Source organism: Chiloscyllium plagiosum, unplaced genomic scaffold, assembly GCF_037043375.1.
Source record: "Chiloscyllium plagiosum isolate Xiang-an unplaced genomic scaffold, Cpla_swu_hap1 HiC_scaffold_13, whole genome shotgun sequence".
In the NCBI taxonomy this organism is placed as follows: domain Eukaryota; kingdom Metazoa; phylum Chordata; class Chondrichthyes; order Orectolobiformes; family Hemiscylliidae; genus Chiloscyllium; species Chiloscyllium plagiosum.
This window is the reverse complement of record NW_028270151.1, coordinates 19,069,833-19,202,871: the sequence shown is the minus strand read 5'-3', so window position 1 is coordinate 19,202,871 and position 133,039 is coordinate 19,069,833. Positions and strand designations below refer to the sequence as shown.

Sequence of the window (133,039 nt, the reverse complement as noted above, 5' to 3'; positions counted from 1 at the left end):
CCGGGCCCTAACGTAACCGCGGAAGAGGGGCAGGCAGTCAGCCCGAACGACCCTCTCCCTGGACCTGTTCAGGAGCAGGAGCAGGAGCAGGAGCAGGAGCAGGAGCAGGAGCAGGAGCAGGAGCAGGAGCAGGAGCAGGAGCAGGAGCTCTGACCTACCCCCTACCCCCTACCCTCTTTCCTCTTCCCCCCACCCCCCAACACTGGGTGATTTTCTGCTTATATTTGTCAGCCAGGGCTTTCCTGATTGGTCCAGATTAACAACCCCAATCAAGGATCTCATAGTCAACAAGATCCAGCTGGTTCCAATCACTACGGAATCCCATGTAGGCCTGACCAGGTAAAGATGGTAGAGTTTTGGGTTTATTTTCTGATTGCACTAAAAGAGGAAAAGTGAGTCTTTTCGTTCGCAATTTGTCTACTGCCATACTGCTAATGATGGATAGATGGCTGCTGTCTATGGGATTATTCTCAGTCTTTCCAAGCAAATTCGGTATTTGTTTTTAAGTCATTGTCGCATCATTTATCTCTGGCAGTTAAATCTGGATTTAGGAAGATGGGAACATTGGAACTTGTGAGGGCTATTCCACCCCTTGAGTCTGTTATGCCATTTAATTCTGTCATGCTTAATCTATATAGCAACTCCATCTGAAGAAGTCAAATTGGACTAAGAACATTAACTCATTTTCTCTCACCAGAGATGTTGCTGGGCTTGATGAGTTTCCCCAGCAATTTTTTTTCTTATTTCAGATTTCAAGTATCTGCAATATTTTGCTTTTAACAGTAACTCCATCCACTGCATTGGATTCATATTTCTGATTGCCCTTTGCTGAATAAAGACATATCAAATAGCGTAGCTTGATAATTTCCTGATGATGTGATTTGCATATTTAAAAGCCCTTTTCTATGAAGAAGTGCTTCTTGACAGCTCATAGAGTCATAGTGTCATATAGCATGAAAACAGACATAAGAACATAATAACATAAGGACTAGGAGCAGGAGTAGACCGTCCCGGCCCTTCGAGCCTGCTCCGCCATTCAATACGATCACAGCTGATCTTTTTGTGGACTCAGATCCACTAACCTGCCCTCTTACTGTATCCCTTAATTCCTTCATTGCTCAAAGATATTTACCTTAGCTTTAAAAACGTTTACTGAATTAGCATCAACTACTTCACTGGGCAAGGGATTCCATAGATTAACATAGGTGAAGAAGTTCCTTCTCAATTCAGTCCTAAATTTGCTCCCTTTAATCTTGAGGCTCTACCCTCTTGTTCTAGCTTCACCTGCTGGTGGAACTATCCTTTCTACTACTTTCTAATCTATTCCCTTCATAATTTTATGCATTTTTATAAGTTCCCCCCCCCCCCCCAGTCTTCTGAATTCCAATGAATATAATCCCAATCTACTCAGTCTCTGCTCATAAACTAACCCCCTCAACTCTGGATCAGCCTCGTGAACCTCCTCTGCACCCCCTCCAGTGTCAGTACATCCTTTCTCAAGTAAGGAGACTAAAACTGCACACAATACTCCAGGTGTGGCCTCACTAGCACTTCATTCAGCTGCAACATAACCTCTCTGCTTTTAAACTCAATCCCTTCAGCAATGATGGACTAAATTCCATTTGCCTTTGTAATTACTTGTACCTGCAGACCAACCTTCGGTGATTCATTGACAAGGACACCCTGGTGCCTCTGCATAGCAGCATCTTGCAACTTTTTACCATTTAAGTAATAATCCTTTTTTTTACTATTTCTCTTACCAAAATGTATGTTTTCGCATTTATTTTACATTGTATTCCATTTGCCAGACCTTTGTCCACTCACTCAATGTATCTATATTCCTCTCCAAAGTTTCACAGTCTTCTGCATACTTTGCTCTGCCACTCATCTTAGTGTCATCTACAAATGTTGACACCTTACACATGGACCCCAACTCCAAATCATCAATTAATAATTGCAGTCCCAACACCAAACCCTGAGGCACACCACTGGTCACTGATTGCCAACCAGAATAGCACTCATTTATCCCCACTCTTTGCTTCCTCTTAGTCAACCAATCCTCTATCCATTCCAAAACTTTACCCCTAACACCATGTATCCTTATCTTATGCAGCAGCCTCTTGTGCAGCACCTTGTTGAAGGCCTTTTGATATCTAGGTGCACCACTGGGGCAGCACGGTGTCTCAGTGGTTAGCACTGCTACCTCACAGTGCCAGGGACCCAGGTTCAATTCCTGTCTCGGGTGACTATGTAGAGTTTGCACATTCTCCTCATGTATGTGTGGATTTTCTCTGGTTTTCTCCGACAGTCCAAAGATGTCCATGCTAAGTTGCCCATAGTGTCAGAAGGAAATGGGTTGGGTGGGTTACTCTTCGGAGGGTTGGTGTGGATTGGTTGGGCCAAATGGCCTGTTTCCACGCTAGGGGAGTCTAATGTAATCAAACGTCTACTGTTCACCTTGCTTATAATGTCTTCATCGAATTCCAAAAGATTTGTCAAGCATGACCTGCCCTTTGTGAACTCATGCTGTATCTGCCCAACTGGACAATTTCTATTGAGATTCCTTGCTACTTCTTACCTGATAATAGACTCAAGAATCTTCCCCACTACACAGGTTAAGCTAACCGGTCTATAATTCCCTATCTTTTGTCTACCTCCCTATTTAAACAGTGGGGTTATATTTGCTGTTTTCTAATCTGCTGGGACTGCCAGAGTCCAGCAAACTTTGGAAAATTACTGCCAGTACACCTGTTATTTCTCCCACCATCTCTTTTAGTACCTTGGGATGCATTCCATCAGGGCCAGGAGACTTATCAATCCTCAGCTCCATTAGCTTGCCCAACACTACCTCTTCCGTAATAATGATTGTTTCTGGTCCATTACTCTCTTTGTCAATTACTGGCATGTTGTTAGTATCCTCAACTGTAAAGACCAATACAAAATGCCTGTTCAATGCCTCAGCCATTTCATCATATCCCATAACTAAATGCCCTTTGTCATCCTCTAAAGTGCCAACTTTTACTTTAGCCACTCTTTTTCATTTTATATATTTATAGAAAATTTTGCTGTCTTCATATTCTGTGCTAGTTTTTTTCTCATGTTCTTTCTTACTTTTTCTTTATAGTTCTTCTTGCGGCTTTCAGTTGACCTTTAAAGTTTTTCCAATCTTCTAATTTCATGCTGTTTTTGGCCACTTTGTATGCCTTCTCAGTCAATTTGATAGCCTCCCTTATTTCCATTGACACCCATGGCAGATTATCGCTTTTCTTACTGTCCTTCCTTTTCACTGGAATATACTTTTGCTGAGCACTTTGAAAAAGTGCTTTGGAAGTCCTCCACTGCTTGTCAACTGTCCCACCATAAAATCTTTGTTTCCAGTCTATTTTAGCCAATCCTCCCTCATTATATTGCAGTCTCCCTTGTTCAAGCATAGGACCCTGATATTGGATTTTATCTTCACACTATCCAGCTGTATTTTAAATTCAACCATACTGTGATCACTCCTCCCAAGAGGATCCCTGACTATGAGGTCATTAATTATTCCTGTTGCATTACATAGGACCAAGTCTAGGATAGCTTGCTCCCTCGTCGGTTCCAATACATACAATCAACAAATTCCTCCTCAAGGCTGCCCTGACCGAGTTGGTTCGATCAACCTACATGCAGATTAAAAGCCTCCATGATAATAGTCGTACCATTTTTCCAGGCATTAGTTATTTCCTTGCTTATTGCATGCCCGATATGATGTTATTAGTTGGTGGCCTATAGACTATGCCTATCAGTGACCTTTTCCTCGTAGGATTTTTAATTTCTACCCAAATGGATTCAATCTCATTCTCCATAGAACCTATATCATCTCTCAGCACCACTCTGATGCCATCCTTGAATATCAGAGCTACACCATCTCCCTTACCTTCCTGTCTGTCCTTCTGAGTAGTCTGGTACCCCTGGATATTTAATTCCCAGACATGACCATCCTGTAACCATGTCTCCATAATGGCTACCAAATCATATATATTCGCAACGATTTATACCGTTAACTCATCAACCTTGTTACGAATGCTACAAGCATTCAGGTAAAGTGCCTTTACACTAGCTTTCTTACCCTCATGATTTCCAACATCTGTAATAATATCTCCTGAGTTATCCTTCCTTTTTGCTTCTTTCACAGTCTGCATGCAAATCTGCTGCTTACCTTTTTACTTACCATCATACTCCCTGCCGTTTTCCCTTTCCCTCCCCCCACCTCCTCACCACCGCTCACTAGACCTCATGACCACCCTATTTATCCTTTTCACTAGAACCCTGGTTCCAGATCTGTTCGGTATAGATCCCCCCAGTCCCAAAACTAATGCCAATGCTCCATGAAATGGAACCCCTCTTTCCCAAACCACTCCCTTAGCCATGTGTTTACTTTCCAGTTTTCTTATCCCTGAGCCAGTTTGCACATGGCTCAGGCAGTAATCCCAAGATTATGACCCTTCAGGACTTGTTCATTAATTTCATTTCTAGTGCTTGATAATCCCCAAACAGATCCTCCATCCTAGCCTTGCCTATGTTATTAGTCCCAATGTGGACCACAACAACTGGATCTTCTCCCTCCTGCTCCAATATCCTTTGAAGCTGGTCAGAGGTGTTTTGCACCCTGACACCAGGCAGGCAATACACCATGCAGGACTCCCAATCTGGCTTGCAAAGGATACTATCTATCCCCCTAATTATAAAATCCACTATAACTACCCTTCAGTTCATCTCGTCTATGCCAACCATGTTCCCAAACTAAACTAATCCCATTTGCCAGCATTTGCCCCATATCCCTACAATCTCATCCTATTCATGTATCTATCCAAATGTCTTTTAAACATTATAACTGTACCTGGATCCACCACTTCCTCTGGCAGCTCATTCTACACACTAACCACTCTCTGTGTAAAAAAGTTGCCTCTCATGTCCTTTTTAAATCTTTCTCCTCTCACCTCAAAAATATGCTCCTTTGTTTTGAACTCCCCCACCTTAGAGAAAATACCTGGACTATTCATCTTATCTATGCCCCTCATGGTTTTACAAAACTCTATAAGGGTCACCCCTCAACCTCTTATGTTCCTGTGGAAAAGGGTCCCAACCTACTATTATAACTCAACCCTCCATTCCTAGTGATATCCTGGTAAATCTTTTCTGAACCCTCCCTAGTATAATAATATCTTTCCTATAACAGGGCGACCAGAAGCGCATACAATACTCCAGTGAAGGCCTCATCAACATCTTGTACAACTTCAACATGAAACCCCAACTTGAAAGGTCTGAGTAATGAAGGCAAGGGTACTAAATGCCTTCTTAACCACCCTGTCTACCTGTGATACAAAGTTCAAAGAATTATGTACCTGAACCCCTTGGTCTCTCTGTTCGATAACACTACCATGGAACCTACCATTAATTGTATAAGACTTGCTCTCGTTGTGAGGTTATACTCTCTTATTCAGGACTGTCACACCAGTAAATTGTTTTGCTCTGTCTATCCTTCGAATGCTTTAGTCATCTTAAGTTGCTGAATTATGTCAAAACTCAAACCTCCATATTCAAGACAATGAGGAAACCTGGTTTTGTGAAAGCCAGTCCTACTCTTCCAATCATGATGAATCAGTCCAAATCACTTGCAACTATTGATTAGCTTCTAATCTTGAGTGATATTGTGCCTAATCCTGCTTGTGTTACCATCTCTATTTCATAAATGTACAGAGACAACCATGTTCTTGGATAATTTATTATTCTGAAGGACGAGGATTGACTCTCAGATCTTGACCATCTTTTGTTGCCAAAACCTTTAACAAAATGTATTCTGTCTGTTTTTGACACACTTACTCATTATGGGTTCAAACTCTATACCACTTATGGTAGTATATGGAAGCCTGCTTTCTTATCTTGCCCCATGTTTGATGTGGAGTGGGATCCCTCAAGCAGTATACCAATTATGTGTTGCTGAAAAACATGTATTTTGTTGAAGCCTTTGTCTTGGACTCATCAAGACAATTTTCAAGAATACCTGTTCAAGGAGAAACTAACATTTATACAGCATGATGGGAGAGTATTGATCATTTTGCAAGTTGATTATGATTGGCAGAGGTGTTGTGATGGAAAATGCACCAAACCTTAAATTTAATTAAATTTTAAATATTAAATTTAATCAAAACCTTGAAGTTAACTGACAATCATCACTAATTGTAGCTGGTTACAGAAATAATTAGAGATGTCCATTATGCTTGTTCGTGATGACTGAGTGCAAGATGCTACCAAAGCCTGAGAAGATATGACAGAAGATAAGATCATTTGAAATGCAAGTTGTTAGTGACAGTATTTGTACCTAATGAATGAGATTAGAATTTGAGTGCTTGCTGCTGTGTTTGAATGACGTCAGCTTTAATTGTCAATAGCGATATTTGTGAATATTTTGTGATGAATTATGTTCTGACTGTCGAAGATAATCTAAACAGTGGGTATGGAATGGTAACTAGTCCTGTGAATGCATTGCGTGGTCTAGAATTGAATTTGTTTAGGATACGTAGTACTCTGTGGGCATGGGGTCAGCGGGGGCTGGGTGGGGGAGGGGGAAGTAATGACTAGAAATTGTACAGATTGGTTTCACTAACAAGTTGCTATTATCTCTCTAAATTCACTTCTCATTTGCTTTTTATTCCTATTGCAGGCCAATGATGGTGATATGAAAAGATGCCAGTTTTCTGGTGGTATAGTCCTGAGTAACATTTCATTGTCTTCAGCATCATAAGGTGGTGCAACCTGCAAGATCACTGAACATCCCATTGTATTTCCATCTGCAAATGGTCAATGTAGAATCATGTATTTTGTTAATCATGCATTATATTTGTTCCACACATAAAAATACATTTTATGGGTAGAAATGCACATCTTTTTAATTAGAAGCTACAACTTGAATCTTAGAATGGGAGTTCTTCTATGCTTTAGGAAACAAGAGGTTAATAATTTAATGGAATTCTACATGGTCTTCTTCATTTTATCATGGTTACGTAGACTGATGCCACAGGAACAGCACCTGAAGTTCATGTTGATTTCCCTTGTGCCTCAAAACCTCCTTATCTACAACTCCCAGATATTTTGCATAATACTTTTTTCATTTGCCCAACCATCCCAGGATGCCCTCTTGAACAGTCAATTTGTCTTAACAAAGTTCAGCTCCATTAGCAGACATTAAATATAGGCTCCCCTTAATCTATTAGAATTCTTAAACTGATACTGAAAAGTCCAAAAATCATTCAATGTGAGCCAATGTGAAAATGAATATTGACTGGGTACTATTTAGAACCTTTCAATTCTATCTTGACTATACGGACCAAATGCAATCAGTCCTGTTAACAATGAAGAAAGCAATTTAATGTAAATGCATTAAATGTTTGGAAATTAATTATGTAATGTGCAGCTGTTACTGTGATTAATCAAATTACAAGTGATACCTAATTGGGATCAAGCCTTCTTCATTTTGGAAATGAGGAGCTGTTCAAAGTAACATTGTCAAGGTTATGAAGGTGATTAACAAAGTAACTTTGGGAAATTCAACACTCCAATCCCATGGAAAATAAACGAAGAAAATAACAAAGCTATGAATAAGAACTTCATGACTTAAAATTGAAGTATATAATTGCATCCATTTGTTTTATTTCTAAAATTAGCCAGGAAAAGTATCCACCCTTCCCATCCCAACACCACCCCTCCCCTTCCCTTCCCACCCTCACCTCCAATCCCCTACCCCACCCTTGCTGAAGTATATTGAAATTATTTAATTCTGTACTGAGTCAGCATAGAAACTGACCAGGACTCAATGAATAACTGCCTGATGGACTTCGTTGCTCAGCAAAACCATCCTTTCACATTTAAAAGACAATTTCATGGAAGTGTATGCAGAGGTTGAGGGATTCTGTCACTCTGTTAGCAATATCTTTAGTACTGGGAGAAAACCCTTCCGTGTCATTAGTAGTTAGTGTTACACTTAGGTTACTCATGCTGTGAAGCTAAACATAAGTGTAAGATGTTCCTTGCAATTTGGTTAAAGATTATGCCACCCTGATCATAATTTCCAGGAAATTGTAAACAAATCATTTAACAGAACTTGCCAATATTAAGAAATGGACATTATGTTTCATTCTATTCTTTCACAAGATGTTTTTATCACATGTAAGGCCAGCATTTGTTGCCCATCCCTAATTGCTCTTAAACTGAGAGGCTCGCATATCAGAGGGCAGTTACGTGTCAACTGTAGTGGGTCTAGAGTCATATATAGGCTAGACAAGGTAAGGATGGCAGTTTTTCTCCCTAAATGACATCAGTGAACCAGATGGGTTTTTTTTCCAACAATCAATGGTGGTTTCATGGTCAACACAAAGCACTTATTTCTCGACTGGATTCAAATTTCATCATCTGCTCTGGCAAGATCCGAACACGTGTCCCTGAACGTTACACGATTAGTAGTCTAATGATAATACCACTAAGCTATCATCTCCCAGTTATTAATCAACAGATCCAGGCTAATGCTCTGGGTGTATGGGCTCAATCCCACCACAGCAACAAGTGGAATTTGAATTTAATTCATAAGTATGGAATATAAGATGAGTCTCAGCAATGGTGATTATGAAATGACCATCAGTTGTTGCAAAATCCCATCTAGTCACTAACGTCGTTTAACAAAATAAATCTGCAATCATTACTCAATCTGATGTATACGTAACTCCAGACCTGCAGCAATGTGGTTAACAAATAACCACCTAACAACCACCTAACAACACCAGTTCAAGGATAATTCGGGATGAGCAGTAAATGCTGTGAGGCTTACAGCCCGTGGGAGAATTTAAAAATAATATGTTTTCCTTTCCATAACTGGGTGCAATTGGGTTTATGTGAAACCATTCAAATTAATATTTATAAGGTGAAGATTATTCCTTTTGAATAGTTGGTTATAGTTTCCATTTCAATACTCAACAGCCTATGATTAATCATAGGGAGCTCTGACGGTAGAACTCTCACCCCAGAATCAGAAGTCTGTAATTGTTTACTCTCTATTGAAGACTTAGGTTCATAATCAAAGCTAATTCTCCAGTGAAGTAGAGAAAAAATGCTGCACTGTCTGGAGATTCCAGTTTACAGATTTCAAACTTTCTTCCCAGTGAATATACCCCTTGACTAACACCTAAAAAAAAGCCAGTCATTATCAAATTTGTTCTGGTGTTTTGAGTGTAAATTTGCAGCTGTGCTTCCTTACATTAAAATGGTGCCTCTACTTCAAAAGGACGACTTTGGTTGTAAAACTCTTTGAGATGTCCTGGGGGGATAAAAGATGCCACATCAATGTGAGAGACAGGACAGAAGAGTGAGGAGGAAAGTTGCTTTTTCATCAAAATAAATTTGAAGGGCAGAGATTAGACATTCAGCACACAAGCAGAAAACTGAGGTCAGTAAATGAAAGAGAGAAATTCATTATAGCCAAGAGCAATTACTGACAAAAGAATCCTGTCACAAATATCAAAACTGCATGGGAATTGATTAATTTGCAGCACTGTACATGGGTGTGGAGTAGAGTGTATGACCAGACTGTTAATTGACTTGCAATTTCACTTTCAAATTCTGATAACAATATAATGTGTAATTATGCTGTCTAAATTCTATCCACTGTAAGTTTAAAAACATTGCCACTTTTCCATAATCTGTGCTGTGTATTTTTTTTTCGATTGCTCGATAAATTAAGTCTCACCCATTCAGTGAATCAGTTTGATGGAACTCTTGTGATTTATTTCTGATTCTTTCTTACATGGCTTTCAGTTTTCAACTTTGTGTAGAGCTGTGTTCAGAACCTCATGTGTTCCAGGTAAAAGCACAATTGTCCCTCTGTTGATTTGAATGATTAAATGTATTAAAAATATAACATTAATAAGACCATAAGACATAGGAGTGGAAGTAAGGCCATTCGGCCCATTGAGTCCACTCCACCATTTAATCATGGCTGATGGGCATTTCAACTCCACTTACCAGCATTCTCCCCGTAGCCCTTAATTCCTTGTGACATCAAGAATTTATCAATCTCGGCCTTGAAGCCATTTAGCGTCCCGGCTTCCACTGCACTCCGCGGCAATGAATTCCTCAGGCCCACCACTCTCTGGCTGAAGAAATGTCTCTGCATTTCTGTTCTGAATTTACCCCCTCTAATTCTAAGGCTGTGCCCACGGGTCCTAGTCTCCCCGCCTAACGGAAACTATTTCTTAGCGTCCACCCTTTCCAAGCCATGTATTATCTTGTAAGTTTCTATTGGATCTCCCCTTAACCTTCTAAACTCCAATGAATACAATCCCAGGATCCTCAGCCATTCCTCATATGTTAGACCTGCCATTCCAGGGATCATCCGTGTGAATCTCCGCTGGACACGCTCCAGTGCCAGTATGTCCCTCCTGAGGTGTAGGGCCCAAAACTGGACACAGTACTCCAAATGGGGCCTAACCAGAGCTTTATAAAGGCTTAGTAGCACATTGCTGCTTTTATATTCCAACCCTCTTGAGATAAATGACAACATTGCATTCGCTTTCTTAATCACGGATTCAACCTGCATGTTTACCTTTAGAGAATCGTCAACTAGCACTCCCAGATCCCTTTGTACTTTGGCTTTATGAATTTTCTCACCGTTTAGAAAGTAGTCCATGCTTGTATTCTTTTTCCCAAAGTGCAAGACCTCACATTTGCTCACGTTGAATTTCATCAGCCATTTCCTGGATCACTCTCCCAAACTGTCTAGATCCTTCTGCAGCCTCCCCACTTCCTCAGTACTACCTGCCTGTCCACCTAACTTCATATCATCGGCAAACTTCGCTAGAATGCCCCCAGTCCCTTCATCCAGATCATTAATATATAACGTGAACAGCTGCGGCCCCAACACTGAACCCTGTGGGACGCTGCTTGTCACTGGCTGCCATTCCGAAAAAGAACCTTTTATCTCAACTCTCTGCCTTCTGTCAGACAGCCAATCCTCAATCCATGCCAGTAGCTCACCTCGAACACCATGGGCCCTCACCTTACCCATGTGGCACCTTATCAAAGGCCTTTTGGAAGTCTAGATATACCACATCCACTGGGTTTCCCTGGCCTAACCTACTTGTCACCTCTTCAAAGAATTCTAACACTCTGTGTGAAAAAGTTGCCCCGTAGGTCTCTTTTATATCTTTCCCCTCTCACCCTAAACCTATGCCCTCTAGTTCTGGACTCCCCAACCCCAGGGAAAAGAGTTTGCCTATAGCTGCGCTGGTTACTCACTTCACCTCTTCAGACACTTGTCCCCTTTATGAAAGAGATCACTTCCCGCCGATGGAAATGGTTGAAACTCGGGCAGAACCCGGAAGACACTCCGCCCTCAAAGGCAAGACCTACGGCAGAACTGCCAGATCAAATCCGGTGGAGCTACCTGGCCTAGAAGTCTCAAAGTCAGTTTTTGCAGTCTGATTTGCTCCCATCCCCGCTTGGAGCACTTCCCATGATCAGAAATGGCTGAAATTCGGCCAGGTGAGCAGGAATTCAACACTGCAGTTAATTGTTCTTAGGAAAGTGAAGTTTTTCTGAAATAAATTCCACTGACTTTAAATTTAATGTTTTTAGACTCAGATTTCCCAGCAATCAGCAAGCCCTGCAAATGAAGGGAGACTATCTAGATTAGTATCCCTCCCACCTACTATTTCCTATCAATTGAAGTTGCTCCTCCCTCCATTTGTAGAGCACCATAGATCCTTGCGAGATCTCGATTATGTTCAAAGTTGCACTATGGATCTAATAGGAATGATTGTCACAATATTAAATAAAGTGAAATATTGAATTTGTGAAATAATAATAAATGATACATTAAAAACAATGAAGGAAAGAAAGAAACTCATTGCATGAATATGTGCATAGATTGAAGAAAGGAAGAAAAAAAAAATTATTGCAGTAAAAACAGTAGTCTCAAATTCATCTGTTCATGATAGCTCCCTGAAATGGTATTATCCCTTTTGGTCCATACATCACCAAGTCTCCCAATAACTTCCTACAGGGGGACTCTCCAGTAATCAGTATCAATGATCTTTCCTCTCTAGACTTTAGTATTCACCTCGACCACTCCAGCTACAGCACCAAACTCTGGAGGCTGTGTCCCTGTAGGTCTGATTTTTGGCTCCTTTCCTGACATTCTGGGCATTTTCTGGATTTTCCCAAAATAATGGACTGTCAAATAAGAGTCCTTCCCAAAGGACTTTTTCTTTATTCTTTCATGGGATGTGGTCATCACTGACAAGGCAAGCAGTTGTTGCCCATATCTAATTGCTTGGAATTAGGTAGCTTGCTATCGTTTGATGGTGTGTTTCATCTTCCACAAGTTAGGTGTCCAAAATAGTCATAGATTTCTACAGTATAGAAGTAACCCTTCGGCTCATCGTATCTGTGCCAACCTCCCTACACGAATCCCACTTTCCAGCACTTGACCCAAAACCTTAAATACTCATGACAGTTCAAGTGCTCATCCATGTACTTCTTAAAGATTGTGAGTTTTCAACCTCCACTGCCCTCCAAGGCAGTGTATTCCATATTCACACCACCCACTGGGTGTGAAGGTTTTTCCTCAAATCTCCTGTAAACCTTATGCCTTTCAGATTCAAACTGTGTGCCCTCATCAAATCAACTTCATCTGCAGAGTCTACACTATTGTTGACCATTCCATGTGCAAGATAATTCATTGTTCTGGATCAAATAAAAATAGAAATTGCTGAAGAAACTCACCAGGTTGGACAGTGAACTGGATATAGTTCAAATAGAAAACAGCCTTTATTTTTAACCATCAATGGAGAAAAACAATAGTTTAACTAAACAACTGTCAGAAACACATGGTCTGCTTTGATCCGAATAAAACCAAAAGCAAGATGCCTTTCAAGAAAGGCAAGTTCAAATTCAATAATGGAACCACTGATTACATAATTGATTAATTACTTGACTTGAGCAAAGCATTCCTGATGAAGGGCTTATGTCTGAAATGTCGACTCTCCTGCTATTCAGATGCTGCCTGACCTGCTGTGCTTTTCCAGTGCCACCCTTTTTGACTTTGACCAAAGCATATTCAAATTGGGGTATGATTATCCCTTCGCAGGCAGCAAGGAAGGTAGTGAGAGGGGTAAATAATTGGGTGGATTGACACTGGACAGAAACTTGCCCCCTTCTTGCAATGAAATGATGGGCAAGATTGTCAATTAAAGGTCTCAACTTGCAACGGACTGGTTTAGTGATTCATATGCACAGTTAGGGCCAACTGGGGTCAGGAATGGAGTTGAAGAGGTTGTCACTAAATGCTACCCCTTGTCTCTGATACCCCTATTCGCCATTTCTCTACTACAGCCCTCCTTCCGCATTCCAGCCCCATGAGTGATAAAATGCCACTGCTGGATCCTGGAAATCTGGGACTTGATCAATAATCTCTATTGTCTAGAATTTACTGGCCTCTGATAGCTGGCTGTAGATCTGATCCTCTACCCCACACTTGCCACAACCCATGATCATTCACTCTTCCTCCTGCATACTGACTACCTCCCACAATTGAGTCCCTTGCTCTGTTACACTGTCAATGCCACTGCTCACTTGCCAATACCTAATTCACCTCCTGACCTAAAACATCAAATTCTCCGCATTCCCCAGTTCAACAGCATCCATAAAATCTTCATTGTTGGTCAGGTTTCCCAGCTAATAAATCTGTCTCTCACCCAATTCACCCAACCACCATATCCTCAGCCAATTCCAAGCTCGCAGATATTGTCAGGGGCTGCTGATAAAATTTCTATCATTTGAAATAGCAAAAGAACTGTAGAGCACTATTTTCCACATGTACTTTGGGTTATTGAAATGTGACTTTGCATCAACATTTTAGAATAAAGTAATTGACAAGTATGATTACTTGCTATTAATGAAAGAAAACACCATAAAAATTAAGTTAATCTTTGGGTGATAGAAACAGAATGGCAGATTCACCAAGTTGGATTTGAGCATTGTGCCTCCTTAGACTAACTAAGAGGCAATCTTTTGATCAGCAATAACTGTTTCAATGAGCAGCTCCGGATGTTTTATGAACAAAGTGTCCCCGTGTCTGCATGGGTTTCCTCCGGGTGCTCCGGTTTCCTCCCACAGTCCAAAGATGTGCAGGTCAGGTGAATTGGCCATGCTAAATTGTCCGTAGTGTTAGGTGAAGGGGTAAATATAGGGGTATGGGTGGGTTGTGCTTCGGCAGGTCAGTGTGGACTTGTTGGGCCGAAGGGCCTGTTTCCACACTGTAATGTAATGTAATCTAATCTAAAAAGTGAAGATTTGGACAGATTGTTTTGCTCATCACTGCAAGGCCGATGAACTGTTCTCTGTAGCCTGCTTTATTCTGTTGGTCTAATTGGACACCACAGCATGACTCATGAGTGTTGTATCATTTTATATCAGAATCATTTATTTGGATGATGAGTAATAAAAGACTTGGCAGACAGTTAGGCTGAAAATAAGAAAAACCCGACATGCCTATCTGTAGCTGATCAGCCAGACAATTAACATTTTCAGCATGATTACTTTGTTCACAGAAACTGTGATTTATCCTTAATGATTTTAACTTTCAAATTGATCCTCCGCTTACTTTTATAAAAGGGCATGTATCTGAATCACTTAATGCAATAGTAGGTCTATGTCCATTCTTTTCATACCATCAAGTGTGAGTTCAAGGATGTCTGGAAATCATGAACATTCATCTGAAGGACTCAGAGAATGAAGTCTGAGGCATATTCAGCTATCAGTCTCTAATTCATGATGTCAGAAGTCACACAACACCAGATTATAGTCCAACATGTTTATTTAAAATCACTATCTTTCAGAGCGCTGCTCCTTTGTCATAATTCACCACAGTGGCTTGGTGGTCCATGAAACCCAAATATGTGCAGTGGGCAGATTCTGCTCATTTCTTATTATTTATTTAGCTGAATGGGCTGAATGGCCTACTCCTGCACCTATTGTCTATTGTCTATTTGTCTTTGGCATGTGGGTAACACTGGTAATTCCACATATTGCCTCATCCTAATTGCTGCAATTGGTAAATCTACAAAGGAGGATGCACATTTTGCCCAGGGTTCGATCATATTATTTATGTAATCTGGCTGTGCAAAATTGGCCAATATAAAAGACTTCTATTTTTATAGCTTTCTCCAATATTTCAAATTGCCTGAAAACACTTTATACTATTGAAGTATAGGCACTGTTCTAACGTCAGCCAATACGCATGTATCAGGGGAATATTCTGTTCTTTTTGGAATAGTGAAATGAGATTCTTTATACTGGGTGAGAGCACATTAGGCCTTGCTTCAACAGAAGATACCACTTCTGACTATGCAATATCCTCAGCACTGAACAGGCACTGTCAAGCAAAACTTTGAGTTCAAGTCTTGGGGCTTAAAGCTCACAAGCTCCTGACACCAACCAAGAGTGATACCCATTGAGTTACATCTGGCTGTACTTTGTATAGATTAACAACAGTATTAATGACACTTTGTAAGAATATGGATATGTTCTTACAAGTTATTTTATAGTGAACATTATTATGACTAAATTACATGATTAAATCAGCGTTCACTTAAACTGTGCTTACAAATCACAGCCATTGATCATAACGACACTATTGACATTGAAGAACGATGAATTTCAGGGCTGAAAGCATGTTACTCTTGAAGAATTGGCACATATGGCAAATTAAATAGAATACACTAATTGGTTTTGTCTCGAAGAAAGTAATATTGAGCTAGGATAAACCAGAAAAGCAGACACTGCACAGTTGGAAGAGACAGACTTTTTTAATCACAGCATGGGGCAGCTTTAAAAAAATTTTGATTGGCATTGTAGCAAAGGAAGTGTTTCCTTTGCAATAAAGATCAGGACACGGCAGGGATGTACATGACAGGGAGTAACAACTAACAAACTGAATGGCAGCAGTTACATCAAATGGAGGTATGATATCCATATTTGTCCTTGTAATGAAACATAAGCTTTCAACTCTCAGAGCTCAGACTTCAAGGAGAATTGTCATATAGGATTCTGGATAAGTAGCACCAATGATTCTCAAGTATTCCTTTACCGGGTAGAAGAGGCAGCCACGTCTTACTCTACATTTAGTCTTATGATGAATGTTCTAAACTAGTAACAACCAATATAGTTAATGATGAAACATAGTAAAGTCATTCATTTTTCAAACTTGTTCTTAAAAAATTATAAAGAAATTATTATTCTCTAATATACTTTGAAAGGAACTCATTAAATGTGCAACACATGGAATATCCTCAGAATATGAATGATGTCACATCAGAGCAAGTTCATTCTTTCTTCTCTCTATTAGAGCTATTACCTGCTCCATTGATAGCATTATTGTCAGGACCACAAGATTAGAGGCTCACATCCGATGAAAAGCTGAATTACCTGGTTTATAACTTAGTCCAGTAATTAGGGAACATTGCATTGTCAAAGATGATCCATAACAGTAACAAAAGTCACATAGATAACACCTTTAATGAAGTAAATTGTTTCAAGGAGCTTCACAGCAGCATTGTGTCATGCCCCAACATATCGTGAAAGTTCAGTCAATACTTTTAAAATTGGACCCAAATAAATTGTGGAAACTCTGACATGCCGAAAAGGGATTTGAAGCTTTGTAAAGAGTGGATCCCATTTGCACCCCTATCTTGCTTTTTATGGGCCCTGAATTTAAAGAAATGCAGATAGAGTTATACTAAAACAGAAAAACAATTTTTGAAACTTCCAGTCAGTGATCAATACATAGCTTGTGAAGGTGCAGTTTAACAAAAACATAGCATACAATAAGCCTATCAAGGAAGTATTTGAAATAAAATTGGAGTATGTTAATTGGCATAATTTGCATGAGAAACTGACAAGATTACAGCTCACTGAAGCTAATTTCCTGTGTTTGTTGATGTGAAAATAGTCCAGGACAGAATAGAACTAACAAAAATGCAAGGCACATAAGAAAGAAAATAGATGGATTCATGGTCATCATTAGACTCTTAATTCCAGATTTTTATTGAAGTCAAGTTCCTCCAGCTGCTGTTGTGGGATTTGAATCTGAGTGCCCAGGACATTACCTGGGTCTCTGCATCAACAGCCCAAGAATAATACCAGTAGGCCATTGCTTCCCTCAAGTTCATAGCCATTTAAGGCTGTCATTGCCCCCATCCAATACAATACCTGCAGCGAGGGATGTAGTGGTGTACCTTCCCTATCTCTAAGCTAGAAGGTCTGGGTTCAAGTCCTGCCTACTCCAGAGATGTGTAATAATATGGAATCATAGAATCAGACATTTCAAAAGAGGCCCTTTGGCTCATTGAGTCTCTACCATGAAAAATATACTACTACCTGGACTAGAGCCCCTTTCTCACACTACACCAACGGCCTTGATTGCTACAACTCTTCATGTGTTAAGCCAAGTACTTTTTAAAGGTTCTGAGGTTTCCTTCTTTCCACTCTCTCCATGGCAGTGCATTCCAGACATCGCTGGACAGGTTAATGTATATTAAAAATTTACTGACCTTCAAGTGAATTGGGGACAGAGGTGAGTGCAGTGGAAATCACTAAAGAGAAGGTGCTGGCGAAAATGAGAGGTCTGAAGGTGGATGAATCAACTGGACCACATATGGACTACATCCCAGGCTTCTGAAGGAGAGAGCTGAGGAGATCATAAAGGCATCGGTGGTGATCTTTGAGGAATCACTGGAGTCAAAGAGGGTTCCCAAAGGACTGGAAAATGGCTAATGTCATATTCCTGGTTAAGAAGGGATGGAGGCAGAAGACAGGAAATTATAGGACAGTTAGCCTGACCTAGATAGTTGGTAAAATTTTAGAATTCATTATTAAGGATGCGATTGCAGAGTCCTTGGAAGTGCATAGTAAAATAGGGCTGCATCAGCACGGCTTTGTCAAGGGGAGGTCATGCCTAACAAATCTGTTAGAATTGTTTGAGGAGGGAACAAGCAAGTTAGACAAATGAGAGCCAGAGAATATGATCTATTTGGATTTATAGAAAGCTTTTGACAAGATGTTATGCGGGAGCCAGCAAAATAGGAGACCATAATGCTTGGGCCAAGATTCTAGCATGGGTAGAGGGTTGGCTGACTGGTAGAAGGCAGAGAGTAGGGATAAATGGATCTTTTTTCAGTATGGCAGCCTGTGACTAGCAGAGTTCCACTGAGGTTATTTGGGACCACTACTGTTCATGTTATACATTAAATATCTGGACAAAAGAACTGAGGGCGTTGTTGACCATATTGCAGATGACACAAAGAGGGTTGGAGGAGCAGGTAGTGTTGAGAAAGTGCGAGGCAGCAGAAGGACATGGACAGGCTAGGATGGTGGGCAAAGAAATGGCAGATAGAATAAAATGTGGGAAAGTGTGTTGTTATGCACTTTGGTAGGAAGAATAGAGGTATAGACTATTTTCTAAATGGGAAAAGGCTTTGGAAATCTGAAGCACAAAGGGACTTAGGAGTCTTAGTTCAGGATTCTCTTAAGGTTAACATGCAGGTTCAGTTGGCAGTTGGGAAGGCAAATGCAATGCTAACTTTCATTTCAATTTTTATTATTCATTCACAGCATGAGGGAATTACTGGCTAGGCCAGCATTTAATGCCAATCCCTAATTGCTCAGGAGGCAGTTAGACTCAACCGCATTGCTGTGGGTGTAGAGTAACATGTAGGCCAGATCACGTAAGGGTGGCAGTTTCCTTCTCTAAAGGATATTAGTGAACCAGATGGGTTTTCTGACAATCAGCAATGGATTCATTGTCATCATTTGACTCTTACTTCCAGATTTGTTTCATTGAATTCAAATTCCTCCATCTTCCGTGGCAGGACTTAAACCCAGGTCCCCAGAACATACCTGGGTCTCTGGATTAACAATTCAGCAATAATACACCAGGCCATTCCCTCCCCATTCTGCTCAAATGCAACAGCAGGGATGTACTGCTGAAGTTATGTAAGGCTCTGGTCACACTTCATTTGGAATATTGTGAGCAGTTTTGGGCCCTGTATCTAAGGAAGGATGCACTGGCTTTGGAAGGTGTCCAGAGAAAGGTTACAAGAATGATCCACAGGATGAAGGGCATGTCACACGAGGAGTGGTTGAGGACTGTGAGTTTGTTCTAAATGAAATTTATAAGAATGAGGGGAGTCCAATTGAAACTTACAATTGAGGCCTGGAGAGTCTGGATGTGGAGGGCGTGTTTCCACAAGTAGGACAGACTAGGATCTGAGGGCACAACCTCAGAGCGAAGGGCTGACCCTTTAGAACTGGCATAAGGAGGATTCCTGATGAAGGGCATTTGCCCGAAATGTCGATTTTACTGCTCCTCAGATGCTGCCTGACCAGCTGTGCTTTTCCAGCACCACTCTGATCAAAACATAAGGAGGAATGTCCTCAGCTAGAGGGAGGTTAATCTGTGGCACTTCTTACCATATAGGACTGTGCAGGCCAAGTCATTGAGTGTATTTAAGTTAAAGATAGATAGGTTCTTAATTAGTAAGGGAATTAAGGATTATGGGGAGAAGGCAGAGAATGGAGTTGAGAAACATAGCAGTCATGATCGAATGACAGAACAGACATGATGGGCCAAATAGCCTAACTCTGCTCCTGTATCCTATGGTCAATATACCCCTATTGGACCACTATAATACACTAATACAAGTGAGGCTGAACCAGTGTTTTATAAAAGATTTATCAAAACCTCCTTGTGTGGTTTGGATACTGTGCTCTTGTCAGTAAAACTCACGATCCCATATGTTTCACTAACCACTTTCTCAGTTTTGGTTTTGCAAGGTAAAATCAACCACACTTCCTTTTCATTTGTGATTCAGTGACCATTTGTATGTTTCATTTGAAATGTTGGTGGATTGCTGACATTCCAGCATGAGTTAAAGCCTTCAGGAGAGTAGAATGACTCTAGAGGCAAAGATATAGAACACAAGCATTGCAGCTTTGAACTACTGGAATTGCTTCACAAAATAGACCAAAGTGCATCCAATATACTGTTCACAAGCTTGATTTACATATGTGTGTACGGAGAGAATGCATATGTATGTTACAATCCCAGACCAGGCCACCAAATTTGTGTTCTATCTAGTTGGACAGCAGGAAGTATTTTCTTTTAAAATGTAGACAAAGTGTGAGGTCCATGGAATTTTCTAACAAGAAGCCACAACGTTCTCTAGTTTTGAACAAGGAACAATAAAATTTGTCATACAATGTTACAATAGTTATACAGTCTACAGTACATGTATAACTCATTTTTTAACATCCAGAATTAACATGTAGTAAATATAAATAATGCATGGATTTCACCATGCAAACAAGACAATGTAAAACCTACAACAGCAGTCACATGTCATGGAATCTCTGAGAAGAAAAGACAGATTAACCATTCTTGAGACCGTAATACAAAGATCAGTATTGGTTACATTAGTGTGAAAATAAAAGAGTTTATTGGCATTCCAGAGAATGAAATGTAATTCACACTGAAGTACATCAAAGACAAAGATGCTCTGTGCTCACAATACACAGTGCAGTACTATTTACAGGGCAGCTCACCATCATCTTTTCCAGAGTGATTTGGGATGGGCAATAAATGCTATCCCAGCTAACGGTACCCATGGAAAAGTAATTTTTAAAAAAGAGTTTCTAAATAGTGCAGGACCAAAATTTAATACCCAAACTTCATGGCAGGCAGAATCCATGAGTCTGATCAACAAAGTGTAGTATCCATGGTGGTAAAGTACTTCTTAGTCATCTCAAGCTGTGTGATTGTTATTTTAATCAAACTCTTCAGACATTTTATAAGATACGTGGGACTTGAACCTAGTCCTTCTGGTTCATAGGTAAGGACACTATCACCATACCACAATGGAGCTGTCAATGGATCAGAGCAAGCAATGTCTATCATTTAATCTACAACAAATTCAGACATGGGATGAAAAAAACCCAGTCATGGAGAGTTTTGGGAACCAAAGGTCTAAAATCGCTTTTGTCCTCTCAAACATATACCATAAAAACTGACAACATGTTGTTTCTCAAAATGTTATTTTCTGGAAAAGGTTTATTTAATTTATTTTTGAATGGATGTACACTAACTGCTTTAATCTATTTCATTGGGAATCTTCAACTGATTAACCACTCAATGAAATATTGCTTCCACAGATTAGTTTTGGATGTATCCCTAGCATGGTCATACCTTCAGATTCCACCATTGTGAACAATAGACAATTTGTGCAGGAGTAGGCCATTCGGCCCTTCAAGCCAGCACCACCATTCATTATGATCATGGCCTCCATTTGGCCTCCACTGCCTTCTGGGGCAGAGCATTCTATATACCCACTACTCTCTGGGTAAAAAAGTTTATCCTCAACTCTGTTCTAAAGGGCCTATCTCTTATTTTTAAACTGTGTCCTCTGGTTCTGGACTCATCCATCAGCGGAAACATGCTTTCTGCCCCCAGATTGTCCAATCTATTAATAATTTTATACGTCCCAATCAGATCCCCCTCATCCTTCTAAACTCAAGTGTATACAAGCCCAGTCGCTCCAATTTTTCAACATATAATAGTCCCGCCATTCCGGGAATTGACTTCGTGAACCTACACTGTACTCACTCAATAGCCAGAATGTCCTTCCTCCAATTTGGAGACTAAAACTGCACACAATGCTCCACGTACGGTCTCACCAGGGCCTTGTACAGTGCAGAAGGATCTCTTTGCTCCTATACTTAACTCCTCTTCTTATGAAGGCCAGCATGCTATTAGCTTTCTTCCTGCCTGCTGTACCTGCATGCTTGCTTTCATTGACTGATGTACAAGAACATTTAGATCTCATTGTACTTCCCCTTTACCTAATCTGACTCCATTTAGATAGTAATCTGGCTTCCTGTTCTTGCCACCAAAGTGGTAACCACACATTTATCCACATTAAACTGCATCTGCCATGCATCCATCCACTCACCTAGCCTGTCCAAGTCACCCTGTATTCTCTTTACATCCTCCTCACATTTCACCCTGCCACCCAGCTTTGTGTCATCAGCAAATTTGCTAATATTACTTTTCATGCCTTCATCTATATCATTAAAATATATTGTAAACAGCTGCAGTCCCAGCACCGAACCTAGTGGTACCCCACTGGTTATCGCCTGCCATTCCAAAAGGGACCCATTTATCACTACTCTTTGTTTCCTGTCAGCCAGCCAATTTTCAATCCAAGTCAGTACCTTGCTCCCAATACCATGTGCCCTAATTTTGCTCACTAATCTCCTGTGTGGGACCTTATCAAAGGCTTTCTGAAAGTCCAGGTACATTACATCCACTGGTTCTCCCTTATCCATCTTCATAATTACATCCTCAAAATATTCCAGAAGATTAGTCACAAGGTTATGGTCGACAATAACTATCTAGTCTCTTCAACATCCTAAAAGCAGCAATCATTCAGCTCTCACCCCACTCTTTTCCCCTAAGAATGTGATCAATTTGCATAATCACTCCTCATTATTCGAACTATGAATCATTCTGGATGAACCCATCTGAATTCACTTGATAATTGTAATATCCTTTTCTAAAATAACACTAGTTATTTTAGTATTGATAGACTTGCCTCACTAGCTCTGGTTAACATTGATCTTTTATTATATCCTGATAGTGATACCTTGGAAACGTCTCTGACTTAAAGGGGCAGCAGTAAAAGAACTTTGAGGTCAGGCATAATCTCATAGAATGTGTGATGGAGGGAAGATACACAATGTTTTCAGAAGGATTTGGTCAGGCTTAATGTTTGGACAAGAACATGGCAGATGAAATATAATGCGCACAATGCAAGGTTGGAAGAACCAAAAATGTAAATAAATGCTTGGTAGCACAGTAATCAAACATTGCTCAAGAGAGTCCAGATGTTGAAGCTTTTCATCTTGCACTTGTCAAAATTAGGATGCAAAACATAGATTTGAAAACAAAAGGCATTATTTCTACAGAATTAGAAAAAGGTATTGATTGATTGGACCATAATTGATATGGAAATACAGCAGGAACAGTTATTGTTAATCTTAATTCCCAGACAAGGGACATAGTTTCTGATTGGTTTGGATGTTGTCGTGGGGATCCAGTAGTATTTGGCTATTTCTATGACCTCATTATTTGACAAAGGTGCAATGTATGTACACATCCCTGTCACAAAAGCATCACACTGAGTCCAGCTGATGATCATAATTGCTTTCTGGTGTAACCCTGAGTACAGTCCAGATTATTTAATAAATGATTTCTAATTGCAGAATCATAGATACATTTTTTTCTGAAGCTTGCAAACACAAGCTGGTTGGGAATAAGTGCCATAAAAATGATTATTATGTTGTATCGTTTGATATAACCCAGCAGTTGTTGGGATGTGTAGTCTACTTACCTGACACCACACTGGCACTGGAAGTCAAATATTACACTGCTCATGTGTTTGGAAGGCAAAACATCTTTTTGGCTTGATGGTAGCATCCTTTTAATGGAGGAAGAACTGGTGTGCCTTTACTTCATGCATGAAACAGCTAGCTTCACCTGTTGTTTAAATTTTGAGACACCTTTCCCTTTCAGGGTAACCTGCAGTGCACTGGGCACTGTTCAGGGCCAAAAGTATTGGATGGAACTGTTTTGAATACACTCTGGTGATATAAGAAAGATAATTTGATATATGTATGCATTGTCATGCAAGATGGTTTTGATATGACAGGTGGTGACAGCCAACTGGTATCATCACTGAACTGTTAATCTCAGCACTCAGGTAATATTCTGGGGACCGTGGTTTGAATTTTGCCACGGCAGATGGGAGAATTTGAAATTTGAATCCAATAAATATCTGGAATTAAGAGTCTAATGAGGACCACAAATCGATTATCAGAATAACACATGTAGTGCCCTTATGTCCATTAGGGAAGGAAGCTGACCATCCTTACCAGGTCAGGCCTACTTACGACTCCTGACCCACAGCATTGTTGTTGAGGGGAGTTCCTATTGGGGGTGAATGATCTTGAAATCATTATTCTGGGGGTGGAGGGGGTTCCTGTTGGGGGGACTGGTCCCGAGATCATTATTCTGGGGTAGGGAGTAATGGAAAGGGCTCCTGTTAGGGGTAATGGACTTGAGGTTATTATTTTGGGGGTGGGGCTATTGGAGGGGGATCCTGTTGGGGAGAATGGTTTTGTGATCATTATTCAAGGGAAGCGGGTATGGGGGGGGATTCCTGTTGGGGGGAATGGTTTGAAATCATTGATCTGGGAGGGGGCTATTGGAGGGGATTGCTGTAGGGGAAATGGACTTGAGATCATTATGCTGGGAGGGGGCTATTGGAGGGGGTGCCATTGGAACGAATGGTTTGGAGATCATTATCCTAGGGAAGGGGGTATTGGTGGGGGGATTCCTGTTTGGGGGAATGGTCTTGAGACCATTATTCTGGGGGAGGGGGTATTGTCGTGGGTTACTGTTAGGGGGAATGGTCTTGAGATCATTATTCTGAGGGAGGGGGTATTGTAGTGTAGTGGGTTACTGTTGGGGGGAATGGTCTTGAGATCATTATTCTGGGGGAGGGGGTATTGTAGTGTAGTGGGTTACTGTCGGGGGGAATGGTCTTGAGATCATTATTCTCCGGGAGGGGATATTGTAGTGTATTGGGTTACTGTTGGAAATGGTCTTGAGATCATTATTCTGGGGGAGGGAATATTGTAGTGGGTTACTGTCGGGGGGGAATGGTCTTGAGATCATTATTCTGGGGGAGGGTGTATTGTAGTGTAGTGAGTTATTGTTTGGGGGAATGGTCTTGAGATCATTATTCTGGGGAGGGAGTATTGTAGTGGGTTACTGTCGGGGGGAATGGTCTTGAGATCATTATTCTGGGGGAGGGTGTATTGTAGTGTAGTGAGTTATTGTTTGGGGGAATGGTCTTGAGATCATTATTCTGGGGAGGGAGTATTGTAGTGGGTTACTGTCGGGGGGAATGGTCTTGAGATCATTATTCTGAGGGAGGGGATATTGTAGTGGGTTACTGTTGGGGGGAATGGTCTTGAGATCATTATTCTGAGGGAGGGGATATTGTAGTGGGTTATTGTTTGGGGGAATGGTCTTGAGATCATTATTCTGAGGGAGGGGATATTGTAGTGGGTTACTGTCGGGGGGAATGGTCTTGAGATCATTATTCTGAGGGAGGGGATATTGTAGTGGGTAACTATTGGGGGGAATGGTCTTGAGATCATTATTCTGAGGGAGGGGATATTGTAGTGGGTTACTGTCGGGGGGAATGGTCTTGTTATCATTATTCTGGGGAGGGGGTATTGTAGTGTAGTGGGTTACTGTCGGGGGAATGGTCTTGAGATCATTATTCTGGGGGAGGGAGTATTGTAGTGGGTAACTATTGGGGGGAATGGTCTTGAGATCATTATTCTGGGGGAGGGGGTATTGTAGTGGGTTACTGTCGGGGGGAATGGTCTTGATATCATTATTCTGGGGATGGGGGTATTGTAGTGTAGTGGGTTATTGTTTGGGGGAATGGTCTTGAGAACATTATTCTGGAGGAGGGGGTATTGTAGTGTAGTGGGTTACTGTCGGGGGGAATGGTCTTGAGATCATTATTCTGGGGGAGGGAGTATTGTAGTGGGTAACTATTGGGGGGAATGGTCTTGAGATCATTATTCTGGGGGAGGGGGTATTGTAGTGGGTTACTGTCGGGGGGAATGGTCTTGAGATCATTATTCTGGGGGAGGGGGTATTGTAGTGGGTAACTGTTGGTGGAATTGTCTTGAGATCATTATTCTGGGGGAGGGGGTATTGTAGTGTAGTGGGTAACTGTTGGGGGGAATGGTCTTGAGAACATTATTCTGGGGGAGGGAGTATTGTAGTGGGTTACTGTCAGGGGGGGAATGGTCTTGAGATCATTATTCTGGAGGAGGGGGTATTGTAGTGTAGTGGGTTACTGTTGGGGGGAATGGTCTTGAGATCATTATTCTGGGGGAGGGGGTATTGTAGTGTAGTGGGTTACTGTCGGGGGGAATGGTCTTGAGATCATTATTCTGGGGGAGGGAGTATTGTAGTGGGTTACTGTCGGGGGGAATGGTCTTGAGATCATTATTCTGGAGGAGGGAGTATTGTAGTGGGTTACTGTCGGGGGGGAATGGTCTTGATATCATTATTCTGGGGGAGGGGGTATTGTAGTGGGTTATTGTTTGGGGGAATGGTCTTGAGATCATTATTCTGGGGGAGGGAGTATTGTAGTGGGTAACTGTTGGGGGGAATGGTCTTGAGATCATTATTCTGGGGGAGGGGGTATTGTAGTGGGTAACTGTTGGGGGGAATGGTCTTGATATCATTATTCTGGGGGAGGGGGTATTGTAGTGTAGTGGGTTACTGTCGGGGGGAATGGTCTTGAGAACATTATTCTGGGGGAGGGAGTATTGTAGTGGGTTACTGTCAGGGGGGAATGGTCTTGAGATCATTATTCTGGAGGAGGGGGTATTGTAGTGTAGTGGGTTACTGTTGGGGGGAATGGTCTTGAGATCATTATTCTGGGGGAGGGGGTATTGTAGTGTAGTGGGTTACTGTCGGGGGGAATGGTCTTGAGATCATTATTCTGGGGGAGGGAGTATTGTAGTGGGTTACTGTTGGGGGAATGGTCTTGAGATCATTATTCTGGAGGAGGGAGTATTGTAGTGGGTTACTGTCGGGGGGGAATGGTCTTGATATCATTATTCTGGGGGAGGGGGTATTGTAGTTGGTTATTGTTTGGGGGAATGGTCTTGAGATCATTATTCTGGGGGAGGGAGTATTGTAGTGGGTAACTGTTATGGGGGGAATGGTCTTGAGATCATTATTCTGGGGGAGGGGGTATTGTAGTGGGTAACTGTTGGGGGGAATGGTCTTGAGATCATTATTCTGGGGGAGGGGGTATTGTAGTGGGTAACTGTTGGGGGGAATGGTCTTGAGATCATTTTTCTGGGGGAGGGGGTATTGTAGTGGGTAACTGTTGGGGGGAATGGTCTTGAGATCATTATTCTGGGGGAGGGGGTATTGTAGTGGGTAACTGTTGGGGGGAATGGTCTTGAGATCATTATTCTGGGGGAGGGGGTATTGTAGTGGGTTACTGTCGGGGGGGAATGGTCTTGAGATCATTATTCTGGGGGAGGGGGTATTGTAGTGGGTTACTATTGGGGGGAATGGTCTTGAGATCATTATTCTGGGGGAGGGGGTATTGTAGTGTAATGGGTTACTGTCGGGGGGGAATGGTCTTGAGATCATTATTCTGGGGGAGGGGGTATTGTAGTGTAATGGGTTACTGTCGGGGGGGGGAATGGTCTTGAGATCATTATTCTGGGGGAGGGGGTATTGTAGTGGGTTACTATTGGGGGGAATGGTCTTGAGATCATTATTCTGGGGGTGGGGGTATTGTAGTGTAGTGGGTTACTGTCGGGGGGAATGGTCTTGAGATCATTATTCTGGGGGAGGGGGTATTGTAGTGTAGTGGGTTACTGTCGGGGGGAATGGTCTTGAGATCATTATTCTGGGGGAGGGGGTATTGTAGTGTAGTGGGTTACTGTCGGGGGGAATGGTCTTGAGATCATTATTCTGGGGGAGGGGGTATTGTAGTGTAGTGGGTTACTGTCGGGGGGAATGGTCTTGAGATCATTATTCTGGGGGAGGGAGTATTGTAGTGGGTTACTATTGGGGGGAATGGTCTTGAGATCATTATTCTGGGGGAGGGGGTATTGTAGTGTAGTGGGTTACTGTCGGGGGGAATGGTCTTGAGATCATTATTCTGGGGGAGGGGGTATTGTAGTGTAGTGGGTTACTGTCGGGGGGAATGGTCTTGAGATCATTATTCTGGGGGAGGGGGTATTGTAGTGTAGTGGGTTACTGTCGGGGGGAATGGTCTTGAGATCATTATTCTGGGGGAGGGGATATTGTAGTGGGTTACTGTCGGGGGGAATGGTCTTGAGATCATTATTCTGGGGGAGGGGGTATTGTAGTGTAGTGGGTTACTGTCGGGGGGAATGGTCTTGAGATCATTATTCTGGGGGAGGGGGTATTGTAGTGGGTTACTGTCGGGGGGAATGGTCTTGAGATCATTATTCTGGGGGAGGGTTGGGTTAAAGTTGATACTGCACTCGTGATGACGTCATAGAAGCCAGTCAGAATCATACGTGACGTCACTATCCTGCGACAGACGCTTGTGACGCCATCAGGGTGCGCCGCCCGCTTTCTCCTCCGGTTCCCGGTGGCGGCGGTTACTCGGCTCCAGCCTCTGGGCGCGTTTCGTTGTCGGTAAAGTCATGAGTTCGCGTTACTGGAGGAGTGGCGGCGGCGGCGGCGGAGGAGGAGGAGGAGGAGGAGGCGGAGGAGGAGGAGGAGGCGGAGGATCGTCTTCGGCGGGATGGGAACAGTCGGGCGGTGGCAGAGGCCGGGGCCGGCATCCTGCGCACCTGAAAGGCAAAGACATCGGCCTGTGGTACGCCAAGCGGCAGGGCCAGAAGAGCAAGGAGCAGGAGCGGAGCGAGGTGAGAGTCCGCCCCGTTACTTAACCCTAACCCCATCCCCCCTCCCCATCACCATCCCCACCCCCCCATCACCACCCCCACCCCCTCCCCCTTCCCACCCCCTCCCCACCCCCCTCCCCCCTCCCCACCCCCTCCCCCCCCCCCCTCCCCCCTCCCCACCCCCTCCCCCCTCCCCACCCCCTCCTGCACCCCCACCCTCATCCCCTCCCCCACACCCTCCGCCCCATCCAAATCCCTCTGCTCACCCACCCAACAGATATCCCAACCCAATCTAGTCCCACCTGCCAGCACCCGGCCCATATCCCTCCAAACCCTTCCTATTCATATACCCATCCAAATGTCTCTTCAATGTTGCAGTTGTACCAGCCTCCACCACTTCATCTGGCAGCTCTTTCCATACACGTACCACCCTCTCGTGAAGAAGTTGCCCCATAGGCCTCTTCTTTATTTTTCTCCTCTCACCCTAAACCTATGCCCTCTAGTTTTGGACTTCCCGATCCCAGAGAAAAGACTTTGTCTATTTATCCTATCCATGCCCCTCATAATTTTGTATACCTCTATAAGGTCACCCCTTAGCCTCCGACACTCCAGAGAAAACAGCCCCAGCCTGTTCAGCCTCTCCGTATAGCTCAAATCCTCCAAGCCTGGCAACATCCTTGCAAATCATTTCTGAACCCTTTCAGGTTTCACAACATCTTTCTGATAGGAAGGAGACCAGAATTGCACGCAATATTCCAGCAGTGGCCTAACCAATGTCCTGTACAGCTGCAACATGACCTCCCAACCCCTGTACTCACTACTCTGACCAATAAAGGAAAGCATACCAAACGCCGCCTTCGCTATCCTATCTACCTGCAACTCCTCTTTCAAGGAGCTATGAACCTGCACTCCAAGGTCTCTTTGTTCAGCAACACTCCTTAGGTCCTTATCATTAAATGTATGAGTCCTGCTCAGAGTTGCTCTCCCAAAATGCAGCACCTCGCATTTATCTGAATTAAATTCCATCTGCCATTTCTCAGCCCATTGGCCCATCTGGTCCAGATCCTGTTGTAATCTGAGGTAACCCTCTTCGCTGTCCACTACACCTCGCATTTTGGTGTCATCTGCAAACTTACTAACTGTACCTCTTATGCTCGCATCCAAATCATTTATGTTAAGGACAAAAAGTAGAGGGCCCAGCATCGATCCTTGTGGCACTCCACTGGTCATAGGCCTCCAGTCTGAAAAACAACCCTCCACCACCACCCTCTGTCTTCTACCTTTGAGCCAGTTCTGTACCCAAATGGCTAGTTCTCCCTTTATTCTGTGTGATCTAACCTTGCAAATCAGTCTCCCATGGGGAACCTCGTCAATTGCGTTACTGAAGTCCATATAGGTCACACCTATCTGTCCATATCAACCCTCTGTTGCCTCTTTAAAAAACTCAGTCAAGTTTGTGAGACATGATTTCCCACGCACAAAGCCATCCATGCCACCATTCCTCGCCCACACCCCTGCAACTCACTAAGTCCCCATCTCTGTCCAACGCATTCCCTAACCACACACTCCCTTCTCCCTAATCCAATTCATTTACCCCTCCATCCCCTGTTATCTCCCTCCAATCACTTCCCCTTCTGCCCCCAACTTACATCTTGCCCACAGATCCCTCATTAACAGATACAATATATATCACAACATCAATGGGAAAAGAGTGCTTATCCATTGTTACATTGTTATCAATTGCATTGACGTTTTCCTGAGATTAGTTCAAAGGGCTTCAAACCAATTACTTTTGAATTGTCATCATACGTGTACAGAAGTGAAGTGACCACTTTGTGAAAGTTTACTGAGCACAGTGAGATAAATGACCCAACAAATCTCTCTCAATGGGAAAATGTTGATCAGAACATTTGAGGTCTTTCCACTCCAACATCCTCTTGTTACAGTGGGATCTTTTACCTTTGTTTGAGAGAGGGAAGTGCATCCTGGTTTTATCCAGTCATTTGGAAGGCCCATGTCCGAAACCAGAATTTTATGGCAACATTACAAATCATATCACCTAACAATTTTTAGGATTTCCCGTGTTGGCTTAATAGACGAATTGTACCTGCTATTACAGTTCACTACATTATGGTATTTAGCAGGAAGTCATAGAGTCATAGAGATGTATAGCATGGAAACAGACCCATCGGTCCAACCCGTCCATGCCTACCAGATATCCCAACCCAATCTAGTCCCACCTGCCAGCACCTGGACCATATTCCTCCAAACCCTTCCTATTCATATACCCATCCAAATGCCTCTTAAATGTTGCAATTGTACCAGCCTCCACCATATCCTCTGGCAGCTCATTCCATACACGTACCACCCTCTGCGTGAAAAAGTTGCCCCTTAGGTCTCTTTTATATCTTTCCCCTCTCACCCTAAACCTATGCCCTCTAGTTCTGGACTCCCTGACCCCAGGGAAAAGACTTTGCCTATTTACCCTATCCATGCCCCTCATAATTTTGTAGACCTCTATAAGGTCACCGATGCTCCAGGGAAAACAGCCCAGCCTGTTCAGCCTCTTCCTATAGCTCAAGTCCTCCAACCCTGGCAACATCCTTGTAAATCTTTTCCGAACCTTTTCAAGATTCACAGCATCTTTCCGATAGGAAGGAGACCACAATTGCACGCAATATTCCAACAGTGGCCTGACCAATGTCCTGTACAACCACAACGTGACCTCCCAACTCCTGTACTCAATACTCTGACCAATTAAGGAAAGCATACCAAACGCCGCCTTCACTATCCTATCTACCGGCGACTCCACTTTCAAGGAACTATGAACCTGCACTCCAAGGTCTCTTTGTTCAGGATACAATTCGGTTATGTTTACTTTAATGATGGAAAGGGATTAGCATATACCGCAGGGCAAGATTCTAGCTGGTGGAAGGGATTAGGCAGGATTTAGGATGCATAGAATGGGGAAGGAAACTGCACAGGATGGCTACAATTGAATTGTGGAGCTTATGCAAGGAACAGCTGCTGCAGATCCTTGATAAGTATGTACTGGTCAAGCACGGGAGCCATGGTTTACTAAGGAAGTTGAATCTCTTGTGAAGAGGAAGAAGAAGGCTTATGTTAGGATGAGATGTGATGACTCTGCTAGGGTGCTTGAGAGTGACAAGTTAGTCAGGAAAGACCTAAAGAGAGAGCTAAGAGCCAGAAGGGGACATGAAAAGTTGTTGGTGCTAGGATCAAGGAAAACCCTAAGGCTTTCTGTAGGTATATTAGGAATGACCAGAGTAAGGTTAGGGGGCAATCAAGGGTAATAGTGGGAAGGTGTGCGTGGAGTCAAAGAAGATGGGGAAACGCTAAATGAATACCTTTTGTCAGTATTCACACGAGAAAAAGACAATGTTGTTGAGGAGAGTACTGAGCTAAGGCTACTAGATGAGATTGGATTGAAGTTCACAAGGAGGTGTTAGCAATTCTAGAAAGTGTAAAAATAGATGAATTCCCTGGGCTGGATGTGATTTATCCTAGGATTCTCTGGGAAACCAGGGAGGAGATTGCTTAGCCTTTGGCTTTGATCTTTATGTCATCATGACTACAGGAATAGTATCAGAAGACTGGAGGACAGCAAATGTTCCCTTGTTCAAGAAAGGAAGTAGAGGCAAACCTGGTAATTATAGATCAGGGGGTTTTCCTTCGGTTGTGGGCAAAGGGTTATGAGAGATAGAATTTATAATAATCTTGAAAGGAATAAGTTGATTAGGGATAGTCAACATGGTTTTGTGACAGGTCGGTCATGTCTCACAAACCTTATTGAGTTCTTTGAGAAGGTGACCAAACAGGTGGATGAGGGTAAAGCAGTTGATGTGGTGCATATGATTTCAGCAAGGTGTTTGATGAGGTTCCCCAAGGTAGGCTATTTCACAATATGAGGCGTGGAATTGAGGGTGATTTATGGTTTGGATCAGAGAGGGTGGTGGTTGATGGGAAATGTTTATCCTGGAGTCCAGTTACTAGTGGTGTACCGCAAGGATCTGTTTTGGGTCCACTGCTGTTTGTCATTTTTATTAATGGCCTGGATGAGGGCATAGAAGGATGGGTTAGTAAATTTGCAGATGACATAAGGTCAGTAGAGTTGTGGATAGTGCCCAAAGATGTTGTACATTACAGAGGGACGTAGATAAGCTGCCAAGCTGGGCTGAGAGATGGCAAATGGAGTTTAGTAGGCAGAAAAGTGAGAGGTGATTTACTTTGGAAGGAGTAACAGGAAGGCAGAGTACTCTTAAGAGTGGAGATGAGCAGAGGGATCCCAGTGTCTAGGTACATAGATCCTTGAAAGTTGCCACCTAGGTTAATCGGGCTGTTAAGAAGGCATACGGTGTGTTGGCTTTTATTGGTAGAGGAATTGAGTTTCAGAACCATGAGGTCATGCAGCTGGACAAAACTCTGGTGCGGCTGCCCTTGGAGTATTGAGTACAGTTTTGGTCACTCCATTATAGGAAGGATGTGGAAGCTTTGGAAAGGCTTCAGAAGAGATTTACTCGGATGTTGCCTGGTATGGAGGGAAGATCTTACGAGGAAAGGCTGAGGGACTTGAGGCTGTTTTCGTTAGAGAGAAGTAGGTTGGGGGATGACTTAATTGAGGAGAAAGTGAGGTCTGCAGATGCTGGAGATCAGAGCTGGAAAAGCGCAGCAGGTCAGGCAGCATCCAGGGAACAGGAGAATCGACGTTTCGGGCATAAGCCCTTCTTCAGGAATGTAGAGGGAGGAAGAGAGCTTCTTCAAGGAAGGCATCCTTGTAAGAGGATTCGCAGTAGGTTGAAATCTTTGAGGAGAAAGTGAGGTCTGCAGATGCTGGAGATCAGAGCTGGAAATGTGTTGCTGGAAAAGCGCAGCAGGTCAGGCAGCATCCAGGGAACAGGAGAATCGACGTTTCGGGCATAAGCCCTTCTTCAGGAATGACTTAATTGAGACATATAAGATAATCAGAGGGTGAGATAGGGTGGACGGTGAGAGCCTTTTTCCTTGGATGTGATAGCTAGCATGGGGGGTCATAGCTTTAAATTGAGGGGTGATCGATATAGGACAGATGGCAGAGGTAGTTTCTTTACTCAGTAGTAGGGGAGTGGCACGCACTGCCTGAAATAGTAGTAGACTCGCCAACTTTAAAGGCATTTAAATGGTCATTGGATAGTGTGGTGTAAAATTCCAAGCAGTGGAATGTGGTGAAACGGTTAAAAAATTATGTCCCAATACATGTGTGAATCTAACCGGAATGGAGGTGTTGCTTAGTCCCGTGTGAATCTTATTACACACCTCCCCGTGTGAATCTTCTTATCTGTATGTAACCAGAATGGAATGTGTTTTTTAGCCTTGCGCTGCTGTTCACATGAATGTTTATATCTGGAAATGAGTATATCAGCTGGAAAAGTCTCCAGTTCGGTGAGTCTGCTCCGGGGTTACGTTTAACCGCCGAGCGTGGGTTGTTGGCAACCGCTCTACGAGAACTGACGGCTCCCAGTTCCGGTAACATGTAGAGTGAGTATAAGCCAGACCCGTTGTGGCGACGCTGCGGGGAATAAAATGCCCATATTCTAGCAGACTCGCCTCTTGGTCGTTTGTTCTGTGTCAGACTACTCTCCTACGAACCTGACCTTGAGAATTTTTTAAAACAGATAGGCATATGAACAACAATGGAATAGAGACGGTTAGATGGGCTTCAGCTTGATTTCATAGGTTGGTGCAACATTGAGGACCGAAGGACCTGTACTGCACTGTAATGTTCTATGTTCCTGACTCTACATAAATGTATTGGCCACAAGAGCACTTCAGAAGCTAGGAATAATGCGGAGAGTAATTCTCCCCAAGCTTGTTCGCCATTTACAGCCTAAAGTCAAGAGTGTGATGGAGTACTTCCCACTTGCTTGGATGAGTACAGTTTGACAACACTTAAGAAACTTTAAATTATCCAGAACAAAGCAATCTGTCTGATTAGCACCACATCGACAAACATTCATTCATTTCACCAATGCTTAGTAGGAGCAGTGTGTACTGGTTACATGATGAACTGTGGAAATTGACCAAAGCTAATTGTACTGCACCTTCTAACCCCATAACCACTTCCATCTGGAAGGATAAGGATAGCAGATACATGGGAACACGACTTGCAAATTACTGTCCAAGTCACTCGCTATCCTGACTTGGAAATGTATCGCTGTTTATTGCAGTGTTGCTGTGTCAAAATTCTGGAATTCCTTCCCCAGTGGCATTGTTGTGTACCTACAGCACTTCAGTGGTTCAAGAATCAGCTCACTATCTTTTGTTCAAGAACCAGCTCACTATCTTTTGCTGAAGGATAACCATGCACAATAAATATTGGCCTGACCAACAGCGTCCAGGTTCCTGAGAGAATTTCAAAAAACAATTGTGAAATCTTTAATGTGAGGGAGTGTTTCCTAATTTTTCTTCTGAAAGGCCTCACTGTAATTTTGTCTCTTTTTCCTGATTTTCCTCCGCCATTTCAGTAGTTCCCTCAGCAAATTAAAACAGAAAAGTTGCCATAATCTCAATATTTCATCCTCACTAACTGGAGCCCCTAGGGGTGTGTACTCAGCTCCCTACTGTACTCCCTGTATACCCATGACTGCATCGCTAAATACTAGACTAATGCCATTTACAAGTTCACTGATGACACCACCACAGTCGATTGAATCTCAGATGGTGATGACACAGACTACAAATGGGAGGTGGAAGACCTGGAAAAATGGTGCACTGAAAACAACCCAGCTCTCAATGCTGGTGAAACTAAAAAACTCATTATTGACTCTTGGCGGGATGTTACTCATGCCCCCCCCACACGTTAACAACACAGAGGTGGAACGAGTGGAGAGTGTCAAGCTCCTGGGAGTGGTCATCCACAACAAGCTTTCTTGGACTCTTCATGTTGATGCACTGGTTACAAAGGCCCACCAACATCTCTTCTTCCTCAGGCAGCTGAGGAAATTTGTTATGACGGTGAATACCCTTGCCAATGTTTTTAGATGGCCATCGAGAACATTCTATATGGATGTGTCACTACCTGGTATGGCGACTGTATCTTTCAAGATCAGAGATGGGTCACAGAGAGTGGTGTACTCGACCCGGACAATCACAAAGTCCAACCTCCCATCTATAGAGTCCATCTACTAGGCCCACTGTCAAGGAAAGGCCGCCAGCATTCTCAAAGGTCCATCCCACCCTGGCAATGTTTTTCTACAAACTACCATCGGGGAGAAGGTACAGAAGCCTGAGCACGGGACAGTTTATACCCTATTGTTGTTAGAATATTGAATGGACTTGCAAACTCTTAACATTCGCCTGTACCTGTGTTTTTGTTTTTGCTGCTACTTACCTATTACATACTTATCTTTGCTATTTAAATGTGTGATCTGCCTGTATGATTCGCAAGACAAAGCTTTTCACTGTGTCTCGGTACTCGTGACAATAAATTCAATTCAATTCAGAGCCTGTTTTAAGTCCTTAGAAAGAGACAATGGTGATAAGTTTAATCTGAGGGTCACCACACCTCAGGCGAGGGGTGAAGATGAAAAGGCAGGGCCTAATATTAATATCGACATTGATCTCATGCTGTTCAGCCAACTGAGCTAACTGACCCCTGAACAAGTGTTCCACTTATGATTACTACAGTTAGTAGATTGATCGTTTAATTGTGCTCTCAAATAAAAGAAGAATACTGCTGGAATTCTGAAAGCCAGAAGGTGCAGCAGAAAAATAGCCAGCTGGCATCTCTGGAAAGTGAAACACAGTTAACATTTCCCAAACTTGGCAATCTTAACAATTTTAATTATTCTTTGCATATTCAAGATGCTATAGTTTAATTGAGGTAGCATGTTTACCAATATTGTTCTGCTCTTTCTGCCTTATTGTAGAGGGCAGTTGTGCAGATGGATGAAGCAAGAGAGGAGCACATCACCCGACTGCTGAATTCTGTCCAGACACGGGGTGATTACAAAGATCAGCGTGCCTCAGTGTCAGCCGACTCTAGCAAGAACTGGAGGTAAGTAGATCAGCTTTTATTTTCGAAGTGTTTCTCTAAAATATAGCCATTTCGCATTCAATCCTCTATTGGGGTACACACATTAGTGTAGTGGTTTGTTGAAAAAAAAGTCTTCCTTTTCAGTAAGCTACAGGAAGGTCATACGGAGACTAGTTCAAGGCAATGTAGCAGTCACACTTGAAAGTTATGTACCCTTTTCCCATGTTAATTCCTGGGTTGGTGTGGTATTCCATACATCAACCTGGAGGGAACATTGTGGGCAAAGCCCTCTAGCCACGACTAAAATGAGCAATAAATAAATCGGATGGGTTTCCTGGTATCGATCCATATACCCAATATGACAAAAGTACAGTCTGCACAGATAACTTTACAATGTCGTCCTCACTAACATCTGGGAACTCATATCAAATTTGGGAGATCTGTACCACCGATTTCTCAAGCAACAACCTGACAAAGTAATATTCACCAAATCAGCAATACCAAAGAGTAATGACTATAGGCTGGTGAGCCTAACATCTGTCATAGATATATTGTTAGAATCCATTAAGGAGACTAACACGATGCATAGAAAATCATAACGTCAGGCAGTTACCATGGCTTTGTGAAAGGGAACAGGAGCTTAACAAATCGATTTGAGTTTTTAGAGGGAGTAACATGGTAGGTGACAGAGGGCAACCAGAAAATGTGGTGTACTTGAATTTCCAAAAGGCATTTGATAAGGTTGCTGTGTATTTAGGTGTGTAGGGAGTAACATGCGAACGTAGATGGGGGGATTGGCTAACAAATAGAGATTAATGGAGATTTTTCTGGTTTGCAGTTGCAACAAGTGACGTAACAGGGATCAGTTTGGGGCTTCAACTATTCCCAATCTATGCACCACTGTGAAACAATAGAGAGAATACTCGTTGAGACCAGAGCCAGGTCAATTATGTTCTAATGATGCAATTTACCCGATGGCTGAATCATCTCATTAATCCTACTCCTAAATTCTGTGTTCCTATATCTCACAGCTACAGTCCCAACTATCCCTACTATTCTAATCCCTGGTTCAGTCCTGCACCATTGGCAACACACTGCAGTACAATAGAGAGGAAGTGATTCTGGGAGTTGGACATTAATTCCAAGTCTCATGGTAAAGTCACACTGGGGCAAAGAAATCTGTTGGTCATCACCTCCTGCCTTCCCTGCTGAATACCACTAAGTGAATGAGCATAGCCAAAGAACAGAACTCTATTGGGGAGGTCTACAAAATCTTGCTTTCAGAGTAGGGTTAGTCTCAACCTTGCTGCATTGCCTCACAAAAGATCGATTCATAACACATTCAGCAAGGCATCATTTTCTCAATAATTTGTAATTTTATGGTTTAGGATTTTCTTCATTCTACTGTCACCATTTTTTTAAAAAAAGGTAACACTTAACCCTAATTCAGTGAGACATACAGGACATGCTAAATATGCTCGGAGCAATATTTAGCATACCTAAAAATGAGGTGTTTGATTGATGCAGCTACAAGATAGGACTCCAACATACTAATTTGTGGAAGCAGCATGCTGCAGACAAAGCTAAACTAAAAGATTTTGTGTGATCAAAGGTCTACTTGAGGATTGATGAAGCATGTGCCCAAGTCGCCGTTGATTTTTGGCTAAAAGCGCCTTCGTCTGTCTCAATTCATTGTTCGTGAAAATAGTACACGTGCAAGCAAACTTGGTAAATTTCCTGTGCCATATCAAAGACAGTGTGACGTTTTCCAGTGGCGTGATCCTCCCTTCCCCAACCCCTGATCAGCATTGAAATCACAGGCCCAACCAGTGTCAGTGCTTCCATTTTAGTGGTTTGATGAGGCTCGCTGAAGTGGGAGCATGTCAGAGAGTGAATTCAGGTTTAATGTGACAGTTGGATTTTGGTGGGTGCACTTTGTTCATAGTACATTTTGTTTGCCTGCTGTTCGCTGAGTGTAGTAAAAACAGATCTCGAACTGAGTACCGTGCTCCATGAAAGACTAGAGGCCAAATGGCCAGTTGAAAATTCATCAGACTGGATAAAGGAATCTTTTCAGCTGTGGTTTTTGAATGTTCATAAACACGTATGTATTTGAGGGCACTGATCAAGTTTTTCCATACATCACATTACCTTCTCAAAACTCACTATCACATTACCTTTTATTTAGAAGTAAATCCCTCAAAAACATTACCTGGGTAAAAGTTGATACTAACCTTTTGCTTAAAAAATGGATCACCAAACCTCTTTTGGTGCATAAATAAGTCCTGTTTGCAAAAAGGACTATATTCAGTTCAGTTTTCATTGGCTCACATTTTGCTTTTAATCATTAACAAAGTGATGAAAAGTTCCATTGTTGTCAAGTGGCACTGAGTCGTCAATAATCTGCTCACTGTGCTCTGTTTGGGTAGGCAAGAACCTCTCAACACCATATCTCATTACAATTTTGGTCTAAATGTAAACAAGATGTTCCGATCAACATCCAAGGTATTAGCATTGAACAGAAACTGTGTACCACCCCTTACACAGTGCAAGTCAGAAGATGGGAATTCTGCAACGAGTATTGCACCACCTGACTCCATAAACCTTGACCTCCATTAGATGGCACAATCTTAGTTAAGGGAATACTCTTAATAGTGAGTAGCGCTCCAACAGCAGCCCAGAAGCTAAACATCTGTGTATGACAAAGCAGTCTGTTTCAGCAATAATCCATCTGTCACCTGAAACATTGTCTCTCAGTACCGTCAGCATACAGTGGTTGCAGTGTGTACTATTTGCAAGATGCACTACAGCAATTCATTAAGCGTTCTTCAGAAGCACCTTCCAAACGTAATCTCTACAACCATGAAGATCAAGAGCACCAGGCACATGAGGTTAACACGACTTCCTTCAGTGCTGGGTTAAAATCTTGGAATTCCTGCCTTCCAACATAATGGGACTATTCTTCAGATCAACCACTCTTGTTCAAGAGCTCTACTTTCATACCCACAACTTGTGGGTACTAAATGATGGCCTTACCAGTGAGGCCCACATTTGAGAATGATTCATATTTTAAAAAAAATTGTAGGAACTTCCAGGACACTTACTAAGGTGTTTGTCCCCATATCTGGTCTAGTTAAAAGGCTTTTAAATTTACTGTGAGGTTGTTCTTGGTCCACTTTTTATTTGTCTACTTTAAATGTTTGCCCTCCTTTCCTGCTTACCATTTCCAGATGGATGCAGATGCCACTCTAATTTGGTTGGAAGTATATTTTATGCAGTGCGGTGATAAGTTACTTCCTTTGTTTTGTCTTAACCTGACATGTTGAAGCTGGATAAATATGAACTTCTGTTCTATTAATCTTGGCCTGAACACTGAGGGATGATATGGGATTCACCGCAGACCTGGCTGATAAGGGTGTGTGCACTATGCCCTCCTGGGATGCAAGGCTGAATTTATTTTAGCATCTAATGCATTTTGCCAGTGAATCCTCAAGGGGAAGGTGACAGATGTTTGTGAAGGAATCTGTACTGAGGGGAGATCTGTTTTTGGGCAGTTGAGCAAGAGTGAGCATTGTTGATTTAGTTTTGGTGAAATCTGATGGGTTTTGTGAGGGTTGGGGGAAGCAAGTGCTGAAAGTATGGAATTAAACAGCAAATGTTTAAAATACATATTGAAGTGGTTAACACAGATGGAGTGTCTGTCTATAATGTTAACCTACCTATTCAGGTACTCACTTATTTACATTTCCAAATAAATCTGTCCAATGTAACTTATTAATGACAGTTTTTCCTCTGCGGGTCTCTGCACATATTCCAGGCTGGCACTTTGGTTCAAAATAATTTGAGAACTGCATTATTTGATTTGCTACGTTTTGGCTGAAAGATTGGCAAGGGTACCCTGGACCTGTTTGCCTGTTCAGGCAGGTGCAAACGTTCCCATGGCGGAATTCAAAAAGGAGGGAGTTCTGACTTTTTAATTAAGATATAGCCTTCAACCAACATCAATAAAACACATAATCTGGTTACTTATGTCCACAATGTTTGTGAGACCTTGCTGCTTTCACATTGGCTTGCTTTTCCCTATATTACAACAATTCAAAAAATTTGGTGTTGTGTAATGTTTTGCAATATCCTGAGGTTATGGAAAGCACAATAAAAATGTTGTTCTTTATTTATCCGCCACCATCACTGAAGCAGATTAGCTGGTTTTCTAACTCACTACTTTCTCTAGCAAACTTTTGATAGGTTTCTGAATATTATTTCTCCCCCCTTCCCACAACCCACAGGAGTGCATGTCCCTCTACATCAACCATCAAGGAAATTAAACCAGAGACCAGTGCTGATCTAGAGTACCTCTTTGAGACCATTACTCAGGATGTGTTTTTGGATGAAGAACTGAGGGAAGACCTTATGAAGAAGAAATCGAGCTTGAGATACTTGGATATGAAGGTAATAATGTTAGTGTTTTGATCAGTTAAGATGATGGTATGTCACAAAAAATAAATGGCGGGGAACATAATCACACCATGGTCTAACCTGTGAAGCCCAACCCTTAATAGTTTGTCATCCTGTATTTCTTTCCTCTCCAAAAAAGTGTCAGTGATTTGTAACACATTCCATATTACCAGTGTGATATGATGTGTAGAGTTGCTAGCTGTTCAGAAGGAAATTTTATATACTGGCTGTTGCAGTTGGTTAAATGCACTCTACTTTCACCCTGGGATTTAAATTCATCCAGATTCACAAACAAAAATCATCTTTGGTCTGTTTGTAAGTGGTCCATGTGAATTGAGTTCACGACGGTTCCTTGGTAGTCATCTATGTCACACAGCTGTACATAATTCAAAAGCTTCTTTCAGAGCACATAGAATTCTTGCAGGAAATAGAAAGGAGATTAAAAAATTTTACTGAGACAATTGAAAGGCAATTTTCAGAGTAATGTCATTCAACTAGAGTTAGAATCACATATAATAAGAGGTCCTTTGGCCCATTGTGCCTATGCTAGTTCTTTTAAAGAAGTATCCAATTAGTCCCATATCATCATCTGCTATGTCTGAAGACGCTGCCGATGACTTCATGGTCAGTTCATGTAACGTACCAGGAGACCACTCAATCAATTATGTTGTGTCTGTAGTAACATTTGATAGAATCTAGTGTTATTTTAACTAGACAACCAGATGATCAGAATTATGAGCAATCTTCAGTAAGATATTTTTTAATGGTTAAATTTTAGTATCTTTGAAAAGCTCTTGCGTAGAGGTACCAATTGGATCTGAATATATCTTAGTAAAAGCTTCAAGAACCTGCAAGCACTACCAAGCTGAAATTTCCCACAGAAAATGGTGGCAGTATTGTGACATTCTGTCAACTTCTGTAAAGAGGAAAAATCTGACAATAATACGAGCTGAAGAGTCTAAAACTGGACTGTTTAATTTCTCTTTGCAACAGAAACATCAGTAACAGCTCTCGCTTGCATAGTTCCTTCAATATAGCCATTAAAAAGTCCCAATGTGCTTCACAGCAATGGTTAAACAAAAATAGGATTTGGTACTAAACCACCTAGCGTAAAACATGTAGCTTTTTAGGGAGGGAATTCCGCAGTTAAAAGCAGAAACAACAGTGGTGAAGGAAATCTGTGACTGACTAATGAATTGCTTTTTTTTATTTCCAATATATTTATTTCTGGGTTTTAATTTTGCTTTTCCTGGTGCTGGCCACAGTCTGAATCCAATTAGCCAAAATAAAACATTGGATTGACATTGTAAAAACTAGACATATAGAATTTATTTCACAACTGTGGAGCACTTTAGTCAGAATCTAACTTCCTTGCTTTAGATGTTTATATATGATGGCAGTAACATTGTAACTTCTTAATCTATATTATTCCTATTTTATTTTCTCCAGCGATTTCGGGAGAAACTCCCTTCTTACGGTATGAAGAAAGTAAGTGATTTATCTTTGTATTAATTATCTTAAGTGGGCAGTTTGCTGTTGTATTTTAGAAAGTATATGCTACAAATCAAAGAAAGCCATGAAGTTGGCTGGAGCACCAGATCTGACTTTCCCAGGGAACTCCCTCAATCTGATGGTAACACTGAGGTAATTTGGCTCCATAGTGTTTATTTTTATATACCTCATAGAATTTCACAGTATGGAAGGAAGCTGGTTGGTCTCATTCTCCATTGCCCTCTGAATTCGTCATTTTCAAATATATATCCTGCACTTTATTTAAAAAAAAATGTCTCTGTGGAACCTACCTTCGTCACTCCCCCAGGCAGTGTATTTGAAATCCTAACGACACTGAATTACCATATATACTCGAGTGATAGTCCAATTTTTTTACTAGTTTTTAAGTTAAATTTATTACGTGGATACTATTTTTGAGGGGCTGAAACTCATGCCTGTCAAAATTCATACCGTAACATTAGCAGCAGCCCAATTTATCTGTAAACGAATACAGAAAGAAAAAATGCATTATGGTAATTCTGTACACATGGAGCAGAACACAACAGCCAACGAACTGGAAGACCGGGAGCGGAGGGAAACAACTGGCAAACTGTAGCGTAATGTGATCGCTGGCACACTGACTCATAAACATTGATCTGTTATCTGTGAAGAACTAGGGCTGGACTTTACAGGAGATATATGAAAAGTTCCAGATTATTTGGCCAAAAAAATAGAGGATCGACTTTTACAAGAGATTGACTATTACTCTAGTATATATGGTAAAAGGTTTCTTCTTATCTCTTTCCTAGCTGTCTTGCTGACAATATTGACATTGTGACCCCTAGTTACTGAAGTACCAACTCGTGGAAACATAAATCCTTCTGTACCCTGTGAAAATTATTCATAATTTTGAACACCTCAATAGAATCGTCTCTTAATCTTCTCTGCTTCAATGAGAATAAGTCCATTTTTTCTGATCTTTGCATGAATCTAAAATCATTCATTCGTGCTATTATTCTAGTAAACTCCATTGCCTTTGCTTCAGGGCTTTGGCATCTTTCCTTTAAATAATTTGTTTTGTAGTATATATTGATGGTCCCCATAGCTGCAGTCATAGTAAAGGTTATTAATCTAACGACAGTAACTTTGCTAATGATGAGCAATTGAGTTGGATTTTTTATATTTACAGACAGCCATCTTTTTTTAAGAGGTAATCTTGCACAGACATTTATAGCTGGGGAGATGATCATATGGAAATTCATAAGGAAGTAAGGGCAAAGTAAACCTGTAGATGGAAGAGATGCTAGTTTTAGAAAACAGGTAGGAGTATGCCAAAATAATCAAGGAGAAGTTTTGCAATCCAAGCCCTAATATAAATCAATTGACATCCGCTGTAGTAAAACTGGATATAGTAAAGCCGATTGCTGCAAGTTAAATGAGAGATGGATTGCAATTGTAAAATGTCGGAGGAATCTTCAGAAAGCAGGACATTTGAAAAGGAAATTGATGTTCATATTGGCAGTAATACAAAGAACATATTTTGTTTGAAGTTACTAAGAAGGGAGAAATAGTTCAGGGTAGTCATGCAAATTCTTTTTGTAAATATTGGCAAGGAAAATCAGCTTTTTGGAGGGTCTGAGTTTTTATCTCAAAAAGAGGAGATATTTTCTTTTGCTTTGAATCAAGGAGATAAGCCATTTAAAAATTGAGACACACTTGAACAAGCTGGTCATTGATACTGGCTGATGACACTTTTGATGTTCCAGAGCGATCACAGAATGTTTTACAGGTACACAGAGCTTTCAAACCAGTCTCGTGATGAAATATTATTGGATATTGTGAAACCAATTCCAATCGAAGCATTTGACTTCATTCTTGGAAATGACCAGGCAATTTCTAGGAAATTGGCGTCAACAAGGATGACGGAAGGACCAGCAGAGATATTTAAACAAAAAAGCTGCAGTGTTACGAGAGCTACACGCGGATTGTTTCGGACTCTGGTGTGGCTAGATTCAGGCCCGTAGATTTTCTTTCATTCATTCTATGAAGCAGGGAGATGTTTTGGAAATTTAGTTATTGGATACATTTTTCAGAAATTTAACTGAAAAGGATGAAGGTAAAGCTAATGAGTGTGGTGTATTTAGCCCATCTTCTATAATGCCACAAACTGATTCAGCATTGATAGAGTTGTACTAGAAATTGAATCAGTATCCATATCAGAGTGTTCTTTCTTGAAAAGCAAAATGTTAATGAGAAAACAAAAACTACTTCAAACACCAGCAGATGAGGAATGAACAGTGATTCATCAAGTAGTAGTTGCATCTTAGTATTGTATTTTACATGCGTGGCTCATGAAATTCCAAAGGTTGGACACTTGGGTATTAGGAAAACACAGGCTAAAATATTGAAACCTGATTATTGGAGAAAATGAGGACTGCAGATGCTGGAAATCAGAGCTGAAAAATGTGTTGCTGGAAAAGCGCAGCAGGTCAGACAGCATCCAAGGAGCAGGAGAATCCACGTTTAGGGCATAAGCCCTTCTTCAGGAAGGGCTGAAGAAGGGCTTATGCCCGAAACGTCAATTCTCCTGCTTCTTGGATGCTGCCTGACCTGCGCTTTTCCAGCAACACATTTTTCAAACCTGATTATTAGCCAGGATTGCATGAAAATGTGGTAAGTTTATGAATAAAGCAGTTTGTATCTTTTGCTTATCATTCACAGTTCCAAGATGCATTGAAAATGTGATATAAAATTTTGATCATGATTAGAACTTACTGTCAGGAATTCTTTTGTTATTGTTCTCCATTGTGGATGTTCCTAATGAGTCCAAGGATTTAGTGCTTTGAACTACTATTTGGGCAGGAAGTGAAAAGACTCACCTTTTAAGTTAAAGAAACATTCTTCAACCAGAGACTCAGAAATTATGCTTCTAGTCTGTATTTCGAATTTGAGTGAATTTGGCCAATGGATGTAATTTGGCTAAAAAGCATCTGAAATGACCATAACAGTGAAACCTCGAACAGATAAAAATTTTAAAGTTTGAAATTTTGCTGCTGCAACTAAGGTACCGAAGGGGCTCTGTTACCTGAAGGACACAGGAGCAGGTGTATTTCGTTTGGGTAATCGAATTCCGAGTAACACAGTCAGCCGCGCATTGGGACCTTGCACTCTTTTGTCGAAAATCTGAAGTTCAATTAATTGAATACCAGATAATCAAAGTTCCTCTGTATTTGTGTTTTTATCTTTCTCTGGGGAATCATTAAAAGCAAGGTTCACGGGGTCTTAACAAATCAAAAAGAAATTGAGAGTTGTTAAATATGTGGTGAGTACTGGAGGAGAGACAATCAGTGCTTGTAATATTAATTTATTAAATATATACGATGACAGATGACGTGCTTATGGTTTATCTTTCAAAGACGCTCTTGCAGTTATACTTAAGAGGGCTATTATAGAATTTTATATCCGTTTCTTTGAATAGGCCAGAAAAAATGGTTTTGCTCATTGTGATACTAATATGGCGGATGCATTAACTGAGACATCTTTATAGACTCAATCGAGAGGGCTTAGCTCAAGTGAGGGGATTAAGTGCATGATGGACAATATTATTGAACCAAATCAAGGTAGCTGAACATAAACAATCATGATGGAGCCAAATCAGGGTGGGTCACAAAGGTTGTGAAGTCTCTCGCAATGTCAACACGATAATAAAAGTGGGCTTGTATTCTATTACGAAATTGGAAAATGCTTTGAACAAATTAGTCATGTATGAATATCACAAAAGCAAAAGGATACTAGCAAGTTCCATTAACGAATATAGCCAAAAAAATCAGCTTTTGTAGCATTGGGTAGAGTTGATCAGTGGAAAGTCATGCTGTTTGAAATTTAATTGTGTTTTTTGAAGAAATAGCAAAGCGATTCATGAGAGCAGAGCACTTGACTTCAGTAAGGTAATCGACAAGATTCCCCATGGGAGGTTGGTTAGCAAGGTTAGATCTCTTGAAATACAGGGAGAACTAGCTATTTGGATACAGAACTGGCACAAGGTAGAAGACAGGGTGGTAATGGAGGGTTGTTTTTCAGACTAGAGGCCTGTGATCAGTGTAGTGCCACAAGGATCTGCTGGGTCCACTACTTTTCATTATTTTAGATAAATGATTTGGATGTGAACATAAGAGGTATAGTTAGTAAGCTTGCAGAAGACACCAAAATTGGAGGTGTAGTGGACAGCTTCCCTCCGATTACAACAGGATCTTAATCAGATGGGCCAGTGGGCTGAGGAGCGGCAGATGGAGTTTAATTTAGATAAATGCGAGGTGCTGCATTTTGGGAAAGTAAATCTTAGCAGGACTTATACACAGAATGGTAAGGTCCTGGGAATGTTGCTGAACAAAGAAACCTTGGAGTGCAGGTTCATAGCTCCTTGAAAGTGGAGTCACAGGTAGATAGGATAGTGAAGAAGGCATTTGGTATGCTTTCCTTTATTGGTCAGAGTATCGAGTACAGGAGTTGGGAGGTCATGTTGTGGCTGTACAGAACATTGGTTGGGCCACTGTTGGCATATTGCATGCAATTCTGGTCTTCCCATTGGAAAGATGTTGTGAAACTTGAAAGGGTTCAGAAAAGGTTTACAAGAATGTTGCCAGAGTTAGAGGATTTGAGCTATAGGGAGAGGTTAAATAGGCTGGAGCGTCGGAGGCTGAGGGTTGCCCTTCTAGAGGTTTATAAAATCATGAGGGACATGGATACAGTAAATAGACAATCTTTTCCCAGGGTTCGGGGAGTCCAGGACTAGAGGGCATAGGTTTAGGGTAAGAGGGGAAAGACATAAAAGAACCCTAAGAAGCAACTTTTTCACTCCGAGGGTGGTATGTGTATGGAATGAGCTGCCAGAGGAAGTGGTGGAGACTAGTTTAATTGCAACATTTAAAAGATATCTGGATGGGTATGTGAATAGGAAGGATTTGGAGGGATATGGGCTGGGTGCTGGAAGGTGGGACTAGATTGGGTTGGGATATCTGGTCGGTCTGGACAAGTTGGACTGAAAGGTCTGTTTCCATGATGTACATCTTTATGTCTCTAAATGAAAACACATCAGTGTTCCAACAATTAACTAGTAATGTTGTTGAAGGATTACTTAACTGTTAGTTACATCAACAATTAGGCTGTTGGTAGCCAAACCTAGTAGGAACATTTGCATCTTTGGCTGAACTGTTTGAGCAGCTACAGAGAACCAGTTTGGATATATATCTGGCTAAGTATGCATTTTCCTCAGCAAAGCTGATTTATTTGGGCTACACTGCAACAAGGCCAAGCAGCACCTAAAAATGTTAAAGTGCAGGCTATTTTGGAATTTCCTGTGCCAAAGACAAAATGCTTGATTTTTGTTTAATTTTGGCATGAGTGGTTTTTGTTGCAAGATTGTTTTGGACTTCATTGCTGCATGTTTAATAGGTTTGTTGAAGAGAGGCAAAACATTTGATTGAATGCAAAAGTGTCAGTGTTTTTGAAAACATGAAAGTTGTCCTGACAACCACACTGATTTTTAATTGTGTTGAATTACACAAGACCATTCAAACTGGCTGTCAATGCCAGTGACACTGGGGCTGTTTGTTGGAAGATGACAAAATGAGGATTGAATGGCTTGTGATTTGATTTTTCAATGAAACTGACTGCATGTCAGCAAAATTAATTTACAGCGGAGAAAAAGATGTTTCAATCTTGGCTCTATAGCATTTGTCACCTATAGTGTGGAAGATTCCATTGTTTATTCTGATCGCAATCCTTTAATTTTCTTGGAAAAATTTGGGCTAAGAATTTAAAATTATTCAGTGGAGCTTAATTCTGCAGCCATATAATTTGAAAGTTTTTCATGAGCCTGGGAAACAAATCTTAACAATGGGCACTTTATCAAAAGCACATTTAGAAGGACAGAGTGATGGAGTGCACATAGACTTATGCAAAATATAGTTGCTGATTAACTCCTTGTATGCTTAATGTTAATATATTACTACTGTTAGTGCGACATGGAAGTAGTTCTAAACGCAAGTTTTGCTGAGTAATAAATGCTTCTGAAACTTAGATCACAGCTCCCCAAAGAAAAATGAAAACATAAGGTGTGTGATTTATATTTATTTTAGTATCATTTTGTTTGGAGATTGGATTGTGAGCTAGTGGTGTGTTGGTCTTTGTCTATTGATTTTATTGATTAAATAGAAGTCTATTGATTAAATTTGTAAGTAGCCATGACCATTTCGTTTAAAATGCAATATGACAGAGGGAGTGCTGGTGGAGACTGATGAGATTTTATTTTTGTTGGGAGAGTTTTTACTTGCGAGACAGAACCAGGTCTGGTATCGCTCATTAGGCTTTGGCTAGAAGAATCTGGATTTTTTTTGACTTGGGGAGGTGACACTGATACCTTGAAGAAAGCCCTTTCAGCTCAGATTGGCAGAAGTCATGGCTAAAACCAGACAGTTGTGCCTGAAGAAGAGAGACAATATCGAGCCATTCAGAAATAACATCCATCATTGTATGTTTAGTTTTAGTTTGAAAGTTCAGATAAAAAGTGGGGTTGGTCTAAAACCCTGAATGAGTTATTTGAAGCGTGGAACATTGAAGATCAGATATATGAAGATTTGAATAGCCCATCAGATTCTTGAGACTGGGAATTGAAGCCATAGTTAAATAAGACCCTGTAGGGTATGGTGGTGAAGGGAATTCCCCCTCCATATGAGTACTGAGGAGGGGTGCTGTTGGGGAATCATTAGGATTGTATTTTACCATGAGTTTCAAAAATTTTAAATTTGAGTTGTATGTAAATAGCTTGGTTTATTCTATTTTGTTCTTCTCATTGGGAGAATAAATGATTGCTTAATTGTTAAACTCAAATCTACAGCATTGTGTGCATGTGCTTTAGTGAAAGACCACCTTGTTTAAAGCAAAACAAAAAGAAAATGCACAAAAGTTATAGTGTTGTCCCACCAACAGCACTGAGATAAAGGTCCAACCATTCTTTTAAAGGTGTTGAATTAGTAATAAATATTTTGTCAGGACACTGGAATGAACTTCCCTCTTATTGTTCAGGTTATGCTGTGGGATCCTTTGCACCTGTTAAAGGGGCAGACAGGGGCCTGAGTTGAATGTCTTATCTGAAAGATAGCGCCAATAGGAATGAAACCAAAAGTAGCACAATTGCATTGACAGGCTTCATGCAGAGGCAAGAAATTGGATCCTACAATAATCAGATTGAATAATGAGCAATGATAATTTGAGTGTGAGCACCGTAGTATCTTGAATGTAGGCCTTGACTAACCTTGTGTTTTCTTTCATACCACATTTGCACTGCAGGAAGTTATAGACTTGATCAATGAAAATCAGGTGCTTGTCATAAGTGGAGAAACAGGTTGCGGGAAAACCACACAGGTGACCCAGTTCATTCTGGATGACTACATTGAGAAAGGCAAGGGTTCTCTGTGCAGGGTTGTGTGTACCCAGCCTCGACGGATCAGTGCAATCTCGGTAAGTCTGGCTAATTGTTTTGGCTTTTGTTTGTTTCAAGTACTTGATTTGGCTAGGATGTCCAGACAGTAGCCTGTGGCCCATGTGCTGCATACAAGCCTTGGTTTTTCACACTACGCTCCAGTAACTGATGCTTAGTGCACCGCGGAGCAAAGTTACCATCCGGCAGCACAGATCAAGCACTGGCATTTAGAACGAGTTCAGTTTCCAAAATATGAATGTATGAGCACAATTTAGAAATTGTCTTCTAAATTGGTAATGCACTTCACAGACTTTTTTTAAAAAACTTAATTCAAGCAGATAACTGATCTTTGAGGAAGCATTTTAGTATAATGAGAATAAGTAATGATGCATTTTTAATTGTTGTAATAATTGAAAGATGCCTTTTCTAAACTAAAGCAGTCCTTAACTTTGACATACACAAAAGCATCAAGTTAATTTATTTGGACCCCATAATGTGGGAGCATGAGTTGTGCACTTTAGCAGGACCAATAGAGGAACTGATTATGTTATTTAAATAGGGAAAGGTTGCAAAAAGCTACAGCATGGATTTGGAGGTCCTCAAGCTTAAGTCACGAAGCTAGCCGAGAAGTTCAGGTGATAGGGAAGGCAAATGGAATAGTGGCCTTTATTTCAAAGGGAATGGAGTACAAAAATAGAGAAGTCTTACAGCTAAAGCTTTAAGACGCTAATTCGGCTACAGCTGGAATACCATGCATAGTTTTGGTTTCCTCATGTAAGGCATTGGAAGCAGTCCAGAGAAGATTCACTCGGCTGTTCACAGGTTTGGAGGGACTGCTTCAAGAGGGGAGGTTGTGGAGGTTGGGTTTGTACTCATGGGTGTTCAGAAAAATGATGGATGACCTCATTGAAACATATAAGCTTCTTCGGGGGCAAATTCCTGCAAATCCTAAGATTATAGCCTGGAGTGGTGTCATTTTCTCAATACTAACTATTGCGTTAAAGTGTTGTTAGCTTTGAAATAGTTTTGCTGCTAAGTTTACCATTCTGTAATCTCAGTGCCTGTTTACAAGTGAGGTCTGGTCATTTATGTTCTGACATAAACGGCAATGTTCCCAAAAAGCGAATGTGGATTTGCATGGTCCAATTTAAATGGCAGCAGTAAGTAACATTACCTATTGCAGTTCAATTCACCCTGTAAAGCTCTTTTCTTCGTGGAGAATTAAGATTCATTGATGTTTTTAATTTTCTCTGGGAGTGTATCGCTGGCAAGGTCAGCAGTTGCCTATCTAAAATTGTCCTTGAACTGAGTGGTAGGATGTTTCAGAGGCAATTAAGAGGCAACCACGTTAATGTGACACTGGAGTCACGTGTAGGCTAGACCAGATAAGTTTGGCAAATTCCTTTCTCTAAAGGGTATTGGTGAATTGGATGGATTATTGTGACAGGTAATGATAGCTTCATGATTCCAGAATGCATCCATTGAATGGAACTTCCCCAGCTGCCGTGATGGGATTTGAACCTGTATCAATAGAGCATTCTCCTCTGCCTCTGGACTACTGCTCCTGTGAAATTGCCATCACCGCACTGTGTATTCCATTGGGTAGATACAGAGAAGTTTCTGAGGAGGGATTTGAACACACAAAAAAAACTTAAAATTAAAGCCAGGGCATGCAGGAGTGAAATGAGGAATCACCTTTTCAGTAGGTAGTGCAAAGCAAGTCAGCCCAGGAGCTCTTTTGGACCTTTCAAGACTGAAAACAGTGGATTTTGTTTGGGTGAGAATATTGTGAAATAATGGAGCAAAGGCTGTAAGGTTAGGGCTGAATGGCCTACTCTTATTGTTGCCTGTAAGTGTCATTTTATTTTTGCACTTTCAGATAGCTGAGAGGGTCGCAGCAGAAAGAGCTGAAGCCTGCGGTGAAGGGAACAGTACTGGCTACCAGATTAGGTTACAGAGGTTAGTACCACCTGTTTGTTAACTCATGGGAGTTGGATTAAGGCATGATTAGTGCTCGTGAATTGTTCATTAGGATAGAAGTTGGCCATTCAGCCTATTGAGCCTGCCCCACCATTCAGTACGATCAGAGCTGATCAATCACTTCACTGCCTTTTACCTGCCATGTCCCCTTAGTGACATTGCACTTCGTTGAAGTGCCCCCTGGTTTTAGACTTCCCAACCAGGCGAAACATGTGCATCCAACCTATCTATCCCATTAAATATTTTGTAAATTGTTGTGAATCATTCCTCGAAGCTATGGAGGATACAAGCCCAGTTTGCCCAAACTCTGTTTGGAGGGCAGTCTTGCCATCCTGCGATCAAGTCTGGTGAATCTTTGTTACACTCCCTTCATGGCAATAGTATCCTTCCTGAGATAAGGAGCCCAATGTGCATACAGTACATAATCTAACTCCACTTCTCTCCAGTTGCATCAAGATTTCATTATAACTCAATTGAAATCCTGTTTTATATCTTCCTCACAACATGCATTCTCACTTAGTTTTGTCTCATCTGCAAATTGTAAGTATTACATTTAGCCCACCTCCAAATGATTCCTGGGGGCCTGAAGTACTATACCCCACTGCTTGCAACCTGCCAATGCAAGAAAGACCCTTTTAATTCCAACTCTGTTTCAGTTGTGCCACGGATGAACTTGGTTACCAGATGCTGTACAGTCTGTTTTGATATAACATGATAGTTCCGTTCCCATGCAATCCGTGTTATAAGAAAATCGAGTAATAGCAGCACCCTCCAAACCAATGGGACTGGAATTGCATTGTAGCCAATACAGTTAAGAAAAGTTCGCATTCTACAAATAATGGTCTAAATTCTTCAGTTGTGTTATAGCCAATCTGCATTGAAGAAACTCGCGTTCTAGCAGAACCAACTCTAGTTCAAAGCGTCAGGTGCCGCCCAATAATGTGTACATGTCAGGTGATTTGAGCGTGTCCATTGATCAAATAGTTCCTTTTGGTTTGTGATCAGGCAAACTAAATGCGGAACAGCAATAGCACTAGGTGAGATGGTTTCTACTCCTCTAGTCACTATTGTTATCCTGCCTGTTTTGCTGGTTATAGATCTGTAAACTAATACATGGCCTGACGAAGAGAAAAACTGCTTGTATTTGTTGAGCACTCAAGAAATAAGCTTCCTGTTGGAACATCACTGTCTGGAATTGCTTGATGTATATACATAGTACTTCTCAATTGACATCTTTAATAGAAATGTACAGGACATTGGTTAGGCCACCTTTGGAGTGCTGTGTGCGATTCTGGTCTCCCCTGCTACAGGAAAGATGTTGTGAAACTTGAAAGGGTTCAGAAAAGTTGTAAAAGGATTTTGCCAGGGTTAGAGGGTTTGAGCTATAGGGAGAGGTTGAATAAGCTGGGGCTGTTTTCCTTGGAGTGTTGGAGGCTGAGGGTTGATCTTACAAAAGTTTATGAAGTCATGAGGGACATGGATAGGGTAAATAGACAAGGTCTTTTCCCTGGGGTGGGGTGTCCAGAACTAGAGGGCATAAGTTTAAGATGAGAGGAGAAAGCTTTAAAGGGACCTAAGGGGCAAATTGTTTCATGCAGAGGGTTGTGTGTGTATGGAATGAGTTACCAGAGGGAGTGGTGGAGACAGGTACAATTACAAGATTTTACAACATTTGAAAGACATTTGGATGGGTATATTAATAGGAAGGATTTAGAGGGGTTTGGACCAAATGCTGGCAAATGGGACTGGATTTGTCTTGTATACCTGGTCGGCATGGGCAAGTTGGACTGAATGTTCTGTTTCTGTGCTGTACATCTCTCTAACTCTGGCATTCTGCTTTGGGAAAACAAACATCAGTTGTGCACATTGAGAAAGAATTTGCATTGAAATCATAGATCTGATGACTCCGCTTGCGTTCTCTCCCACTCTGTCTCCCTCTCTTTTTTTTCCCCCCCTCCACTATTCCCTTTCACCCACTTTCTTATCATGAATCAATTAATCTCTGCCTTAAATAATCAAAGACTTTCTTCCTTCCAAAGCAGAGTTCCAAAGACACTCAATTCTCAGAAAAAGACTCCTCATCTGTCTGTGTTAAATGGATGATCTGTTATTTTTAAACAGCAACTTTGCGTTCTAGGTTCTCCTGAGAACATAGAACAATACAGCACAGAACAGGTCCTTCGGCCCACGATGTTGTGCCGAACATTTGTCCTAGCTTAAGCACCTATCCATGTACCTATCCAATTGCCGCTTAAAGGTCACCAATGATTCTGACTCTGCCACTCCCACAGGCAGCATATTCCATGCCCCCACCACTCTCTGGGTAAAGAACCTACCCCTGACATCCCCCCCTATACCTTCCACCCTTCACCTTAAATTTATGTCCCCTTGTAACACTCTGTTGTACCCGGGGAAAAAGTCTCTGACTGTCTACTCTATCTATTCCGCTGATCATCTTATCAAGTCACCTCTATCAAGTCACCCCTCATCCTTCGCCGTTCCAATGAGAAAAGGCCTAGCACTCTCAACCTATCCTTGTACGACCTATTCTCCATTCCAGGCAACATCCTGGTAAATCTCCTCTGCACCCTCTCCAAAACTTGCACATCTTTCCTAAAATAAGGCGACCAGAAAAGGAAGGAAACATCCTTTGCATATCCATCCTGTCAAGACCCTCAGGATCTTTTATGTTTCAGATGCAGTTGCTTCTTGATCAAGTTGCCAAACAATAGCCTATTCTCTGAATCATACTTACAATGTTCCAGACAACACCATCAGTCACCTTGGATATGCCCTGTCTCACTATCAGTACAGATGTGGTATCTGTGTGATATACAGCCAAACAGGGATTGTACTGGAAGTCCTCAGCACTGACTGTGGAACCGTGAAGCCTGATGGCACCAGGTCAGAACATGGTCAAGGAAACATCTTGCTGATTATGAATCAGCACCATTTGGAGAAAGCACTGAGGATGGAAAGGGACTTCACTCTCCATCCCCAAGAGTGGCTCAGCAGCACTGCTACTGACTGAGCTTAATGAGTCGTAAAGGACTCACCTGCTGGATCTGCCATGTCTGTGGCAATTGGTGAAGAAATTAAAAAGTAAAAAGTACTTGATCTCATCCTATCAGACTGACCTGCTACAGATGTATTTGTCCTTGATATAGTGACCATCGCACAGTCCTTTCAGAGGCAAAGTCCCATCTTCATGGTGAAGATATCCTCTGTGTTATGAGGCACTACTGCTTTTCTAAATGGGATAGAGTTTAAACAGATTTGCCAACTCAAGATTGGGCATGAATGAGGTGCTGTGAACTGTCAGCAGCAGCAGGATTGTACTCTGATATAATCTCTAACCTCAAGTCCTGACATCTTCGTTCCTCTGCACCATCAAGCCAGTGATCAACTCTGGTTCAATGAAGAGTGCAGGAAAGCATGCCAAGAGCAGCACCAGCAGATATAGCAATGACAAGTCAGCCTGGTGAAGCTATAACACAAGGTAAGCAGCAAGTGATAGGTAGGAATAAGCAATTCTCCAGCCAGCTAATAAGATCTAAGTTTGCCAGTCCTGTCACATCCAGTCATGAATGGTGCGGGAAAATTAAGCTGCTCATCAGCAGAGGAGGCTTCACAAATATCCCCATTCTCTAAAATGGGAGAGCCCACCGCGTTAGTGTATTTGCAACAAACTTCAGCTAGAAGTGCCAAGTGGATGATCCATTTTGATCTGTTTCAGAAGTCCATAGCAACAGTTGCAGGTTTTTGACCAATTTGATTCACTCCCCATGATATCAAGAAATGGCTGAAGATACTGGATACAGAAAGGCTATTGGCTCTGCCAGCATGCCAGGGAAAGTACTGAAGATGTGCTCCAGTCTTGCAGTTGTAGCTAAGGTGTACCAGTATGGTCACAATACTGGAAAATGGCCTAGATTTCTACTCAGCTATTAGGAGAGTAATGGAAAGAGTCATTAACATTGTCTAGCAGCACTTGCTCAGTTTGGGTTTTGCTTGGGCTTCTCAGCTCATGACTTTAGTTCAAGCTTGAACCAAAGACCTGAACTTCAGAGGTGAAATGAAAGTGACTGCCTTTGCCACCAGGACCATGTTTGACCAAAATCAGCATCAAGTAAACTGAGTAAAAGTGGAAAAGGAAATGTCTCTGATCGTAGTTGTACCAGTTGTACCAGTGTAAAGCAGGAATGGTTGTGGATGTTGGAGGTTGGTTATCTCAGCTCCAGAACATCTTTACAGGGGTTTGTCAGGATAGTGCCTTAACCCAAACATCTTTAGATGCTTCATCGATGACTTTCAATGTCTTTCTAGTCAGAAGTGGGGATGTTTACTGGTTGCATAATGTTGAGCACCATTTATGACTTTGCATATACTGAAACAGTTCATGTCCAAATACAGCAAGAACTGGACAATATTCCAACTTAGGCTGGCAGGTAGCAAATAATATTGATCTCACATAGGCAGTGACCATCTACAGCAAGAGTCAACCTAACGATCATCCCATAACGATTTGAAGGCATTACCATCACTGAATACTCACTATCAGCATCTAGAGTGTTACCACTAACCAGAAACCAAATTGGGATATTCACATAAATATTGTGATGACAAAAAGCTGGTCCATGGCTAGTAATCCTGCTGTGAGTCACTCATCACCCAGGCCCCAAACCCTACCCACCATCATTAGATAACACCTTCCAAATCCATGATCACCCCTATCTAGAGGGAACAAGGGCAACAAATACATGGGAAAACCTCCAACTACATTTGCCCCTTGAAGCCACTCACCATCCTGACTTGGAAATGCGTTGCTCTTTTATCACTGTTACTGGGTCACAATTCTGCAACTCCCTCCTTAACACACCAAAGAAATTTCTTCAAGAAGTTCATCAACCCCTTTCTCAAGGGCAGCTATGGATGTGCAATAGCCCAACCAGCAATGTCCACATCCATGAATGAATAAAAATCTCTCTTCTGAACTTGTGGATATTAGTTGAGCCTGTCTTAGCTTTTCGCCATTCCAAGTGTTAGTTTAGTGCACTTGCTTATAACCTCAAGGTTTTCCAAAGTGCTTTAGAGTAACTAAGTACGTTTATTTTTAAAAGTTCCTGCAAACATAAAATATGATAATGACCACATAATCCATCATCTTGATGTCATTCGTGAGCCATGTATTGACTAAGAAACTGCAAATAGGACTGATCATAAAGTTGATTGTGTAAATGGAATAATTATAGTGCAACGTATAGTGCAATGTCGTTTCAAATGTAGAAGCGAAGATTGGATTTTGAGCTCTGCTTCCTTTTCGCTGTTCTTCCTGTGGAATGATGACCCCTTGCATTGATTAATGAAACTATATTTGGCTTTTCATTATGTCCTGAGTTTGACTGAGATGTTTTCAGTTCAGTTGTATAAATTAACTAAAAGTAATGTTCTGCACATAAAAGGTTTCTTGTGAATCTTTTTTGTGGATTTGATCAGGATTATGCCAGACTTTCTTAGTTGTGTTTAATGGCTCATTCCGTCTATATCAGCTGTAGCAGTCTGTATCAACTGATAGCACTCCTACCACTGAGGAAGTTGTTGGTTCAAGTCCCACTGGAGCATGAAGTATAGGCTGACATTTCAGAGCAGTACTGGAGAATGTGCTGTACTGTATGGAATGCTTTCACTCAAAATACCAAATCAAGTCCCTATTTGCACGTTCAGGTGAACATAAAAGACCTATTCACTATTTTTAAGGAAAACAAGGGAGTTTTCTCAAGTGTCTCCCTTCATCCATTCTTGCATTGAATTTGCTTTCTCTCTGGACCTGAGCCCACCCATTGATTTAATCTCTATATACTCTAATTGTCATGCCTCTTTGCCACTGTGCCAGTGCACAGTGAAAAGTCACTGGGCAAGCAATTGAGAATCCAAGGACTTGGTATCGAATCTCACTGTGGCAGATGGTGAAATTTGAATTTAATAAAGTCTGGAATCAACAGCTGACATAATGGTGATCAGGTAATCACAGTCAGCCATCAGGGAAAGAAAAACCTCATCTGGTTCACTGGCGTCCTTCAGGAGAGGAAATTTACCATCCTCTTGGCCTGACCTATGTGCAACTCCAGACTTACAGCAATGTGGTTTTTGCTTAACTACCCTCTGGGCAATAATATTGGCCTAGCCAGAAATGCCTACATCCTGGGAATGAATAACTGTTTGAAAGAATTCCTGAAATATGGAATGATTGCTTCTGTCGTCCTGGCTCTCAAAGGAACTTCCCTTTTATATACTCGGCCTCCCCAATTCATTATTCTGAGGTCCTTGTACCTGCAACTAATTTGATGGCCTTGATGTTGGCTAACTGTGTTGTGGATATCTTTATCTAGTTGTGTAACCAGATATTTAAGCTACCAGTTGTCCAATAATATTAACCTGATGTGTTTGAGTTAGACCACTAGGTGTGCATATATATAAATGGAACTTGCACTCAATACAACCATCTGTTTACATGATGTGTTGTCCCACAAGCAGCGCTGTGATAATCTCTTTTTTAAACTGCTGGTTGGAAGATAAAAATTAATCTGAATTCCCCTCCTCCTCTTTGAAATGGTATCTTGCGATCTTTTATGTACTCTTGAAGGGGCAAACAGGGCCTGGGTTTAACATCTCATCTGTAAAATGGTTTATGGGCTGTGCTGGTGTTGCACTAGAATGTCCGCCTAAACTTTAGCGGTCAAGACACAAAGTGACACATTAACCTGCACGATTCTGACACTGAGATGAGTGGTACCCACTCAGCGCTGTTGCTATTGAATTTCTACTTCTGTATCAGTTGATACAGACTGCTACAGGTGATAGAGACTGAATGAGCCAATTAAACACAACTTGTAGAAAATCTACAACAAGGTTCACAAGAAACCTTTTACGTGCAGAACATATACTTTTAGTTAATTTATACAACTGACTTAGATAGGAGTTGTTTGATGGAAAGTATGTTTTCCAATGTTTATTTAAACATTTTCTGTCTTGCTTAACAGCCGCCTGCCACGGAAACAAGGTTCCATCTTGTACTGCACGACTGGAATCATTCTCCAGTGGCTACAGTCAGACTCGTAAGTACAGAACTAATTATTATGGTATATAGTTCATTTTATTCAGGATAAATTCTTAATTATATATCCCCAATTCCAAGCATCACCTACTTACTCTCTAATTCCAATTTGTCTCTCAAAATAATATAGTTGGCGCAGTCTTAATAACACTTAGTTTAAAAAAAATCTTTTTCCACAGTCTTCTATCTACTGTCAGTCACCTTGTTTTGGACGAGGTCCACGAGAGGAGTTTGCAGTCAGATGTCCTGATGACAATTGTGAAGGACATCCTGCCTTTTAGGCCAGATCTGAAGGTGATATTGATGAGTGCAACTCTAAATGCTGACAAGTTTTCAGAATATTTTGGTAAGTAGGATTGGCAAATTTGTGTTGAGACTTTAGTGAACTCAGTCTGTTGGTTTTTTAAAATTAACTGCATTATTCAGCACTGAAGGAAACCTACGTTGGCTGTTTGAGAGAGCAATCCGGTTAGTCTCTTTACTCTTCCTCCAGAGACCTGCAAATTCCTCCTTGTCTATTTCTCCTCATTCTTCCGAATGTTTTTTGCCATGTGTATAATGTTTATGCTGTCATTCTGCCTGGTAACCAGGTTGTCTGATTTTGGGGCATAACCAGTGAACCTTAATAAACCTTGGTCAAACAAAGCATTTGCAGTCAGTCCGTCCTTCGGTTACACAGATTAACTCTTAACAGCTGTGCGAAGTGGTTTAGCAAGCTACTCAGATACATCTTCCTTTGTAGAAAGCTTAATGGGACATGAGGGTGTGCAGGACGTGTAACAAAGGTCAACCTCGCCAGCAATATTTGTATCCAGAGAATGAATGCAGTATCAATGTAATAAGGATGTAGAATGAAGCGGATACTTTGATCTCGGACTGTTTTCCCAAAATCTGGAAAGTGCAATAAAATGGTTCAGCACTGTGTGTCTTGATACTGAAGTTAAATTTACAGCAAGAGATTCATCTTGTAATTTTCTTTCCTGGGGTTAGAATGAAGATTTACTAGCAAAAAGCATTTCGTTTTTTTTTAAATATTGTGCAAGTATTTGCTTGTGATTCTGGCTTCCTGGACTTTTTAAGGGTGTTGGTCAGAATGATTGGACTGTTTTTGTGGAATTGTGAGCTGACAAGTGGAAACTTTCTTGTTGCTGTCGCTGAGCATTAAGACACTTTCAGGGTCAGGCACTGCTGCTGTTGGTTTCACTGCACAAGCTGACCATTGGTTGTGCCTTTGGCATAAGAGGTGTCAACAGCAGCTCTTAAAATCTGACCCATGGTGGTAGTCTATTCGCATAAATAGGAGATTTGACAACTAATAGAAGAGTTGGGATAAGGGGCGATTTTTAGAATGGAGTTGAGTGCCAAAAGGGTTAGTTCTAGGGCCATGGTTATTTACTATATATATATTCATGACTTGCAAATGAATGTGTGTAACCAATTTTGCATATGAACCAAAAATAGATTGGAACAAAAGTGGTGAGGGAGATAGATAGGTTAAGCAAGTAGGCAAAAACTTGGCAGATGGAATATAATGTGGGAAGATATAAGGTTATGCACTTGCATGAAGAATAGAGGAGCTGAATATTATTTAAATAGAGTCATAGAGATTTTCAGCACGGAAACAGACCCTACGGTCAAACTCAACTGTGTGGACCAGATATCCTAAATAAATCTAGTCCCATTTGCCCTGTATCCCTCAACACATTTCCTGCTCGTATACCCATTCCAGATGCCTTTCAAATGTTGTAATTGTACCAGCCACCACCACCTTCCTCTGGCAGCTCATTCCATGCATGCACCACACTCTGTGAAAACTTTGCCCCTTAGGTCCCTTTTAAATCTTTCCCCTTTCACCTTAAACCTATTCCCTCTTTTTTTTTTCCCCCCCACCCTGTCTTTTACCTATCCATGCTCCCCCATGATTTCCTAAACCTCTATAAGATCACACTCCTCCTCTTCCAATGCTCCAGAGAAAATAGCCCCAGTCTATTCAGCCTCTCTCTATAGCTCAAACCCTCCGACATAAAGATGTTTGTAGCATCCTTGTAAATCTTTTCCGAACCCTTCCAAGTTTCACAACATCCTTCCTATAGCAGGGAGACCAGAATTGCACACAGTATTCCAATAGTGGCATTACCAATGTCCTGTATAGCCGCAACATGCGCCTCAACTCTTACACTCAATGCACTGACCAACAAATTCTGGAGAAAGACTTGCAAAAAGCTACAGCACAAAGGGATTTGGGAATCCTCATCCATGAATCATAAAAAGTTAGCATTCAGTTTCAGCAGGTAATTGGGAAGGCAAATGAAATGCTGGCCTTTATTTCAAAGGGAATGATAGTATAACAGTCATTCCAAAGAGTATAACAGTGAGAAGTTTTGCTGAATCTGCAAGACACTAGTCAGAGTAGAATTGAAAGAATAGGCAAAATGAATGCATGGTTTGAGAGATGGTGCAGGAGGGAGGGCTTCAGATTTTTGGGACATTGAGACCGGTTCTGGGAGAGGTGGGGCTTTGTCAAATTGGACAGTCTACACGTAGGCAGGACTGGAACCAATGTCCTAGGGGATGCTTTTGCTAGCACTGTTGGGGAGGGTTTAAGACTAATATGGTGGGTGGGGGGTGGTACAGCCCCAGCATTGTTATCACACCCTTCCTATTTCTGAGTTCTGCCCATATTGCCTCACTGCTCAAGCCCTCCATCTGCCCTCCTTCAGCACAGCTGTGATATCCTCTTTGACCAGTAATGCAACTCCTCCATCCCTTTTACCTCCCTCTCTATCGCATCTGAATCATCCATATTCTAGGATATTTGGCTGCCAATCTTGCCCTTCCATTAACCAAGTCCAATTCTCCAGAGAAAATAGCCCCAGTCTATTCAGCCTCTCTCTATAGCTCAAACCCTTCGACATAAAGATGTTTGTAGCATCCTTGTAAATCTTTTCCGAACCCTTCCAAGTTTCACAACTTGGATAGAGATAGAGGGACAAATATGGAAACCGATTATAGAAAGGTGTCGGAGCAACAGGGTGGTGGTGATGGGAGATTTTAATTTTCCCAACATTGACTGGGATTCATTTTGTTTTAGAGGTTTAGATGGAGCAGAATTTGTAAGGAACATCCAGGAGAGTTTTATAGAGCAGTATGTAAATAGTTCAACTTTGGAAGGGGCCACACTGGACCTGGTGTTGGGGAGTGAGCCCAGCCAGGTGGCTGAAGTTTCAATAGGGGATTACTTTGGGAATAGTGATCATAATTCTGTAAATTTTAGAATACTTCTGGACAAAGGAGAGAGTGGTCCTAAAGGAAGAGTGCTAAATTGAGGCAAGGACAACCAAAGCAAAATTTGGTAGGAGCTGGGGAATGTGGATTGGGAGCAGCTGTTTGAAGGTGAATCCACATTTGGTATGTGGGAGGCTTTTAAAGAGATGTTGAATAGAGTGTAGGACAGACCTGTCCCTCTGAAAATGAGGTTTGGAAATGATGAGGTTAGGGAACCATGGATGACCGGTGAAATTGTGAGACTAGTTCAGAGGAAAAAGCACACAAAGGTTTGGAAGAACATTAAGGAAAGTGGAACCACTCTGAAACGAAGAAATAAGAGTGTTAAAAAGAATCATGAGATATCTTTAGCAAACAGGGTTAAGAAAAATTAGTCTTCTATTCGTATATAAGGAGCAAAAGGGTTGGCCCACTCAAGGACAAAGGAGAAAGTTACGTATGGAGTCAGAGAAAATGGGTGAGATTCTTATTGAGTACTTAGTGTCCGTATTCACCGAGGAGAGGGACATTACTGATGTTACTTTTAGGGATAGCTGTTTGATTACTCTGTCAAGTTGGCATAAGGAGGGAGACAGTATTGTGTACTCTAAAAGTCATTATGGTGGACAAATCCCCAGATCTGGATGGGATCTATCCCAGGTTACTGAGGGGAGCGAGAGAGAAAATAGTTGGGGCCTTAACAGATACCTTTGCAGCATCCTTGAGCATGGGTGAGGTCTTGGAGGACTGTGGAGTTGCTAATGTTGTCTCCTTGTTTTAGAAGAGTTGTAGGGGTAATCCAGGTAGTTATAGACTAGTGAGCCTGACATTAGGGTAGGGAAGGTGCTGGAGAAAATACTAAGGGTCAGGATCTATTTACATTTGGAAGGAAATAGCCTTGTCAGTGATAGGCAACATGGTTTTGTGCAGGGAAGGTCATGTCTTACTAACTTAATAGAATTATTTTGAGGAAATGACAAAGTTGATTGAGGAGAGAAGGGCTGAAGATGTCATACACATGGACTTCAGTGAGGCATTTGATAAGGTTCCCCTTGGTAGGCTGATGGAGAAACTGAAGTCATATTGGGTCCAGGATGTACAAGCTAGATGGTTAGAGAACTGACTGGGCAGCAGGAGACAGTAGTAATGAAAGGAAGTTTCTCAAAATGGAGAACTCTGATCAGTGGTGTTCCACAGGGATCAGTGTTAGGACTACTGTTGTTTGTAATATACATAAATGATGAGGAGGAAGGTATAGGTGGTCTGCAAGTTTGCAGATGACACGAAGATTGATGGAGTAGCAGATAATGAAGGGGACTGTCAGAATGCAGTAGAATATAGATTGATTGGAGAGTTGGGTGGAGAAATGGCAAATGGAGTTCAGTCCAGGCAAATGCCAGATAATGCATTTTGGAAGATAATTCAAGAGAGAACTATGTGGGCGGCACGGTGGCACTGCTGCCTCAAAGCGCCAGAGACCCGGCTTCAATTCCCGCCTCAGGCGACTGTTTGCACATTCTCCCTGTGTCTGTGTGGGTTTCCTCCGGGTGCTCCGGTTTCCTCCCACAGTCCAAAAATGTACAGATTAGGTGAATTGGCCATGCTAAATTGCCTGTAGTGTTAGGTGAAGGGGTGAATGTAGGGGAATGGGTCTGGGTGGGTTGCGCTTCGGGTCGGTGTGGACTTGTTGGGCCGATGGTTCTGTTTCCATACTGTAAGTAATCTAAAAAAAATCTAATCTATACAGTAAATGGAAAATTGATGTGCAGAGAGATCTAGGTGTTCAAGTCCATTGTACCCTGAAGGTGGCAAAGCAGGTCGATTGAGTTGTCAAGAAGGCATACGGCCTGCTTTCCTTCATCGGACGGAGTATTGAGTACGAGAGTCAGCAGATCATGTTACAGTTGTTATAGGACTTTGATTCGGCCACATTTGGAATACTGCATACAGTTCTGGTCACCACATTACCAGAAGGATGTGGATGTTTTGGAGAGGGTGCAGAGGAAATTCACCAGGATGTTGCCTGAAATGGAGGGCGCTAGCTACGAAGAGAGGTTGAATGGATTAGGGTTATTTTCATTAGAAAGACAGATTGAGGGGGGGACCTGACTGAGTTTGACAAAATCATGAAGTATTGACAGGGTGAATAGCAAAAAGCTATTTCCCAGAGTGGGGGGCTCAGTTACTAGGGGTCACAAACTCAAGGTGAGAGGGGAAAGGTTTAAGGGAGATATGTGAGGAAAGTTCCTAATGCAGAGGGTGGTGGATGCCTGCAGCGCGTTGCCAATAGAGGTGGTAGAGGCAGGCATGATAGTGTCATTTAAGATGTACCTCAACAGATACATGCATTGCCAGGGAGCAGAAGGATACAGAACCTTAGGAAATAGGCGACAGGTTTAGATAGAGGATCTGGATCGGCGCAGGCTTGGAGGGCCAAAGGTCCTGTTCATGTGCTGTCATTTACTTTGTTCTTGTTCAAACTGCTGCTAGAATACCGTGTACAGTTTTAGGCCCCTTATCTAAGGAAAGATGCATGTAGTCCAGTGAAGGTTCATGAGGCTGATGCCAGAGATAGGTTGGGCCTGTAGTCACTTGAATTTAGATGGCAACCTTATTGAAATATGCAAGATTGTTTGAAGACTTGAAAGGGAAGATATGGAGAGGCTGGTTCCCCTCGCTATAGAGTCCTAGAGATACACAGCATGGAAACAGACCCTTCGGTCCATCCTGTCCATGCCAACCAGATAATCCAACCCAATCTAGTCCCACCTGCCAGCACCTGGCCTATATCTCCAAACCCTTCCTATTTATATACCCATCCAAATGCCTCTTAAATGTTGCAGTTGTACCAGTCTCCACCACATCCTCTGGCAGCTCATTCCATACACGTACCACCCTCTGCGTGAAAAAGTTGCCCCTTAGGTCTCTTTTATATCTTTCCCCTCTCACCCTAAACCGATGCCCTCTAGTTCTGGACTCTCTGTCCCAGAGAAAAGACTTTGTCTATTTATCCTATTCATGCCCCTCATGATTTTGTAAACTTCTATAAGGTCACCCCTCAGCCTCCGATGCTTCAGGGAAAACAGTCCCAGCCTGTTTAGTCTCTTCCTATAGCTCAAATTCTCCAACCCTGGCAACATCCTTGTAAATCTTTTCCGAACCCTTTCAGGTTTCACAACATCTTTCCGATAGGAAGGAGACCAGAATTGCAAGCAATATTCCAATAGTGGCCTAACCAATGTTCTGTATAGCCGCAACATGACCTTCCAACTCCTGTACTCTATAATCTGACTAATAAAAGAAAGCATACCAAACACCGCCTTCATTATTCTATCTACCTGCGACTCCACTTTCAAGAACCTATGAACCTGCCCCCCCCCCCCCCCCCCCCCCAAGGTCTCTTTGTTCAGCAACACTCCCCAGGACCTTACCATTTAAGTGTATAAGTCCTGCTAAGATTTGCTTTCCCAAAATGCAGCACCTCACATTTATCTGAATTAAACTCCATCTGCCACTTCTCAGCCCATTGGCCCATCTGGTCAAGATCCTGTTGTAATCTTAGGTAACCTTCTTCGCTGTCCACTACACCTCCAATTTTGATGTCATGTGTAAACGTACTAACTGTACTTCTTATGCTCACATCCAAATCATTTATGTAAATGAAAAAATGTGGACCCAGCACCGATCCTTGTGGCACTGCACTGGTCTCAGGCCTCCAGTCTGAAAAACAATCCTCCACCATCACCCTCTGTCTTCTACTTTTGAGCCAGTTCTGTATCCAAATGGCTAGTTCTCCCTGGGAGACTCTCGGACCAGAGGACATAATCTCAGAATCAGGCTTTGTACATTTAAAGATAGATGAGGAATTTCTCTCCTAGGATTGTGAATCTATGGAATTCCTAACGTAAAGGGCTATCGAGACTTGGCCACAGACGATATTCAAGCCGAAGATGTGGACAGATTTTTAATGGTGGAATTATTGGTTGTAGGAAAAGGCAGGAAAATGCAGTTGTGGAGTTAGGGATTATTATCTCATTGAATGAGAGGTATGATGTGGAGGTGCCTGTGTTGGACTGGGGTGGGCAAAATTAGAAGTCACGTGACACGAGGTTACTCGATGTACAGAGAATCATAAAGATGTACAGCATGGAAACAGACCTTTCGGTCCAACCCGTCCATTAGGCTTGCTTGAGGTCAGATGAAGTCTAAAGACTGGCACTTCACCTGATGGTAATTTCAAATAAACCTGTTGGACTGTAACCTCATGTTGTGTGACTCCTGACGTTATTGAATGACAGAGCAGACTTGATGGCTGACTGTCTACTTCTACTGCTATGTCTTGCCTCTGTGGTCTAAATAACTCATACTTCAAAGTAGCTTTAAACCCCTCACCAAAAGTATGAAGCAACACTGCAGTCTCTGCTTTTTGAATGAGTCCGTTAGAAACCAAATAAACGTGTATAAACAACTAATTCGCTAATATTTATCAAGTTTACTAACAATGAATCGGGTGCAATTGGTGGACTCTTGCCATTCCAATTTCAGAGTGTGACCATATTTTGGGACAATAACTGTTTGCATTTGTGGACCTTTTGAACTCGTGGGAAAGATTGTGAATACTCCAGTCTAAACTGCAACTCACTTGCGTTTAAAATTCTGCTGTCTTTAAGACCATTCCATTAGGTTTGGCCCAGGTTAAAATGGCGTCTGGGTGGCAATACTGTCGAAGTTCTAAGGAAGGGTTGCTCCACCCAAAAAGTTAACTCTGATTTCTCTCCACTGATGCTACCAGACATGTTGAGCTTTTTCAGCAATTTTATTTTCTGATTTGCAGCAATAGCAGTTCTTTCTATTTTTATCCTGTAGAAATTTTGATATTAGATTTGATTTTTTAGATTTGATTACTTAATGTGGAAACAGGCCCTTCGGCCCAACAAGTCCACACCGACCTGCCGAAGTGCAACCCACCCAGACCCCTACATTTACCCCTTCACCTAACACTACGGGCAATTTAGCATGGCCAATTCACCTGACTGCACATCTTGGACTGTGGGAGTTGAGTGTTCTGTTCCGGGTTTTCACTTCTGAAACGTAATGGCTCCAGGTAACTTGTGACAAATAAATACTGGGGGTTGATATAAGTTTCTCTTCATTGTTCAGGAATATGACGGTTTGCTCCATTTTCTTACAGGCAACTGTCCCATGCTGCATATTCCGGGATTCACCTATCCAGTGAAGGAATACATCTTGGAAGATGTGATTGAGTTGCTCCAGTAAGTCAGTTTGTTAATGACCTAGATTGGCCTTCTCGTGAAGTCATTGCTATGAGGCAAATACAAGGTGTTCTGTTTCCTCTGTGTGTAGAAGGGATAGAGACATTTACCTTAATGCAGTTGCACAGTGTAAACATTTGGCATTGGATTTTTTCCATTTATTTAAGCATGCAACTTGGTGAAAAATACACAAAAGGCATTTGTACAATTGTTAATTAACATTATCATTATCTGCTTTAATGCTTATTTACATTTCGATTCAGGTATCGTCCACAAACCCAAGAAATTCGGAGACCGTCCTCCAAGAGGAGATTCATGCAAGGTTGCATGTTTCGACCAGAGAAGGAACGAGTGGAGGAAGAATACCAGCAACAATGGCCAGAATATTTGAGAGAGTTGCAAGGAAGGTATGCAGTGACATTTGGAGACATTAGCCAAATCATTTCTATTGACACCATGAATGCCTCCCAGGCCCTATTTCAAAAAAACAAATCATCAGTCATTTTCATTCCAGTTAAAATGCTTGAGCTAAAGTAGGATACAGATGTGTGCGGTACCTGAACCTTTATGTACATATTGGATGCCACTTTGCACCAGAGTTCTCTTAAAGTGCCCTGGATGGATTTTTCTGACTTGGCCACTAGCAAGATTGACCTATAATGTCTGGGCCTCTTCAGCACTGATCCTTCCAATATTTTGCTCTTTTTTGCTCTCGCTTCCCCCCCACTCCCCCAAAACACAATCCCAATCCACAAAGTGCAAGCAAACAACAACCTACAACAGCCTACAAATCTTTTCTGCCCCCTTCTACAAAAGAAAAATGAGGAGGCCTTCAATGACTGGCCCTGGCCCTTTATTTGGTGGTATCACCCTACTTCAATGACTTGGCTAATGACGAGTTGTCCATGTACCACATTGATTGTTTGCCTGTATCTTCACTTTTTTCCTCAAGATCCAAACTGATGTACCAACCTACTGCAAAACAACGATAACAGAAAATGCTGGAGAAATTCAGCAGGTTTGGCAGCATTTGTGGAGAGAGAAAAACAGTTAACTGAATTTGAAAGGACTCCTGTTAAGACTGTAAAATTCTTGAAGATAGTTTGAACATCATTTTTGTGTTGTATGCTGGTATATGGCTGACAGAGCTGAATAATAATTCTTTCAAAGCAAAAACTTTCAAAGAAGAACAAGTAAAAGTAACAGAGAAAAGATCTTTGGCAAACATAGAAAATAAGAGCAGGAGAAGGCAGTCAGGCTCTTTTGAGCCTAATTTGTCCTTCAATATGATCATTGCAGATCATTCAATTAAGTACCCTGTTCTGTTTTCTCCCCATACCCTTTGATCCCTTGAGCCCTAAGATCGATATCTAACTCCCCCCTGAAAGCATTCATTATTTTGGCTTCAACTGCTTTCTGTGACAGAGAATTCCATAGGCTCACCACAATCTGGGTGCAATAATTTCTCCTCATCTTAGTCTGAAATGACCTCCTCATCGCCTTGAATGGTGACGCCTGGTTCTGGACTCCCTGCTCGTCAGGGAATGTGAACTTTAAAATATACCGCTCTATCTCTGTCCCCTTCCCCATGACATTCTTCATTGATTAATGTGTCGATGTGTCTGGTGGTGTCCACATCTACTGTTGATGCACAATACTTGATGAGATACGAACACATTGCATCTATCAGCTCAATCTCTTAATTGTTGCTTTGACTGTAAGTATGGTATTTGGAGCAGTTTTGGAGCAGCCCATTTTGGAGCAAAGAACTAAGATTCACCAGGAAGTCATCCGGTTTGAAAAATTAGATTACTCTGCAGTGAATTTGTGTATTGGTACTTCCTCCATTGGAAGAGAGAAGAATGAGATTTAAAAATGAGAATTTTAGAATTCATTATGATGTTGTAAGGGTGATTGGAAGTCATCAGTTAGAAATGATTACTGACTAAGCAAGCAGAGTGGATCAGGAGGAATTTCTTTATATGGAGAGAAGGCTGTTGGATCAAGATTATCTTTAAAAGGTTTTTATCACAACCAAAGGAAATGGTTATGATAAAAACCTTGTAAAGATGAGTTATAGGCCTTTGAGAAGGGAGCAGAATACAAGATTATTATGGAGCATTCTAACAAGGAGTCAGATGAATGGCCTCATTCTATATGAGAAAGTTGTGTAGTTTTAGATGCTTTTCCCAGCTCTAAGCATGTGACACATTTGCCTACCCACTTGCCATTACGGATTATGGAGATTCTGGTGACAGCACTGAGAGTTGAGGTAGATGTAATTTCTTTATCTTCCTTCCTACACTGCTGTTCTGTTTTCCACCCCTTCTGCAGGGAGACATTTGTTATTTCAGTATTTGATTTGAACTGTTCATCAGTGCATTATGTAATAATATGTAATAGTATTGAAGTAAACCTTTGGCGTAAAAAGATTTCACAAGTGTGCTCAATGAGTGTGTGGTAACAGCCATGAACATTGGTAGCGTGATTTGATTTCTTTTTAATGTTTCACTTCCCTTCTAGATATTCTGACAGTACGATTGAAGCCTTGGAAGTTCTGCATGATGATGATAAAATAGACCTCAATCTGATTGTAGCCCTCATAAAACACATTGTTCTTCTTGGAGAGGTATGTTTGTTTTTCTTAGCGAGCAAATCAATGTATTTTGAGTTGTAATCTGTTCAGTTTATTGGCAAATGTTTAGATGTCAGTGAGCTTGTACTGAGGTGAAAAGACAGCTATTGACTTTATTTGCCTACTCAAGTTTTAATTTTATTTGACCTGATATGAGCAGTTACAGCATTCAGTTTTCAGATCTGTCAAATCCTAGCTTTATTTCTAATGTGTTGTTTAAATACTGACAATAAATCATTTTGTTTTTAATGCCATGTAAAAACACTACTGCTGATGTAGATCTGGAAGTTCATTTGCGACTACTTCACTTCTTGAAGTTAGCATTAAAATTCTAGGAAGCCAGCATCCATTGGAGATCCACCACTCATCATTTTTTCTCACGATGCCTATTTGTGATCCTGTGCAACTTTGTATTTATCTCATTCTGTTGATCAGTGTATTGCAAGGCAAACACGTTACTTCATGGAATGCATACCATCAATTATTGAACTAAAGATTTTCTCAATCAATGTGTCGATCATTCCCTGTCAATACAAAAAAAAGTCCCGAAGTTAATCATAGCACCGTATATAAAACGGATGTGTATTTCTTCCCTTGAACACGGATGCATACGCCTTCATCCTCACTCCATACTATGACTCTCACTCATTTGCTGTTTAAAATTAAAAGTGCACTTTGGGCATTGAGGGAGGCTATCAAATTAAATTATGAATCATTCACATCAATTATTTGATATCGCAGTGGCCTCCTGCTGTGAATATAAGATTGAGCATGTTGATTTACTGTCCTGTGGTACATTTCTTTTCCTATGATTTAGAATCTCTCCATGTTATAATTGCTGCCGCCTTGCCCTCACTGTCTATTCATCATTCAAATGAGTGGATTTAATGCACTTAGAAAGACAAAATCCTTTCAAAATAGACCCAGATAACATTTGTTGAAAAGAATGAAGATTGATGTATGAACAAAATGTGAAGAAAGAAGAGTTGGGAATGCCACTGTGTTTGGATGTTTTAAGTGTTGAAGATAGAGGATTTCATTTTGCTGGTCTTCGATATAACTTGCCATTGATTTATATCAGCAGCATGCTATTTGCTGAATGAGCCTTTGGTAATGTTCATGTCTGATATTTGATTTCACCTGTCTTTTTTCCTCAAGATATTTAGCTCTTGGTCAGAATTAAAACTTTAAAATTTTTCAAATTCAACATTAAGTTTTAAAAAACCTGGAAATCGAAAAACTCATCAGTAAAAGTGACCGTGAAGCTGAGGGATTATTATTATTATTATTAAAACTTAACTGGTTCATTTGGGAATCTGCATCTTTAGCTGACCTGGGCTTATACTTGAATCCAGTCTCCGACCAATATCATGACCTTTAAGCTCCCTCTGAGGTGGCCGAAATTCCAGATGAAGGGCTTATGCCTGAAATGTCGATTCTCCTGCTCCTTGGATGCTGCCTGACCTGCTATGCTTTTGCAGCACCGCACTCTCAACGAGTAAACTCTCAGTTGTGTGTGGGCAGCTAGTCATGGGCACCAAATGTCATCCTTGCCACGAATGCTACATCTCAGGAGTGAATTAAAAATAAGACTTTGGAAATCTGGTACGAGTACAATAAGCCAAGTATCCCTCTGTGCTTCAGAATTTATCCAGCTTATTAAAGCAAGACAGGTGTTGATAGAAATGTATTTTGCTCGTGGAGTTCATTTTTATCACCCAAGGTTGGTTTTAATAATGTTCAATTTTCCTGTTTTGTCCAAGGGTTGTGAGAAAATTGTCAACCGCAGAGGAATAAAGTACAGGTTCCATAGTGTGCTCACACTTCCTGAAATTGACTTTGCTGTATTTATTTCGATTGAGGGATAATACTGCTTACCTCCATCCTATGTGTTTGTGTAACATTTAAAAGGCATTTGGATGATGGACTTTTGGAGAGGAAGTGACACCCCCTGGGAACAAGGGGGAAAATCTCCAATTAGATACGTTTTATATTTTTTTTATTTAGAAATAGTTTTTTATTGTATTGTTGTGAGTGTATTAGAGAGGCTTTATTTTTGTAAATTTTATATGCTCTATGCTTGGAATGTTCTGGATAGAGTTTCCCCTCCCGAGGGTCTCGGATTTCCCCAGATGATTATGGTTGATCAGTCGGTTAAGTGGTGCACCTGGAATGTCAAGGGGAATAATTCGCCAGTCAAAAGGAAGAAAATATTATCAAATCTTAAGAAGGAAAGAGTTAATATAGCTCTCCTACAGGAGATACACCTGTCGGATAAAGAACACTTGAAATTACGACAGGGTGGATTTGATCAGGCCTTTTTTTCTTCTTTTAGCTCAAAAAGCAGGGGAGTTGTTATTCTTGTTCGGAAGAATTTCCCTTTCAAAATCCTAAAGCTGATAAAAGACGAATCTGGACGATATATTTTGATTAAAGCCCTCATAAATGGAGAGGAATTTGGGATTTTAAATTTGTACTGCCCCCTGGTACACCCTTTAAATTTATAACGGAAGCCTTTTCAAAATTGATGGCTTTTGGTGCCCGTCATACAATTATAGGGGGAGACTTTAATTGTATTATGGATCCGGAAATAGATAGGATTCCCAAGAGTACTGCAGGAGTATCTCCCAGATCTAGACAATTGATGGATCTGAACAAAGAATTAGGATTAGTAGATGTATGGAGATGTCTTCATCCACAGGGCAGAGATTTTTCTTTCTACTCCAATCCACATAAATGCCCCCTCGATTTTTTTAAAAATTCTATATCATCCTGTAAAATAGGTAGTATAGCAATTTCCGACCACGCTGCTGTATATATGGAAACTAAGGTGAGGAACAATGGGACATCCCCTCAGCATTGGCGTATGGACCCCTTCCTAATGAAAGATAGTAAATTTGTAAAGTACTTCTCTCAAGAATTTAAAACTTTTTTAGAAATTAATTCAGGTACAGCTAGCAACGCATCAATGATGTGGGAGACCATCAAAGCTTACACGCGAGGTTTGATCATCTCCTACTCAGCGACCCAGAGGAAATTGAAGGGAGAACAACAGCGTCTGCTTGAAGCTCGCTTAAAAGCAGCTGAAACAGCATACACTGATAGACCTTCTATTATTAAATTGCAAAGGATTACGGCTCTTAGGACAGCTCTAAACACTACGCTTACTCAAACGGCTAAGAAGGAAATATTATTTGCAAAACATAGGTTATATGAATATGGCGACAAACCGGATAGATACTTAGCATTTCTTGCAAAGAAAAAAAAGGTCCCTCAGACTATTACATCTATCAAGGAAAGTACAGGTATTCTGACTCATGACCATAAAAAGATTAATGTGATCTTTAGAGAATTTTATTCTCAGTTATATAAATCGCAGGATTGTGAAGATAGGACGAGGAGGATGCAGTCATTTTTAAAAAATTTGACCTTTCCAGGCCTAACTCCGGAACAGGTATCGGTCCTAAATGCTCCTCTAACAGTCCAAGAAATACTTGATGCAATTAGGCAACTTCAGAGTGCTAAGGCACCGGGCCCAGATGGTTTTCAAGCTGAATTCTATAAAGAATTTACAGAAATATTGGCTGGTCCACTTATGGACATATATAACTATGCATATAGTCAGGGCTGTCTCCCGCTATCGCTGAAAGAGGCAAATATCTCTCTTATCTTTAAAAAAGGAAAGGATCCAGAAGATTGTACATCATATAGACCAATATTCTTGCTAAATGTAGATTTTAAAATCCTTTCTAAAACGTTAGCACTGAGACTAGAAAAGGTACGGACACATATTATAAAAGAGGATTAGACGGGGTTTATTAAGGGCCGTAGATCATCCATTAACATTAGAAGGGTTTTGAATATGATTCAAGCCTGCCATCAGGGAAAGATACCAGGAGTAGTAGTTTCATTAGATGCGGAAAAGGCATTTGATAGGGTTGAATGGTCATATTTGTTTTACACATTGGAAAGGTTTGGCGTTGGACAGGTGTTTACCAAATGGGTCTCAACATTGTATAGTGATCCCAAAGCAGTTGTGGTTACCAATGGATTAGGTTCGGATAGCTTCAGTGTGGGTAGGGGCTGCCGTCAGGGATGTCCCCTCTCGCCATTGTTATTTACGCTAATTATTGAACCACTAGCAGAAGCTATACGAGCTGATCCTAATATAACAGCCCCGAGGATTGGTACAGGTAAGCATAAAATTACATTTATGCAGATGATGTTCTTCTATTCCTCAGTAATCCTCTGATGTCCGTACCTCGCCTAATCCAAGTTATTAATACATTTAGTGCATTCTCAGGCTATAAAATTAATTTTTCAAAATCAGAGGCTGTGCCAATGGGTGGCCTTGCTATGACACCCCACTTCGTGGACGGATCCCTTTTTCCCTTTTGTTGGTCCCTGGAGGGTTTCTTATATTTAGGCATTTTTATTACTCCAGTATTTGGTCAGTTGTATAAGGCTAATTTTGTGCATTTACTGGAAAGGATAAGGCAGGACCTCCAGCGATGGGGAGACCTTCCAATTTCCTGGTTGGGTAGAATAGCACTAATCAAAATGAATGTCCTGCCTCGTCTCCTATATCCTATGAGAATGCTTCCGGTGATGCTGCCAAGGACGGCTCTGCGTAAATTATATGGCTGGCTGGGTTCCTTTATCTGGAATCATAGACGGCCCCTCATTAAGCTGAAGAAGCTACAGCTTCCACAGACAAGGGGAGGATTGGACTTCCCAGACTTTAGGAAATATCAGTTAAGTTCCTATTAAGTTACATAGCTGATTGGGTCTTGTCTGATCCACAATCAATCTGGTTGGACATCGAGGCCTCTCAAGTAAAATACCCACTTATTAACCTTTTATTTTCAGACGAGAGGAAAATCATTACAGATCACTGTAAAAACCCTACAATACTAAACACAATTAAGGCTTGGAAATAATGCGGCAAAATGAGGGCAATTCACATAAAACATCCCCCTATGCACCGATAGTGGGAGCATGGGGATTCCAACTGGGGTTTACAGATGCCACTTTTAAACTCTGGAGATCCAGGGGTATCTCATGTCTAGGGGACCTATTTAAGGATGAGGTCCTGATGTCTTTTGAACAGCTGCGTCAGAATTAGGATTACCTAATGGAGACCTCTTGCGATACTTCCAAATTCGAGATTATATACAGAAGAAGACTACGTTATCAGATAGAGAATATAGTGTCCTACGACCAGTGGGGGTATCTTCCGTCAGTACTATTTATCATTTACTACATGATGAAGTATCGGGAGATATGGATAATCTGCTTAAAACATGGGATCAGGATTAGGGACTAGAAATCTCTATAGAAACGTGGAATGATATTTGGGCAAATGCTAGAAGAATTACTATCTGTAACAGAACCCAGGCTATCCAGCTGAAGATACTTCATAGAGCCCATATAGCACCGATTCGACTGGCAAAATTTAAGGCAGGAGCATCTCCAATGTGTCTCAAATGCAAAATAGAGGTGGTCACTCTTGTACATTGCCTATGGACCTGTCATAAGATCCGTAGATATTGGACTAAAGTAGCAAGTACCCTGACAGAAATTTTAGGAACGGAAATTAAAGTGGACTCTGTATCTCTCCTTTTGGGCTTTTCGAACTTTCCCTCCCTGGACATGTACGGGAAGAGTCAATTTTCTATTCTTTCTTTCTGTGCAAGGAAAAATATTTTGGGTGGCTGAGGGCCCCCCTGGACTTTCAAATTGGCACAGATTAATTATGGAATGTATTCCCCTTGACTTCCTTACAAATATGGTGCACCGAAAGACCGAATTATTTTATAAAATATGGCAGCCCTTCTTGAATTACATAAATACAGACATTTCGGCTATCCTAACAAGGGCTTTTATTTAATTGAGATTACAAACCTGGCTGGTCCGGGGCCCCTTAGGAGAGGAATCCCGCACGAATACGGGTTTTATTACATCTGATGTTAACACATTCCGAGCATGTAAGAGACTTAAATATACACTCTGGTTAGTTGTAGGTTAGATTAGTAGATAGTTGAGTTTTGTTTTTTTTCTTTTTCGGTATTTTTTTTTCTTTTGTTAAATTTTGGCTATTGTATATTTGATTTAATTGTATATCAATGTTTATATTTGAGAGTTTTGTTTATTTTTGTAAACTTGTAAAAATGTTAAATTTCTAATAAAAATATCTATTTAAAAAAAAGGCATTTGGATGGATATATGAATAGGAAGGGTTTGGAGGGATATGGGCTGGGTGCTGGCAGGTGGGACGAGATTGGGTTGGGATATCTGGTCGGCATGGACAGGTTGGACTGAAGGGTCTGTTTCCATGCTGTACATCTCTATGACTCTAATAATTAGTATAACTGACAAAGCAGCTGTAAACTCCATCAATGTTATTTGATCAAGGGTTAAAGTATCCTATTGAAGATGTTCACATTTGTTTGAAGACCTCCTCCAAGTACACTTTCAGTTGCCAGAAATCGGTGAAAGCTCAAAATGCTGGAGGTGTTTAGCAAACGAGACCGAAGACAGCTGAGGGATTTTTGTGTTATCGTATTAATATTATTTGATTGGAGATGGCCAACGGGAAGATTGAGATCCAAGTGAAATAATTCTACTCCCTATCATTGTAAAAGCTGCCCCTTAACTTCCAAAAGTAGTGGGAATGGGAATCCTGGTGACTAGATAATGGCAACATTACACTGGCAGTGGTCGATTTTTAAGATTTTTTTTCTTCAATATTTCAGATCTTACTGTTGACTTCTTCTAAATAGTTTGCCTCCTTGAGTATCCATTTTCTACATGACCTTGCAAACATTCATTGCTGTCATCTGGGAATATGCAACAATATGAGTTGATAAAGGTTGAACATAAATTGAGGTCAAATGATCTGCAATATCTTTAGGTTTTTCTTTTCATTTATTGTATTCCGTAAACACTGCGACCAAAATACCAAAGTTATTCTAACACTGTTTTCACGGTTTGAGTTTTTGCTGTTTGGAAGCCAGTAGTTTGTGGTGTGAATATAAACCAGTGAGGTGCTGTAGTTTCTCGATTTATTCACTGTGATATATTTTCCCCTGCTCATGATCTGACATGATAGAGGTGCTGGGATTTCCAAGATCTTACAGACTACTAAAAAAAAATCTGTCAGGCAACATTTTTACAACATCTGTTTTTGTTTGCAGCAAACCTCATGGCATATTTACCTGAATGGTGACTTATTTTGCAGGAGGGTGCCATTTTAGTCTTCCTTCCTGGATGGGACAATATCAGCAGCTTAAATGACCTTCTGACTGCACAAACCATGTTCAAATCAGGTAACAAGATTGCAATACCATTTTATGATGAGGGTTAATCTTTAGAGAATTGTTATGTTTTAAGTTCTTTCTGCAAATGAAATGCTATTTCTGATTTATCTCCACAGGGAAATAATTTTTAAATTGAGCACCAAAACCCAACCTGATGCCCCAAAAATGAGTAGTACAAGACGAGCTTCATACCTGCTGCAGGGTAGCCTCCATTCAGGATTAAGTTATGCTTTAAAACTTCCCTGTGCGAGGAAGGTTAGGAGCTCATTGAATCTCAAACCTTAAATGTTCATAGTACTTGGACGGAAGAGTCATTGAGTGCTATTGTATAGCATTTACTTAGCAATAACCCGCTCACCGATGCTCAGTTAGGCTTCTAGCAGTACCACTGAACTCCTAATCTTGTTATAACATTGGTTCAAACATGGTCAAATGAGCAGAACTTTAAAGGGAACATGAGACCAAGTACCCTTGACATCAGTGCCACAGTTGAGTGAATGTGATATCAAGGAGCCATAGCAAATTAGAATAATGGGAATTGGGGAAAACTCTTGGTTGGAATCATAGCTAGCACACAAGAAGATGGCTCTTAGAGATCAGTCATCCTAGCTCCAGGAGTTTCTCAGGATTGTGTCCGAGCCCAACCATCTTCAGCTGCTTCATGGATTGCTTTCTCTCTACCATGAGGTCAGAGGTGGGGCTATTCATTGATGAAGCTGCTATATCATTTACTGACTGCTTCATTATGTGGAGTCAAATCCAAATGCAGGAAGACCTGGACAATATCCAGATTTGGGTTGAGAAATGGCTAGTAACATTACTGCCTCAGAAGAATCCGGCAATGTTTATCTCCAAGAAAATCTAACCCCTACCTGTTGTCATTCAGTGTCATTAACATTGCTGAATCCATGATTATTAACATTCTGCAGGTAACCAATGACCAGAAACTGAATTGGATCAACCATATTAATACAGTGGCTACAAGAGCAGATCAGAGACGAGGAATTCTGTAGCGAGTAACTCACCACTTGACTTCTTGAAGCCTGTACACCACCAATATACTACAAACTAGGATGCTCTGCAGATGAAAGGAATTTTTTCAGGCCTTGTGCCTCATCTGTTAAACAAAAGCTTGAGGGTCAGTCTTCCCTGCTACGATCCCCAACGACATATTGACCATCCAAAATTGAATTCAAAAAGGCAAATCAAACCACAGTTTTGAGGGAACACTCCCTTTACATTGAGTGTGCCTCAACCAACCTGACTCTTATCTGTAATGGATATTGTTGCCTTTTTGAAATTTGCTATTATGTGTCTGTCCTGGTGAGTATAGGATGGAAAGCTTCAGCAGCATGATCACTAAGTTCTGTCATTCCAGGTGATTTAAATTCTGTACTGTTATTCCCCTAGATCGGTTCGTGATCATTCCTCTCCACTCTCTCATGCCTTCGGTGAATCAGACAGAGGTATGGTACTACACATTAGATGTTACTAAACCAAGCAATATGTGTATTTCCTCACCATTTAAAGAATTGTTTCAAGTGGTTCAAATAGCCGAATTATCTTGGGCAGAATATTTTGTCCATCTTTGACTAATTTCCTGATCAAAGCTGCTATTTTGTTGCTTTTCTTCCTAGTCATAGAGATGTTCAGCACGGAAGCAGACACTTTGGACCAACTCGTCCATGCCGACCAAATATCCTAAATTAATCTAGTCCTGATTTGCCAGCACCTGGCCCATATTCCTCTAAACTCTACCTATTCATATCCCCATCCAAATGCCTTTTAAATGCTGCAATTGTACCAGCCTCCATCATTTCCACTTCCTCTGGCAGCTCATTCGATACATGCACCATCCTCTGCGTGAAAAAGTTGTCTCTCAGGTCAATTTTAAATCTTCCCCTCTCATCCTAAACCTAAGCCCTCTAGTTCTGGATTCCACCACCCCAGGGAAAAGACCTTATCTGTTTATCCTATCCCTGCCCCTCCTGATTTTATAAATCTCTAGAAAGTCACCCCTTGCCCTATGCTCCAGGGAAAACAGCCCCAGCCTATTCAGCCTCCTTATAGCTCAAACAGTTCGAGGTTATCTGGAAAAAAACATAATTTGTTCATCTGCCATCTGGCCCATCATAGCAGTGTTGATTTTATAAAAGAGTTATCCATTTATTTGTACTTTCCTGGTCATTTCCCTTGGCCCTGTAAACCTTAATTCCTTCACGTGTGTGATCATTTTCCTTTCAAAAGTTCGTTGAATGTACTTGTTCCTTTGAGCAACACCTTCCAAATTGTCACAACTCACTGTCAGGGAGAAGCTTGGCACTTAACCCCCAAGCTGTGGATACTGAAAATCCAAAATGGAAGCAGAGAAAGTTAGAAATATTCAGCATGTCCGGCAGCGTCAATGGAGAGAGAAAAACAGTTGATGTTTGATGTCTGTGATTTATGGTCAGGACTAAGATGTGAATTCTGTTTCTCTGCCTATACTTGCTGCTGGACCTACTGATTACTTACAGCATTTTTGTTTTTTTTTAAATCTCGTTACTGAGCTGTTCAACTACAAAATTTTTGTTTATTTGCTCTATCAAAATAGTTTATGATTTTGACCATTTGTGTCAACCTTCTCTCCTCTGCTATGGGGAATTAATTCAAAATAGTCCTTTCAAAAACTTGGCACTCATTAGATGGGTTGAACACTCCCAACCTGTGCTGTAACTTTTTAATCAATTTCGTTGGCATTTTTTATTGCAAAATATTATGTAATGCATCTTAAAGCTTGTTTGACGTAGGATAATGTAGGATTCCTTCTCATTGACCCCATTTCTCTGTATTCTGCTTATGAAATAGGTGACACAATGTTATAGTTTGTTAGTATTGCAGAAACCCATGTTCCTTACAGTCGAATCTGGCATCTAATGTTAAACAATATTTTGCGTTGCAAAAAGTGGTTTCTTAATTGGAGTTAATCATTGGAGCGACATGGCAAGTGACTCTATAGCTGTGTCCCATTCTGGTCACCTGGTTATGGGAAGGATATTATTAAGCTGCTCAGGAGCGATTAACCAGGATGTTGCTGGGTATGGAAGGTCTGCATTGTAAAGAAAGACGGACTTCTTTTCACTGGAGTGTAGGAGGTTCGAGAGGCAACCTTTAAAAATTTACAAAATAATGAAGTAAAGATAGGGTTAATGCTAGTTGTCTTTTCCCTAGGACAGGCGATTTCAAGACTAGGGGGCACATTATTAAGATGAGTGGAGAGAGATCTTAAAAAATAGCAGTTTTTTTGCACAGAGCATGAAATGAACTTTCTGCCTGGTGGATGTGGGTACAATTACAATGTTTAAAATGCACTTAGATAAGTATATGAATTGGAAAAGGTTTGGAGGGACATGGACAAGGATCAGGCAGATGGGACATGTTTAGTTTGGAATTATGTTTGACACAGATTAGTTGGTCGGATGGGTCTGTTTCCATGCTATATGACTCTGACTGTATGACAACATGCTGATTAACTACTGTCTGTCTGAATAATTCTTTTCTCTAATATGTTAGATGTCAATGTTCACGTCCTGTGCAAACTAGTTCCAAACCATACTGAAATAAGCTGCTTGAACTGCGTTTTAATATCATCTTATTTTGAGATCTTTACTCAACGGTAAGTTTGAGCCATGTTGACACAGCCTCCACCACATGTAAACTGAGGAAGCAGATCCAAAATCTACCTCTACCAGAGGTGGGATCAAGTCTCACGTTATTGGCACACTAGTTGTCCAGCCAAATGAACCATTTGGTCTTCAGCGAATGTAGCAACATGCACTTTTATATCCATAATGTTGCCTGAAACTGTGGGCAGTGATGTTTATGAGGCTTTGATTTCTTTCCATCACATAACTGCCCAGGAATGTCTCCTACTCTGAATATGTAATGAATGTGATTGGCCAGGATTGGCAGGTTGTTAGTCAGTCTATTTGACCACATTATGAATGTAATTTTGGTCATGGAGTCCTGGAGCAGAACTCGAACCTTGACTTCAGGCCCAGAGGCAGTGATGCTACACATTGTGTCACAAGGCCTCACTTCACTGTTTTTAATTGGAAGCATAGAAATCTATCAGTGACATTGAAGATTGGTTCAAGGCCATCTTTAATATGGGTTGATGTCTATGCTTTTTGAGGAGAGTTAATGTATTATTGTTTGAGAAGTTGAAGTCTGAAGTAGAAGATTGATGTATAGCTTTAAGTTTGATTTATATTTCTATATTGCATACCATAAGGGGATTTATTTGTTTAAAAGTTTGGTTTTAAATTATTTCTATAAATGGTATTGGGGTGTCTGGAGATTTGATTATATGCATTTAAATAAAATATTTAAAACCTATAGAAATGAATATTCACTGACTAATTTTTTAAAAAATCAAAAAGCAAACTGCTGTTGACTAGCAACTGAAGTCCTGTAACATAATAAGTTAAGACTGTCCAGAACAAGCCAGACAGAAACTGGTTGAGTCAGAGAGCAAGGTTTCCTGAATAGTAAGGGTGTTAGTTAAGCAGTCTCTGAAACAGTCTGGGCTGGGCAAGATGTCCTGAAGTGCTTCAAAGAAAACTTCAGAAGCAGAAGATTGTGAAAGCCAAGAATTTAAGGAATCCATTTTAATTGATAAATGAGCTGTTTCAACAGTTAAGGGTTTCAGGAAATGATCTTAATTAAAGAAGATAGCATTGAGTGAATGCAGAAATATGACAAAAGCTTTAACATGAAGTAGCGCTTTTCTGAAGTTTGAGTGTCTGTACTTCTGAAGATAAAAGGGTTGAAGCTACCTTTCTGCTTTGAGATAGAACTGTTTTAAATAGTTCCTGTGTAATGCAGCATAGTACATACTTTTTCCTTTTTTTTATCATAAACTTTTATGTTCTTTTGTTAAAAATAAATTGGCAGCCTCTTGTGAATATGTTGAGTGACAACAATGATAACAAATAGCAGAAATAAAACTCATGGTCTATTAAGGCAGGTTTCACTCTGACGTTATTGATTTGTGTAGTATTACCATTAGTTGGGATCATAACAGTATCTTCCTGTTACTCTGTGTAGAGAAGTGATCATAAGAAACAACTAGTCTCTAATAAATAACCAGAAAGAAAAGAGCAGTTTTGCAATGCAAGAAAAATTTGAGGTAACACTCTCTTCCCATGTTAGCAATGAAAAAGGATCACAGAACTATTTAAGATTCAGCTGATTAGTCTTCTGAAGCTTCCTGCGAAATATATCTAACTCCTTTATTTTACAAGCAACAGTTTAGGGTGTAGGTTTGCTCGCTGAGCTGTAGGTTTGATATCCAGACATTTCATTACCTGGCTAGGTAACATCATCAGTGGTGACCTCCAAGTGAAGCGAAGCTGTTGTCTTCTGCTTTCTATTTATATGTTTGTCCTGGATGGGGTTCCTGGGGTTTGTGGTGATGCCATTTCCTGTTCGTTTTCTGAGGGGTTGATAGATGGTATCTAGATCTATGTGTTTGATTATGGCATTGTGGTTGGAGTGCCAGGCCTCTAGGAATTCTCTGGCAAGTCTTTGCTTAACCTGTCCCAGGATAGATGTGTTGTCCCGGTCGAATTGGTGGGTTTTTTTTTTGCAGTTGCAAATGGAATATCACTTTTTGCAAAGAACAAGCAACAGTTCTTGCAGATGTGTGGATATCAAAGCCTAACGTCTTTGTGTTAAAAACATCTATTTAAATGTGCAAAACCTTTTCTTTCAATTGTATGACAGCTTAACTTTGGTAAAATGTGCATATGCTGGACACCAAACAAGAATAGTCGGCCAACTAAACTCACATATTGTTGCATTTATTTTTGCAGAAATTGTCAACAACTCTCATTTTCCAGCAAATTGTGTATCTCTTTGGCTTCATGCATTATTGGAAGAAATGACTGACTGAGACATCTGAAACCTGTTTCTCATCCCTTTGCTTTACAATTAAATTGCATGCTGTCAACAGATAATGATTTGACTGTTGGATATACAGGAGACTCGGTATAATTTAGGATGGTTATATTCTCAGGTTTTCAAGAAGCCACCTCCGGGAGTTCGCAAGATTGTAATTGCTACCAACATTGCAGAGACAAGGTAATAGAACTTGCATTGTTGCAGTGGCAGTGGGAGATGTTTCTGCAAAAGACATTTGAAATTCCATGTAATCAGACTGAAGGGCAAAAAAATACTCTGTTCCCTATTGAGTTCCCTAAAATATTCCTTGGAACTTTCATAAGGTTTACAGCTTAGGGAATTTCTTGGAATTCTCTAAACTGTTTCTCAATAAATTTGTCTTAATGCCATGATCTTGAAGCAATGATGTGTTCATGAATTATTTGCTGAATGTTGAATTCAATGAGCTCTTTATAGTACACATCAGGTGAAAAGAAAGATATGTCCTTGCACAGTGATTTTTACCACTGCAGGATGTCTCGAGAGAAGCTGTACAGAGAATGAAGTGCAAATTTCTTTGTTGCTAGATATGCATCTTTATGTAGTAGTTTGGTCTGTCTTCAGATTCACTTAATGTAGAATTAAGCTCTCGCAGTTGTACTAGTACTAGATCTTTGATTCATATGAATTACTTTCATTTTGTTCCCTGGTCTTTTTCCCACATCCTGGATTTTCTTTTCCTTGTTTTGAGATATTTAACTGGTTCAACTTAATGGGAAATCTCATACTGTCCATCAGAAGGAATGAGTTCAGTCGGCAAATCGTTCTGCATCACTGTTGCAGTTGCAAATGGAATATCACTTTTTGCAAAGAATATCTGATGCATTCTTAACTAAGCTTGATTGGGATCGGTGATCCTTGAGTTTTGTTTCCCGCTCGAAAAGGATCATCCCTTAGAAATTTTGTCTTTCAGTTTTGTACCAGAAGCTTTGGAATATAATGTTAAGTGATTTTCTTTTCTAAACAAATATTCAGCATCAATCCATTATCAGCCACCTCAGACAAACTATTGTGTTGAAATTCATCATACTCCAAGAAAAGATTTTTCTTTCAAATTCACATCCATTATCTTGATTACTGTTTGCTGGTCTCACTTAAAGATCTGAGGTCTCATTGCTTTTCTCTGTGTGGGCAGTTTTTTTTAAACTCTCATTTTTTTAATACAAAGCTAAAATCTCATATCTTTACATGAATGATGGGAGGCATAAAAGAGAAATTTTTGTATTTGGTATCATAATTCAGGTCAAGGTGAATTGGCCATGCTCAATTTCCCATAGTGTTAGGTGCATTAATCAGGGGTAACTATAGGGTAGGGGAATGGGTCAGGGTGTGTTACTCTTCGGAGGGTCGGTGTGGACTTGTTGGGTCAAATGGCCTGTTTCCATACTGTAGGAAATTTAATCGAATTTTTAAAAATTGCTGTATTAAAGGATGCCTTTATAGGATCAAAATGTCCTTTAATTTAGTGGTACTAAAGTTTATTTTTAAATCAAAAAATGATCAGAAGCAATAAGTTGTTGACTTTAAGGTGATGAGCAAGACCAACTGTTCAGTATAGTGGCTATACATGAATTTGTATATAAAATGTACCATTAATGTGTTCACTTCATAGGATGGTACAACAAATTAGGAAGCTGTTTGCCAATTCTTTGATTACATTGATTTGTCCCATTCTCTTTCCAATGCTTCTAACATTTTTATATTTAGGGCTATATCTCAGTTTCTTCGGGAGTTACTATTGAATCTGTTCAACCCTCTTTTAGATGGTGCATTCCAAGTTGTGCCTCTGGCATAAAAGTAAAAGTTCTCTGGTTTTAGAAGCCAATAAAGCAATTCATCCGAGAGAGCTGTCACTTTGGCACCACTGATTTCTATCCTTGATAATATACATTATTGGTGGATGGCATTTCAACATGCTAGCTAACTGCATCAAGAGATCTGTACATAAATGTCATCAGCCATTCATCTGTCTGACTGTCTCTTTATAAAGTGTACTCTTAAAGTTGAAGACTAAAGATTTTAATATCCCTTGGTTACCTAACTTGTCATTTTGACAAATCTGAATACTTGTCTTTCAGCTACAAAGAATACATAGTTATGTAAGATTTGTATAATTATCAAGGTGGGTGCTCACCTTTCTATCAGACAGTACCTGTGGAGACAGAAGCAGAGTCAGCATTAAGTTTCAGGCAGCTCGGCTGATGCTCTCTGGACACATTTCTTCACTCAAAGGATAATGTAAATCTATAACTGTCTGTCCCAATAGGCTGTTGATGCTGGAATTCAATCGAGAATTTTAAAACCAAAGCAGATGAATTTTAGTTAGAAGGATTAAAAGTTCTGTGACGTAGGAATGCCACTCTTACCAGTTTTGCAATCAAGTGCCACCATGAGAAAATTGTAGGCACATTTATGTTTCGGTTAGAACTCCGTCTGCTGTACTTCCATCATACCCCTAAGCTTCAGGGGATATTGCCCTCCTGTATCAATTAGTGTGAAATCTTTCATTTTTCCCTCACCACCTTCCATATTAAGATCTCTAAATTAATTTGCTGTTTGCCAATTTAAACGGTTTTATACGGTACTGAAACTACAGTATTCAGAGAAGGGGCTCTTTTTCTTTTGAATATTTCACTGGCCATATTTCCGTTGATTTTAAACGTGTGAATATGAATATGTTTGTGATGATTGAGTTTTGTAAGTTATCTCACTGTTGTTTAGTAGCCTCGGAAGCTTATTTGGGAAATCAATTGACAACCTGCAATTGGTGGCAACTTGCTTGTGTTCGGATTGTGAAGTGGCAGAGTTGAAAATTGAATTGCACTGAGTGAACAATGGAAGAAGCAGGTGGTATAGCTCAGCTAGTCTGGACTGGTGTTGTACTCCACATGCACCAACCCCCAGTCTTTTAAACTAACGCTATCAGTTTGTGCTTCCATTTGATTCTTCTGCAAGCTGATTGGAATCCCTGAAATGCAGATGTAACTTAGTGGAGAAGGAACCAAATTGAGATAGTAAGAAGGCAGCAGTGGATGCACAAATTTTGCACAGTCCCTTTGAGTTGTGCATCTACAGTTTTAACACTCTCCATTTCTCCCTCTATAAAAGTACAAACTGGTAATCAGACTGTTTGTTGACTTTTAAAATTAATTATTACAATTGTTTTACGCCAATACCTGGTAAATGAAATTTAAAAAGTTAAGTGTGCGAATCTCAACTGAAAATCCAAATGCAGTCATACACAGTAGGTCTGTTAGTATTTAAGGAGAACAAAAAATGATTAACATTTTGGCGTAAGTTCCTCTAAAGAATGAACAATAGACAAAAGGTGCAGGAGTAGGCCACTCTGCCCTTCGAGCACCACCATTCATTATGATCATGGCTGACCATCCACAATCAGTATCCTGTTCCTGCCTTATCCCTGTAACCCTTGATTCCACTATCTTTAAGAACTCTATCCATCTCTTTCTTGAAAGTATCCAGAGACTTGGCCTCCACTGCCTTCCATACACCCACCACTCTCTGGGTGAAGAAGTTTCTCCTCAACTCTGTTTTAAATGGCCTACCCCTTATTTTTAAACTGTGTCCTCTGGTTCTGGACTCGCCCATCAGTAGAAACATGCTTCCTGCCTCCAGAGTGGCCAATCCTTTAATCTTATATGTCTCAATCAGATCCCCTCTCATCCTTCTAAACTTGTGTTTATAAACCCATTCGCTCCAATCTTTCAACATATGATAGTCCCGCCACTCCAAGAATTGACCTCGCGAACCTACGCTGCACTCCCTCAATAGCCAGAATGTCCTTCCTCAAATTTGGAGACCATAACTGCACGCAATACTTCAGGTGCAGTCTCACCAGGGCCCTGTACAACTGCAGAAGGACCTCTTTGCTCCTATACTCAATTCCTGTTGTAATGAAGGCCAGCATGCCATTAGCTTTCTTCATTGCCTGCTGTACCTGCATGCTTGCTTTCATTGACATGATGTACAGGACCATCTAGATCTCGTTGTACTTCCCCTTTACCTAACCCAACTCCATTTAGATAGTAATCCGCCTTCCTGTGCTTAACATTGTGCAGTTAAGCTCTTCTCCAAGCCATGAGCGTTAAATCTAAGCTAACACTCCCTTTGGCAAGACTGAGAGAGTGTTCGATTTTTAGTCAGTCTCCAAATGGGAGGAATAGTAGACTATTTTTTGATTTATACATCAGATGAGTCTTTCTGCTGAGGCTAGCATTTATTGCTCATATCGAATTGTCCTTGAACTGCCATTGTGAACTACTGTAAGTCTTTAGCCTAATGATACTGTTAGAGAGGGAGTTCCAGGAATTTGACCCAGTGGCAATGAAGGAATGGTCATATACTTCCAAGTTAGAATGGTTTGTGACTTAATGAGAACCTTGCAGGTCATGGTGTTCCCATTGTAAAGACTATATGTTTTTACTTTACTGCATTTGTAATTGTGGATTGAAAAGGGAAAAGCTGAGAGGGTTGAAAGATTGCACTTTTAAAAAGGAAGTTAACTGGCACTCATAAGTGTTGTGTGTTCAAGCATAGGCAGAACTTAAAAATGTGTTGCTGGAAAAATGCAGCAGGTCAGGCAGCATCAAAGGAACAGGAGAATCGACGTTTCGGGCATAACTTGATTCCTGAAGAAGGGCTTTTCAGACAAGATGAAGCCAAGGTGTATGTACAAATGCATCTTTGGCCTGCAACAAATAGTAGATTAACCTGTGGAGTGGTAACCAGTTATTGATGATGATAAAGGCCTTCTGTCTCCCAACAACTTGATTGACTCCCAGGTAACTGAACAGCTTTTAGATGTGTGTGTTTGAGGCAGAAGTCATCGGATCTGTGAAACAGCTACCCCTTCTGCGGTAGAAAACACCTCAAGCCTGAAGAAAGCCAGTTTGTTTTTTCCTCAAAAGTAGTTGTAAGCTGTGGGTTTTAAACAGACTTTAGAAGTCTGAACAGCTGCCTTCTGCCTCCTGCAAGCAAAAGTATCTGGGGAAGGAAGATCACGTAGCAGCATCCTGACAAGCCAAAAAAAAATGATTTCAGTAAACTCTGGGGTCAGTGAGAATTGACCTTGGGGTTAGAGTGTAACTAGTACAGTTATGTGTCAGGCTCATCATTGTTTATCTCTAGTTAGAATCTATCTATTTGTATTAAATAGTCATTCTTATGTACAGACAATGTGGCTGTAAAAGATAGGTGAATTGGAGAAATTTGTCAACTTTTCAGAATCAGTAACCCTTGTCACAACTCCAGGAGTAATGGAGCTTGATTTGTAGTGCACTATCTCGGTGAGGCATAACACCGTGCAACATTTCCTCTCAGCTGTGTGGCCAAGTGCATGTCCGACCTATTTGAAGTTCCGTCCACAGTGATTGGGGTCAACCCATGGATTGTGGCATTACATCCAGTTCCGGAAGTCGCTGCCCCACACACCACAAATACCTGCACAGACAGAACATTAGATGGAATGCTGACACCATGCATCTACTGCCCTTGTCCTTTTAGGTCGTAATGGGTTTTGGAAGTATTGCTGGAAGGAACCTTAGTTATTTAACGTAGTGCATCTTATAAATGGTGCAGGCTGCTGCTACTGTGCATTAGTGGTGAAGGGAGCATATGGAGTTTGGAGTGCCAATCAAGTAGGCTGCTTTGTCCTGGATGGTGTCAAGTTCCTTGTATTGTCGAAGCATTCCATCACACTCATGACCTATGAAGTCATCGAGTCATACAGCACAGAAACAGACCCTTCAGTTCAACTCATCAGTGCCATTCAGATATCCTAAACTGATTTAGCCCCATCTGCCAGCATTTGGCCCATATTCCTTTTAGACCTTTCCTATTTATGTTCCCACTTAGATGCCTTTTAAATGTTGTAATTGAACTCACCTCTTCCACTAACTCTGGCAATTCATTCATGCACTACCTTCTGCTTGAAAGGTTGCCCCTCAGGTCCTTGTTAAATCATTTCCCCTCACCATAAATCTATGCCCTCTAGTTTTGGACTCCCCTACCTGGAAAAAGTACACTATCCTGAAAAAAAGTCACATAGTATCTATGGGGAGCTGGCCAATTGAATACTTTGGATGTCCAAGTCCTTGGGTACAGTTGTCTTTCTCTGTAAGCTTCCACTAGTTTGTAAGAAGTATAGAGCAATTAATTCACTTGTAAAATATCTGATTTATTAATTGAAAATCATAGCTTGCAACAATTACTGTCTGAAAAGCAATTATTTGTTTTCCATGATTAAGCTGCTGGAGAGAGCAACTACACCCACTTCTGTGCCTTTCTCTGTGTGTCTTGTCTCGGTGTCTTGCTTCCCACTCAAATTTGTTCAGTTAGCTAAGAACTAAATCAACTCCTGGAAACAACTCCTTGGATCCTGATTGTCTGCACTTGGCAGGAATCCAAAGCCATGAAAAGAGAGTTCACAACAGCTACCAAATTCCTGTAAAATTACGCAGCCATTGTGGTAAATGTTTTGTTTCTCCTTTCAGTCCGCAGTTTTTAAAGACCCAAAAACAGACCTGGCTCTTAAACCAAAATCAGATTACAGAGGAGCCTCTATTATCGGAATACCAATTATCCAAAAATCGGATTATCCAAGCGAGATCTCAATGTCCTGATGAAACATTACATCAGAGACGTGTTTCCAACAGTGATCACGTCTTTTGTTTACAATGATTAAACAGGCACTGTCTCCAAATGACTGACCTCCCGCTCTCTCTCCCCACACTTTCCTTGAAGTTATACAGAGGTGTGTACCCTAACCCCCTCTTCCCCAGATAATCTCTCCAACATTGTCCTGTACAGGGCAAAGGTGGAACCTGTCAAAAAGTCGCAGCAAAAATGTGTGTGTGCGCACGCGCGCTGTTTGGAGACTTATCCCACAAAGGCAACCGCAGCAATCTTGTTGGTGTCCAGTCCAGCTGCCCTGGAGAGGTGGCGGGTGTGTACGGGCTTGGGGGCGATGTTGGAGGATGGGTAGATGTTGCACGGGGTTGGGGGTGGGGTTGCACGGGGTTGGGGGCGGAGGGCAGTGCCTCGCACTCTGTGCTGCTGCTAGTTTCCTGAACGGTGAGCCGACTTTTAAAACTCTGAGCCTCAGAGGAAAGGCATTTAATCAATTAACCGAGTATTCGATTATTTGAACGAAATAGTACCCGCCCATCACGTTCGGATAATCGAGGTTCCCCTGTACTTCGGTCATCCCATTTTTTTTCTGTTTTTTGACTTTTTAATGCTGCTATTGAAAGTCAACCAGCATCTGTAAAGCACTGATAGTTCTGTAAGAGACATGAAAAGCTGCAAAATGGAAACCTGTTTTCAAAAGGCTACCTGTGTATTCCCCCAACATTTCTGCTGTTAAAGTAATCACTGATGTATAACGTGATATGTATATTCAAGTTTGAATTTATTGTTGATGATTTTGAAGTATGTAGCTACGGTTTTGTTACTGAAACAAGGTTATTTTTAAGATGGTGGAATTTTTTTAATCTTTCAGTATCACTATAGATGATGTGGTCCATGTGATAGATGGAGGAAAGATAAAAGAAACTCACTTCGACACTCAAAACAATATCAGCACAATGGCAGCGGAATGGGTCAGCAAAGCTAATGCCAAGCAGCGGAAAGGTCGAGCTGGCAGGTAGCGTAAGTTTGTCTATCAATGTGTGTTAGATGAAATGTCACATAAACAAGTTATCTACAGTGCACACTGCAGTCTGTGGATATTTGCAGCGTTAAAGGTCATTGCCGTTGACTGGACTTGAAAGGAATATCACAGATGTCATTTGCTCGTTTTGGTAAAATTGTTGTCAGCGTGGGTTATTCTGCTAAGCTTTCACAGCACACTTAAAACCTTATGCAATTGTCTGTATCAGTGGTGCTGGAAGAGCACAGTAATTCAGGCAGAATCCGACGAGCAGCAAAATCGACGTTTCGGCAAAAGCCCTTCATCAGGAATAAAGGCAGAGAGCCTGAAGCATGGAGAGATAAGCTAGAGGAGGGTGGGGGTGGGGAGAGAGTAGCATAGAGTACAATAGGTGAGTGGTGGAGGAGATGAAGGTGATAGGTCAGGGAAGAGAGGGTGGAGTGGATAGGTGGAAAAGGAGCTAGGCAGGTCGGACAAGTCCGGACAGGTCAAGGGGCTGGAAGTTTGAAACTAGGAAGAGCTTCAGGGCAGAGGAAATGACCTGGGAGTGGCAGTGGGAGAGGGACTCCCTGAGATTCTTGTAGAGAGAGGAGGAAAACTTCTTCAAGGCAGGCATCCTTGCAAGAGGATTCGCAGTAGGGTTAAAATCAACGAGGTAAAAACAATGACTGCAGATGCTGGAAACCAGATTCTGGATCAGTGGTGCTGGAAGAGCACATCAATTCAGGCAGCATCCGACGAGCAGCAAAATCAACGTTCGGGCATTTCCTCTGCCCTGAAGCTCTTCCTAGTTTCAAACTTCCAGCTCCGCACTGTCCCCTTGACCTGTCCGGACTTGTCCGACCTGCCTAGCTCCTTTTCCACCTATCCACTCCACCCTCTCCTCTCTGACCTATCACCTTCATCTTCTCCCCCACTCACCTATTGTACTCTATGCTACTTTCTCCCCACCCCCACCCTCCTCTAGCTTATCTCTCCATGCTTCAGGCTCTCTGCCTTTAATCCTGATTCTCCCAATTCCTTCGACTCCGCTGCATCTGCTCCCAGGAGGACCAGTTCCAAAAACGCACAACCCAGATGGCCTCCTTCTTCAAGAACCGCAATTTCCCCCCCGACGTGGTCGACGATGCTCTCCACCACATCTCTTCCACTTCCCGCTCCTCCGCCCTTGAGCCCCGCCCCTCCAACCGCCACCAGGACAGAACCCCACTGGTCCTCACCTACAACCCCACCAATCTCCATGTACAGCGCATCATCCGCCGTCATTTCCGCTACCTCCAAACGGACCCCACCACCAAGGATATATTTCCCTCCCCTCCCCTATCAGCATTCCGTAAAGACCACTCCCTCCGTGACTCCCTCGTCAGATCCACACCCCCCACCAACCCAACCTCCACTCCCGGCACCTTCCCCTGCAACTGCAGGAGGTGCAAGACTTGCGCCCACACCTCCCCCCTCACCTCCCTCCAAGGCCCCAAAGGAAACTTCCATATCCGCCACAGATTCACCTGCACCTCCACACATATCATCTATTGCATCCTCTGCACCCGATGTGGCCTCCTCTATATTGGGGAGACAGGCCGGCTACTTGCGGAGCGTTTCAGAGAACACCTCTGAGACACCCGGACCAACCAACCCAACCACCCTGTAGCTCAACATTTCAATTCCCCCTCCCACTCGACCAAGGATATGCAGGACTTTGGACTCCTCCATCGTCAGACCACAACAAAAAGGCGGTTGGAGGAAGAACGCCTCATCTTCCGCCTAGGAACCCTCCAACCACAAGGGATGAACTTGGATTTCACCAGTTTCCTCATTTCCCCTCCCCCCACCCTGTCTCAGTCAAATCCATCGAATTCAGCACCGCCTTCCTAACCTGCAATCATCTTCCCGACCTCTCCGCCCCCACCCCAGTCTGACCTTTCACCCTCACCTTGACCTCTTTCCACCTATCACATTTCCGACGCCCCTCCCCCAAGTCCCTCCTCCCTACCTTTTATCTTAGCCTGCTGGACAAACTTTCCTCATTCCTGAAGAAGGGCTTATGCCCGAAACGTCGATTCTCCTGTTCCCTGGATGCTGCCTGACCTGCTGCGCTTTTCCAGCAACACATTTCCAGCTCTGATCTCCAGCATCTGCAGACCTCACTTTCTCCTTCCTGATGAAGGGCTTTTGCCCGAAACATCGATTTTGCTGCTCGTCGGATGCTGCCTGAATTGCTGTGCTCTTCCAGCACCACTGATCCAGAATCTGGTTTCCAGCATCTGCAGTCAGAGTTTTTACCTTATGCAATTGTGTCTAGCATTAAAGTGTTTCAGCCCATTTTGCTAATGTTAATGCAGACTCTTCAATTGGAGCTGATTTGTTTTCATCCCACTTGTTTGTGCTTTCTTTATATCCTTAGACTTGTTTTAAAAAGGATGTGTAACAATCCTTGCCTCCATATGCACTGGTGCTGGAAACTGGGTTGTACTGATGCTATTACTGGCTGAAATGTACAAATGTAGTGAATATAAATAATTTGAAGTCTTCATCCACTGAAAAATAATGGCAAAGTAGTCTGCTTCTGCCGTGCAGCTGTGTATCAGAGCATAGTTATGACAGAGGTTAACAGGACAAACACAGATGATGTAATTAGATGGTCAAAATCCTTCCTTTAGTGCTGGTCATGCAAGGAAGCTGAATCTTGCTGTTCTAATTGATTGCAAGATAAAAGTCAATGATGTGTAGCTGTGTTTCATATTATGTTTCAGTGCATTAGCATTTAACATAGTTATGCTTCAATTGAAAGTTACCTGTGATTCAAATTATTGAATTAGTTACTTATACTGCACATTACTGTTGCTTCCTGTTCTAATTTGAAGGCTATTTTAAAATTATGAATCATTGGCACTTGACTATCTTAATTTTTGTTTTCTCCTCTTGTAGCACAGTAAGCTGCCTCCAAACATCCTAGATTTTGATTAGTCCGACATGTAAAAAAACTTTCTCAACAGTTGAGTGAACAAAATTTTATTTCCCAAAATAAGTTAAAATGAGCTACTTGCAGAGTGTAAGCTGCACAGGATATCTAAATTTGAGTGATAGTGCATTCACATTGCAACTGTGCCGTTGGAGCAATGCATCACGCTTCATATTGGCATGCTGTTTCAGTGCAGAAATGTCTAAATCTGGGCCTGAGGCCTGACCTGATGGGGCACTAGGTAAAAACATAAGTCAAGTCATGTCTTGATACCCAACATTATGCTATATAAGACAGGAGTCATGTCCATGTGAAACCCAACTTTGAACTTCAATCTTGGTAGTCCCTTGGGATCAAGGATAACTTGCTTCCAATCAGTTTATTGAGTTCTGAAATGGCTGATAAATATGTGATTGAAAGACAAAAACAGAAATTGCTGGAGAAACTCTGCAGGTCTGGCTGCATCTGAGGAGAAACTAGTGTTAGCATTTTTGAATCCGGTCTGATTCATCTGATAGTCACTGGCCTTGAAACGTTAACCGTTTGTCTCTGCAGATGATACCAGACATGCTGTGTTTCTCCAGCACTGTCTTTGATTTGTATCTCCAGTGTGTGCAGTTCTTTATTTTAGTGTTATCTACAGAATCCTCCACAAGTAGGCTGGAGGCACTAGAAGGATTAGACAGACCAGATGTTATAAAATTTGTGTACTTTCCCTACTTCGCTGATTTTGCTTCTGTGTGAAGTTGTTGGTGTGCTTGATGCCTTCCTGGCTGCGCTGGTTGGTGTTACTGTCATGTTACACTTCTGGGATGCTGGAGACATTCCTAAGGTATTTCCTTTCCACTCCTGGGAGTTTGCTGCTGTGAATGAGTTCTAAGTAGAACAGGTTTTTGGGGAACCCAGAGTCATGATGCTGGGGAAGTTGACTTAGGTGTGGATGCTGCTGCTAGGCAGTGGTGCTTGACACCAGATTGAGGAATCTTATGAAGAGGCCACTGATGGTAACTTTCCAATGTGTTACCTATTTTCAGTTTCAAATGCAAAGAGGAATGTTGGTATCACTGCTGCCCAGTATGCCATGATCATAACCTCTAGTTTGAAAACCTGATCTTCAAATTCCCTTCTCGATTGGCCAAAGATTGAGCAGGCGTATTGAGAATGATATTGATTTGATTTGATTTATTGTTGTCACATAAAGCTAAGAACACTGAAAAGTTTTATTTTGTGTGCAATATACAGATCATAACATACAAGGACTTAGAGATCATAGTGTTTAGATAGGGTGAGGCATACAAGGTTATGGCTTTTGGAGCTGGTTGGAAGGGGACCTTAGATTTCTGATTGAATAACTCTGACTCTGACAAAGTGTTTGAAGTCAGCATGCTCCATTATGTATGTTACCTGTCCTAAATCCAATTAAAATTCCATTGATAACTCTAGATAATGCTTATTCTTTGAGTAGTGTGAGTGAAAAATGTTAAACTGTGTAAATAATTTCACTACTTTCCACTTTTTCCATTCTCTCTCTTTCTACTGTCTCTGGATATTGCATAGGTCAGGAGCTACAAGAACATGTGACCAATTCAATCAAATAATTTGGTGTCCAAGAATTCCTAAAATCCACATCTATTAATTCCAACACTTTTTTTTTATTAAGGCTCTTTTTCTCCAAAGGTTTTGACTCCTGCTCTTCGGTTTCCAAATGAGGTGGTTGTAATTTGACTGTCCCTTATCTAAACAGTTATCCAAGCTAATAATACAGGTGAATCTGTTGAAATATTCATGGTGAGATGATCATGATCCTGAGATGATCCTGTTCTTTTCCAACTCATTGGTGGGGTCAAGCAAGCAAGGAAGAGGCCTGGTGTCACATCCATATTTTGTTTCAGCACTGCAGTTCTAGGCTTCAATATTACAGTTGTCTTAAGTGCTATCTTCCCCTCACCAGTTGTGAATATCATACCATGGTAGCAGGAAGAGGTCATCTGGCCCATTGTCACTATTATGGCCACTTCAAAGCATTATCTGAATCATTTCATTTATTCTACCCTTGCTCTGCAAATTTTCTCTTGTGGATGTTACTGTAATCCCACTTATCCACTGATTGATTGATTGTTATCTGCAGATCCATGTACGTGCAAGATCGGTCTCAGACTTCATCTAGCGTTTTCCAATTGACTTGTCTGATCTGATCATAAAGTCCTTTGGATAGTTACATTGGAGTGGTATCCATGTTTTGTTATCTGTGGCAAGTCCATGCTCTGTTCCCTATGAAAAACAAGAATTTGATCTATGAAAGGATGAAGGAACTGATATCATGTTGAAGCATAATATGCTCAGTTTCAAAGAAATGCTCATCTTTTTCAATCCTAATTCTTTCATGCATCACAGTTCCCCAGAGTGCGAAGTTTAATTATGCAGCTTCTTAATGTGAAGCACTTGCAAATTCTGAAAACAAAAATGCCTGTCGGTGAAGCCTGTTGAATAAGCAACAGCTAAGGTTGTAAAACAGTGGTTCGAAGTTTGCTTACATTGCACATTGAATCCCAGCTCACTGATTGCATCGAGTGTAGTTTTCTGCCTGTTTCTTGAGGCTGATGTACAGAATGGATTGTGTTCCACTGTCTAGAAGGGGCAATAACTCTGAGATTGCAGTTTTAATGAATTAATCTGTAGATGGAGAGACTGCAGCTTGTCTATTTACCTTGTTGATATCAGCTAAACCTCTTGATTGTCTATTTTTAGGGTGCAGCCAGGTTCCTGTTACCACTTGTACAATGGTTTGCGGGAGAGCCTTCTGGATGATTATCAGCTTCCAGAAATCATGAGGACTCCACTTGAAGAGCTTTGCTTGCAGATCAAGGTTAAAAAATAATTACTGGTTGATAAATTTAAAGTATCTTGTCAATTGTCAGCCAAATAGGTCAATTAATGTTTGAATATTGTGACATTATCATTATTTTATATTCCTGAATAGGAGCATAGAATAAAAGAGAAGACCTCTAGAAACATCCTAAGTCCTTTTGACTTAATGATTCATGATCCTGTCCTCCTAGCACAGTTTGTAATGTTGATGTGAAGAAGCAAGCAAACCTTAATTCAGTGTGTTCGTCACTGATTCTGATCTTCTGAATTGAGGGGATTGGAGTAAAACTTTCCATTGTATGCTTTCCCTTATTAACTGTGCACTGTTTCCCACTTTTGGTTGCTCAGACTGTTAAATATTTGTATGGTGGTAAGGGTGAAGAAATATCTTAGTCATGTTTCAGTTATTGTACTGTCTCCAACAGGTTTGGTGATCTACTGAGGTACTGATTCTCTGCCTTCATAGCCTGATGGTTATGGTGTTGGATGAATCCAGTCATTGGAAATTTAGATCCTGCCCTGCTAGTAAACCTCAACTTTTTTGTTGTTTAGAAATCTGTCTGACTCAATCTTGAATATATTCAGTGACCCAACTTACACTGTTTTCAATGTGTATATATTCCCTTCACATGGTGAAAAGTCTTCTGTTGCTTCACTTGAGAGTGTTTGAAAATTGAGTTTGAGGTACTGTGTACAAGCTACCGGAGATGAAAGAAGGCACTGTTCAAAAGAGTGTTTTTAAAGAGCAGGAAAGGTTCAGTCAGGTGGAGTAATTCACAGCAGGCACTCTGAGTGAAGAGCTGTGATGGCTGGAACGTTTGCCAGTGTTGAAGTTAATGAAGAGCAGAGTCTCCGAGCTCCAATTTTAAAAAAAAAGGGAATGCACCCTTACGTGACTTCGTACTAACAATGTCGAAGGGGTTCCACGAATCAATAATATATTGAGTCTGTGAATTGGCTGATTCTCCTTTGTGTGCATAGAATCCCTACAATGTGTGAAAATGCCCTTCGGCCCAACAAGTCCACACTGACCCTCTGAAGAGTAACCCACCCAGACCCATTCCCCCGACCCTATATTTACCGCTGACTAATGTACCAAAGCTACACATCTCTAACACTATGGGGAATTTAGCATGGCCAGTTCACCTAATCTCCACATCTTTGGACTGTGGGAGGAAACTGGAGTACTCTGAGGAAACCCACGCAAACACTGAGAGAATGTGCAAACTTCCATACAGAGGTCACCCGAGGCTGAAATCTAACCCGGGTCCCTGGTGCTGTGAGGCAGCAGTGCTAACCACTGAGCCACCGTGCTGCCATTGCGATATATAGAAATGAAAGCAAATTGATGGGAGAGATAAAGAAAGAGGAGGTTTCATGTATAAAGAACAGGTCAGATCGCTTTTCTCTAATTCACCATTTATACTGATGTCAGTCTGCAGTTATTGGGTGATACAGCATTAAGTCAGCTGAAATTCTTCAATATTTCGAAGTTCTTTTACATAGCATTAAACTTTTGATTTTTTGACCTGTTTATTTAATAGAGTTAGAGAGATTCCAATCCATCTTGGCTGCAGATATGTGTACACAGTTGCTGCTCCTTCAAAACATGTATCATCTGACTTTGATGTTGATGGTTGCAGAATACAGTATACTTAGCTCGCTCATTCATTCACATTTTACCTAGCTGTAAATTTAAATAAATTTGACTCCTGTAGGTTATGAGACTGCCTTTTCCTGTTTTGGCTTTTTAAGTGAAACATCTACTGTTTGTATTTGAACTGTTTAAGTAAAAGTTTTACAGATTAAATGATATTCCAATTTTATGTAATTAGAGCATTTAAAGGTGTAGGTAGTAATTCAACCAGAATTTTCTCTTATAATCAAAGTTTATTAAAAAAAATGCAGGTTGACTGAGGGATCTTCAATCGTTGTGTGGGACATTTTTTATTAACCAATGGCTTTTAATGTTGCCATAGATTTTAAATCTTGGCCGAATTGCCCAATTCTTGGAAAAGGCAATGCAGCCTCCATCGAAGGAAGCTGTTAACCTGGCTGTGACCCACCTTAAAGAGCTGGTAAGTATTTGCTGACTAGTGTGGGATGGACAAGTCAGCTAATAGGCAAGCCTAGCTCCTTCTGTTGGTTAACTGTAGAATTGCGATTTACCCTTTGTCACCACAGTGACTGCACTCGTGCCGTTCAAGTCCTGAGTGTTGGAACACAGCAAATCAGAGCTCAGTAGACTTTTTGTCTCCTCTAGTCTCTACGAGCTCTTTGATAATATGTCCATTTAGTCTGACTTTCCTGCTTTTCTCAGTCACTGAATTTTTTTAGGCTATCAAATGTTATCCAAATAATTCCCTTTTGAAAGCTACTCAGTCATAGACAATCTCAATACAGAAAAAGACTCTTCAGCCCATCAAGTCTTTGTCAGTGAAAAGCAAGCACCTAACTTTTCCAAATGCATTTTTGTCCTATAACCTTGTATGTTTTGGCATTGTAAGTGTAGGTGTGTAAATACTACTAAAATACTGAGTGTTTCTGCCTCTACCACTTTTACAAGCATTGAGCTTACCACCCTCTGGGTGAAAAAGTTTCTTTACATCCCCTCTAAACCTCTTGCCCCTTGGCTTAAATTCATGCCTCTTGGTCATTGATCCTTTCACCAAGGGAAAGGATTCCTTTGTAACCTATATTTGGCCCCTCAATTTTATACATTTCAATCATGTCCCCCCTCAGTCTCCTCTACTCTAAATAAACCATCTCTCTCACTAGCTATAGCTGTCCAGCTCGGGCAACATTCTAATATATCTCCTCTACACACACCATTGCAATCACATCCCTCCTACAATGTGGACTTCAGAACTGTGCTGAATATTGTGATCTAAACAACATTTAAACAGTTCCAGTTTAACTCCCCGTTCTTAAATTCTATGCCCCAGCTAATAAAGAAAGTATTCCGTATTCCTTCCTCACCACTTTATCTACCTTTCCCACTACCTTAAGAGACCAATGTATATGCATACCAAGGTGCCTCTGATCCTCAGAACTTCCCAGGGTTATACCATTCTTTATGCATTTCATTCCTTCTTTATCCTAAGTGCATCATCTCATACTTATTCAAATTGAATTAAATTTGCCATTGATCAGTCCATCTGCCCAGGCTGCCTATATCATTTTGGAATCTAAGGCTGTCCTCGCTATGTATCATCCTACTAATTTTCATATCATCCACAAACTTAATCGTCAACCTTCCTATATTCAAATGTTAACTCATCTATGTATAACAAATCAGCAAGAGCTCCTACACTGATCCTTGTGGAACCCCACTGGACACAGGCTTTCATTCAAAAGCGATCTTCAACTATCACCTTTTTTCTTACTGCCACTCAACTAATTCTGGATTTATTGAGCCAAATTTCCCTGGAATCCCAGTGGCTTTTAACTTTGCTTTCAGTCTCCCATGTGGGATCCTATCAAAAGCGTTGCTAAAGTCCACATAGACTACATCAAAAACCATACCCTCATCTCCACACCCGGTCACCTCTTCAGAAAAATTCAATCAAGTTCGTCAGACATGACCTCCCTTTCTTTTAAAAAAAAAACCATGCTGGCTGTCCTTAATTAATCCCTGTCTCTCCAAGTGCAGATTAATTCTGTGTGTCAGAATTGTTGTTGAATCTTTCTTCTCAGGCAGTTTGTTCCAATTCCTAACCATTCATTGCATAAAAGATTTTCCTCCTGTTGCCTGTTGTTCTTTTGCTAGCCACCTCTAATCTATGCCATATTGCCAACCACTCGAAGGTTGTTAGAAACAGTTTGTTGTTATTGACCTCACTGATTGTTTGAACTGACACAAGGAAATGGGGTGAGTCATGTACAAATAGGAATTTCTCCCATTACATCCTGGAGCCACTGGGCAAAAATGGGATTTGATTTATCTTGAGAGGGCAGCATAGCTGAATATTGCTTCATATGTGGGCGGCACGGTGGCACTGTGGTTAGCACTGCTGCCTCACAGCGCCAGAGACCCGGGTTCAATTCCCGCCTCAGGCGACTGACTGTGTGGAGTTTGCACATTCTCCCCGTGTCTGCGTGGGTTTCCTCCGGGTGCTCCGGTTTCCTCCCACAGTCCAAAGATGTGCAGGTCAGGTGAATTGGCCATGCTAAATTGCCCGTAGTGTTAGGTAAGGGGTGGATGTTGGGGTATGGGTGGGTTGCGCTTCGGCGGGGCAGTGTGAACTTGTTGGGCCGAAGGGCCTGTTTCCACACTGTAAGTAATCTAATCTAATCTCATTTATCTCCTAAGGAGACACTGTTTTGTGACTTAGTTGCCCTTTCGTTTTGTTTTTAGCCTTTTGAATTTTTTTAGTCCCTTCTATATTGCTATTCCATTCACTTGGCAGCTGGAGAAGATGTTGTCTGCAAGATGCACTGTAGTGACTCAGGTTATTTCCACACCACCTTCCAAACTAGCAACCCTTACCATCTGAAAGGACTTGGGCAGCAAGTTCATCAGAGCACCACCTCTTCCAAGGACCCCTTTAAGACACATGCCAACCAGCTTTGTACTAATCACTGGATGCATGCAGGCACCACCACCTGTGGTGAGGTTTGCAAATCCAGCATTGAGCTATTTAATCATCTCAGGACCCATATGTCTGGAATGGAAGAAACATTTCTAGGGACTGCCTAATTTGAGTCACAACTTGGGGAACACCTAAATGGCAGAGTCACTAAATCAATACTTTGCTTCAGATTTCATGGTGGAGGAAGCGAGTACTATCCCAACAGTAATGCAGAGCTTGTAGAAAGGGAGAAACTTTGAATAGAACTAGTAGCATCAAAATACAGAGGAATCTAGGCATACAGGTCCACAGCTCACTTAAAGTGGCAACAGAAGTGGGTAAGGTGGTATAGAAAGCAGATGGCATGCTTGCCTTCTTTGATCTGGCATAGAATATAAACATTCACAGCTGTAGAGAACATCAGTTGGGCCACATTTGGGATATAGTGTACAGTTCTGGTCACCACACTACCAGAATGAAGTGGAAGCTTTGGAGCGGGTACAGAAAACAGTTAACCAGGATAATGCCTGGTTTGGAGGGTGTTAACTATGAGGAGAGATTGGGTAAACTGATTTGTTTCCACTTGAATATTGAAGGATGAGGAGCGACCTGATAGAAGTTTACAAAATTGAGAGGTATGGCTAAAATGAATAGTTAGCGCCTTTTTTCCCCAGGGCAGAAATGTGAAATGCTGGGGAACGCAAGTTAAATATGAAAAGGAGTAAGTTTCAAGGAGATGTGAGAGACATGTCTTTTATACAGAACATGACAAATGCCTAGAGTATTCTGCCAGAGGAGGTGGAGGAACTAGATACAATAGCAACATTTACAAGTTACAGTGAGTCATAGAGGTATATGGCATGGAAACAGACCCTTCACTTAAACTTGTCCACGCTCACCAGACACCTTAAATCTTGTCCCATTTGCCAGCATTTAGCCCATATCCCTCTAAACAGTTCCTAAATATACCAAACCAGATGCCTTTTAAATGGTGTAATTGTCAACAGCTTATAAAATGGTAACTATTGCTCTTAGAATTCTAGGAAATCAGCTCCAACACTGAAAATACCTCAAAAAAGCGAAGCTCTTACAGCCACAGTTTTTTCCTGTCCTCCATCTTGGATGAGTTTCTCGAAAGATATTTGAAGAGGCAGGGGATAGAAAGATGTGGACCCATATAGTGGCAAAGGATTTTTAGTTTAGCAAGGTGTCATGTGTCAGTGTAGTCTTGATGGGCCAAAGGACCTGTTCTATGCTGTTTTTTCTTTGTGGAAGTCCAGCAATTTGACCCAGTGGTGATTAAGAACAGCCAATATATATCCTATATGAGGATGATGTTACTTTGAGGGGATGCCTGAGGTGGTGTTCCCCTGCAAACTAGATTTTTTTTTAGATTAGATTACATTACTGTGTGGAAACAGGCCCTTCGGCCCAACAAGTCCACACCGACCCGCCGAAGCGAAACCCACCCATACCCTTACATTTACCCCTTACCTCTTTGGACTGTGGGAGGAAACCGGAGCACCCGGAGGAAACCCACGCAGACACGGGGAGAACGTGCAAACTCCACACAGTCAGTCGCCTGAGGCGGGAATTGAACCCTGGTCTCTGGCACTGAGAGGCAGCAGTGCTGCCCACTGATCTTGTCCTTCCAGTTGATCAATGTAACATGGTTTGGAAGATGCTGTTGGAGGAGACTGAGCAAGTTGCTGCAATCATTGTTGTGGGTAGCCCACTCTGTGTTGGTGGTGGATGGAGTTGGTTTCCTTTTCGGCTGCATGTCTCAAAACTGACCTAAAACATGGGAAAAACTTTGAGCCACATGGACAAGCAGATGTTTATGACCGTAGGGATACAAATTTTTATTACGTTAGTTTTCATTTAGTAACAGATTGTGTGGTATCTGCAACGCCAAGAATTTTAAATTTCATTTTTTTCCCTTCCTGACAGAATGCTTTGGATAGGAATGAAGAGCTTACTCCACTTGGGGTCCATTTAGCTCGCCTGCCAGTGGAACCCCACATCGGGAAGATGATTCTGTTTGGAGCATTATTGTGCTGTCTGGATCCGGTTCTCACCATTGCAGCCAGTCTCAGCTTCAAGGATCCATTTGTGATCCCGCTGGTAAAGTGTTAAAATTATTGCCAAGATGATGCAAGAGCTAAAGCGAACAAAATCAGAAACTGCTGGAAAAACTCAGCCAGTCTGTGGCAGCGCCTTCATTGGACCTGAAATGTTAATAGACAATATTAACTCTGCTTTCTCTCCACAGTTGCTGCCAAATGCTCTGTTTTTCCAGCAATTTGTTTCTGATTTCCAATATCCACAGTTCTTTGGAGTTTTTTTTTGTTTCAGATCTAAAGGGGTTACTTTATTAGAATTTGTTGCGTAGGCTAGCTTGTCCTCCCTTGTATGTTGAAGATTGAGATTATCTAAAAGCTGAATGAAATGATTTGATACAGTAGGTAGTGAGAAACTAGTTCCCCTGATGGGCAGTGTGCAGAGCAAGAGTCCAGACCCATTAAAATAGAGCAAGACCAGTTAGCAAGCAGTCTTTCATGTGGATTAGAGGAAATCTGAAACTCCCTCCCTGAAATCATGTTGAGAAAGGTAAAAAGTTTCAAAACTAAAAGTGGTAGATTTGTATTGATCTAGGATAATGGAATGTTATGGAAATGTGGAAGATGGATTTAAAGCACAGACTTACCATGCTGTAATTGAATGATTGAACCTACTCGAGCCTAAATGATGTTCTTCTTGTCCTCTGTACTGATTAGATTTGCTTGATGCCTTTACAGATCTATCGTCAGAGTTGGGTATTACTTGTACATTTAATCTTTTTTTGGGAAGTGTTGATGTTGGTCTATCTCCATTTATCTTACTCAATGATTGCCAACCCTTTTCTGGGCTTATTCCAATCCAAGCATTGCAATACTGCATTCAGGCAAGCTGAATAGAAAGGAATGGTAACACAACTCTCTGATCACGTTACCACAATGCCTCAGTATTTCACACATTGAATTACATCAGTTGTGGAGTCATTTTCAGTATAATCGAACAGCAGGGGGGGCTGTTAAAATATATGCTATTTTAGAGGTCTGCTTCGATTTTTATTTTTTTTTTGTTTGAGGATGCAAGATTTTTCTCCCTAACAGCATTGTACAGAGCAAGAGTTTTATAAAAGGTTAAATGTTTCTTCAGTTTAACCTGTTTTTGTGCTGCTCACAGGGTAAAGAGAAACTGGCTGATGCAAAACGCCGGGAATTATCGAAGCAGTCTCGGAGTGACCACCTGACTGTGGTAAACGCGTTTAAGGTAGGCACTGCTTAAATATGCAACAAGGAAAATGCAGAGACAGATCTATAAAAAGAAACTGCTGACATTTCAGTGGCAGTTAGCATCTTGTACGTAAGATCAGTGAATGTTTGAAAACTATCTTATCAGGGACATATGGAGGTGCTGTCCTTTATATTAAAAAAAAATCTGAAACTCTTTATTAATATTGTCCTCCGAGGTTCTTTTTGTATTTTCGTTTGAAGTGTAAGACGACATCTCTGTGACATCTTTCGTAGCCTCAACAATGATCTAGCTAAGTTTGAGTTGCAATCACTGTAACAAACACACTGGGCTGTTTGAGTGCAACAGGCTCCTAAGCATGCTAATATGATAACTGGATCATCTCTTTGACATTGGCTGAGTGACAGATATTCGCTCCAGCACAGTGGAGGATTCCCTTGTTCTTCTTTGAAATAAGGCTATGCAACCTTTACATTCACCTGCGTACTGATGGAACCTTGGCTTCATGTTGCATCTGAGAAACCATGGGATGCTCTCCACTGAAAGATCAGTTTTGATTTTCAGCTTCTGCATCTGAGTGGGACTTCTTCTGAACTCTAAAATTGGAGTGCATCCCACTAAGTCGTGGCTAACATTTTCACTGAGGACTGGGATGAAAAAGGGCACAGTAACATGTGTATTTCCAATGATTGAGAAATGCAAAGTTGGAGTGCAGCAAAACTCTGATTCTGATGAATGCTAATAATGAGAAAGGGTTTTGCTGGAGATGGTAGGGGGAGCAGAAGGTAACAAAAAGACTTGCACGTGGTTCTTAAACTCTTGTGATGAGGCTTGAATCCAGATTAGCAGATTCCTGTTTCCGACCAAATAAAGAGTGGGAATCCCAATAAGATTTATTTTTCATTTCCTCTTGCCGCAGGCAAAATTTCCAAGGTCAACCACACTCCCCCGTGCTTATTTATTGGTCAGTTTGCTCAATGAATTTACTGAAATGCAGAAAAAGAGTCATTGCATCAAAATGTTAACTGCTTATCTCTCCACAGATGCTGCCACTTGTGCTGAGTTCCTTCTGCACTTCCTGATTTGATTAGAGAAAATCTCCAGCATCTGCACTTACCAATATATTTATATTGGTTCTATATTCCATGACATTTCATTTTCTCCAATGTTTTGGCAATTTCACTGTAAGCTTCTGTTTCCTATTTCTGTGAAAAGGGAAAGCTGGTGATTTCTCTTGACCACTGTAGACTCTGAAACAGGTAAAGGTGGCGTTGGGCTTTTCTGTGAATTGCCTGCCTCTGTGACTTGCATATAGTGTATGATCATTCTGGCAGTTGCTTGATAGGTGAGCCCAGATCCCAACTGTGAAAGCTGCCATAAAGTGGTGAGAATTGGAAGATAATAATCAGCAATGTCAGATTAGCAGATACATATAACTAATTGTGTATCACTTCTCATTCGTTTCCATGAGTTCATTACCATATGAATTAAGAGCAAGAGTAGGCAGTTCGGTCCTTTGAGCCTATTTGACCATGATCATGACTGATCTTAACCTGGCCTCGACTCTAATTTCCTGCCTGATCCCCATAGTCCTTTATCATGCTTTTCATCAGAAACATATATCTATTTCTTTCTTGAATCTATTGATTGATTTCTGCTTCCACTGCACTCTGGAGCAGTGAGCTCCACAGCTTCACAACCCTCTGAGTTGAAGTTTCTCCTCATATCAGTTTGAACCCACTTCCTCTCACTCTATATCTATGACCTCTTGTTCGCAATTCTTCACAAGAGGGAGCATCTGTTCAACATCCCCTTTCGCATTTTATATACCTCACTCCAATTTCCCCCTCATTCCTTTGAACTCCAGTGAGTACAAACTGAGAGTCATGGAGGTCTCAGTGATTTGCTGCTTGATGAACTTCTGCTACTTTCTTTATCTATTTTTCAAATAGGTTTGGCAAGAATTATAAAATATACTTTAGGTTGACATCACCGTACATGTTGCAAAACAACTTGAATTGCTGTGTTGAATTGTGCTGGTACTATCTATTTCATACTGTGGGACAATGGATGCCACCCTCTCATCTTGGCTTAATGACCTTGGTTGTTATCCCGCACCTTTGTTACCTAAATTTATGCTGCTTCCGTCTCTGCCTCTGCCTCCTGTCATTCTGTTTGTCTGGCCTTAGATGGAATTTCCAGTCTTTCCATGCAAAAAATTCCCTTGAACCTTCCTTTTCTTTTACCCGAATGATATTCTGTCGTGAGTTTTTGCCAGATTGTTCTGTTGAATCTGTCTAATTGATGAGTGCTGCTGCTTTCAGGGCTGGGAAGAAGCAAAAAGGAGAGGTTTCAGATCAGAGAAGGACTACTGCTGGGAGTACTTCCTTTCTCCAAACAACCTGCAGGTGATGAATCTCTTAAACTGACTTTACTCCTCAGAATAAAGAGGAATTAATGACAAATGTTCAAAAATATGCGGGCTTAAGTAGACCAGATTAGGAGTAATTGAATGGGTGGGTCATTAGCCAGGGGAGCCAGATTTAAGGTTATTGACAGAATCCAAAAGGGATATGAAATTTCTTTTTATGATCTGGAATACACTGCCTGTAGCAAATTTATTCATCTCTTTGAGAAGAGAATTGGAGATGTAATTGAAAGTAAATTTTTATTGGCTGTTGGTAAAAGTTGGGGAAGAATGAGACTAATTGGCTCACTTGTTAACGGAGCAGATGCAGTGAGCAGAATGGCTGCCTGCTGTGCTGCATAATACTGTGATTTGAATGAGGACATGAGAGGAGTCATGTGGCACAATGGTATTGTCTCTACTTCTGAACCATGCGGCCTGGATTCAAGTCCCACCTGCTCCAGAGGTTAATTTAGAAAGTAGAAACTATGGTCGTAGGCAGATGTTGGGTCAGGCCACAAACGGGGATAACCAAAGGTTGGGGATAAAATAGTATTTAAAGGATCTGACAGAACTGAAGGAAAGTGAAAAGTATGAAGTGAGTTTTAAAGAATGTACTTTCTGTATTTCGTAGCTTTCTGTTGAGTTTTGAGGATGTCAGATCAGTTATGAGGAACTGAACTCTCCCTAATGTGACTATTCAAATTTTGGCTATATCATACAGATGAGTTGACTGAGGATTCTTGGTCAGACACCAGTTGCTATTATCTGTGTGGAATCCCCTCATGGCAGTTATGAGGTCTTGAATACGTTGGAGAATTGTTTTGAAATAACCTTTTGCTTATTGTGTCACTGCAGATGCTTCATAACATGAAAGGTCAATTTACTGAACACCTGCTGGTGGCTGGCTTTGTCAGCAGCAAGAATCCTCGAGATTCCCAGGCAAATATAAATTCAGGTAAATGACAGGGAAAATAAGCCTTAGTAAAATCTCAGTAAGGATGACAGTTTTGTGTGTGTGTGTTTAGTCTTCTGAAATAGTATCTGTTCTGTTCCGACAGAAAACGAGAAGCTAGTTAAAGCTGTGGTATGTGCGGGCTTGTATCCGAAAGTGGCAAAAATACGACCGAGTTTCAGCAAGAAGAGAAAAATGTGAGAAAATTAACCTTTCACATGCAATGTAACCTGACAGATTTGGACCTGAGTCAGAAAGAAAAGAGAATCTCACCTAAATCCAGCAGAAAATTTAACTGAAATTTCTTTCTCCAGTGAGTTTTTAGGATGAGGATCTTATAATCCTAGGGTATAGTTGATGTGGAGAATTTGAATGTCTTTAAAGGAAAACCTGATGTGGAGGCGCTGGTGTTGGACAAAGTTAAAAATCTCTCAACACCAAGTTATAGTCCAGCAGGTTTATTTGGAAGTACTAGCTGTGGAGCACTGCTCCTTCATCAGGTGGTTGTGCAGCTGGATCATAAGACACAGAACGTATAGCAAAATATTATAGTGTCATGCAACTGAAATGATATATTGAAAAACCCTAGATTGCTGTTAAGTCTTTCATCTTTTAGAATGGGTTGCAGGTTTCAGTTCATTAATATGCTAGTCCCAGAACTACTTTTAAGTCTGACATCTCCCTTAAACCTTCCTCCAATCACCTTAAAATTATGCCCCCTTGTGATAGCCATTTCCGCTCTGGAAAACGTCTCTGACTATTCACTCTATCTATGCTACTCATCATCTTTTACATCTCAATCAAGTCACCTCTCACCCTTCTTCATTCCAGTGAGAAAAGCCTTAGTTCCCCCCCAACTTACTTCATAAGACATGCCCTCCAGTCCAGGCAGCATCCTGGTAAATCTCCTTTTCACCCTTTCTAAAGCTTCTACATCCTTCCTATAATGAGGCGACCAGGACTGAACACTATATTCCAAGTGTGATCTCAACAGGGCTCTATGAAGTTACAGCATAACCTCATGGCTCTTAAACTCAAACCCCCTGCTAATGGAAGCCAGCACCCCATGTGCCTTCTTAACAACCCTATCAACCTGGGTGGCAACTTTGAGGGATCTATAGACATAGCCCCCGAGATCCCTCTGTTCCTCCACACTGCCAAGAATCCTATCTATACCCCTGTATACTGCATTCTAATTTGACCTTCCAAAATGAATGACTTCACATTTTTCCAGGTTGATTTCCATCTGCTCCTTATCAGACCGGTTTCGCGTCCTGTCAGTGTCTCATTGCAACCTTCAACAGGCCTCCACACTATCCACAACTCCACCAACCTTTGTGTCATCAGCAAACTTACTAACCCACCCTTCTACTTCCTCATCCAAGTCATTTAAGAAAACATCACAAAGATCAGAGATCCCAGAACAGATCCCTGCGGAACACCACTGGTCACCAAGCTCCAGGCGGAATACTGTCTACTACCACCCTCTGTCTCCTATAGGCCATTCAATCCTGTATCCAGACAGATAAATTTCCCTTTATCCCATGGCCTCCTTACTTTCTGAATGAACCTACCATGGGGAACCTTATCAAACACCTCGCCAAAATCCATGTAAACCACATCCATGGCTCTACCTTCAATGTGTTTTGTCACATCCTCAAAGAATTCACGAAGGCTTCTGAGGCATGTTCTATTACTGTACAAATATATGCATTTAGGCTGTTAAATAGCTTTTGGCTTCCAGACAAATATTATACAAAATTCAAGCTTTCTTTTCTATTTGGAATTAGAAATTTAAACAGTCATTCAACATGTTTTAATTTTCAGGTATTTGTGTCAGTGTTTAAGTAATCTGCTTGTAATGTTTCAGCTCACTCCAAACAAAATTGCAGAAGTGAAAGGAATGCAATAAGTACAACTTGAGCTACTTTGTCCTTTGGTGTGTTAGTTTCCAGTGAGGCCTTCCCAGGTTGTTTGTTGGTCAGTTCCCTCTGTGTTAGATTTCCTTCAGTTTCTCAGATGCTGCTGGAGGTGGAATAGAGGTCAAAAGTATGCACTTGTCCCACTCAATTTTCCTGTGAAATGATGGCTGAAGAAGATAACAGAAGAAAGCTGTGATCCTTACAATCCTATTTTCCCCATTAGAGAGTCCTTCCCTTTTTACCAGATTTCCTATTTTCTCATGAAGGCTGCACTTGAGGCTCCTGCAGGGATTAAAGACACTGAAAACCTTCTGGTAACTTGCACAAACGTCCAGTTTTAGCGAGATTATCAACATCCTGTTTGAATATGATTAGAAAAGAGATGTTAAGATTCTGCCTTGATTTTTACTTTCATGACCTTTACTTTCATGAATTCTCAGCACATGGACTGTTTTTTCGCACCTTCATCCATGAGTGCACATTCACATAGTCCCCCATTCACATATAATCATATCTTCTCATTGCAGGGTCAGTGAATATCATTCCAGAACCCTGCCTATCTTTTCCTCTCTCCCTAGCCTAGCTCAATTATTGGAGGCTAGCACCTGCTCTCAGATCAACTCATTCAATAGAGATGGACAATAGAACCGAAGATCTCCTGGCCAGAAGGACTTAGTGACAGCCTGGGTAGTGTCTTTTCACTCAGTCAAGCCACTTACTCTTTATTACATTCCCTAGGGTGATAACTGATAGGAAATAAGTACATTTTCCTTTTGGATACGTAGAAAATGCTTACTAAATACGTAAAAATTTAAGTATTTGGTGATGAATTTCCCTGATCATTTCGCTCTCCACTAAACTAATGGATAAGGTGCTCAATTTCTTGTAGAACTGTAAGCTGAGTCTTGACAATTCTTCCAGCAAAGCTTTGGTTGATAATCTGGTTAACGCATCTTTCATGTCCCAGATGAAATTCAACCCCACTGTCAGGAGCTCATATGCCATTACTGCTGTAAGAATCTTACCTAAATTCCCAGCACCTTGTGACCAATAGTCCTTTCTTTTGTGCTTTTAGGGTGAAAGTCTTTACCAAGTCAGATGGAAGAGTCAACATTCACCCAAAGTCTGTTAATGCTGAAGAAGGTGAATTTGAGCATAACTGGCTAATCTACCATTTGAAGATGCGGACAACCAGTGTGAGTGTTCCTATAAAAGACTCTCTGGCTGTCCTTCTCTGCTCTTCTGAATCATTCAGAATTGTTAGAGTATAATTATTCTACACATATAAGGGGCAGTTCCACAATCTGCTGCTCCTTTTGGGTGTGGCCCTTGTAACCGGAGCCTATGATATTGTCCTTTGGGCCCATGAGGAGCAGTGTGTTGTCTGTCTCCACAGACTACTTCCCCCTCAGTGATGGATTGTGTTATCACATCAGTGGGTTAAGGTTTTGGTGAAATACATCTAAATGTAGTTTTTTGTATGACAGTCCTTGATCTCTGCCTTCCTTTGGGAAGTGTCTCTCTCTCTGTCTCTTCCCCCGCCTCCCCGGCTGTCTCTCCTCTCCTTCCCCCCCCCCCCTCCCCCATCTCTTCTCTCCACCCCCCACCCCCACCCCCATCTCTTCTCTCCCTCCATCCCCCTCTGTCTCTCCCCCCCAACTGTGTGCTCTTAAGCCTTCCAGTGTACAATCTTGATGATAACATTCTTGTCTCAAGTCAGGAAGATGCAAGTTCAATCTGACGACACTGACACTCCCAGTGTGGGGAAAGGTACTCAGTGTTGGAGTTGTGCTATTGGGTGACATATTAGGCTGAGACTGGGCTCTCAATTGCACTACTTTGAAGAAGGATAGGGATAACATCTCGCCTGTTTCCTGGCCAATATTTACCTTCTCAACAATCTCACTAAAACAGATTATCTGATCACTGTCAACATCCTATTTAAGTATGATAAGAAAAGAGATATCCAGATTCTGCCTCAGCTCCATGATCTTTACTTTCCCACATTCCACCTTTTATGGGAGCTTTATGCAGTGCTCTGTTTCCTTTTATTATAGCAGTAAGCATGTGGCACGGTGACTCAGTGGTTAGCACTGCTGCCTCACAGCGCTAGGGACCTGGGTTAGATTCTAGCCTTGGGCGACTGTCTGTGTGGAGGTTGCACATTCTCCCCATGTCGGCATGGCTTTCCTCCAGGTCCTCCAGTTTCCTCCCACAGTCCAACGATGTGCCAGTTGGGTGAATTGGCCTTACTAAATTGCCCATAGTGTTCAAGGGAGTGCAGGTTAGGTGCATTCGTCAGGGGAAATGTCGAGTAATAGAGTAGGGGAATGGGTGTGGGTGGGATACTGTTCGGAGGGTCTTGAATTCTTGGGCCAAATGGCTTGTTTCCACACTGTAGGGATTCTGTTTTCTCTGTCCTGTGAACTTCAAGTGTACTACTTTGGCAGTAAATTGCTTTGGGACATCCTTAGGTTGTATATACACTTCTAATTATCATCACTTTTTAATCACTTAATTAAAACTTGTACAAATAGAAGTTGATCTTTCTTGAGTTAGAGGATAGAATTCCAGGTCTTGGAGGATTATTCCTGATGCACAACAAGACTGTTCAGATCTAGCCACACTCCCTTTAGTAATGTTTTGAGAAAAAGGAGTGTCTAAGACCATTTGTCTTTTTGGGATGCATATTACACCCTCTTCTTTCTGCAAAAAATGAGTGTTTAAAATGCAAATAGTTGGGAAGAGTTTATTGCTAACTTGTGTTTGATGCACATCTCATCATTAAGGATTTCTCAACTAAGGGTAGGTCACATTTGAGAGTTAAAATGTTCCCTTGTATTAAGTAATCTTGGGCTGTAAAATGAAAAAGGTGATAGTGAATCAGCTGCTTGTTTCACACTCTACCAAACTTTTTGAGACTTGGTAAATGTCATGGAAGAAAGTTGAGCAGGTACAGAATGGGCTGATTTGCCAGCACCCAGTTTCTGCTACTCTACCATGGAATTTAAAAGAAAACATTAAGAACATTCTGATTTGAAGTTGAAAAAGTAGCAGTGCTTCCCTATTGGATTCTATCCAAGATGAGTTATGCCTTCTGTAGAATTTGCAAATTGATTTTGAATCTCTTGACTGCCTGGGACGCAGTGGGTATACTGACGCTAGATTTTGTTCCCATCCTTACCCGATCTCTCTGTGCATTTGGGACTCGAATATATTCTGATGTCTGGCTCTCACAGCACTATTGAAGGAGCTCCCAGGTATTGCGTGAGTCAGTTTATATTGTTGCTGGGATGTTGACATCTTAACTGTTTTGCAGATCTACCTGTATGATTGCACGGAGGTCTCACCTTACTCCTTGCTGTTCTTTGGAGGAGATATTTCGATACAGAAGGAGCAGGACCAGGAGACCATCTCTGTGGATGAATGGATTGTGTTCCAGTCACCATCCAGAATTGCCCATTTAGTAAAGGTAAAATAAAAATTGGGGAATTATTGTGTCAATAGGTTGAAGTTCAAACTGATCTTCCTCTTTCAGTGACTGATGCTATCCTGCTGTGCATTTTCAATTTGTTTATTTATTTGAAGAAATTTCATTGTTATTCTTGGAACTGGATCAAGACATTATTATTCTGAACCTCAAGGAGAACTGCCTGTAAAACATTTATTTATAGTTTTTTTAAAGTATTGTTAATAATGAGAATATTTGACTGAATAACTAGTGAGGACCTGCTTCCAATGGTAGGAGGGTCAGTGCGAAGAGAACATTGGTTCATAATAATTAGCAAAACCCCACCAAGGAGATGCTGCCAATTTTATTTCAACACAGTGAGGTGCTCCAATCTGGAATGTGTTGCCTGAAAGTGTGGTGAAAATAAATTCAGTAGTAACCTTTGACAGGGAATTTCGTAAATACTTGGAAAGGAAACAAATGGTAATGCAATAGCGAAAGAGTCCTGTCAAAGTGCTGCTACAAGCACAATGTAGATTAGATTCCATTAGATTCCCTACAGTGTAGAAACAGACCCTTCGGCCCAACCAGTCCTCACCGACCCGCCGAAGAGCAATCCACCCCCCTCTGACTAATACACCTACTGAAAGGCCAGTACCTTACTTTAAAATTCAACAATTATCAACAAATTTTTGAGATAGATCAGGTCTGTGATTGCTCAAGTCCTTGCGTTTGCAGACAATTGAGTCAATCAGACTTTTGTTTTCCTAATTCAGTCTTGGAATGTAACTGCCATTGGCAGGACTGGCTTTTATTGCCCTTGTTCAACGGGCTGGCTCATCATATCTCTTCAGAGTGCAATTAAGACTCCACTCTGTTGGAATGGGATTGGAGTCACCTATAGGTTCAGACCAAATAAGGACAGTGGTTTACCTTTTCTAAAAGCCACGACCTGGGTTATTCAAGGCAATCTGTTGGTGTTATTTTTATTGCTCAGTTCCAGATTGCTTTAAAAAGAAGTCAGATTTTCAAACCACCATGGTGGGATTTGAACTGTCATTTTTGTAGAATGATGCAGCACAGAAAGGGGCTGTTCACCCCATCATGCAAGCTGTTTGAACCAGCTTCTGAAATAATCCAGCTGCTTCTGTGGAAATTTAGTCGCACCTCAAATTGAGCAGGCAGAAGCTTTTTTATTCTGCAGAGAGATGGTCTGTTATTTGGCCACTGAAGGTTATAGAAGTGATCTGATAGATGAATCTGAAGATGATTGTTTTAATTTGTGGATGAGGCCAGTTGTGCATTTAAAAATGCAAGATATTTGCCCAGATCTGTTGCCCAGATATTTTTCCATTGTGTGTCAGACAAAAGACAGGGAGCCAGCTCAGAATTTAATTAAACAAAAGTTTCTTTATTGAATACGTAATATAAAACATACATTCATTGCAATATTTACTATTTACTTAATTTAACTTCAGCTCTAACTCACTTCATTTAACTTCACTTTACATTACTTAACCCCTTTAACCCAACTCTAACTTTTAAAAGTTTGGCTTGAAACAAATACTACCCGATTTGAGTGAAGTGGCCAAATGTGTTTTCCACGTAGATTAGATTAGATTCCCTATAGTAAGGAAACAGGCCCTTTGGCTCAACGAGTTCACACCAGTCCTCCGATGAGTAACCCACCCAGACCCATTCCCCTACCCTATATTTGTCCCTGACAAATGCACATAACACTATGGGCAGTTTAGCATGGCCAATTCACCTGACCTGCACGTCTTTGGATTGTGGAGGAAACCCATGTTGATACGGGGCGAATGTGCAAACGCCACACAGTTGCCCGAGGTGGTAATTAAACCCAGACCCCTGGCGCTGTCAGGCAGCAGTGCTAACCACTGAGCCACGGTGTAGATCTTGCTTCATGGATCTTTGTTTTCTCTGAAGGTGACTTCAGCGCATGTGCCCCTCAAAAGTAGTCTTGAAGACTTCTCACGTGAAAAAAGCCTATTGTTATGCTAACCTATCAGAAAATGTGCTCCATTTCCAAAATGTTCTTTGGCACGCAGCCAATAAATTAATCAAAGCCTCATCACATTGTTAGGTCTCAGTCAATGGAGTTTACTGGTAAACAATTCCCAAATGTCTACACTAAACTGATAACATCTTGCTCCATATAAGGTTGTATGGTGTCAATTTGTCCAGAGACAACTATAAAATCTACCTTATTTGGTCAATGCAGGAAACTGCAAGTCCCAGCAGGTCTGGCTGCAGTTTTAACTGAGGTCAGAATTTAAACTAGCTTGACCAAAATTCCTGGCATGATTGGAGCTCATAACCAGTCCAGTAGCCATTTCTACAGCTAGCCACGTGAATGCGGTGACTAATAAGGTTACAGTAATTTTAGGAAAAGCATCTCCTCAGAGTGGTTAAAGGAATACTGGAATTAGGAGTTGGCTATTTGACCTGTTGAGTCTGCACTGCCATTTGATAAGATCTTGATGGACCTGGCTGTGGTCTCTAATCCATCTTCCCATCTGCATCCCGTAGACTTTGCTCCCTTAAAAATCAGAAATCTGTTGAACTCAGCCTGGATTAGATTCTACATGTAGAAATGCCGGTGTTGGACTGGAGGTGGACAAGGTCAGAAGTCAGACAACACCAGACTTATTTGAAATCACAAGCTTTCGGAGTTATTAGACTATAACCTGGTGTCATGTGACTTCTGACCTGGGTTAGATTCAATCACCCAAACTTCATTGTGCTCAGGGTGAGAGACATCCACAGACTAATGAACTTCTGAGAGATTAATATTTCTGTTCATCTCATAAAACTAAAATCTGTACCATGTGGTGCACTTGATGGGAATATCAGAGGTAAAATTAAGGGAAAAGCAACATGGGGTAGAAGGGAACAGATGGATGTATTTTATATATTAGTGATTGCAAATTCCTGAAGCCAAGTGATATCTTCCTCCTTTACTGGATTTTAAGGTATTAAGTCTGCCGCTTAATCTGTAACCCTCAGCAATGTGCAGCTTTGTGTTTGTCCACAAGTGCATAAGGGGTTTGTACTGCAGTCCCAGCAGTGGAGGTTGACTATGCAGAGGCCCTAGCTTTTGCTGAACTTGTTTAGCAAGCACCATTCTCAGTTTGAAGTCAGGGCTTGCTGCATCCGAACTTGTTTGTGACTTCCTGTATTACTGTTCCTTGATACAACAATGTCTGCTGGTAGAACTTGCTCAGATTGTTTGCTCCAAATGGGACACTAAAATGAAGGTGTGTTTAACAGGTATTTATGCAGTGGGCAAGTGAGGAACACTGTGGACTATTTCAACCAGCTTGAGTGATTTCATTAGTTGGAGGCAGATGTGTATGGGGAATGATATTTGAGAGACAACAAGGGGCAGTGAGTTAAGCAGAAGGTTTCCATTATGGTGCACCTAATTATATTCAGTTCTGTGTCAGCAGAATGTGAGATACCCTTTGCTAGACAAGTGCCCAGTTGTCTTGTAAAGTGTGGCAGAGCAAGTACTGAAGGAGGAGTGTTGTGACAGTGGTGTGCCAGGCTGATCCAGCAAGTTTGGATGGTAGGTTGTTTCCAGTTTTGCCATTTGCTGTTTTAGATTAGATTAGATTCCCTACAGTGTGGGAACAGATCCTTCGGCCCAACAAGTCCACACCGACCCTCCGAAGAGCAATGCACCCAGACCCATTCCCCTACATTTACCCCTGACTAATGCACCTAACACTATGGGCATTTTAGCATGGCCAGTGCACCTAATCTGCACATCTTTGGATTGTGGGATGAAACTGGAGCACCCGGAGGAAACCCACGCAGACACGGGGAGAATGTGCAAACTCCACACAGACGGTTGCCCGAAATAGGAATTGAACCCGGGTCCCTGGTGCTGTGAGGCAGCAGTGCTAGCCACTGAGCCACTGTGCGCGCCTGCAGACATTTCTGGAAAGATAGAGTTCTACCTGGAATCACTCCCAATCATGTTTGCCTATATGGCTGAGTTAGCTGAAGAGAGTTGATGAAAAGCTTGTTCACTCAGAGGGTGGTGGGAATGTAGTGCCTGGTGGGTAATCAAAGCAGGAAACCTCACAATCTTTAAAAAGTGCTTGGATGAGCACTTCAAGTGTTATAAGCCTCTGGGCCAAGTGTGGGTAAGTGGGACTTGTGTAAGTAGTATATTTTCAACAATACAGGCTTGATGGGCCAAAGAGCCTCTTCAGTGTAAGATTCTATGTGTTGGAGAAGCTGAAACGCTGGCATGGGCCTGTTCGGTTAAATGATCCACTGCCATGCAAAAATATTTTGTCACGCTGTCAAATAGTTTAATTATGTTCTTAGGTGAAAATCCAATGGCTTTCTGCTCCTGGTCAAGAGCCAGTGAATCCCCTTAGGTTTTAGACATTGAGAATGTGATCAAGTTCAGTCCATGATGCTCATCTTGCTCAGCTCAAGAGAGCTGCTCTGGTCTCTTACCGATGCTTGTAAAACCAAAGCCTAATAAGGGCTGAGTTTAGAGAAACTCACTAATCCCATCCCATGTGCAGACAATTCCCTGAGCAGTCATTAGTCATTGTGAATACCGTATTCAAAATATTGGTCAGCAACTAAATGTGAATAATGATATCAGTAAAGAATTGTTTTAACAATTGAATCATCAGGTTGATTGCAGCGCGGCACCTGTCTTTTTTTATATTCAGTTTAAAATGGGAATGGAAGGAGGCCATTCAACCCCTTGAGCAGATGTTTTATTTCCATATACACACCCATCTGATTTGGTTACCTTTAATATTTTGCCTACCCGAAATCTCACCAATCCTAGTTTTGAAATGTGCATTTGACTCTCCCCCTGAACAGCTTGTTTAAGGAGAATGTTTTAGATTTCTGCTACCCTTTTATGAGGCATTGTTCATTGGCATCTCTCCTGAATGGCTTTGGTCTAACTTTTAGGCTTTACTTCCTTCTGTTCTGTATTCCATGCAGTAGAGAATATAGCTTTGATATAGGAACCAGTCCAATTAAAACGTTCTTTAGTCTACTATAATCCCATGCCAATACAAATTTTGTTCATAATACCTGTTGTCCTAAATTGACCCTTTTAGCTGGTGAATCTGTTCTGTGCAACTTCCTGAGGTCAGTGCCCACAACTCAAATGTATCGGTCCATTAGGAGCGATACGAGTCAGCATTGTTTCTATGACAGCCACAGATAAAACACTCCTTTATTTCGGTTAAATTGTACTTATCTCTGAAATGTGCAACAATGTACAAATAGGTAATCGTAGCGCTCAAGTTTTCAAAGTCCCATTTGAGTTGGTTTGTGCTCATCAACATAATTATAGCCTTTCCAAACTGATCATTAATCATGGGCTGCCAGCCTGATGTATGAATTCTCAAGCCAGATGCTAATTCAGAGTTAACACTCTCTCAATTTTGCTTTGCACTTTATGGATTCTTATCAGAGCTGTGTGTTATAGTTAGGGCCACAGTGACTACACTTGTCACATTCTGTCTTTACTTTCATTGAGGGGTTTATTTTAGGAACTCATTACAACTCATTTTTGTGGAAAATCCAACAGGATTGATAGTGATTCAAGATCACTGCTGTTGACACTGAACAGATAATATTCAGGAAGCTCAACTGATCACAACAACACTATTTGCTTCTCCCTTTCCCCTGTCCCTCAGTTCCTGAACCCAAGTATTCTTTGACATGTGGTTCTTCAAATACTCTATCTTGCCCCAATTATCCATACTTCAGAAACTTGGTGTCAGAGACTATGAAGGGTGCTATCTCCGATCTCATTTCTGTCCTATCTTTAAATTCACATGCATCTGCTTTCCTGCATGGATCACTGGGTAGTGATGAGCTGGGAATGCTTGGCAGGATATTTTGTTTTCACACAATCCCTTATCCTGGTGTCAGGATGACTGATTGCAGCATTCACAATACTGCTATTGCTTTGGGAACTTAAATCAAGTCAGACCCAGACTAGTGAAAATGTTTCTGAGCAGAGCGGGAACTCACCACCACTGACACATCGGCGAAACTTAGCATAATATTGGCAAAAGCAATTGGACAGAATCACATGAGCTTTTCCAACAGTGAACAACTGTTGTTATAGAATATTTCTCTCGTTAGTTATTTTAATTTTGATGAAGAAAAATGGGTCCAACATGACTTCTGGCCAAATACATTTGTTTTAATCACATTTCAATGAAAAGCTGTGCTGGTCATTGTAGATACGAGCTGATTAATGTGCACTTTTATTGATGCTGAGGCCTTTCCCTCACCATAGGATCTGAAAAGGGAGCTAGATGCTCTTCTACAAGACAAGATTAAGAAGCCCCGACCTGTGGATTGGAATAATCGATCGAAAGACTGTGCTGTCTTGTCAGCAATCATAGACTTGATAACCACACAAGACACCGCCAGTGCGAAGAACTACACGCCCCGATTCCAGAGCTACTGAAGCTGCAGTACCTGCAGTTGATTCTCCAAAGAGGTTCAGGCTGAGCCTAAAATGATTTTAACGTAGCTCACCAGTACAGAGTTGTTTTGTGTTATTAATGTTTTTTGGCTAACAGATCAGAGGTTTAGGAGAATATATCCAAAAGTCTCATTGGTCAAACAGCGTTGACCTGTGCACATTAAATAAAATGTCTGATGTTTTAAAAAGTTTAACTACATTATGCTGTCGAGTGTAAATCCTACTGAGAAGGTGGTCAGTGACAGTATACCAACGTGTTACACCTTGATGAACGAAGCAAATTCATGAGATAGCTTAGTTCTTCATTTGTCAGAAATATCTCTAAATTAATAAAACTTGCTTTTCAATTCTCTCTTGAAACAGAGCACTTCCATCCCAGAGCAGATCAGATGTTGAACTCTTATTAATACTGAAATTAAGGATAAGTTATTTGGAGTAAAAGCAGAAAATATACAGCAAATCTAAGTGACAAGGGTAATATTTGACAATAGGCCCTTAATTGCAGCCCATGTGTCCTGATGGAAAATTACACATATGAGATTAACCTTTCTTTTTTACAGATTTTGATGCATGTACTGTCTCGTTACAGCATGTGCACTTCTTATTTTCTGACCTGACTACGGTTTTATAATTGGAGATGCTTTCTCTGAAACCTCAATTTTTGTTTACATTATTCAAAAATGATAGAGCGATGACTTCACGCTCTCTGCTCAGTTAACCCTTATCTGGGATGAGGTAGCATAGCACTGCATTTTTATTTTTGTATTGAATTTAGCCATTATTATAAAAATGAAATAATAGAAAACACTGTTGCTTTGGAAAAAATGGTTAGCAGATGTCATCTGTTGCACGCAAAAAATATCCAAAAGACTAGTCAGACCATCTGTTCGAAGACTGTGTTGAGTTATCCTAAGTTACCTTCGCTGAATCACCCAGACGCTCCTCCATTTTTATTGCCATTAACAAGAACCGTGGGGGTAATTTTAACGGTCTGGAATCCTAAAGAATCAAGTGGAATGTCAGTCTCACACCAACACCCTCTCCCACCAACCACCAAACCACCACCATCACTACTCCCTAATATTGCTGCTCTTAAAGTTCAGGTGGGTGTGAGACTGGGCAGATATGTAAAATCAGTCTGATACTATCAGCTCCACTGTGGCTGGCTTAGGTTTAACCAGCCCGCACCCATGGTTCAAATACCTGAGATCAGTGCGATCCATTTTTGGTTATGGGTCTAAGGATAGGAACAGGGCTATTTGGGCCCTCGAGCTTGACATTTGTCGATGTCAGAATTCCTTTGACCCTAAATGTAGAATCTTATTCCTGACCCGAATCTTTAGACTGTTACCTTTTCATAGACTGTTACCTTTCCCAGTAAGTGGAAATAGTTTCTGTCTGACTGTCTTGATTTTATCAGTTTCCCTTAGTTTCTAGAAACCTTTGAAATTTCCCCTCAACCCTCTAAATTCTAAGGGGTACAGGCCTAATTTCTTCAGGTTCTCCTCATAATTTTACCCTTTCAGCTTAAAGGATTTTTTTTTAGTTCAGGTTGGATTTAGCCTTCCTTTCAAAGTGCTAGGTTTTGCCTTTGGGACGACCTGTCTTGTATATGGGCCTTTACTTGCCATTGGTTGCGAGTGTGCTAAGCACTTGAGATTATTGTGACTTAGAGACCCCCTTTCAGAGCTCCAGCATCGCCAAGGATAGTTGCTGAAGCCACAGATCAAGTGGTCTCCATTTGGTTGTGCCATACAATGGTTAGATTGATCATGGTCCCTGCTGTTAGTGCTGTTTTGAATCCACTGAGTAAATGCTATATGAGATTCTTCCTCAAGAAATTCCTAAACTCCTGTACAAGACACCAGCGCATAATGTAGAGTGATTCAGCAGTATTTGTGGGGTAGATAATCATCAGAGATTAAATGCTAATCTGTCTATGGCTTTAACAAAAGTAAAATTGTACAGATGCTGGAAATCTGAATTTAAAAATAAAGTCCTATGGAGACATACATAGAGATAATATTTGATGTGACTTCTTCAGAACGGTTCTAGAGAAGAATGGTATTGGACTTAAAAGCACTAACTCTTTCTCTCTCCACAGCTGCTGCCAGACCTGCTAAGTTTCTCCAGCATTTTCTGATTTTATTCCTTTTGTTTTAGAGGATGTTCCAAATCACTCAATTCAAAGAATATTAGCTTTTCAAAGTGTCCTGTTCAATGTCTGTTCCTGAACCAACTTTGCCAGAAGGGGGATTTAACTGGTTGCTCAACTCATTCACTTGTGTGCTCTTGGGGTCCACAAAATAGCTGATGACCATATGCTAAAAAAAAATGATTTGCTAATGTAATGCATTTAGCAAAACAAGTATTTCAAAATGCCTTTGGGAAAAATGGCATTGCAGAAAACAAATCTTAGTTTTGGTTGATTTTTAAGAATTTATTGTATCATGATGCACTGAATATGTTCGCCTGAATCTTGTTCAGAGATTTATATTGACTGTGTTTCAGCTGGTCAGGGTCTAATAAGGGATAAATCCCATCACCTATGCTGTCATTTCTGATGCATTGACGATAGATTACCGCTTCAGCTCAGCTACCCAACAAGTCGCTACAGTGACAGAGTAGGAACTGTTGATACACAACTCTCATATCAGGCAACAGGCGGATTGTTAATGGCTTTGGAGTTCATTCCCCAATTTGTCATGAAATGTTGGCAATCATTGTTTTCTCAAAATGTATGTTTAACTCCAAGTGGCTTGACCACACATTCCACAAAAAAATGACAGAACTTGAGCTTCTCCCCTTCTAGTTTTTTGCTAAACTTGATGACTGAGTAGGAAGTTCACCTTTCAAAGAAGCAAGGTTTAGTTTGATAATCCTTGAGATTTCCATTAGAATTCTGATTTCTGGGTATTTAGTGCACATCAGTAACTCTGTTCCCTTTTGTACTAGTTCAGCTGGTATGCCAACCCTTGTACCCAATAGTAGACCAATACTATGCTGCCAACAAAATAATTGAATCGCCCAAGCGTCTCTCTTTTAAGGAAATCCTGGAAATTGGGTCAAGAGAACAGCCAGTGCAATGTCTTGTTCGTGTATGTTTGTGAAAGGAAATTGAGTGAATGTAAGCAATATTGAGGATAATTGTTAAGCAAAAAAATTGAGGGTCCTTACATTAAAGGCAAATCTACTCCTGTACCTGTGTTAATGAAATGTTCAGACCAATGAGGTTACAGTCTGCTACACAGTGTTGCGTTAGGGTGCTGTCAGAATGCCAGGTGCCCTCTGTTATGCTGTAGTCAATCATTCCTAGTAAGTGAATAAAATTCAAAATGCTTTTTGTTTCAGATGCTGTTCTCGGCCGTATTTATTTGTGACCATTATTTGATGTGTAATGGCTGTTCTTTTTACATAGTCAATGCATTTGTATGGTTTTCTCCATTAAAGTCCTTACCATACCTAAACTCCCTTTTGTTCTTTGCCTACATTCACCACAAGCTGCCTGCCACATCTGAAATAATTAAGGAATGATGGAATGTCTCCAAGGTTTTGAGGTCAGTGGACTGGAAGGTTTGAATTTGTTTCCTCAAGTCACTAAAATAAGAAATTCAAATTTTACTTTTGTTAATTGCAAGGCGGCAATGTACTTTAACAGTGGATGGTTAGAGTGTGATCGTGTAATTTCAGGAGGCGGGACAGTACAGATAGAAAAAATCTGAAATAATACATGTGATAATATTCAGTGCCACAGTATATGGTGCAAGATGTTGAGTCGGATGGTTAGGTTGCAAACTGCGAAAACAGCAAGGTGAAAGACAGGTGGAAAGGCATTAAAAAGAACAGGGAGAAAGGCAGGATGGAAAACTACAAAAGGAACTCGGGAGCTCTTTGTGGATGGACAGCATTCTGAGAAAAATCATGTGACATCACAGAAACCAGAGTTGAATCGTTGGTATGTTTATCATTTATTATTAAAAACCCACATAGTTTTCAGTAACATTATTAGTAATGAGGTCTACTGACAGTAGTAAAGCTTATTTTGATTAGTAAGGATTATTAAATTAAGGCAATGATAAATTTAATGCAAAATGGTGGGGCAAATAATGTGTTGCAATATTTGAGAATTGATGGGCATAAATGTTATCCACAGCTCGAGGAGCTTTGGCTCAGGGTTAATAGGCTAAAACAAACAGATTGCTGGGGAAACTCAGCTGGTCTGGCAGCATCTGGAGAGAGAAGCAGAGTTAAAGTTTCAAGTCCACTATGACTTCCTCAGAACAATGAGTTGGAGACACAGTAACATTCATCAACTTACCATCAGTGAGCTACTTGGATACTTCATTCCAGGATGTGGTCACATCCCTTAAGCTGGGTCTTTTGAACAGCCCAAGGCCTGCATAGTGTAGACTATACCCTAATAACTAGAATTTCCTCCTTACATCTCTCCCTTAGAGTCTTGGAGACGTACAGCACAGAAACAGACCCTTCAGTCCAACTCATCCATCCTGACCAGATATCCTAAACTAATCTAATCCCATTTGCCAGCACTTGGCCCATATCCTCTGAACCCTTCCTATTTATATATGCATCCAGATGTCTTTTAAATGTTGTTATTTTACCAGCCTCCACTACTTCCTCTGACAGCTCATTCCATGCACGCACTACCCTCTGTATGAAAATGCTTTTCCCTTAGGTCCCTTCTATATCTTTCCATCTCACTGTGGGTGGCACAATGGTTAGCATGCCAGGTTCAATTCCTATCTCAGGCAACTGTCTGTGTGGAGTTTGCACATTCTCCCCATGTCTGCGTGGGTTTCCTCCAGGTGCTCCGGTTTCCTCCCACAGTCCAAAAATGTGCAGATTAGGTGAATTGGCCATGCTAAATTGCCCGTAGTGTTAGGTGAAGGGGTAAATGTAGGGGAATGGGTCTGGGTGGGTTGCTCTTCAGAGGATCGGTGTGGACCTATTGGGCAGAAGGGTCTGTTTCCACTCTAAGTAATCTAATCTAATCACCCTAAATCTATGCCCTTTAGTTCTACGTGAAAAAGTTTTTCCATTAGGTCACTTCTAAATCATTCCCCTCCCACTCTAAACATAAGCCCTTTAGTTCTGGACTCCCCAATCCACGGAAAAGACCTTGTCTGTTTACCCTATCTATGCCCCTCATGACCTTATAAGCCTGTATAAGGTCACTCCGTAGCCTCCTCCAGGGAAAGCAGCCCAAGCCTATTCAGCCTCACCCTATGGCTCAAATCCTTCAACCATGGCAACATCCTTGTAAATCTGTTTTGAACCCTTTCAAGTTTCACAACATCCTATAGCAGGAAGATCAGAATTGCACACACTATTCCATAAGTGACCTAACCAATGTCCTATACAGCTGCAACATGACCTCCCGACTCCTTTATTTAATGCTCTGACCAGTAAAGGAAAGCATACCAAACACCACCTTCACTATCCCATCAACCTACAACTCCATTTTCAAGAAACTATGTACCTGCACTCCAAGGTCTCTTTGTTCAGCATCACTCCCAGGATGTTACCAGTAAGTATAAAAGTCCTGGCCTGATTTGCCTTTCCAAAATGCAGCACCTCACATTTAAGTTAAACTCCATCCTCCACTCCTTGGCCCATTAGCCCATCTGATCAAGATCCTGTTGTACTTGGAGGTAACCTCCTTCGCTGTCCACTACACCTCCAATTTTGGTGTTATCTACAAGCTTACTAACTATATCTCATATGCTTACATCCGCATCATTTATATAAATGACAAAAAGCAATTTCTTTTCTTTTAGGACTCCTCAAAATGCATTGCTTTGAGCAAGCTTTTGCTCACCTGACCTAATATCTCCTGTGCCTTTTTTTTTGTTTACATTCTTTTGTGAAGCATCTTGGAGCCTCAAAGATAAATGCAAATACTGTGAGCGGTTATAGCTGCAATATTGCAACTTCCTTGTGAAAAGTTGGTAGAAGTCAGAAAATCTCAAGCTCATGGAAGATATAAAGACAGATACACAAATTTTAACGAGTAAGATTATCACAGGTAAGGCAAACACAATTCAAGTTCAGACTAGTCAAGAATGGCCTGCAGGTTTGAGAGAACATAGACTGAGTAAATCATTCCAGTCCCTCAAGCTTGTTTCTTCATTCAAAAAGATCACATCTCTGTATTTTAACTTTATCTGCCTATCTCTGAATCATTGAATGATTCAACATAGAAGGGGACATTCCATCCATCCATGGCATAGCTCCAATGGTCTTTATACACTTATCTAACCAAAATCTATTGATCTCTGGGGTCTTTGAAAAAAAGTTTGAGACCATTTCAACAGCTTGGGAGTCAACATTTCATATTCCCAATTACCGTATGTTGGTAAATATTGATTGGCCTACCTTTTATCCCATTTTTTCTGATATAATGTCCCTGTACATGTCAAATAATGTATCCTACTTTTCCTAGAGATGTAAAGGATAATAGAATGAGTTCTCCCGTAGCATATGTAATAATGGATGTAGTAAATCATTCACAGGTAAGCAATGCCAACACTGCTTGTTTAACTGACTGAAATGGCAGTGACTTGTTCTCAAATTGATAATAGAGAATTTCTCCTGGTGTTGGTAGAATCACAAGTGAGTGTGCTGAATGTTGAAATGCAATAAACTTTCAAGAGGCATTACTTGGCAAACCTAACTCTGAAACAATAAAAGACCTGACTTTGGTGAGGATGATCAATGTGGTCACTAAACTATAACACAAAGTACTCGGTAGTATCATTGAAACTTGTCAGCCCCATGTTGTGTTCTGTTTTCCCTAACACTGGTTAGATGTAAAGAGGACTCCTTTTTAAGAGTGATTTTATTAAAAGGAAACCAAGTTTGCCCTTGGGCCTCGAGAAAACAAAAAGCATGGACCTATTTTTCGAAGCCCAAGGGAGTTCTGGTATTTTGGGCAACATTTATCCCACTGCCAACATAATGAAAGCAGATTATTTGGTTGTTTATTTAATTGCTATCTGTGGGGCCAGACTCAGCACAATTCAGAAATAAAGAAAATGAGAGGAATAGTCTGGTATGCCATTCGGTGTGATCGTCCCTGATCTTCCAACTCATTACCCCATTCCCACTTTTTTCACATACCCTTTGACCCCTTTAACTCGAAGAAATACATCTTTCAAAGAGCAATGGGTGGCATGGTGGCACAGTGGTTAGCACTGCTGCCTCACAGCGCCAGAGATCCGGGTTCAATTCCCGCCTCAGGCAACTCTGTGTGGAGTTTGTCCATTCTCCCCGTGTATGCGTGGGTTTCCTCCGGGTGCTCTGGTTTCCTCCCACAATCCAAAAATGTGTAGGTTTGGTGAATTGGCCATGCTAAATTGCCCGTAGTGTTAGGTGAAGGGGTAAATGTAGGGGAATGGGTCTGGGTGGGTTACGCTTCAGCGGGTCGATGTGGACTTTTTCGTCGAAGGGCCTGTTTCCACACTGTAAATAATCTAATCTAATCTAACCTAACCCCTCCTCAGAAACCTTTACTGTTTTGGCCTTGATTGCTTTTGGTGACAGAGATTGTTGCACTAAGTCAGTGACAACATTAGTGTCTTACTTGACAAAGAATTTCTCAAATATACTGAGATCATGAACAGTGCTCCTTGAATGCAAACCTTTCTTTCATTACTATAGAGGCTAAAGTTCAGGTCAGCTTTTTGAAAATATGTCTAACTTTTGTCACTTTGAAATGGGGAGTTGTGAATTTTTATTGCTAAAATTTATTTAATCTTTCCAGTGTTTATAACCATGTGATCTCAACTTGCTGTAATTTAGAAGTCATAGAGATGTACAGCATGGAAACAGACCCTTCGGTCCAATCCGTCCATGCTGACCAGATATCCCAACCCGATCTAGTCCCATCTGCTAGCACCTGGTCCATATCCCTCCAAACCCTTCCTATTCATATACCCATCCAAATGCCTTTTAAATGTAATTGTACCAGATTCCATCACTTCCTCTGGCAGCTCATTCCATACCCGTACCACCCTCTTGCCCCTCAGGTCTCTCTTATATCTTTCCCCCCTCACCTTAAACCTATGCCATCTAGTTCTGGACTCCCCGACCCCAGGGAAAAGACTTTGTCTATTTATCCTATTCATGCCCCTCATAATTTTGCAAACCTCTATAAGGTCACCCTTCAGCCTCCGACCCTCCAGGGAAAACATCCCCAGCCTGTTCAGCCTCTCCCTATAGCTCAAATCCTCCAACCCTGGCAACATCCTTGTAAATCTTTTCTGAACCCTTTCAAGTTTCACAACATAGAACATAGAACATAGAAGAATACAGCACAGTACAGGCCCTTTGGCCCTCGATGTTGCGCCGATCCAAGCCCACCTAACCTATACTAACCCACTATCCTCCATATACCTATCCAATGCCCGCTTAAATGCCCATAAAGAGGGAGAGTCCACCACTGCTACTGGCAGGGCATTCCATGAACTTACGACTCGCTGAGTGAAGAACCTACCCCTAACTTCAGTCCTATATCTACCCCCCCTTAATTTAAAGCTATGCCCTCTTGTAATACCCGACTCCATACGCGGGAAAAGGTTCACACTGTCAACCCTATCTAACCCCCTAATCATCTTGTACACCTCTATCAAGTCACCCCTAAACCGTCTTTTCTCTAATGAAAACAGCCCCAAGTGTCTCAGTCTTTCCTCATACGATCTTCCTTCCATACCAGGCAACATCCTGGTAAATCTCCTCTGCACCCGTTCCAGTGCCTCCACGTCCTTCCTATAGTATGGCGACCAAAACTGCACACAATATTCCAGATGCGGCCGCACCAGAGTCTTATACAACTGCATCATGACCTCAGGACTCCGGAACTCAATTCCTCTACCAATAAAAGCCAGTACGCCATATGCCTTCCTCACCGCACTATTTACCTGGGTGGCAACTTTCAGAGATCTGTGTACATGGACACCAAGATCCCTCTGCTCATCCACACTACCAAGTATCCGACCATTAGCCCAGTACCCCATCTTTTTGTTATTCTTCCCAAAGTGAATCACCTCACACTTAGCTACATTGAATTCCATTTGCCACCTTTCTGCCCAGCTCTGCAGCTTCTCTATATCCTGCTGTAACCTGCCACATCCTTCCTCACTGTCAACAACTCCTCCGACTTTTGTATCATCCGCAAACTTGCTCACCCAACCTTCTAACCCCTCTTCCAGGTCATTTATAAAAATGACAAACAGCAATGGTCCCAAAACAGATCCTTGCGGAACACCGCTAGTGACGGCACTCCATGAAGAAACTTTGCCATCAACTACTACCCTCTGTCTTCTTCCATCCAGCCAATTCCTAATCCAAACCTCCAACTCACCCTCAATGCCATATCTCCGTATTTTCTGCAGTAGCCTACCATGGGGAACCTTATCAAACGCCTTACTAAAATCCATATATACCACATCTACCGCTTTCCCCTCATCAACCTCCTTCATCACCTTTTCAAAGGATTCAATAAGGTTTGTGAGGCACGACCTGCCCTTCACAAAACCATGCTGACTATCCTTGATCACATTATTCCTATCCAGATGTGCATAAATCCTATCCCTTACAATTCTCTCTAAGACTTTGCCCACAACAGAAGTGAGACTCACCGGCCTATAGTTACTAGGGTTATCCCTACTCCCCTTTTTGAACAAGGGAACCACATTTGCTATCCTCCAGTCTTCTGGCACTACTCCAGTAGACAAAGAGGACATAAAAATCAAGGCCAATGGCTCTGCAATCTCCTCCCTTGCTTCCCAGAGAATCCTAGGATAAATGCCATCAGGCCCAGGGGACTTATCTATTTTCACCTTTTCCAGGATTTCCAACACCTCTTCTCTACATACCTCAAAGCCATCCATTCTACTTATTTGTGACTCAGTATTCACATCGACGACAATGCCCTGTTCCTGAGTAAATACTGAAGAAAAGTATTCATTCAGTGTCTTCCCCAATCTCTTCCGCCTCCACACGCAACTTCCCACTACTATCCTTGACTGGACCTATTCCTACCCTAGTCATTCTTTTATTCCTAACATACCTATAGAAAGCCTTAGGGTTTTCCCTAATCCTACCGACTAAGGACCTTTCATGTCCCCTCCTTGCTGCTCTTAGCTCTCTCTTCAGGTCCTTCCTGGCTACCCTATAACTCTCAATCGCCCCAATTGAACCTTCACGTCTCATCTTGAGATAGGCCGCCCTCTTCCATTTAACAAGGGATTCCAATTCCTTATTAAACCACGGCTCCCTCGCACGACCCTTTCCTCCCTGCCTGACAGGTACATAATTATCAAGGACACTCAATAGTTGCTCCTTGAACAAGCTCTACATATCATTTACACTCTTGCCTTGGAGTCTACTTTTCCAAGCCACACATCCTAAGTCATGCCTCACCGCATCATAATTTCCCTGACCCCAGCTATAACTCTTGCCCTGTAGTACACACTTATCCCTCTCCATCACGAGAGTAAAAATCACCGAATTATGGTCACTATCCCCATCTTTCCGCTAGGAAGGAGACCAGAATTGCACACAATATTCCAACAGTGGCCTAACCAATGTTCTGTACAGCCGCAACATGACCTCCCAACTCCTGTACTCAATACTCTGACCAATAAAAGAAAGCATGCTAAATGCCTTCTTCACTACCTATCTACCTGCGACTCCACTTTCAAGGAAGTATGAACCTGCACTCCAAGGTCCCTTTGTTCAGCAACACTCTCTAGGACCTTACCATTAAGTGTATAAGTCTTGCTAAGATTTGCTTTCCCAAATGCAGCACCTCGCATTTATCTGAGTTAAACTCCATCTGATCAAGATCCTGTTGTAATCTGAGGTAACCTTCACTGTCCACTACACCTCCAATTTTGGTGTTATCTGCAAACTTACTAACTGTACCGCTAATGCTCGCATCCAAATCATTTATGTAGATAACCAAAAATAGAGGACCCAGCACCGATACTTGTGGCACTCCACTGGTCGCAGGCCTTCAGTCTGGAAAACAACCCTCCACCACTACCCTCTGTCTTCTACCTTTTGAGCCAGTTCTGTATCCAAATGGCTAGTTATCCCTTTATTCCATGAGACCTAACCTTGCTAACCAGTCTCCCATGGGAAAACTTGTCGAATGCCTTACTGAAGTTCATATAGATCACATCTACTGCTCTGTCCTCATCAATCCTCTTTGTTACTTCTTCAAAAAACTCAATCAAGTTTGTGAGACATGATTTCCCATGCACAAAGCCATGTTGACTATCCCTAATCAGTCCTTGCCTTTCCAAATACACGTACATCCTGTCCCTCAGGATTCTCTCCAAAAACTTGTCCACTACTGAGGTCTGGCTGACCGGTCTATAGTTCCCTGGCTTGTCTTTACTGCCCTTCTTAAACAGTGACACCACATTAGCCAACCTCCAGTCTCTGGTACCTCACCTGTGACTATCGATGATACACATATCTCAGCAAGAGGCCCAGCAATCACTTCTCTCGCTTCTCACAGAGTTCTATGGTACATCTGATCAGGTTCTGGGGATTTATCCACCTTTATGCATTTCAAGGCATCCAGCACTTCCTCCTCTGTAATATGGACATTTTGCAAGGTGTCACCATCTATTTCACTACTTTCTATATCTTTCATATCCTTTTCCACAGTAAATACTGATGCAAGACACTCGTTTAGTATCTCCCCCATTTTCTGCAGCTCCACACAAAGGCCACCTTGCTGATCTTTGAGGGGCCCTATTCTCTCCCTAGTTATCCTTTTGTCCTTAATGTATTTGTAAAAACCCTTTGGATTCTCCTTAACGCTATTTGTCAAAGCTATTTCATGTCTCCTTTTTGCCCTCCTGATTTCCCTCTTAAGTATACTCCTACTGCCTTTATACTCTTCTAAGGATTCATTCGATCGATCTTGTCTATATCTTACATATGCTTCCTTCTTTTTCTTAACCAAACCCTCAATTTCTTTAGTAATCCAGCATTCCCTACCAGCTTTTCCTTTTACCCTAACAGGAATATACTTTCTCTGGATTCTCGTTATTTCATTTCTGAAGGCTTCCCATTTTTCAGCCGTCCCTTTACCTGCAAACATCTACCCCCAATCAGCTTTCAAAAGTTCTTGCCTAATACCTTCAAAATTGGTCTTCCTTCAATTTAGAATTTCAACTTTTAGATCTGGTCTATCCTTTTCCATCACTATTTTAAAACAAATAGAATTATGGTCGCTGGCCCCAAAGTGCTCCCCAACTGACACCTCAGTTAACTGTCCTGCCTTATTTCCCAAGAGTAGGTCAGGCGTTGCACCTTCTCTAGTAGGTACATCCACATACTGAATCAGAAAATTTTTCTTGTACACACTTGACAAATTCCTCTCCATCTAAACGGCACAGTGGCTCAGTGGTTAGCACTGCTGCCTCATTGCACCAGGGTCCCAGGTTCGAGTCCATCCTCTGGCGACTGTCTGTGTGAAGTTTGCACATTCTCCTTGTGTGTAGGTGGGCTTCCTCCGGGTGCTCAAGTTTCCTCCCACTGTCCAAAGATGTCCAGGTGAATTGACCATGATAAATTGCCCATAGTGTTAGGTGCATTAGCCAGAGGGAAATTGGTCTGGGTGGGTTATGCTTCAGAGGGTCGGTGTGGACTGGTTGGACCAAAGGGCTTGTTTCCACACAGTAGGGAATCCAATCTAATCTAAACCCTTAACACTATGGCAGTTCCAGTCTATGTT

The 133,039-nt window shown here is 41.3% G+C and overlaps 1 protein-coding gene across 1 annotated transcript; it reads left to right on the top strand.

The window, feature by feature from the left end:
- Positions 1 to 28,425: 28,425 nt before the first annotated feature.
- On the top strand, positions 28,426 to 123,731 carry dhx36 (DEAH (Asp-Glu-Ala-His) box polypeptide 36). The gene is made up of 25 exons (XM_087993353.1): positions 28,426 to 28,650; positions 36,555 to 36,682; positions 40,948 to 41,110; positions 42,566 to 42,604; positions 49,955 to 50,125; positions 51,967 to 52,046; positions 59,108 to 59,182; positions 59,361 to 59,527; positions 67,637 to 67,718; positions 67,982 to 68,125; positions 70,242 to 70,347; positions 77,594 to 77,681; positions 79,083 to 79,138; positions 83,731 to 83,795; positions 91,174 to 91,317; positions 97,034 to 97,151; positions 99,133 to 99,231; positions 103,675 to 103,848; positions 104,953 to 105,039; positions 107,346 to 107,429; positions 108,287 to 108,386; positions 108,490 to 108,580; positions 111,381 to 111,501; positions 113,625 to 113,777; positions 120,073 to 123,731. Exons 1-25 carry the CDS (start codon positions 28,426 to 28,428, stop codon positions 120,244 to 120,246), a joined length of 2,934 nt encoding a protein of 977 aa, XP_087849479.1. The 3' UTR covers positions 120,247 to 123,731.
- The last annotated feature ends 9,308 nt before the right edge of the window (positions 123,732 to 133,039 follow it).

Bases quoted from the DNA above. Each gene is read 5' to 3' on its own strand.
- dhx36 (XM_087993353.1), top strand. From the start codon at position 28,426: ATGAGTTCGCGTTACTGGAGGAGTGGCGGCGGCGGCGGCGGAGGAGGA. The intron at 79,139-83,730 runs GTATGGTACTAC...TTATATTCTCAG, and splicing joins CTTCGGTGAATCAGACAGAG to GTTTTCAAGAAGCCACCTCC. The intron at 83,796-91,173 runs GTAATAGAACTT...TTAATCTTTCAG, and splicing joins ACCAACATTGCAGAGACAAG to TATCACTATAGATGATGTGG.